Genomic DNA, 137,985 nt, shown 5'->3' with positions numbered 1-137,985 from the left:
TCATACAGTCATGGAGAACCACAATACACTTCCTGCGCCTCCTTTTGAGAGGGTTCCTGTTTGACTAGGGGAGAGGAAGAAGACCCCTGCAGTTGTGCAGATCTGTGTTGAGCGTAATTGCTTTCTCTTGTAAGCCACATTGTGTCTTCAATTCTCCATGCTGAGCCCTGTGGCCCATCGCCATCGCTCTCTTGTTTCGGGAACGTTTGTGCTGTGGTGGGTGGGCTAGGCGGCCGTGGTGGCGGGGTGGGGGGGCTCAAAAGCTACTTGCTGTCACACGACTCATCACATGTCAGCATTTCATAATGTGCCTGCGGTTGTACTTACTACACACTGTTTGAGAAAGGGATACTTTGCAGGAGATGAGCATAAGAGGAATACAGTGTGATATCAGTACGTTAATATTCTTATCAGTTGAACTATTGCACAAACTAGCACAGCTCGGTATCCACAAGAAGGAAAAAAATACAGAATCCTTCACAAACACAGGGACTGAACGAGTAGTCATCTCTTATTGTATAGCTATGTATATGAACCAATTATAGAGTAGACTTGATTGGCTGGAACTGAGATTCTGTCATAACTGTCTGAGTGTTATAAACCCTGCACACACAAGGAATGGTGCACAATGTGCTTTCTTGCATGGCATGATCTGTAATTAAAAGGGAACACTGGACAACCTATTTTGAGAAAATAAGGGGGGACAGTTATGAGGATGCTCATTTTTGGAAAGTCTGCTGTAATTTGCGAAGAATATTTTTGGTGGGCAGTCACCTCCTTTTGGGGTGCTCAGTTCATCACTTTGTGGTGTACAGGAATTTAAGTACCTGTCTTCCCTTCCAGTCCAGAGATGTGGAAGAGACAGATATTGTCAGAAATTTTATCTGTCTGAATGTGATATAAACAGAGGCTCAAAGGGACATTCAGGGACTTTATTTTGCAATGTCTGAAGCCCAACTAATTTCAAGATATTAATGCACCTGCTGTCTGTGGCCATTTACACATGCATTAGGAATTATTTAAACCGATAAAAATGACTGCCAGGGAAAAGCAAAGAACCAAGTGTTAGAGTGGGATGGAGGTGTGCACTGCTTTTTAAAACTGTAAAAGGAAAAGTAAAGCAGAAAAAATATGCACTGAGTGGAGGTTAATGAGGCAGGCACATGGACTGTAGAGGGGGGTCTGTCTGAGGAATTCGTATTGTAAGTATTGGACAACTAGGGGGTAATAGGTGGAGTCACTGCGAGAGTGCGGGGGGCAGGGGGAGCGGTTAGGGGTGAAGGAATTGTTCTCTTCCACTCCCAAACAGAACTGCCAGCTCTCGAGTGAGTCTCTGAGGGGAACTCGCCAACAGTACCTGAACAACAGCAGGGACTGAGGCAGCATCTGAGTCGTCAATGGAAGTTAGTGGGCAGAACAAAGCATTGTGGATTTCAGCCCCACCCTGCCCTGTTGAAAGGTAAGTGGAGGAGTGAGAAGGGGTTAGACTGTTGAAGAGCCTTACTGATGTACCGAGTTTTGCACCTGCTGTGTATCTGATAGCCATGGGGTCCGTTCCTGTGGTTCTGTCAGAGCTGACTGTCTGAGCCTCCCTCGAGCTGCTGCTTCTGAATCCTGAAGGGTGTAGCCTGGCTGTTGCACTCTTGAGAGTAGAGGAAATATTTGTATTTGCTGATTTAAAAAAAATATGATTATTATTATTATTATTATTATTATTATTATTATTATTATTATTATTATTATTTAAATATATCTGTATTTGAAGTAGCTTTGTAAGTGGAAATGTTTTGCCAGGTAGGGTGTGTCTGTGTTGTTCAGTGATTTACGGCAATTGGGTTGCTTTTGTGGCAGGGATCAAAGCCAGGGAGGACCCACCTTTACTACATTAAAATAAAAAAAAAAAATAATAAAAAAAAAAAAAAAAATAAAAAAAATATATATATATATATATATATATATATATATATTATATTATTAACTAGAGACTGATTAAATTCCTGACCGTAGCTATATAAGACTAAAGTAGTCTTTGTCATCCCTTACCCTACTCCTAGTGCACACTCCACACATTGAAATCCCATGCATGTCCAGCGTTGCTATGAAAGATTACCTAATTTGACTGATTAAGTGCTGGTGATTCAGTAGCTTACAGAGATCACCTTAATTGTGATGTGATCTGAACAGGAGAATCAAGCTGCAATCTGCAAAAGAGTGTTGCTACTCCTTTTCTTTGTCATTTGTTTAGTTTAATCTCATTCCCTATTTCATTATACAACTACAAAATAATACTGTAGGTCTTTTTAACTATTAAAAGAAGGAGCAATTTAATTTAAGTTATATATGAAGGAGTATGCAAGCAAAGCTATTAGCTATTTTAATTATATATATATATATATATATATATATATATATATATATATATATATATATATATATATATATATATTTTTTTTAGTCATAATAATCTACTAAAAGCAGAATTTATTGCAAAGACCACAGTACAATGGCTGCATCTGAGTTTATCTATTTTTACTTTTACGTCAGTCGCCAGCAGGAAGATTAATACCAAACAATATAATTTAAAAACTAGGAAGTGATTGCGTGTCACATAGATGATTTTCACCTAACTTCCTTATAATACGTCCCGTGCATTGTGTGTGTTCTATAAACTGCTCCGCCCCAGCCATGATAGGGGATACCCATTATAAAAATGTATCATGGCACTGTTACAGAACTCCTTGGAATTTGCCCTTGCTCCAGCTATTCATGTTAATGGTGATATTGGTGCTTCATTACAGTACCCTTTTCTTTTTTGTTTTCTTTGCGATACTGTTATTATCAAGGTGCCAGGCCTGGCTGAAAGGTACCCCGCCCCTGTCAGGAAGACAGAGGCCTGTTGGGTAGGGAGCATGCTCACTGCGAGTGGGTTGCGCCTGCCTAGCACTATTCAGGTCCCCACCCTTGTGCTTGGCAGTGTCTGCCTGGCTCCAGTCAAGCACTTCACTGGATACTCTGTCAGCCTGTTCTGAAATTTCCTATCCCCTTTTCTGGAACTCCCTCTGGAACTTCCTGCAAACAGTAAGCTGTGCGTGCTAGGTGTTTATGTAGAGTATCGGCTGCATAAGCAGCTTTTTCCTTCTGAAAGCACTGATTGTTCTGGCTTTAGTGTTAATTCGATGCTGCTACGGGGACACCTTAACTTTGCTTGAAGGAAGTATTATTTTTGTTCTTGATATTGTTCTCAGTTGATTTTGCTGATTCGCATTAATCAAGGAATAGTAAAAAAAAATATCACTTGCATGCCAGTGGTGCATATATTATATATTGTACACTGGTATAAATAAACTTTGAATTGCTTAAGTACTATGCTACACCTGAATGGTGAGTTTGTGTGTGAATGGATGAAATCTGTATAACACTTAGCAGCAAACATTTCCCACCCTGCCATCCATGTCATGACATGCAGGATGTTTTGAGTTTTTGGATACAAAAGCATTTCTGAACTTATTTGTATAAGCAAATGTTCGTGTTCAGCTTTATTGTGTTACGCAAACAAGGAATTCAAAAGGTTTTTAAATATGCATAATGTTCAATTTGGAACATTTGTTGTTGCTAAGTGTTGTATAATATTGTGGCTATAGCATATTCATGATCAGAAACCACTTCTGCTCCTCCATCTTTTCAAATAATGATCAGTCATTGGGAATGTTGTGACTCAAGTAAAATTGGAGAATTGGCCTGTCTGCAAAATTGGGATTTGGGATGATTTGTAACTCTGGTAGGAGGCGTGTCCATCATCTCAGAGCTGATGAACACCAATCAAAGTCTTTAAATGAGATCTTGAACATGATGAAAGAGGAATGCCTTTGAATAGTTATTTGAATTAGGATTGAAATGGATTGTTATAGACAGTGGTTGAATGGCCAAAAGCAGGATGTCATTGTTGTAGGTTGTATTCACTCAGCCTCTCTCACAGTCTTGGAGAAGATTGCAGCCATCCATCAATATGGAGCTGTACCCATATTAATAATCATGCTCATGAGAACGTACCACAGTAAGTCACTGAGCTGACACCTTTATCCAAAGAAAGCAACTTTAACTAGGAGGTGGTCTTTGGCATCAAGACCTGCTGCTGTTGTCAACTCATCTCTCTCACAGAAAACATCATCAAAACAGTGATTACCATGTAGCCTTGATGTATTTATGTGCTCCAAATAAAGCTGTCCCATGTTGTTCTCATTCACTCAAACTGGCATTTCTATTATACTCCCCTTCACACCCAAGATGTTACCAGTCAGATTAAGTATAGCTCTAAGCATAGATTGAATCCTTCTTCAAGGAGTGCCCGTGGCTTAATTATTTTTGCCCAAATGACCCTAATTAATGAATACAATTAGGGGTATCCATTTGTATTTGTGTAGATACACTTGGTTTCTCGGAAATCCCTGAAAGTCATAGAACAGCCCGTGAGAGCATTACACAACCCATGAGGTCACCTTTGTGTCAGTCCAGCAGACTTTATGAAGTACCTGGATGGAGGCACTGGTGTTCATTTTACAAGCTAAAGGGGGTAAATTGGCAGCTTGGTTGAGAAAAAGATATGTGTGCGTTTCTCTACAGGGACTATTAGGTCATAGGGAGGAATAGATCTGTGTACATCTTCTACCTATTTTCTTGATTCTTATTTCTTAATAAAGAATATTTTGTTCCCCAAATAATATGATATGGACTGACAGTGCAGTACAATATTTGTGGAATTGGAGCAAATTACTTCTCATTCTTTTCAAAAAAATAAATGTATATTTTCAAGGATGTGATGTTCTACTAATGCATTATAAAGGGTAGCGAAATTCATCTGACCCCAGTAAATTGTAATAAGGATTGTACTGTTCTGCAGCTCTGGTACTGTCTTATTATCCAGGAGGCATTGCAGAAAGATGGGTGTGTTGAAGCAAAGGTGCATTGGTAGCTTAACACCAAGGCACGGCGGCAACCAAGCAGCCTCCAGGGCCTGCGTGTTGAGGTGACCTGAAAGTGACTCCCTTTGTGCACACGTGGATGTGTCTTGATTCATTCTTGCTGCAGTTATGGGGGGGGGGGGGGGGTGAGAAACAGGGTGTTGTCCTCCTTTGTTTCTGGTGATCTCAGTCTTGACCTGTTTTTCTAACCTGCTCTCCAGGCGTATTAATAGTTCATGGTTCTCCTGACTGAAATCTCCCCACTTCCACCACCATCTTATATTATTGGATGTTTGTTTCCACTCTGTAAACGATGATCCTGAATCCTGAGCCACACGGGTCTGTCAGACTGGCCTTTCAGTCTCTGTGTACCTTTCCAAAATATGTAGGTAATGAAGCAAATTCTCCTTCTATTTCATACAAATGGACACTTATACGGGTCTGAAGTTCCATTTCAAGAACATTTGGGCCTTGATCAAAGCCTTCTAATGTATTTATCTATTTACTAGTTAAGTGAAGTCAGAACCGTTACAAAATAATGTACAAATGGGGAAACTCAAAAAATGTAATGGTGGTGACAAATACTAAGAAGACTCTTTTTAATTAAAAAATAAATAAAAATTGAATTCTGATGATAATTGGTCCTTAAACGGAATTGTAAAGAAGTGTGGGGAAGGAGTTGGCCCTCCTAGGGTTTGCCAAGTCGATGTCCTCTCCAGCATTGTTCCCTCGGCTGCCTGGGAGCCAGTGCCACGTTGAAGCGTGGAGGTCTCCTTTCAGACTCAGCTGCCCGTGGCTAAACTGTCATGACAGGAAGCAGCATTTCTGACCTCTTGTAAAGGCAGGAGCAGCCAGGGAGCAATGGAGGACTAAGGTGCCCTGCAGGAGGCTCTGGGGGTAAGCCACAGCTCCTCCACCACAGCAATTCTGACCTCAGATGTGACCTTTTGCAAAGTAAAGCTGGGATAGTGAGAAACACCCCGTTCTGCGCTGCAGCTGAGGTCAGCCTTGGTAAGCTCTCCAGTCAGATTGCTGAGCAAAACAATTGGAATATGACATTGACTGAACTGTTTTCAGTTTCCTCTGTTCCATAGAGTTTGAAATATCATGGCTTGCATTCCCTTATTTGTACTTTACATTTTTTTTTAAACATTACTGTTGAATGGTCTTGTATTTTTTTCTCTATGCTGTCATGTATTTCTGGTCTCATACCAGCATGAAACGTACATGGTTGGGATCATTGTTAATGCATTTCTAATAATTGCTGCTGTCCTATTATAGTGTAACTTACCTTCAATTGGAAAATGTCTAAGTGACCATTGTAGGAACATTAAGACAATTATTTATGGATTATAGTTTTCATTACTTGCAGTTTTCCCTTAGTACTTAAATAAGCTCTGGTTCAAATAATATTAAGCTGAAACCAAAATTGCTGGTTCAGCTGGATCAAATACTTCATAGGTTTGCATGTGATGATATACCACTGATAAGCAAGATGATTAAAAGTCTGCTAGTTAAAAGTACAAAGAAAGCTATTGACCATGATGCTAAACGAAAGGTGCTATTCTCTCATACCAATATTTAAGCAATATTTCAGTTGTGTAGTTCAGCTTGGTGTCTGATGCACTCTGTCCTGTGTTTTGCAGTGTCTTGGTGGAAGGAACTCAAGGTGCCCTTTGACTTCTAGCCTTTCTCAGGATGACTGATTTCCTTTGGTGTTCAGAGTCTGCTATAGTTTCTAGCACCATTTGAAATCGGTTGTGTTGAAGGGTTTTACACCCCCCAGGGAACTGATCTTGACCTCAACCTACGGCAAACTGCCACAGGTAAGAATAACAAAGACAAGCCATCAGCTGGCTGTCCAACGATGTGAAAATATCAACCCCCACAAAATATTTTTTCATTGAAAATGCAGACACTCTATGTGTGTGGATTGCAAGCACTGAACCCAAGGGCCTTTGCATATCTTCAGAGATGGAGCAGCACATTCAGTTAATGGCAGTAGCTTCAGAGTGTGCTAAATGCACACCTCAAATCTGACTTCAAGAGGTCGCTTACCCCCCTTCAAGGGAGCTTCATTGTGACACAGTGTATTAGCTTTTGTCAATTGGTCTGTGGTGGTTGGGAATCTGAAGTACCCCATACTATCCTAAGCAAATGAATCCCTGTTCTCTGCAGAGGAGACCGTGTACCATGTGCACTTGTGTGTTTCTTCCCTGTTTCCTTAAAAATGAAGAAAACAATTGGATGATAAATATTTGCAAAGGTTTCTTCCTTTCATGTAGACCCAAACAAACTTTGCCTTCCATGTTTGTGGTTTGGCAAATGTTTAAAGACTCAAAGGACAAAACCTTTGACTTTCTCACGTAGCGCAGCCTGCCGCTTGACTTGTAATCAGTGTTGTGCAAGTCACATTTGCAGTCAATCGTGAGGACTGATACTCTGCCCCAGGGGCGTTTCTAGACTTCAAGTTTTAGAGGGGCTTTGAAAAGGTGTTCAGGATCGGGGTGGGGGCTGGGTTGGTGACTAGTGTTTTGCAGGGTTACTTCTTCATTCTCATTCTTTTGTTGTATTTTATGGGGGGCTGAGAGAAAAAACTCCATTAATAACTAAGTGATCCAAGGATCCTATCCAGTCTATTTTTAAATGTTCCCAAATTTTCAGCTTCATCCACATCGCTGGGGAGTTTGTTCCAGATTGTGACAACTCTCTGTGTGAAGAAGTGTTTCCTGTTTTCCATCTTGAATGCCTTGAAGCCCAATTTCCATTTGTGTCCTCAGGTGCATGTGTCCCTGCTGATCTGGAAAAGCTCCTCTGGTTTGATGTGATCGATGCCCTTCATGATTTTGAAGACTTGAATCAAGTCCCCACGTAGTCTCCTCTGTTCCAGGGTGAAAAGGTTCAGTTCCCTCAGTCTCTCTGAGTAGGACATTCCCTTCAGACCTGGAATAAGTCTGGTTGCTCTCCTCTGAACAGCCTCTAGAGCAGCGATATCTTTCTTGAAGTGTGGTGCCCAGAATTGTACGCAGTATTCCAGATGAGGTCTAACTAGTGCATTGTACAGTCTTAACATTACTTCCATCCATCCATGTTCAAAACCACTTATCCTGGTAAGGGGCACAGGGAAGCCAGAGCTGATTTGACAATATACCCTAGCATTCTGTTTGCCTTTTTATTGCTTCCCCACATTGTCTGGATGGAGAAAGTGAGGAGTCCACATAGACTCCTAGGTCTTTCTCATGCATTACTTCATCTAGTTCTGTTCCTCCCATAGTGTAATTATAGTGGACATTTTTGTGACCTGCTTGTATTACCTTGCACTTGTCCACATTGAATTTCATCTGCCAGGTGTCGGCCCACAACTGAATATTATCTAAGTCCCTTTGAATAACCTGTGCTGCCAAGATTGTATCTGCAAATTTGAAAAGTTTGCTAACTATACCAGAGTTCAGATCATTAATATAGATTAGAAAAAGCAAAGACCCTAATACTGATCCCTGTGGAACTCCACTAACAACCTCACTCCAGTTAGAAGCAACTCCTCTAATCGACACCCTCTGTTTCCTATACATCAGCCAGTTCATAATCCATCTACTTCATCTAATAAATTAGAAAGACATGATCTGCCTCGTCTAAACCCATGTTGACTATCTCCAAGAATATGGTTTTCATTAAGATGCTCCTCTATTTTCTGTCTAATCATTTTTTCCAACATTTTACAAGTGATGCAGGTGAGACTGATTGGTCTGTAATTTCCTGGCTCAGTTTTGTCCTCTTTCTTGTGGATTGGTATGACATTTGCTGTCTTCCAGTCTGTTGGCACATCCCCTGTTCTAAGTGTCATTTGGAATATTTGAGTTAGCGGCCTATACATTATTTCCCTAATTTCTTTAAGTACTGTTGGAAATATCCCATCTGGCTCAGGTGAGTTCTTTGATTTTAATTCTGCTAGTCCCTTTAGTACCTCCTCCTATTTTATCCTAATCTCTCTTATGGTTTGACTGGACTGATTGTTTTGTAAAAATCTCTGTGAAATACTCATTTAGAACAATTGCCACATCTTGTTTGTTTTCCAAGATACTTCAATTTTTGCCCTTTATCTGTTTCACTTCCGCCTTTATTGACCTCTGGCTGTTGTAGTATTGAAAACATTTGCATTAGTTTTAGCTCCAAGAGCTATGTTTCTATTTCCCTCTTTGCTTTCCTGACCCCTTTCTTAAGATCTCTTTGCAGTCCAACATATTCTTTGTATTTTGTTTAATCTCTATCCCTTTTTTATGCGCTATACAACATTTTATTTCTCTTGGTATTTTTTTGCATACTTCTATTAAACCATTTTGGCCAATGTTTTTTGGTCCTCAATTTGCTACGTTTTGGTACAAATTTCTCCTGAGCCTCAAGTAGTATATTCTTAAAATATAACCATGCATTTTCAACTGAATCTGTATCCAGTGTGCTCCAGTCTTACTCTTCTATGTGCCGCCTCATACCTTCAAGGTTTGCTTATCTAAAATTGTAGACCTTTGTTTTAGACTTGGTGCTTGTTTTTTGAAAGAATGCCTCAAAGCTAACCATATTGTGATCACAGTTTGCCAAGTGTCCCTCTGACTCTTATCTTGGTCATTTGAAAAGATCAAGTCAATGCATGCACTCTCTCTGGTTGGTTCCCTGACAAATTGAATTAGAAAGCAGTCATTTGCCATCTCAACCATTTCTATTTCTGCTTCTGTAGTCCCCACTGGGCTTTCCCAGTCTCTGTTTGGGAAATTTAAATCCCCCATTATATCAGCCACATCCTTGCTACATGCAGTCCTGATTACATTGTACAATGCAACATCTTTCTGAATATCTGAGTTGGGTGGTCTGTAACACACTCCTACCGCTAATCCTCCGGATCTTTTATTCAAAAGTTTAACCCACAAAGATTCTGTTTCGTTAGCAGGATCGAATTTGAGTTCTTCTGCCTGAATGTCATTTTTCACATATAATGCTACCACACCACCTTTTCAATTTTGCCTGTCCCTCCTAAACTGTGTGTATCCTTTCAACTTGTATTCATCCCCATCATTTTTTGTAAGCCATGTTTCTATCACTCCTACAACATCATAGTCACATGCCAGCACTGTGGCTTCTAGGTCTAACATCTTGGTCCTTATACTCCTGGCATTAAGGTACAAACATTTCAGGACTTTCCTACTAGCAGTTTCCCTCGGTTTTTTTTTCCTTAGTGGAACATCTCCCATTGTCAGAGCTCCCTGTCCCCCTGGTCCCTAGTTTAAAAGATTCTCAATTACTCTGCACATACGCTCTCCCAATGCATTAGCCCCCCTTCTGTTTAGATGTAGACCATCTGGTCTTCTATCCCAGAAGAAAGACCAATGCTCCATAAATCTAAAACCCTCTTCCCTACAGCAAGATTTCAACCATGTGTTAAACTTTCTAATCTCTGCCTGTCTCCCTGGCCATGCATGTGGTACTGGAAGTATTTCAGAGAAAACTACCGTGGAGGTTCTGCTCTTTAGTTTCTTTCCTAACTCTTTAAATTTGTCTTGCAGAACCTCTGTCCTTCCTTTTCCTATGTCATTGGTTCCAATGTGGACCATGACCAGTGGATTCCCCCCGGCTTTGGCCAGTAGCCCATCTACTAGTTTAGGGAGATCTGCAACCTGAACACCAGGCAGGCAAGATATCATGCGGGTCTCCTTATCACTAGTGTGATCTACGCCTCTAAGAATCGACTCTCCTACTATAACTACCTCCCTGTTCTGGGGCAGAGTGGGCACCATGGTGCTCAACTGCCCTCCCATCACCCTCTGAGCTGTCACTGTCCAACTCGGTGTCCAGCAGTTGGAACCTGTTGGGCATTTCTAGCTCTTGGGGTGTCTCTAAGGGATGTGCGTGCCCTTTTCTGTGGTTACGACCTACTATAACCCAGCAGTTTTCTACACTTTCCTGCTCTAAGTTCTCAACTGTCCTAGTTTTTGGCGTGCACACTATCTCTCTAATTGGCTGATTGACAAATTCTTCTATATCACTACAATACAGCGCAGATCAACAAGCTGAGCCTCAAGATCACGGACCTTGATCTCTAGGACTTAAACATGCCGACAACGTTCACAAATGAAATCTTCTTGGATGAGTTAATCCAGGAAAACAATAATTCTGCAAACCTGACACTGTAGTGGCCACATGCTTCTAAATGTTACAGTTTTTTCAGTTAAATGTTACAGTTTTTTCAGTAAATGTTACAGTTTTTAAATAAATGTTAGTTTTTCCAGTAAATGTTACAGTTTTTTCAGTTGACTGCGAGTGTCCTTCCCCTAAGCAGCACTTCTGATGAAATGGAAATCATTATGATGTGTAGCATAGCTCTTGTGAGCTCACTGGCTGAATTGAGGGGTTCATGCTCATTTGTATTAGTAGAAGAAGAAGAAGAAGAAGAAGAAGAAGAAGAAGAAGAAGAAGAAGAATTAACCTCGCACAGAGACCGAATTTGAATATGAATTTCATATTTCAACTGTTCCCTTTTATCTCCCTCTGTGTTTCCTCATAAGACATCCCCCTTGCTGAGCATTGTTAATGATTATAGACTCCCTCTCCTCTTCTGAAAGTCAATTTGGGATTAACAAGAGCAGGTCCGGACCCACACTCAGGCAGTCAATCATTAAACGCACAATAGAGCAACCCACAATCTTCATCCTGACAAAATAACATGGGCAGGTTTGATTTTCATTGGAGGATTCCGCTACATGCAGCCCAGCAACCCTGCCTCATAAATTTCCCAGCCCACATCTACCACCGCCAAACCGCCAAACTACTGCACTGGTGCGCAGGGATACTCTTGATGCATTTCGGGGGAAAATCTTTCATCTTTTTACTGAGGCCTTCTTAGGAGTGCTCAGAGAAAAGAGCTGACTAGGGCCTGAGAGGGTAAAGAAGTCAATCCTCATAATACGCATTTCACTGGTGAGAATAATTTTTATAATTTTGTTGTCTATTTTACTTGAAAAAGGGTGTTAAAGTAAAAAAAAAATAATAACGTATCAAGTCTGATAAAACTGTGATTTATTTTTATAAATTTTGTTACATATGCTTTCAGAATCCCAGCACAACTTGAGGACTATCTGCTGCATCGTTAAGATTTCCTGACAAATCACAGGGGTTAATATACTACTTAAGACTTTAAGACCACCCTCTTGAGTTTCTTAGCTTGGGAATCACATTAAGAGAGTATTGCCTGCAGTATTTCTGAAACGGAAAATGAAGCATCTGCTCAACAAAATTACTATTCAAATTATCCTGTAGTATGTTATTCCAGTTTATGTCAGTAATTGAGACTGATTTCAACTTCAGCATAATATAATAAGATTTACAGGGGCAGATTTTTCCACTGTTGGCAGAAACGCATTTTCTTGTCTCTCTTGGTTTCGTTTTCCAGGTCATGCTTCCCCAGTCACAAGACCCCTCTGGCAGTTCCTGGCCAACAGGCAGTGAGAGCTGTGAGAGTGACAAACCAGCAGAAAAACCTGCCCCAGAGCCCAGCTTTCACACCCATCTGTACAGGTACTGATTTGGTTGTGTCTTGAAAAACCCCTAATGTCCTGATGTTTCAACTATAGCTTCAGTCAGTGACCCCCCCCCCCATGGATTACTCATGCCTGGCAATTTCTTCTCTTAGGTCCCAGATTCAATCAATCAGTCAATCAATTAGTAAATCAATCATTCAGTTATGTTTTTTTTTATAAACGTGTACCCTGTCACATATTTAATTTCTAAGCAGTATAAAGTGCCCTCGGAAAGTAAAATAAACCAAAATATCGTACAAGTTTGGAAATTGTGATTTGCAGGTAGGCCAGAGTTTTGATTTTGTCTGGCCCTTGAATAGTGCTCCATAGCCCATCAGAACAAGGTGAACACTCTGGGAGTTCATTGATTATGTGATTATTTTTCTTTTTCCCCCTGGTTCTCTGTTGCTCTTGTTGTTTTTAGTCAGCTGTTGCCCTCACTGGTTTCTCTCCACAGGCTGTTTGGACGAGAGAAGGCCGAATACTTCCTCAGGCCCCAGTCCCCTCATACAAAGACAAGCCCCTGGGTGCTTCGGGTCCTGGAGCAGATGGGAGGTATGCTCCTTAGTTAGGCAGAGCTTTAGGTTTTAGATTCAGTGAAGAAGAGAAATTTAAAATAGCGGCACTGTCTTTTTTCTGTGTGCCCTATCTATCTGTCTATGTAGAAAGTAGTTCAAATATTTCCAATACTTCAAAGAAAGTAATTATCAAGCATGTTGGAAGGGAGCATGGGCTTCTGTGCTCCTGGCCTAGAAGTCTTGGCCTCAGTATTCGGAGAACTAAGCCCCCTCTGTCGGCGCACAGTAGTGCAGAGTCATGTTAATCAGCAAGAGCACGTTTCTGGGTCTGTTAAACATTAACAAGCAAAACAGAAACAATAATAATCTAAAACCGTTCTGATCCAATTATCTGTCATGGTAACCAAACATTTGTGGAACAGGAGTGTAGTGTTTGTTATCCACTGCCTGAATAGAACTCGACAAAATAATTATTCATTTTCTAATAATTCTTTGGTTTTCTGCTTATTCTGAATCAAGTCTTTCTCAGTCATTATTATTATTATTATTATTATTATTATTATTATTATTATTATTATTATTATTATTATTATTATTAGTAGTAGTAGTAGTAGTAGTAGTAGTAGTAGTAGTAGTATTAGCCTCATTTTATAAAACCATGTTAAATAAAGCATTTGGGGATTAAATAAATTGTCCTGTAAGTAAATCATTAACCTGTATATCACCCTGGATAAGGGAATCTGTTAATAAATAAATAGTAATAAATAATAATAATAATAAAAGGGACTTGGGGAGAATACTGTTGAAGATATGCAGAACATTGAGGGTATTGTGAATGATACAAAAAACACTTCATAATTATAATTGTTCCTCTACCACCTGAACGTCCTGAGTTAGTGCCTGTGTGCACTGGAGTGGTGTATGTATAGCAGTGAGCATGTAATATAGCGCTGCAGTCCTGGCAGCTGCCACAGTGACCAGTCCTGCCCTGGGGCTCTTCTCTATCAGAGCAGGTGAGTGCAGAGGCGCTGTGGAGGACCCTCAGGGAACAGTCGCACCTGCAGCTGATGAAGATGGAGCCTCTGTTCCTTCAGGTAACTGCTGCATCTTTACCTCTGCATTCTTGGCGGGGTACGTTGAAGGTATTTAACTGTAACTTATCTAGCACTATCTGGTCCCAGTGGAGGTGCTGAGCCAACACAGCCAAGAAACGGGCACTGTGATATTGTGGTGAACTGCAGGGGAGTTAATTTCATCACATACAGCCTGCCCCGGGAGTCTGTGCACTTTATTTACAAAGCTCTGACAGAGGCACTTTAAATATTTACTTTTTGTTGCCAAGACTTATATTAGGGAAGGTTTCTTGTTCATAAAGCACCTCCAGCTTTTGTTCTACTTTTGTCTGACAGAAGCATGACTATGTAGGAGTAGAGTCTGAAAACACAGGGACCCTATTCACAAGCAGACCTTGATAAATTGAGCTCCCCTTTTCAAAAAACACAAAGATAAAGAAAAAAAGAATTTGCTAATTTCTGAAACATTAAACTGTTTTTTTTCTCATTAAGAATAACCAGTGGTAACTTAGCTTGACAGTAAATGTGCTATGAATTTGGCCCATTGTTGGGAGTTGAAAATATGAATAATTTAAGACTGCTTGAGGGACCAGCGTTTTGGAAAATGTGTTGAAAAGCACCAACTGTACAAACAATCTGTACCATGAAAAACTGGAGTGTACAATTTCTAGAATCCTTGCCCTACTGGATGTCTCTATGTGACTGGTAACTAAGGCTAGGGAGAATCTGCCTTTGGAATTGAACAAAAGGGCACCCAGCTCACTTTCACACTGAAAATGGTGGCTGTTTTTTTTTTACTGTGCATAACCTGGTGCCCATGTCCAGCACCACAGTGCATCTAGACTGCTCTTCCTTGTAGACCCCCTTAGCCTGGAATGTGAGCAGCAGCCCAGCGCGCAGGAGGAGGCGCCAGCAGCAGAGTGGATTGGTGGGCCTGATGTACCGCTCAGCTCAGCTCAGCCAGGACCACACCAGACTCTTCATCACCAGCAACCCCCTCCCCAACCTCAGTGACCCCTGTGGTGAGGAGGGGCCCTGCAGATTCCTCCTGCAGGAGCCGGCACTGGGGGCTGGGGGGGGTCCCCAAGGGCTGAGGAATCGCGTGCAGGTAGGGCATCCAATCACAAAGAGCACCTGACTCCGGATGGGGTGTGTCAGTTTAAGCCCAATATTGCCATTTCAGTTAGTTTCATAATAGATTACTTTTGCAGAGAATGTTTTCCTTCTTAAAAGTTATATGCATCTATAATGTGCCTGTGTGTATGTGTATATAGACTGTCAACACACGGTCTCTTTCAACTGCCCTGTAGTGATCCTGAAGGCCAGTGTGTTTTCTGCCCCCTCAGGAATGTCAAAGGGGAACACTGAAGAGCTGTGCCATTTCCAGGTCACCTGGGAGGAGTGGGTTGGCTGATGAAGCAGATGGAGTGGACTTCAGGACCAGGTGAGCGATGAGCAAGCTTTTGTGGGGAAGAACCAAGGAAGAACACAGTTTTGACATATTGCCCTTTTTTATTCTATAGCTGCTTTTCATGATTTAAACTAAAACATTTGAAGTGTTTTTTTTTTTTTTATTGTAAGCGCATCACAGGGATCACACACACAAACACACACAAAAACAGAAGTAAGTTTCTAAAAAGTGTGGACAGAGGGATGTGGGTCGGGGTGGGGACACAATGTGTACACTGTTCAACACTCATTGTATTCACACTACAATGCTAACATTGCAGAGTATTAGTATGCGTACACTTGTGGGAGCACAGAAGAGTCTGCATTTGTGGTTTCTTTTGCATTTATATATTGTGCTCTGACTTGTCGGACTGCTCCTGTTTGATTTCCTGCTAGGTGTTCACACTGCAAGAAGAAAGGTAAAAGACAGAATCTCTCGAGAGCTGGCAGAGTTTCGCTGCCCCCCCTGAAGGTCAGAGTCCAGTGTCAGCTGGGAAACAGAGAAGGGACAGAGCCACCACAAGAGAGGCCACGGCTGCACATCCCTCCTCTCCGCCAGCCAGCTGGGCCCTGAAATACTAGCCTCTTGACCCCGGTTGTAGGCTCTCTTACATGAAAAAAGCTGCTGGGAGCTACAGACATTGAGGCGGGCTTCAATGTAGGGAGCAATTGTGGACGTCATCACACTCAGGGGGATTGATTTACAGGGTGTGTCTTCCACAATCCACCAATATAGCATTGTAGCTGCTGATTTAAGTGAAAATGAAAAGGCAGGTTTTTTCCTTGTAAAGTGCACTCTGTCAATGGCCAGCATGCTCCACTAGAGGACAGTATTGCATCATTATACAGTTAAAAAAAAAATATGCACCTCTTGATTTCCAACGCATCTGTATTAAAAGTTGGATAAGAAAAATAAACGTACAAATGTACCTGTTTTCCAAAACGGATTTGTTATGCATCAATATATTTAAAAATAAATTTCAGTTTTGCTATGTATTCTTTAAATAAACAAAGAAGCAACTTGCCAAAATGTAATAACACTCAAATCACCGTTTCTTCATGTAAATTTGTATTTTATTTTACAGTTTAGGGGGTCTTTTGTGGATTTACACAGATTTACAGTATAAGTAAATAAATCATGTAATCTGTTTTCATATGTCTGTTGGCCAGTCAATTTCCCCAGTGTAGGAGTCCATTTTGGTGATTTTTTTCTGCTCCTGCTTAAAACACTTGGAGATTAGACTGAGACAGAGGACATGGCAGCGAGAGGACTTCACCGAGGCTTTTCCTATCACAGAGCTTCAGTGGCTAAAATCCTTTGTCTGCTCGGAACCTAAAATATGTAAACTCTGCATTGTTATTTCCATTGACCTTTGGCCCTTTGCATTGTTCATGGGCCACCACGTTCCAGTGCTGCTCCTGGTTCTCACGCTAATCTAAGGAGGTCCGTGGCTCCATGTGCAATGTACCACAGAGCACCCCAGTGGAGAGGTGGAGAGGAAGATGATCGCTCCATATTGCATCACATGTAAAGCCCTGTATGTTAGAGGACCTGTCTATTAAAGGTGAAGTGAAACTGGTTCTGTTGCAGCATCTGCACAGCACTCATCCACTTTCCTCTTAGTATATTTGAAAACAGCCCTTATCTGGTGGCAAATACAATTTAAAGTCAGTACATTTAAAGTGGATAAAGACCCAGGAAGCATTTGTCTCGGGACACCTTCTTTAAGATCTTCTGAAAAACAGAAAAAGTGGGACACTTGATTTAATGCTCTCTTGCACAGATAATTCTGCCTTGAGTTTTTTTTATTTTTTTTTATTAATCAAGCAATTTCCCCAGTACAACATCCATGCCCTTACATTAGACATTTTCTATGTGCTGACAATATGCGGCTTGAGCAGTCAACACCACAGTTTGACTTATTTTACAATTAGTTGTACAGCATCTTTGAGTACCGTCTGTTGCTGTCCAAAACATGTATTACTTTTACAAAGATTCAGTGGTTTCAGAAAAAAAAAAAATTGTGATAATTTACATCTTAATTTCAGTGCAATGCAATTGATTACAATGCTATTCTGTAGCTACATAAGGAGTCTACTCATTTCCCATCTTATCCACCTCCTTAATATTTTACTCATCTAGTGAGAATAACAGACTAAGTTCCTGAAAATATAATTACTATTATATTATAATTATTGGAGATATTTCTATCTGTTCAAAAATATTTTTCAGTTAAGTCTTTCTGGAGCCTCTTAACTCAGAACTTGGTGTGATGCCAGTTTGGTTTCCAATTCTTTGACCTTCAGCTATTATGAAAAAGTCAAACCTACTTTTTGAGAAATTGTTAATTTTTGAGAAATTGTGAAACACCTTAACCAGACAGAAACTGACCTGGATTTGGCTCAGTTTTCAAAACTCTTTTAAATGCACTGGTAAATTACTGACTAGCCCAACACAATTGGTTTGCAATTGTAGCCCAGTGGAGAAAAAAAAAAAAACTTCCAACATATGTTTTAGTCCCAATGAATACAATAAGAGACATTATGAGACAGATGCATGCTACTTTTCAGTATTGTTTAACAGAGGTTGGTTACCTCTGTGAGAGCACCGTTTTTTCAACGGCTTGTTTTAATGCATCTCAGTGCAATCCATTTTCCTTTTTCTTACACATGAAATGTAAAGACTGAAAAAGGCCTGAATGTGAAAAAGAGAGAAAACATTTAAATGGATGCCTGCTTGTAACACCAAATACCGCCTGCTATGCAGTGAAAGTTTCCATTGTAAAAATTCAAATATGCCAGAGATTCAGGGGGATGTCTACTTTGCCTAATCACAGCTTTTATGTTCGGTGGCTGTAGTTCCTTGATCTTTACCGAAGTCATCAACAAATCCCTGTAAATGATACAGTGAGGCTTCAGCCACAGTTTTCTTTCTTCCTCCCTTTCAGCGGGAGCATTGTGGGCCGCTGCCTTGTCTGTACTCAACACCTCTCAGCTCTCCTAATCACCACATATCCGTCAGTAAATCCACCCTGCAGGTGTTGGTGCTTTCCCTCACAATGTTACACCAGCTAATAATTCATGATCGGCACTTCCCCCGTTTCTGTGATGGCTGCAATTGTCTTTTCTCCACTCATAAATGTACCTGGAAACCTTATTATTATTATTATTATTATTATTATTATTTACTTCTGATTAATTTGTAAACTTTAAATGTTGGGGGCTGATAGCAAAAAACATGTCTAATACTGGGCTTACATCAATTCCTTCCAAAAATCTCTTTGTTATAATATATAGAAGATAACTTTTATTCTGCATTGTTTTTTCCAAAGAGAGACTGCACACTATTACGTTATGAGACAGACATTGATGAACACCTGCACCGAGAGTGTTTAAGCAATCTGAGCTTGGTTTATTCTACTTGTGGTTGAGCAACTGGTAATTTGCTCTTCTTAGTAAAACATGGTGCCAGTTCAGGGCTTTGACCATGCAATGACAGAAAGGAAAGACATTTCTGAAAGTAGGCTGAGCAGTTGCTTGTCTTCCAAATCTTTTCCAAGCCTCCAGCAAGATGTTTTTCACAAATCAAGGCAGTCTTTTTCTTTTCTTTTTTTATCGACATGCATGCAAGTCTTCCAAAGAACAGCTTGTAATTATAGATTCCAGTTGGATCACGTGCCCCCAGTTATTACTGGCTCTACCAATCATGTTGCTAGAACCAAATGGCTCGGTGGAGGGTTATTTTCCGTGGTGCCCTGTCACTGCCAAGTGAACATCAAGGAAATGCAGGAGGGTGATAATCTCTTCTGTAATTATTGTAATCCCTTCTGTATGTGCTGTTTATCATACAATGTGAAATATTTACCTTCCAAAAACACAAACAACCCTGTCACGTCAAGGAAATCCCATGTTGTGGGCGAGTCTCAAGGTACCAAAGGAACGGTCATGTTGTTTTGTGCCAAATCCTAACTTACTAACTTTTTCATATATACATATACACATCTGGTGTTGTAATGGACTGTACATTGTGTAACATATCTAGTCAACAAATCAAGTACCCTGTGTTTTACAATATATGCATTACACTGTGTCAGCCATCTCCATGCTTTAATCTAGGGGTGAATAGCACTGATCAAAGCTGGGAGCCTGTTATGTACACTGACAGTATGCTAAATTGTAATATTCCAATTGTAATTGGAATACAACATCATCCCGGCATCAGAGGCTCTGGTCTTGCCAGTAAGTTATCTATATTGATGTTTGATTGTTTTTGACCCCCATTTCCTTGAGAGTGGCTTTACAGTATGTATTCAGAGGAATGCAGAGGAATGGTATTCTTGTAAAGGTCTTCCACAGCCAGATCTGTGGAGGCTAGACAGGACACCCAGGATGTGTTTTCACCTCAGTAGCCCTGGGTTAAGTGGGTCACACTCCTGGGGAGAGAGAGCTCATCAGACCACTGCAGAGGAATCCCACTCTGTTGGCACCAGATCATTCATGTCGGGATGATCTTTGTCATTATAAATAAGTGTCCAATAAAAAATTGCAATAGAATGTGCCTAGAATGACCCTATGCCTGCCACGGTCAGACTGAAAACAGGAGGGAGACGTCTTAATTAGCCTTCAGCAAAGGATTATAGTTCACTAAAGGTAAGGTGGAAGTTACCACAATGGCTGTACAGTAAAGGCATACCCGATTTAAACTGTTTGGTAAGATCTGATGGGTATAGTCAAAATCTTGTAGTAAGGTTTGCGAATAAGGAGAATCCAAAAGCGTGATTTCTGTGTTTTTTTTTTCTCAACAATGCCAGTGACCTGTTGAATAGAGCCACAACTTCAGTATACACAGCACTTTTTTTTTTTTCTAAAACCAAGTCAATTTCCGTGTTTGATCATCCTGGTGCACAATCCACAATTTTGGTTGCATGCGATATTTTCCCTCTCCCCAGGGAAAATCTCTGCTAGGTAGAGTAGGCTATTAAATTACATTGGCAAGGATTTTACATTTTTGAAACACTGTCCGTAGCACACACTATCCTGAAAAATACTGTGGCCTGACTTATAATTATTCTCCCATCAATAGTCTCACAGGGAGGATCCTATAGGAATCTTTTCACATGAAAAAATAATTGCTGATGGAATCTAAAACAATAAGTGCAGGATTGCTTAGGCATTTTGCCTGAAAAAATTTAAGATTTCTGTTTGTGTCCAGCAGGATTTTTTGACGCTATGCCAGTTGCTTATGAGTGAATGAAACGATGTTGAGTTTGTAATATATGAGAGATTTACAGTGAGGGAAAAAAGTATTTGATCCCCTGCTGATTTTGTACGTTTGCCCACTGACAAAGAAATGATCAGTCTATGATTTTAATGGTGGGTGTATTTTAACAGTGAGACAATGAATATTTTAATTTGATTGATAAGCCTTTTATTTGTTAGGTTCCTTCGAATTTTGTGTTTTTCACCATCTAATAATATAACCAATGTTTTCTTTAAGGAGTTCAGGAATTGTTATCTTTGAGGGGTTGGAAATACAAATATCTTACCCAGCTTATCTCTGAAACAGTAATTCAGATAATGTGACATTACTGAGTTCCCAAGCACAGTGTGAATTCCAACAGTCCAATTACAGTGAGGGAAAAAAGTATTTGATCCCCTGCTGATTTTGTACGTTTGCCCACTGACAAAGAAATGATCAGTCTATAATTTTAATGGTAGGTGTATTTTAACAGTGAGAGACAGAATAACAAAAAAATCCAGAAAAACGCATTTCAAAAAAGTTATAAATTGATTTGCATGTTAATGAGGGAAATAAGTATTTGACCCCTTCGACTTAGTACTTGGTGGCAAAACCCTTGTTGGCAATCACAGAGGTCAGACGTTTCTTGAAGGTTGGCCACCAGGTTTGCACACATCTCAGGAGGGATTTTGTCCCACTCCTCTTTGCAGATCCTCTCCAAGTCATTAAGGTTTCGAGGCTGACGTTTGGCAACTCGAACCTTCAGCTCCCTCCACAGATTTTCTATGGGATTAAGGTCTGGAGACTGGCTAGGCCACTCCAGGACCTTAATGTGCTTCTTCTTGAGCCACTCCTTTGTTGCCTTGGCTGTGTGTTTTGGGTCATTGTCATGCTGGAATACCCATCCACGACCCATTTTCAATGCCCTGGCTGAGGGAAGGAGGTTCTCACCCAAGATTTGACGGTACATGGCCCCGTCCATCGTCCCTTTGATGCGGTGCAGTTGTCCTGTCCCCTTAACAGAAAAACACCCCCAAAGCACAATGTTTCCACCTCCATGTTTGACGGTGGGGATGGTGTTCTTGGGGTCATTCCTCCTCCTCCAAACACGGCGAGTTGAGTTGATGCCAAAGAGCTCGATTTTGGTCTCATCTGACCACAACACTTTCACCCAGTTCTCCTCTGAATCATTCAGATGTTCATAGGAAAACTTCAGACAGGCCTGTACATGTGCTTTCTTGAGCAGGGGGACCTTGCGGGCGCTGCAGGATTTCAGTCCTTCACGGCGTAGTGTGTTACCAATTGTTTTCTTGGTGACTATGGTCCCAGCTGCCTTGAGATCATTAACAAGATCCTCCCGTGTAGTTCTGGGCTGATTCCTCACCGTTGTCATGATCATTGAAACTCCACGAGGTGAGATCTTGCATGGAGCCCCAGACCAAGGGAGACTGACAGTTATTTTGTGTTTCTTCCATTTGCGAATAATCGCACCAACTGTTGTCACCTTCTCACCAAGCTGCTTGGCGATGGTCTTGTAGCCCATTCCAGCCTTGTGTAAGGTCTATAATCTTGTCCCTGACATCCTTGGGCAGCTCTTTGGTCTTGGCCATGGTGGAGAGTTTGGAATCTGATTGAATGATTGCTTCTGTGGACAGGTGTCTTTTATACAGGTAACGAGCTGAGATTAGGAGCACTCCCTTTAAGAGAGTGCTCCTAATCTCAGCTCGTTACCTGTATAAAAGACACCTGGCAGGCCAGAAATCTTGCTGATTGATAGGGGATCAAATACTTATTTCACTCATTAACATGCAAATCAATTTATAACTGTTTTGAAATGCGTTTTTCTGGATTTTTTGGTTGTTATTCTGTCTCTCACTGTTAAAATACACCTACCATTAAAATTATAGACTGATCATTTCTGTGTCAGTGGGCAAACGTACACAATCAACAGGTGATCAAATACTTTTTCCCCTCACTGTATATATATATATATATATACACTCACCTAAAGGATTATTAGGAACACCTGTTCAATTTCTCATTAATGCAATTATCTAACCAACCAATCACATGGCAGTTGCTTCAATGCATTTAGGGGTGTGGTCCTGGTCAAGACAATTTCCTGAACTCCAAACTGAATGTCTGAATGGGAAAGAAAGGTGATTTAAGCAATTTTGAGCGTGGCATGGTTGTTGGTGCCAGACCATCTGCTCAGTTACTGGGATTTTCACACACAACCATTTCTAGGGTTTACAAAGAATGGTGTGAAAAGGGAAAAACATCCAGTATGCGGCAGTCCTGTGGGCGAAAATGCCTTGTTGATGCTAGAGGTCAGAGGAGAATGGGCCGACTGATTCAAGCTGATAGAAGAGCAACTTTGACTGAAATAACCACTCGTTACAACCGAGGTATGCAGCAAAGCATTTGTGAAGCCACAACATGTACAACCTTGAGGCAGATGGGCTACAACAGCAGAAGACCCCACCGGGTACCACTCATCTCCACTACAAATAGGAAAAAGAGGCTACAATTTGCACAAGCTCACCAATATTGGACAGTTGAAGACTGGAAAAATGTTGCCTGGTCTGATGAGTCTCGATTTCTGTTGAGACATTCAGATGGTAGAGTCAGAATTTGGCGTAAACAGAATGAGAACATGGATCCATCATGCCTTGTTACCACTGTGCAGGCTGGTGGTGGTGGTGTAATGGTGTGGGGGATGTTTTCTTGGCACACTTTAGGCCCCTTAGTGCCAATTGGGCATCGTTTAAATGCCACGGCCTACCTGAGCATTGTTTCTGACCATGTCCATCCCTTTATGACCACCATGTACCCATCCTCTGATGGCTACTTCCAGCAGGATAATGCACCATGTCACAAAGGTCGAATCATTTCAAATTGGTTTCTTGAACATGACAATGAGTTCACTGTACTAAACTGGCCCCCACAGTCACCAGATCTCAACCCAATAGAGCATCTTTGGGATGTGGTGGAACGGGAGCTTCGTGCCCTGGATGTGCATCCCACAAATCTCCATCAACTGCAAGATGCTGTCCTATCAATATGGGCCAACATTTCTAAAGAATGCTTTCAGCACCTTGTTGAATCAATGCCACGTAGAATTAAGGCAGTTCTGAAGGCGAAAGGGGGTCAAACACAGTATTAGTATGGTGTTCCTAATAATCCTTTAGGTGAGTGTATACACACACACCTATCTTGTATTATTTATTATAATTAATGTTTTTACTCGCTACATTTATTTGAAGCAATAACCCCAATAACTACGTTTTATACAATTAGTCACGACAGCTGCACGCTACTTAAAATAGATTTTGCACAAAAGCACAAAATGTATCAGTTGGCACAGTGGTTAGGGAATAGCACTGCAGAATGAGTGATCTGGGTTCGATTTCTAATTAGTATACACATTTTTCTTACGTGTATATTGTTATTTTATTATTATTATTATTATTATTATTATTATTATTATTATTATTAATCGCCTTCCAATTGTTATTTCTACTCCGATACGGTTTAATTGCAGGAAATTATATATTTAATAATAATAATAATAATAATAATAATAATAATAATAATAATAATAATACTATATATACACATATGTGTATTCTATGAGTCTACAATAAGTGAATGCACTCATGGTTACAGAAGTGGAGAATATATAATAATGGGGACGACGAATTGTCATTAACCCACAGGAAGTCCTTTGAAGATATCTCTCAATGATTTGCAGATATCTTGAAATGATTGAGAGATATCTCGAAATATTTGACGATATCTTTAAATGAATTACAGATATCTCTAAATGATCATTTGGCTTGCCATACCACCTGGTGCGTATCGGTGTATCTCCAGACTGAAAAGGCACACCGCGGGCAGCTTCTGTAATGCACGTTTACCTGTCTGCCAGTAGTGTAATAATCGGTGCCGTGGCTCCTCCCTCGGCTCGACTGCGCGGTTTCGACGGGATCCTCAGTGCGGACAGGTGGGCGCAGGGCGGCGGAGCAGCGGCGGCGCGGAGACCCTACAGGTGAGGCGCATTTCATCCACTTTGGACAACCTGGCAAACAGTAGAGAACAGGCCAGTCTGGGGGGGGAAATAGTCCCATTTGAAAAATAAAAGCGATACGCAGCGCACTTTGGATTTACCCATCTGGAGGGCGGCAGATGCGTCTTTCACTTTTTATTCGGTGACATGGGAGAAAGGACTTTGCTTGCGCTAATTTGTTTTTCATGTATTGAATTATTTTGCCTGTTGAATGTGATAAGAAGGGTTTTACAGTACAATTACAGTATTAGAAAACTTTGCAGCTGAATTAAGGTCGGCGGACCAGGCAGCAGAAAATGTGTTTATTTGAGACTGTATCAACGTGGGGTTATTAAAAGTATTGCTATGACAAAACAGTTATAAAACCTGTAAGGAAATACATCTCGAATGTAGATTTAAATTGAAAATGATGATTTTCACCATTACCTGCAGCATTATTTTATTATATTGCATTTTTATGTAATGACAAGAATATATTTAATGAACTTTTATGCCTGCTATTGTACATGTTTACATAGCTTTTGTTGGTCTTGTATTTTGAAATAAATGATGCTAGGTTTTGGAATAGGTTTAGAATACTGTTTTAAGGCATCGTGTACCAGTGATAATTACTGTACTATGCGGTATCTAATAATTCAGTACAGACTCTGAAAATGCAATCTATGAAAACACTATTTGGAATATATGTGTGTATTATTATATATAACGCTGCCAATATATTGCAAAAATGTAATCACATCACCACTTTTGCCATAGTCTGACTAACATCATAGAGCTGTCTGAACTATTTCAACTTTTGAAAGTTTTGAGTTTTGAGTTTTGTAATATGTAATATGAGGTGATCTGCAGTTTACACACTAGCTGGCACGGTGGGATAGCCAGAGCTCTGTCTCGGTGTAGGAGGACATCTCTGCTGGTTTGACTCCACAGCTCTGCAAAAGTGAGCTCTGGCAGCAGGTCCCTCAGCCCTGCTCTTGAGCTATCAGGTGCAGTTATTGACTTGTGTCTACATGCACTATTCTGTTTTCTAAGTTGTATTTACTGTGTGCTTTTTTCATTATTTCAGTGCTGCGTACCTTCAAACATATCCTGAACACTCCACCCCCCCAGCCCCCCCCTTTGGTCTTGATTAACCTCACTTAGAGCATTGCACTACAAAGAACCCTTCAATGTTAGTTGTACAGTGATATTTATGAATTAAATTAAAAATGCTCTTAGAAAATTCCTGCTACCCTCCACAACCCCAAACAAACACCCAAACAAGGCAATAAAAAAAAAAAAACTGTAGCACACACACACTTGAAGCAAATTACATTTTCATTACATTCCCAGCATTGAATGCAGTGTGAGGTGATGATGTATATGTGGCACAGGCACTCACATAAGTCAGTCTGCACATAAGAAAGTGTTACGCCAAGTGGGAAAGACTTTCAGTGTGGAAGTGCCTTTGATATTATGAGCAATGTAAATGTCACTAGTATCTGTGACCTAATATAGCCGTGGACAATGTCTGTCCATGTTTTAACCATGACTGAAAACTGATTCACAAAATGCACTTGTATGTGATAAAGGTCGTTGCTACTATCTGTAGAGTTGTGATGGGTAACTATACAAAATTAACCTTTGAGGAAAGCATGATATTTAATGTGATGAATGAGCAATAGCATTCCTGAGCTGAATAATAAAAAGAAAAGTTTATTTCAGCAGTTTTTCTTTTATTAATTTAACTTCATTTTGGAATTATATGAAATCCCCATTTTAGATTTCTTTCAGGTTTGACAATGATTGGTAGCCCATTCCTTTGTGGTATACTGTGGTCAGCTAGTTGCACCGTATGTTTTTTTTTTTTCCACAGTTTGAATTCATAAGGGAAAATGTGCAAAAAAAACATGATGGCCTCCCCACCAAAGACAATTGATTTACAAAAATCTTAGCAGCTGCAGGGGTCCTGACTCAAGTCTTTAGTCATCGGATCTTTCAGACAAAATGTTTCTGAAGCAGCGCATATCCCTGCCAAGAAACAGCAACACAGGGGAGCTATATTTGAGGAAGCTTTCTCAGTTAGTCAAGAGATGGTAAAGGATTCATTTCCACACTGGTTTTATACATCACATACCAACCAGCCATTTGATGGACACTGAGCACTTTAATGAGCTAGTATTGCCCAGCTGTTCAAATTTTTCACTGACGAGCCATGATTTTCTTTTCAGATTTTTTTCTATACATATTTGTTCAGCTTCGAACAATTATACTGTAACGATTGCCCAATTTAAAATTGGGCGCCGAACAGTTGAATTACAATTTGTAATGATAAAATTGATGCCTGTCTGTCTTCGTGATAATATGTAATTATTGTAGCATGCCCAGAGGAGGTTTTAAAAGAAGGGGTTTGGCTTACAGTTATTTACTGCTGTCTGACTCTCGGGACGTTTTCACTGTGTAAATGTGCAAGCAGGAAGATCAGTGTGTGGCCACAAGTCCCCTTGCCAGATCCAAGTCAAAATAAGGGACAGATTTACCTAAACCTGGTCAAAAGGCATCTCTGTGTTTCTGCAGGAGTACAGGGTGTAAAAGGTTTGAGGTGTTAAATAGATGGAACAGATCCAGCTTGTTCCTGCATTATCTTGCTGGCCTTCTTTGATATTTGAGATCCTTCAGGACTAATTGCAGTGATCCAGCAAATCGTGGCCTTGATATCACACAAGCTGGGCGTGTTTATCCTTCAGTGAGCATTCACTAGATTTGCTATCGTTTTACCCTCTCTTACTCCTAGGTATGCGTTACATATTATTGTGTCAAAACGACTGTAACCCTTTAAGCGCCACAGTCTTAATTTCTATTGGAAAGGATTGCCTTTTTAGCTATCGATTATCCGAGCTCAGATATTGTACTAAGCTGGCGATTTCAGCACTGCAACAGACAGGGCCACAGACACAACCTAACATTCTCTCAGAAGGAAATATTTATTTATTTATTTATTTATTTATTAACAAAACTTTCACATATTCTTCCCATTATTTGAAAAAGGAGAATTTTAAAATCCTCTCTGTGAGGGAGCTAAATTTAGGTTTTGTTTCTCATTGGTGTGCAAGCAGTTATTAACACTTTTTCAAACAACCAAACCCCACGTTTTCTTACATCTATGGGAAAGATAAGTCTGTACTTCTTGAAGGAGAGTCAGTTTTGAAACTTAAATCAGTTGATTGCACATCAGACATCTCAACCTTGTCTTTTACTTTGTCATTTCTAATTGCAGGAAATAATTTAAACTAGCAGTCTTGAGGCCTTGCTGTCAAAATATTACGCCTCTCAACCCCAGGCTAATAGCATTTACTCGGTCACTGTGTGATTCTTCAGAACAGACTTTTTGCTCACTCTGATTACTAACATCCTGCTGGGATAGTTGCTGTGATGATCTGTGTTGTTGCAGGGTCATTTACTGTTGGACAGTATTTGTTTCATTTGGCCTGGTGTGAATATTAGCAATCAAAAGTTCTGTCCACTTGGATTTCATGCACTATCCTATCAACACTACTTTGTCCTTCTAATCTCACTGGATGTGCACATATCTCTCAGTGCTTCTTTCTATTTTCTTTGACTGCTTTTGTGGCCCTCCAATCAATTAGTAGGACTGCATACACCAGCCACCTCAACAAACAGGCCTGTCTCACAGTGTCTTGGTATTTCCAACTCATCCATCACCCAAGATCAGCTATAAAATGTAGCATAAACATATCTGAGAATGAATGGACTTCAAATAGTTTTTTTTAGGTGTATTTATTGCTGCAGTAATGATGCTTCAATAAGAAACTCAAAGTAGGAAGTGATTTTTTAAATTATTATTATAACTGTATGCTTCTCTTCTAATGGTCTCTTGTTATACAAGCAAAAAAAGATAATGATTCAACTGTCAATCCTATTAATTAATTTGGACAATATACTGAAAATATACTTATCGCTCCTCTATTGGGCCTATCACAGGATGCAGAGGGGGGCAGCCTGCTGAGGCAGCCCAGTGTACAGAGAGATTCGTTTTCTTTCTCTGCATGACCTTGGCACTCCTTATCATTTGAGTTGGATGCTCCTACTCCTGAGCTTCCTGACATCCCTTGTTGCTATCTACCATCTGTGAGAGTATCTGCTCATTTCCTCAAAGCTCATCTAATTCTCACTCATTCCATCAAACTCTGCTCTAAAATGCCTGCTTTGCTTCACTTGCTGTTCCTCCACCAACTCCATCCATCAGCTTATGATACCTTCAGGATAGTAGCCATTTTGAAGTTTAAAACTTGTGGCATTATCCTTTTGCATGAATGTTTTGTCACTTGCTACATGTGCACCTTTAAACTTGTGAGACAGAATGGTATTTTGGGAGCAACAGGCTGTGCAATATTGGCCGGTGCCATTTGAAGCCGTCTCTCCAGCCAGGCCAGCAGCTCTATCTCCTCCTCTCTCACTGGGGGCAAGGGTCTGATTGTCTCAGCAGCAGTGGCAGTTACGGCCCAGGGCAGCTGCTTAATCAATTCAGCCTCACACCTGTACAGTAACGGACCATGCCACGCCTCCTGCAGCAGTTTTTTTACAGTACAGTAAAGGAGGAGGATCGTAGCATCCACTGTAAATGACGTGGAATCAGGTTACGGCTGAAACAGTATAAAATGGTGGCCTTTCCGTCATTACTGGGTGCAGTGATTTTGTTGGTTAAATGTGTCCAGGGAGAGAGAGAGTCGGCAAATAACATGCAGTTGCAGTTTTAATGGTGCTTAGCATGTTTCTTCTTTGCTACCGGTTTCCAGACTATCAGTTGGCTGTCAAACACTATGCTTCCTCTGCAGTGTCAAAGGCACTTGCTGGAGGGGGTGATTAACTGTATCCACACAGAAGTGAGAAGGTACAGTGTTTTGTAGTGGTTTCTTCTATGAGGCGGGGGACCTGAAGTTCAGCTCTAAGGTTACAGGCGGCTACTGTACTGTTCTGTGCCCCGCAGCAGAGAAAGCTCTTGTGTTTTCCTGTGCGGATGGTTCAGGTGTGTCTAGTTAAAGTTTAATTCCTTATCAGCCTGGCTTAACCTTCAGCAGTTATGTGACTTCTAATGAACTGCAGGATCTATGCAGAGTGACTGACAGAGCCCAAAGCAAAGAAACACACACACTCAAACAGGAACAAACCTATTCTGATATCCCACTGCTTCTGTATACTTGCTCTAGAAAGCCACGACATTAAACTCACATATTTGTAATACGCCTTAGCAATTTAACCTTTGTAGCTGGCTTGTTAAGCGGAGATGTACAATGCTGTATTGGAGTGGCAAGCCTTAATGGCACTACTGTGTTGTGAAAGACTGACAGAAGGCAGGGGTGCATAAGGTAAATTATCCTTGTGATGTTTCCAAATAAAGCTCAAATTACTGAGGTAGAAGAACTAGAATGTTATGTCTGAAATGGCAGCATGATACGGGGCATGCTACCTTTATATTACAGTGGGTAAATGAGGGAAGGTGAGCGGGTTATAAATGGTACTATTTTTTTAAATATAAACTGGTAAACTACTTATCTTGAACTGTAGCTAGATGTTAGTAATGAACCAGTTATTACATCAATTTAAAAGAATCAAACCTCAAGGAAACTCAAATGCCTTATATTTGTAAAATTGAGTATATTATGCAGAACATAGAAAGGTTATCTGTAAAATGTATCTTGTTGGAAATTAAATAAATAGTTAAAGTAGCTAATTCTACTTCTTACATTTTTGTTATCACCAGTAGTTCTTGAGAATATATCGGGGAAGCTGAATGTACATAGAATAGAAAAAGGTACAAAGTACAATTTCTTGTACATTACCATGTCAAGGGTGTTATTCTTGAAATAACAAAGATTTCTGGCTTAAGCCTCTGCAAAAACTGTGTATTATAAATGTGTGTATTATTTTCTTTTTAGCTTGGCTGAAACAATTAAGTAAACATAAAAGAGAGGGAGGTAAACACTACCACCCAGGTAGCTAAAGTTGTTCTATCATAAAAACTCTTATTCAGCACAATCCATTTGTTTTTAACATTTTCAGGGGGATTATCATGGATATGATAAGTTAGGTTTCCCTCGGAAAAGAGTCCCAGTGGTAAAACAATGAGCTCTGTGTAAATAGAAAACCAAAACCTATTGCAGCTTCACTCTTGGTAGAAGATACCTTCATCAATTTGATCTGAGCACTTGTTTTGACATCACGCAAACTGGCCATAACTTTTGCCCTAAATAAGAATCTCGGATACAGTGCAATCAAATTGCATGCAAACCAGCTTTCAGTTATTTGCCTCTCCCATTATGATAAGCCGTAACATGTATGTGTTAAACTATTCACGGACTGGCTTTGTCTTGCAAAGTTCAGAGGTAACTGTGGCATATTTGTCTGGTGTAGGGTTCATTTTTTTAACCCTCTGCTCTTTCTGCTTTAAAGCATTGTCCCTTATTACGGTAGTATGTTGGTAAAGTGGTAAAACTGCTGTTAAGCAAGTAAATAATCTACATACACAAGCAAACGCATTCATTGATAATTTTTTGCATCTCAATACCCTTTTGAAATGTTTAGCCTACGGACACATAAGCCCTCGTGGCTGTCTTTAGCAGAAACCCTGACTACCACCTTTCTGTGTAATCTGTGACATGTCTATTGGGTTATTTTGCACAATGGGCAGTATTTGTACTCTACATGTCTCTGTTGAGGGGCAGACTTTTATTGCCCTTAGGGGAAAATGCATTTTGCAGGTTCTTTTTAAATAAATGAGCATAGTCCCAGCCTGTCTCAGCCTCTCGGTTTTATCACAATTTCCCTGTACACTTGTTGCCCTGTGTAGTAACCTTCTATTTTTTTCTTTTTTTAATACCTTTGGATCACGATATGCCCCTTGAAAAGTAGTTCACTTGTATTACATTTTTATACTTTTTATTCACTGATTTATGAATGGATGTGGAAACAATGTCTTTCTCTGGGTTGCTAAGATTGGGGTAGAACACTGATCATGATCATGCAAGTTTTTACAGTACCTCCTGAACTGTATGGTTTCTAGGGTAGGTAGTCGACTCTCTGCTCTGTAAATGTCATGAACAAAAGTATGAATCAGACCAGATGTGTTTTGGCACTGACTTTTTGTCTGCTTTATTGAATTCTACCAACTCCTGCTTAATGAGGAAGGTGTGTGGGTTTTGTCCACATTCAACAAGGCAGGTTTAAGCTTGTGGGATTATTACTGGAAAAATACAAATAATTTCTACATGTATGCCTTCAGTGTGATTTCAGTTGTTGTTGTTGGTGGTGTTGTTTTAATACTTAACTTACAGGGATGAAAATACTAAAGCAGAAAGATCTCAGATTTGCTTTCTAGTTCAGCACAAAATAGCTCAATGAACATCTGTCCACTTACCTTTTGCATACTGTCTCAAATTAGAAGTATTTGGAGAAAAGAAGAATTCGCTAATTAAGTTACTTCAAAGGGAGGACTTTTCCTTCAGAATCCTGGAGCCATTACCACTGGAATACAGTAGGATATGTAACATAGACAACACAGCAATGAATGGGTCAAAAGCCGAATTTTAGGAATACTTAGATTATATACAATTTCACTTTTCAGCTTGGAGGCTTCGAACATCTGCCTTTGCGGTTTATGACATCACCTCACACCCAAGGCCTTTTGTCATCTTTTTCTTTCCTTTTTCTTTTTTTTATTATCTAAGTTGCATAGCAAACATTACCAACCCCTTGTATTAGTGGGGTGTTTCCCTTGTTACTATGTTTCAAGAGCCTGTTCTGGTCCTACTGAGAAGCTCTGAAGTACAGTATGTTTCAACAACCCGATTACTGTATGACTGATGTGCACACACTGAAAAGCACGGCGATGACAGATTAAGTGCGGTGGGTGGATGTGTTTGGGTGGAGGGGGGACCCTGTTTATGTGGGTGTACACATAGCAAAAAGCTCTTCAAGATGCCTCGCAGTTCATGTCTGCATTTGATTTGTGTAAATTTAGCTTGTGTTCAGTTACATCCGTAGTCATCCATCTCTCATGGCTGATAACTTGGACTAAAGTATCTCCGAGCTTCTTGCGATTCTGACCCAAGTTACCTTCGTAATAGTTTGTTTCCTTGGTCCCTGTTGATAAGAATAGAGATTAGTACCTTTAATGCAAGTTGTTTGTATTTGTTTGGGTTTTCGGGCCACACAAAAAATGATTGATGTGCTTCTTAAGGTTGGTTTATTTTTCTCAGTCTTCTTATGGCTAGCTTGTATGACAATATTTAAGGGATTGTAAAGATCTGAAAAACCCTGCCAGAGGGAAACAGTGATGGTTAGAAAATATGCTATGGTCGGCTTGATCCATGCCACAAATTTGAACGTGTCTCTCTGCTTAATCCGCAATAGTAATCTTTCACAGCAACCTGGCTGAATGAGTTCTGAGATGTTCATTAAAGCTGTGGAAGCAGTCACTTCATCAGCCTTTATCCTCATTTACCAAGAGCAAGGTGACAGCTTATCTCTTAAATCTTATTTATTATCAGAATAGCAGAAGTTTTGCATACCTTAGTACCGTCAAGTATGTACCACTCAGCAGCAGGCATGTGTTTATGATATACACTGCGAAGTTTTCACATTCCCTACCAAAGGTATAAATTATTTCTGGTTCTGTCTTTTCTGATGAAAATTCTGATGAATTGGTCATATGGGTCAGCAAATCAAATAGCATGTCGTTCTATAATTTTGTATTATTACATTCAACACTCATCATAAACATAGTTCTGCTTAATAGATAATCCCCATGTTCTGTGTTTCACTTATCACTTTCCACAAGGGAGTGTCTAGCTGTACAGAATCATAGCAATGGAATTTTAAAACTACACACGTTGGCATTTTACACCACAAAACATTTTAACCCCATGCTGTATCCCACTATTTCTGCAGAACTCTGGAGTTAGACAGTTGTCCGAAAATATTCTAATTGTGTAAAAATCCCAATTGGTAAATTAATAAGTTCCTGAAAAAACATAGAGGTTCAACTTAAAAACAACTACCACTAAGTTTTCATACTTATGTCTGGTCACTTTTTTGTTTGACCAGGTGAGGAATAGATGCCACTGGTTTTTGGAACTGCAGTGGTGGTGATGCCAAAGGGTTGAGTTTGGGTTGCATCTTCCTCAGATAGCACCGCCTATTCCATGATCTCTATTTTTAGCCATCTGTGTTGTGGAAAACACCTATTCGGAGAGCAACAAGCCACAACAGAACCACAGTGACACCCACAGAGCAGGAAACACGAGGCTCTGCCAGTCCCACTCTATTATTACTGAAATGCGTGCCATAACTTACACTGGAAAAGAGAAAGACTGGCTAGAACATGAGGGTGCCACTCCCTCAGGGCTCCACTAGTCCCTGTGACACACTCTGTCCATTACCCTGCTCTGTTTATAGCTTCTTTTCTCCATTGTCCCTGCGAAGGGAACATCAGATCCGCATTCTCTCTCCCTCCCGTTTGCGGTGTGCCCTGACCTACTCGTGGCGGTTTCACACAATGGCTCAATTATGAGGTTTTCCCAGGCTATTCTTGTTCATGTTTTGTGAAGCCGGACCACATGCTGTTGGCAACGGCTTCATCTCTTTCTCTTTACAGTGAATGCTCCGTTTTCTGGTAAAAGGAGTTAAGATGACAAGGGCTGGAATACAGTGGCTTTTGCTTTCTTCCGCTCCCTACCCATCCCTTGCATAGCCTTGAGGAAAGGTATGCCATGCTCTCTGGTCTCAGCAGACCCTTTTCCTCCTGTATCCTCATGGCTATTGTAAGATTATTGTGTGAGCCACACTGGAGGTCTTTATTCTATACCCCATCGTGCCAGGCTGTGAAAAGCTTCAAAAGGGTAGGAAACGTCAGTTATACAGTGGTGTAGGATTGAGCTTCGATCACAAAAGTCTATGGCTTGATTTATTTTGCAATATAATTAATTCCAATGTATTTTCTGGCATGTAAATCAGTCTGGGAAGTGCTGCTGAAGTTAAGGAGTATTTCTCAGCATGGGTAGAGGGACATGCCAACGGGGGCGACTGTTTTTTTTAAATCACAATTTTCCTTTCCTGTGGACATACTCCAGGGTTTGCTTTTAAAACATGTAAACACTATCAAACACACTGCATAAAAAAATACATCCTTTACACTGAAGCATAATTCCCTCACGAGAGTGCGTCTGTCTTTGTGCCTCCCATCATCCAGTTTGCTGACTTGAGTGGGACTTCAGTTTAGCCCCCCTCTCACGAACCCCCCCCCCCCCCCACCTCAAGTTCCTTTTATTAATCTTTAACCTCAATTCAGCCAGAAGGAGGTGCTGACAGGGGGCTCAGCTGAAAAAGATTGAATAAAAAAATAAAAAAACGGGGTACTCCTCCAGAGCAAAAAAAAGTTAGGAAACTTCAGGGATTAGGGATCTCCCAGTTAGGAGCTCGCAGCGCTCATTTCCTCGCTCCTGCTCAAACCTGCGTAGCTCCCCTCTGCCGCAGTCTGTTGAGCTGTGCGGCCCAAAGAATAGAGCCCTGCATTCCGCCTGCCTAGAAACCATTCCTCCTTTCATACAGCGCTTTCAGTGTGACAGGGCCATTTGAATAAGAATCGCCATCCATTCAGCCCATTACTCCATTTAGAAGAGAAAAAAAAATATCTGGGCCATGCTGATTGGCTGATGTTATTCGGTTTGTTTTTACACTGCTATGGCGAGATTGCTTACACCGATTTTTTTTTTCCTCTTGGACACACACACTCTGAAAGTGAAACTCACTCAGAAAGATTCTGTGTGAGCTCTGCACAACCTGGACGCCCTCCACTGCTAACACTGTGAGTAATCGATTGAGACATTTTTCTACCCGGCTGCCTCTAAAAGTGAATTAGCTCTTTAGCTTTAGCAGACAGTAGAGACAGTAGACACAGTCTTCATTTAATGTCATATTTTGAATACATCTTTCTCTTCCCCCCCAGCTGTGTCAATCTTATGTATTTTGTGTTTTTTTTGTTTTGTTTCTCACCTTCAGGTTTTTCTTTCCGTTCATTCACACTTTAGAATTCTCTAGAATATGTGATTCCTTAAACTCCACCTGTTGGAAGTTCAGTACTTATTTAGTTGTTTTCTAAAGGATTTCTCTGCTGTGTTGTCAGGTTAGATTCTCCTCTAGAGGCTACAGATGATTTGTTCATAAAAGGGCGTTTTAATAAAAGAGTTTATAAAAAATATCTGTAGACATTCTCCACGTACATACTTTATTGATGTTTTTGTTATAGATGCCTACTTCACTATTATATGTGGAAATCATGTATTTGTCTGGCTTTGTCAAATTCTTAAGAGTGCCTGGAGTGATTTTTGTAATTGGTGAAAAATATGGTCCTACTCACAGCCCGCTTTCTTCTAATTTGCACAGTCAGGGTTTGTCTATAGCTAACATTGTGTTCATAGGAAATACCAGCCTCACAGAGTATGTGTTCCCATTATTGTCTATGCGTTGTCTTGGTCTCTGTGTAGATGAACTCTAAGTTTCTTACCTCTGCATTTCACCAAGATCTTACAAGACACGACTTCAGTGATTCACTGGCCAGGTGAAGTGAAAGAGAACAGTTGCTGATCAAAATACTTTGGATGTAAATTGCATCAGCATGCCTCAGTGAAGTGAAGAATCTATACATTTAAACACTTTAACAGTCGATATGGTACCTTTGTTTTAATTTGCTCTCAGCTGTTTTACTGGTCTGGCCATCTTTGTAATTAGTAATTTAAATTAATTTGTTCTTCTAAAATGCTTTTTTTCCCATTCTGTGAAAACCTTGACCTGATGTACAACTAGTGTCATTATATGCAATTTATGTAGTTTGTAAGCTGTCAATTTAATTGGAGTAATGTTGGTTTGTGTGGTTAAAAAACTGCACTTTCCTTAATGGAAATAATTCTGCAGAGCCAGTATGTAGAACATTCTCCTGACAGACTGATCAACAGGGCTAGTGTCACACACTGATATCTGTGCCTAGGAAACATTTTAACTATGGGGCAACCTGTGCTGAATGTTTGCTGAGATTATGAATGTAGAAAGTGTGTTTTCTAACCAACCTCAGACCACCTCTAGAAGAACTAATGGATAAGTTGGACAATCAATTCATAATAATTTTGACCGATTGCTTGACTTAAATTTTGAAGACCTAAATGTGCTTCCCAAGATCTCTGTGAAAGGCTTCTTTGCTTTGCTCGATCAGAGAAATGTTGAACAGATACTGAGAAATGTTACACAAATACATGGTGTGTAAATGAAACGTATACACCAAGTAGAACACGGGCAATGGCATCAGATCAGTATATCCCTAAAATCTGAGAATGAGGTCACATTTCTATTCCCACAGCCCTTTATTAATTGTTTCAGATACTCAGGCTGAGATTTTCGGCACTAGTTTCCCAGTTTCGGCTAGATTGAGACCGCAACCATTCAACGTGTTAACCAAGCAGGATTTGAGAGGGGAAATCTTTAAAAGAAAGTAAGTACACCGGTAGTGCTACCATGCTCGCTTTCAAAACACCTTTAACACTGCACTATCTATCATTATATAGCACATGATTAAAAGGATAAGGTTCCTTTGATGCAAAGTGCAGACGGATAAAGCTGGAATCTGAAAGTGCACTTGCAATATTGAGGGTTAGGTTTGCGCTCCGTACAGGAAAAAAGGATGGTTTCGGAATTTTGGTGGGCATTCATGGGGCGGTTGTTCTCTGATCCTCTAGACTGACAATGCAACCTCTACCACACATTCGATGAATGTTGAGGAGTTATGGATGCTTGGCTGATGATCATTGTGATGGCAGCACTCATCAAAGGAATTCATGCCTTCATCTATGTGTGTTTTTTTCTTATTGGCGCTGTTGGCTATATTTATAAGTCTTGAGGTTTCTTTATCGCGTATCGTGAGTCTGCTTAGACTCCTGTAATAATTGTCTGGCTGCAGTTCTGTTCTGAAGGCTGGAGCTGCAGTGTGTGGTAGGAAGACAAGCTTAAAATCCCTCAAATCCCTTGCAAGGTGTGATGCACGGCATGACGTATTCTTTTCAGAAGCTATAGGGACAGTTTTTGTAACCTCTTAATTCCTGTCTTGTTGTTAATTGAGTTGTGTGTGTGCTCTGTGTGTTTTAGTGTCAATACTGCTCAGATTTGTATTGATAGTGCTTTTATTTTTGATACTTCTGGAGAAGGAAGAGCTTCTGAAAGGATTTATAAAAGAAGAATGGGCTGTGAACTGGGATGATGGACCAGTTTTGCTCATATTCTTTATGGATGCTATCTATACCACATATGCACACATTTCCAGCATAACACAAAGCTTTATTATTTAGCTGTTTTGTGATTTATTTTGTCTTACCAGTTGTTCGCCTGGAAGGTTTCAGTCCTTATTTGGTTTGGAATCTGTTACATGTATGCTGTCACTGTATAAAACATTATCATATCTGTGTATTAAATGCTGCAATGAAGCATGATGTGCATAGTCAACATTCAAAATCAGGAATCTTTAGGGCATTATCACTTGTATTTTAAAGATAGTAATACTCAGTGTGGAGTCAGTCTGTCATGAATTGCAATTATATATATATATATTTTTATAAACATTCACTCCACACAATCAGCCCTGGTAATTGAAGAACAGCATTTATGTACCATGATCAATTCTACCACCATCGCTGCCACTTCTGATTACCATGTTGATCATACTGTTTGTGCTTTCTTACAGATTTTTTTAATGCAGACTGATCACAGTTCATGGGTGCTCAGAATGATCCACCTGCTTGGCATCTTCATTCTGGGTGAGTTTGACCACAGACATCTGTGCCGAGCCTCCCTCTCTTTCCAAGCTGCTATTTCCTGGTTATAGCGATCTGTATCATGTTATAGATTTAAGAAGTTCACTAAAGTGGAACTCTGTTCAGCTCGGACTTATTACAGAACTTGTGCACAGTGCTCAGTGTCAAGAAAAGCTGTCTTAAACTGACCTTACCTGTAGAGAAATGGGTTGTTGTTTTAACACTTACCAAATGTATTAATGTTCTTTATCGGCTAACCAATGTTATTGCCTTTGTCTTCAGTGTTTTGTTTTGTGTGCTACTGACCTCATAACTTAGTGTAAGAGATCACAGCTGCGGTTCATCCAAAAGATCCCCAATTAAGCCCATTGTCTGTAGCCACACACTCTTTTATTCACTACAATATGAGCCAAAAAAGGCCCATGAAACTCTACACCTGAGGCACACTCTTTTGTTCCATCTGCTGTACACAGGTGTGTGAGCTGACGGATTGAGCAAAAAAGTCAAATCGGCCCTTCCAAAGCAGGCATTTTCATGGAACTGTTTATAAATGGGATGCATCTTTTCATTTGGTATCAACATTAATGTGTCATAATTATTATGTTTGTGAACCAGAATATAAGAAAAACAGAAAAGCTAATCATGCCATTCAGGTTGCACAAAAAAAAAAAAACATAATTACATATTTTTTATATTTAAAGAGATCAGTGTTATGTACATTTTCTTTCTAATTTCAAACCGGACAAGCCATTTAGCAAAGTGTTGTTTTCTCTAACGAGTGGTGTAATTTAATGTGTGTTTAAAGGTCTAAAATACTCTACAGGAATAACAGCAATTTTTATAAATCAATATGTGTCCACTGTAATGCTTGTTCCTCTGTGGTATTACATTTAAATTACCCCAGAAGTCTTTTAAGCATTTGCTAAACAAAATATTTGCCTTGTAACCGTTTCGAAATGAGTGTAGCTGGATTAGAATCTGAACAGACAAGTCTGTTTCTGGCATTGTTAATTATAATCATTAATCAAGGCAATTTACCTCAAAGGCTGAGGGATGCCACTTACAGACACGTGCTGCAGGAAGCCTAGTTTAAGTGCATCTGACTGTTGCCATAGTAATCCATTTTTGTTTTCTGTGTGTTGTTCTTAATTAATTCTGTGTCTCTTAATAGTCAATTGTCCTTTTATAGTAGCTCATGAATGCGGATAGAATATGTTTCCTAAGAACAGGCAGTGTTGGTAAAGCCGCAGTGTTGGTGGATAAGTGGCATCTCTGGGTAGTTGTGCAAGAAAATAAAAATCTTTCAGGAAATGATGGATTGATAAGCTCCTTCTTTGTTTTGTAAATTTGCCAGCTTGTATTTACTTCCAGAAAAAAATTGGCGCTGATTACAAATTTGGGTTAAAAGTAACTCAGGAAAATTACTCCTTTTGTTCTACAGACTTCCCGAACTATCCTTGAGTGAAGACATGTTTGACTTCCAACCTTATCTGCCACACTAGCACTTTTACTTCCCTTCCTGTGGGCAGGTCTGCTTTAATATGGACCCATTGCTCTAACCTCCCTCTGGAAAGCAGTGTTCACTTTCACTATGAATGCAGCTCTCTCACTGCTGTCCCTGGGGCTACAGTGTGACACTGGTGTTGGCAGTATGATAATTGTGAATATTATTTCACAGTGATGCTGTCTGAAGCCTGTTTTTTTATGTTTTTCGTGTTAGAAACCCATGTCTGAGCTTCCGTGTAATTGCTTAGATTCAGGAGAACTTTTGCTGGCTTACTTGACAAAGATGGGCCACACAACACACTGGGAAACTATAGACCACATGTAGGCCTTGCAGGAAGTGGGATTGCACAAGTTAACCTGCCCACAAGTTAACCTCTCTGCAATAACCGCAAGGGTGTTCGCAAACACGATGCATACTAGTGCTGGAGTGGCTTACATGGCTCAATATATAGTTGGGAGGGGTGTCTTGCACTTTTCTAAGGTAGAGGTAATAATAGTGTTGAAGTATAGCTCCTTCTTTCACTTCTCCAGAGCTCTGAGTTTTGGCTCTGAGAGAGGAGACAGGTGCCTTACAGCTCTGGGCTCATTAGCACCCTACAGCTGTGCTTTGGCTGGCAGAAAACTTAATTAGAAGCAATGGATAAGGGAGTGAGTGAGTGCTGGTCAGAGAAATTAAAACTGGGCTGCATCCACGGGAATTTGTCAGACTCTTCTTTCATATTAGGAAGGATCCTGCTATTTTTGTGGAACTAAACCAAATGTTCCTGGGTTCCCATTGAGCTCATTAGCGATTAGTGTTACGTTCCATTAAACCAGACATTTGGGTTTATACTGGGCCACAGCAGTTCCTGTGGTGTAGTCCAAAAGCCATTACAAAAAGAAAAGAAAATCCCAGTAATCCTGTATGGTTCTAAACTCAACTTCTGAGAATCAAAATGGCTCCTGTCAGATTCAATATAACAATTGATGTCCCTATAAGGTTAAAGATCTCGCTATTCACATTCTAATAATAGTCTCCATCCCTGGAGGTGCAGTTTTCTTGGCTAACATTCAAGCATACTCCTACTCCTTCTCCTTCACCTCCTCCTCCTCCTTTATTTCTTAGCAGATGCCCTTGCCCAGGGTGACTTACAGTTTTTCACAAGAAATATTTATATGAATGACTTTTCTAAAGAACTGAATTAGTCCCCCAATCATTTTTGTTTTCTACTAGATACTGAGGGAAGTTCAAGTTCATGCTGAAATGGCCTTGTGTGCCCATGTGGTCAGAATTCACATTTGTCCATTTATATGACCATTCACATGCGGACAAACCCCACTTTCATAGACGTCTGAGCGGTACAGAAGCCCTTGAGGGCGAATAAAACCATAATTTTCATCATGGAAGAAACACCTAGTTTTTAAAGAGCACAAGTGATTTCCATTAGTGTTTTCTATGTTGTCAGTCTGACTGACTGATCACAGGTGTACCAGACCCACCGACCCTGCTGACAACTGCACAGTGGAGACCAAACACCCACCAATGGAGGTGATGATAAACAGCAAATCTGTAATGTAGCACATCTGACGCTACATCACGATTAGGACTCCTCTGCTGGCGATATAAATTGTATAGTTGTTATTATCTCTAATATCAGCAGCATATTGCAAATACTACACAATGCCCTGTTTCACTCTGTTTCACCCATTTGCTAGTAACCTACTTCTTCCACTTGACTCAACTGCTGTGTTGCAAAAGTCTCGCTCTCCCATTGACCTTCTTTCTGTAATATTTTTATTAGCATAAAAGGGCTACTGTATAATTTGTTACTCTGGTACACTACCAGTCGTAAGTTTTAGAACACCCCCATTTTTCCAGTTTTTATTGAAATTTAAGCAGTTCAAGTCCAGTGAATAACGTGGTACAGAAGTGGTAAACTGCCAGAGGTTCAAAAAAAAGTTTAGGTTACCAAAAACTGAAAAATAATATACATTTCAGAGTTATATACTGTGTTACTACACCCTCTTAAGCATTATTTGGCAGTGTTACGCACAGCTCCTGTGCATAGACGTTACACTGTATTCCTACAATGCACACATCGTTTGAAAGCTTATTCTCTAGGCTACCAGCGCGTTTCATTCACAAACACAGTAGACTTCACATTGTTAGAAAGCTGAGAGCCTCAGCTTTCATGGGATACCTTGGACATACCTTGGATATCTTGGACACTTGGCAAACAACACAATGGTGAAGAGTACACATGGGAAGTACACAGATTTGGTGCCCTTTTAAGGGTACCAGAGGGGTTTGTCAGCTTAAGGGGTTATATTGTGTTAAACAAAACGATTCCATTATTTCTTTTTATCTCCAATTGTTTATTTGTTCTATGCTTTAAGTACATTGAGACATTAAACTGCATAAATTTCAATAAAAACTGGAAAAATTTAGGTGTTATAGAACTTTTGACTGGTAGTATATATATTATGATTTATACTCCTCAGTATTCAGTGTATAAATCAGTAAAATATCCAGTATTCATTGTTTTTTAACTTTAAATTATTTGTTTGTAATTTTAAATGGTCAGTTTTCAGATTTTGTTCAGTTTTTGCCCTGGTTTCTCTCACTTGGCAGTGATTGCACTGTGCGTGGATGTGTGACAGTCACGACCCAATGAGTCACGGACTGACCCTGAATACAAGTCTCTGTGTGCGTTTAGACCATGTGTGACTGGACATCCGGTAGGAACAGCTACCCTTGCACGGTCCATTTCAGAAATGACTGGGCTGGCCATCTCAGGGTCTCTACCCCTGTCTGTTTGAATTGCGTGATGTTTTTACTTTGTCCCAAATGTTTAAAATTTGAGCGTGTCAGAGTTGATCCCTTTTTGCAGAGCTATTGGTATCAGAGATAAGAGTGAGCCACAAAGCATGTGATCTGAGATTCGACAATCTCACAGAAGACTGCAAACATCTGCTCCAAATTCCTGCTGTGCCAGCTAAGGAATACTTACAGCTCTGTCATATTTATGAATTTCACTGCTGTAAGCAGTGTTTTAAATTTGAAATACAATATATGAGTGCTAATGCAATTGCTCATTGTATTTACTGAAGAGTTTATCTCCCATAATCATATAGCCCCTCCTCCCAAAACACAAGTGTTCCTGTGATGGGAGATGAATCCACTGCAGCTGATCTGGCCTCATTTCTAATGTTTTGATGGTCATTTCAGCAGCTGTGGTTCTGCGTTCTACAAAACATGCGAAACCACTGACCAGTCTCTGTAGAATGGCCGCACCATATGGTCAAGAGATGACTATCCCCTCTTTGTGTTGTGTGGTAAATTATTGCCTTTTAATGGAAGGCAATTAGTTACCCAGACTCTCAATACTGAAACAGTTGAATTTATTGCAGGCTAAGTAGAGGTCAGTGTGAACATTTTAAAAGGGCTGATTGACAAATCACCTTCCTTTCTGTGCTCATTTGTTTTGCATCTACATCCTTGGGTTGCTGGATTTTTAAAGATGGGGCTAGGTGCTGGAATGTGGAATGCTGTCTGTCCAACATGATACAATTAAATTATTCCTCTGATGTCACTATAAATTAATGATTGCCTGATTAGTGTTAACGGACTAACAGTGCTGTCTGAGTAGTGTGTTTGTAATCACTAACAGTTATTTGAACCTTTCCTACGGGGGACTCTGTTTCACTTAATCTAGTTATTGAGTGAACTTTAGCGAATGAACAGAATTTAGGTTGTTGTGCCAATAGTCTCAAGGCCCCTTGGACGGATTTAAGCCTCCGGCATAGGTAAAGTACACAAACAGCTTCCAGTTTTCACTGAAAAATCTGGTCATGTGATCTTTACAGTACTGATTTTACTTGATGCGTGATTGAGGTGGTGCAGTAAGTTTGAAATGGTCTAAATCAAGCCAATTCTGCATAAAGCATGTAGTCAAAATATGCTGCAGACTATGTTGCTGCATTGTCCTGATTTCCAGGGTTTGGTTTCTCAGTGTTTCAGACCCCTAATGTTAAGGAAGCAGCTGCTCCTTCCACCTGAGCAGAGTTTTCCTGGATTCCAGTGCTAATCCCGTTTAAGTCGGATTACCGGATCTTATGATTTGGGCTGCCACAGCGCTGGGTGGTGCCACATGCCGTTGTGCTGCAGCTTCAACCCTGTACTTCACTCTGGCACAGGGACTTCTGGGATACTGTATCTCACCTGCTGGTGGAATCTGTTTCTGTTAATGCCTGAAACCGAGGCATGCAGTGCCGAGGAAACAAGTGCCTAATGGGTTAATGTACAATGCATAGTTCTACACTGTACGTAAACAGCCGTGGTGTAAATATCGTCTCCAGCAACAAGTGAGGACCAGTCCCCATTGTTAAAACTGACATTCCACAGGGGCAGATACATTGCAGGAGCAGTTGCCGTGTGTATTTAAAATGCTCACGTTTGACACCTCTGTCAAACCTGACATCTGATACACGTTTTAAAATGAAAAACATTTCCCCGCTGCGTTCTTTCCATTCTTACCCCGTGATCTGAGACATAAGAGATTTTTGTTGCCGTGGCTCCCCTGCTTGTCTTGATGCACGCAGCACATTGCCAAGGTCTGTGGAGCCCCTTTAAGAAAGAGACCTAAAACCATTTTTGGTAAACAAAAAAGACAGACTTTGTTTCAGCTCCTGGGTAGTTTGCTTCACACCCCACCACTCTTTGTGGAAAGATGCACTTTTAGATGCTAAATACATCTTACCTCACTATCCTTCTGTCACCTCTCATACTTGGTTCACCATTGAAATTGATGTAGGCCCCCGAAATTGAACGTCTCTCATCCCATAGTGATTCAAATGCCTGTATAATCACCTCTGGTAAAGACTAAAAATGTTTAGTTCTTTTCATCTGTCTGCGTATGACATTCAAACTAGGAATTACTATAGTCACTCCTTACACTTTTTGAGTATTTTTTTCTTGATTCACATCAATTGGTATTAACTCAGCACCTAAATTGAAACTGAAACAAACACCCATTATTTCGTCCGCCAACCCAATTTAACTTATTGTAAACCAAACGAGGTCTACTTAGATAAATCCCTGCTCCCAGCTACAGCCTGTTTGTGAATGGTACTTGGAATCTGTAATCACTAGGCGGTAGGAGTGTTGGTCCTCTTTGGACCGAGACTTGAACCTAATCAGCTTCTTAAGAAGCTCTCACTGTAACAAACACATTCCTCATAAGGATACTGTTTTTGCTGTGGTTCAGAGATGTTGACCGAAGATAATTTTAATAAGTACATGAATCTGTGGTTCAGCTGGGCCTGTCGGGAAGACTCAGGATGCTTAAGAAATGAAAGACTAAGAAAAGGCCTTCCCTCAGGGAAGGCGGACATACCAGCCAGGGTATCAAGAGGATGTGAAGAGTGAGGTAATTGCTTCATATCACACATCACTCCGACACAGCTCTTGTTTGAATGTCAAATGTCCTTATTTTGAAGAATAGGCAAGGACATATTGTATCTTTTTTTCTACAGTTTTATTTTTTGGGGGGGTTGGGGAGGAGGGAGGGAATCACTGAATGTGTTTGCGAACATTCATTAATTGTTTCTGTGTATTTTCAATAATAATTATTTGAAAAACAGGATAAGAGGAAAACCTTTTTCGACAGTCTGTTTTGATGTATGTGTATGTTGTTTTCAGTCACATTCTGTTCTAAATATGCAAAGCATTATCATAATGTGAGCAGCATAGTTCAGTTGCTGCAGCTTGCAAAGGTTTCACGGCCTGTATGTTTCAGGTCTAGTGAAGCAGAGGAATTTGACCAGCTTAATCATATTGCGTTGTTCATGACTTGAAGGTGCTGTTTATCCAGGGAGGGTCTCTGGTACACCTTTCACATTCCAAGGGTCAAGATTTATGGAAATAGTACAGTATATGAGTAACTAACTCAAACGGATGCCCACCCTCTGTTTGCAAAGCAATACCTGAAGTTATTCCTTTGTACTGATCTGTGAGGAAAGCTGAAGATTCCTGTAGCATGTTGCATCAAGTCAACTTGTTTTCCCATTCCCTTATTGGTTACATTGTGTAAAATTAACAGTCCAATATGAGTGGAATTTTTTTTTTCATCATATATTATAATATGAAGTTTGGATCAGAATGAACCAGTTCATTGACGTGACTTTTGCAATGCTTGTGTCCTGTGCTGGTTACTTGCCATATCTCCTTCAAGTGTTTCCCAGGATTGTATTAATTCTCCTTTATCACATTTTCTTTAAAATGGGCAGGGTAGGTTTCAAGTCAAGTTCACGCTGTAAGGTCCTAATTGGATTGGGATGTGATAACAGCACAAACAGTGACCCCCCGCTGGGCTTTTTACTCTAGGCATCTACTCCTCCCTTCTCTGAGTCTTTGTTAAGCACCAGACAATGTCTAGTCTAAAATACCCTCAACTGCACACATCTTTAATGGGTATTCTGTATATTCAAAGTTTTACTTTTGTCCTAATATTAGAACACGTGTATTTCGGGGGGTGGGGATCTCTTTAAAGTAAAAAAAAAAATTGAGGATCACTTTAACAAATAAGTTAATTTCCATATACAGTATATGTAATTATACATTCTACACAGTACATGCATTTTTAAGATGATGTGTGTATATATATATATATATATATATATATATAAAAGTTTAGTTTTCCAGTGGCAAACCTTTCAAGTAAACACAATGTAAATTATGATCATATTAGCAGCTACTGCAGTAGTGCACGGCATGCATTCCTGAAATAATTGTTCATAATAGCTGTAGGTGGTTACAAGAAGGATTACAGTGTTTTTGGGTTTAGTGAGTGTTGACCCTGTCGGTCTGCTCTGACCTGTACTGGGGATGTCATCATTAGCAGGAACAAGTGCCCAGCAGTAGCCGCTCCAGTGTCCCTAAAAACTCAGGGGACCGAGGGAGCTATAGCTCACAGCAATGCCAGGAATTCCTGCAACATTTATCTCGGGGGAAATGTGTCTCTCACCTCATTACGCCGAGCCACAAGGAGAAATATCACTCCCTTTCAGGGTCACAGAGCTTCTCAGCTCGGATCAGTGCCTTGAGAGAAAACAGGCCCGTTGTGACTGGGATACAGTAATTATTTTCCTAGACTGACACTGGGCAGTGAGGGAGGAGATGAAGACATAAGAGTGTTCTCTGGGCAGCAGTGCATACAGCTGCCTGGCATACTGGTCTGTGCCAGTATACAGTAGTTTATGAGTTTGATGTGCAACTAATTTAGTCACAAATTTCTCATTTAGACAATCTTCTCAGCAGATGTAACATGTCTCTTTAGGCCTGGTTCACCAGTTCTTATTGGACCTTTAACGTATCCCTAAACCTATCTGTGTTAGAAACAGTTAGGGTTTCTCCTGGTTTAGCTTGGTTACTGGCCTCCTGAAACCATCTGTGCCTTGCAGCTGTGGTATTTCTGCTGTAACTGTCAGGTCCCTAGTCTTTTTGTTTCCTGGCTGAAGGCAGTGCTATCCGTATGTCCTGGGTCATATCTGTTACACCTGCTGGAGACACGGAGGTTGTCGGTGTCATTGTATAGAGATGTGATTTGCATTGTGTCAGTGTTTCTGCCTTAGTTCTATCGGTCTTTTATAGTAGGCCACTTATTATTTCAAATAGTCCCAGAGCTTCAGTATTTTGTGTCTTTATTTGTGTGTGTTTGTTGTTAACATTCTGTTTTGGAACAGGTGCGTTAGAATTTCAGTCTAGTCATAGGAAGCTGTCAGTGTTACCAAGTCAACTGGAACAAAATGATCCGGGCTGTTCCTGTGAAGTTAATCTGCATTATTGAACCTCTGTGATACTACATTGCTTAGTGTGATACTCTGAAGTTCATGCACTAATGTAAAATAAAGAGACTAGGAGTTCCAGTTATTTATTGAACTTGTGTAAAACCCACAGTTATCCAGTATCAGTTTTCTCCAAGTCTTTTTTTTATGTTAGTTCCAGGATATGTTTTTATAGTGTGAACAACAGTTATTAGTCTGCCACTATAAAAGCAACTTCATGTGAACAGTGAGCAATATCAGCCTTTCTTTTGTGTGATCAGTGCCTTGTGTGACGTTCAAATTAAACTGAGTGGGTGTGTACAACCGCAGACTGAAGGGCAGCGCTGATGGGATGACCAACTTTGCACAGCTGCAGCTATCTGGCACTGTATAGTTTATACATCCATGATCAGTTGATTTGCTTGACAGAAGCATGTGTTTCAATAGCCAGCATTTTGATCAGACTCCTGCAATGCTTCATGGATCATAGAACCTACTGCCAGGAAGTGGCATGTGTGAGTCTGAGTGAGCATATCATCACAGTCCGCTCACAGGAAATTACTGTGTTGTTCTGCTAATCGACCACAAATCACTGTTCAAAAGTCTGAAATAACCAATGGTGTACAGAGGGACTAGAATTATATTGCTCTACCCCCCACGCCCCATTTATTTTGTAACTAATTCCATGTCATCTCAGATAAGATACTAATTTCCTTGTTTAAAAAAATGCTGTGATAATTATTTTGACAATGCTGTTGTCAATGGTAATACCTTACAATACCATTACAATTTTGTATGTAATTTAAGGGTGCTTAGTTGTAAATTCAAATTCAGTTGCTTTAGAAAGGTACACTTCCACAGTCCTTCTGGGTTGCTGCTTTTTATCTATGGTCCTTGCATGTTGACTTGACCAGTGATGGTCCCGATTGAGGGGGAAAAACAAAAGTAAGTCTTTGGCGAGTGAGTGTGTACTGTTGTCTCTTTCTACTGGGAATAACTCCCTCCTCCCCCAATTATTCTCTGCAGCTCTCAGTGTAGTGGCACAGGAGCAGCCATCCGGACCTCACGGATGTACAGAGGGAAGCTGTTACCCAGCAACTGGCAACCTCCTAATTGGCCGAGCTAAAGACCTGACCGCTACCTCCACCTGTGGCCTGCAGATCCCAGAGAACTTCTGCATCGTCAGCCACCTGCAGGTGAGGGCATCCCTGTCGACCCTAGAGAACGAGCGTGCACACACTGTTACTGGGGACCTGGGTGACTGGCAGATATCCATATTTTTGAAGCACAGAGGAAACTTCTGTTCTTTCAGTGCACCTTGAGATGGGTCGAATAAGCACACCCCATGACCCCCTAGACAGTGATGTATTATTCATTACTATAAATCTTTGACTTCTTCTGGTCACATGAGGCACTCACAGCCTGATAGACTGACCGGGGTGGAGTGAGATGTACAAGGTGTCTTAAGGAAATGTTAAATAGGTCAGCCTCATCGTATAAAGCAGGTTAGCTCTGTCTGCAGAAAGTGTCTGCTACCCAGTTTTACGTCTGCTGAGATACATGTGACAGTGGCTGTTTTGACACATTCAGTGTATTCAGCCCCAAGCAACAATCAGTTTGAAATCCCATCTCTTGTGCCTGTAATACAATTGTAAATGCTGTTTATTTTGGTGTAACGGAGGCAGTGACATTGATTGGCACCAGCCTAACTATGTAATCTTACAATAGGGAGGGTTAAGGAGTGTATCTCAGTCACGACTTTCTCAGTTGCCTTAATCACAGAACAGAGATGTTACATACGCTGTATATTCATTTCACTGGGAATTTGAAGGAGGCTCCCACAAACCTGGCATCTTAGACATCACCTTAAAAGGGAAGGAAATTGCTGGAGCAGCCATGTGTAAAGTGGTTATCTCTTTAAAAGCTCTGTAGATGTTTTCCCCAAAGCACCTCTTCTTTCCCCTTTCCCTCTCATGCTCAGCTCAGCCCATACCTCAAATATCTTAGATCTTCAGAACATAATAGTGATAATGGTGAATGCTATTAGTGGGGAATTATATCACTGAGGTGCATGGGTGAATATTACAGACTGCCTTATGACTGAGGCATTTGGAGTTCTAGGAGAGTATGAGGTTTTGGACAAAAGTGCTTTTTACTCTCTGTTTATGATGCAATGTAGCATCATTATAGCATCATGATTACTCACATTCTACTGGAACTACAGTAGTGGTTATCTGTTTTTTATAAGGTTACACAGCTATGTTTCCCACATTTGATTTTGATTCCTCGGATGACCATAACAGCCAAAACAGTAACATTTCAGACTTTGGAATGGCAGGATTTGCTTTGTCACAAAGGAGGACTTGTAAAGTGTTAGGACAGCTTGCTGTGTCCATTCCCCTGTTTGTTTTAGCCCTTTATATATGAGCCCTATATTTCAAATTACCAGGTGCAGATCAAACAAACAGGTCCCAGTGTTTACCTTTCATTCTCCAGCACTTGTACAAAGGGATTTAGGCTCTTCTGTTGTTCAATATCTGCAATATAAGGCAAGGGTATTGAGTAACTGTTTTTAGTCCTGACTGTCCATGCTGTCAAAACAAAGGAAGCCATATATTTTTTTCACTGATTTTCTCTTGTTGTTTTTCAAATACAAAACAAGTGTCGTCCTTTAAGCAAAGTTCAACAGTTCTTGGGGCGAAACCCTCAATAGCTGTGCCAAGACAAAGACACATCCATATATACTTACATCTAGTTAAACTTAAGGCTAGTGGAAAATGACTGACTACTGTGGCTATTGGACAAGGTAGAGGGGCTGAACAAACACAACTCCTTTTGATTTCTCAGATATATGTGGGAGCTTGGGGTTGCCGTGATGTTTGGAACCACTTGGTTCTGCTACCATGTTTCCTTTTGATGCATTTTTCTTAGTTTCCTTTCCAATGCCTTCTCTGTCATCTTACAATCAAAGTGCATTCCTTCTCAATGTGCATTTTTTTTAACCTTCTCTTTTTCTAATTTTGTCTCATGCTTCATCTGAACTGTCTAGCAGCTTGTCAGAACTTGACAAGCTTTGCACAGCATTTGTCTCTGCCTGCTTCTCAGACTCGACCATGTAACCCACCAAATCGTCTTACATGGCTAAACTTTATTAATCTTTCTGATGACTGCTTGTGTTCAAACCTTTCAGAGGCATTTCTTTCTTATTTTTGCTGGCTTCTTAACCCAGCTTATGATCTGGAACTAAAGCTGTAATCATAGCTGATCTAAATGGCAACTTGGAAACAAGGCCAGTAGCTGTCATGTGATTTGAAATGGTGATTGTGTTACTTTAAAATGAATAAAGATTAACTGTTACAACATGCACATTTATCTTTTTAATTAGAGCACCCAAACTAAAGAGAGAATGTGTATTGTGGATGAAAAATATATTTATATATAGTAGCAAGACAGAATGATTAAGAACACTGCATCTTACTATATATCCAGGTCTCTACTTATTTCTACTATGTTGAACGATTTGATCCGGGTTGCTATAGGAAACGTGTCTCACATGACAGACAGGTTTTCAAATGCTTGACATTTTTTTCCATTCTGATCCTCAGTGATTATCACAGTAATCAGCACGATAGTGCTCCCTCTGCTTGGCACAGCTCACGCATCATGTTAACTCTTGCCCTCTCAAAATGCACCTACAATTGTGTCCTTTAATTTAATAAATTGAATAGATTCATAGCTTCAGCTAATGTATTCATATACATATGTAGATATAGATATTTGTGTGTGTGTACATACATACGTATTATATAAATATATATCATCATCATCATCATCATCAACCTATATCAATCCACTGCTTGATGAAGGCCTCCCCAAGATAGTTCCATTTACTTGGATCTACAGCTTATACATTCTTATACCTTCTTAATCTCTAAATTCTGAATCATGACTCCTAATCCATTTAAACATGTCCATTTAAACTCAACATCAGTGATTAATCTGTATATTGGGCTTTAATCACCAGACAGAAGGGGACCTTTTAAAGAACTTTACTTATGGCTGGCAATGATCAGTAAAATATTGATCATATAACATACCCTTACACAGAAATCTCAGTGCAAATATGAATAGCTTAATTTCAGTCTCTATAAAACTATAACCCCAATTGTCTTAGACAGTTCCACGTAATGTGACTTCAGCATTCAACAAGTGCAGAGAAATGCATTTTCATACTCCCTGTAGGAATTGGACAAGTGTTTCCAGTGTGACTCGCGGAGGCCATACGATCCCATCTGGGAGAAGAACAGCCATCGTGTGGAGAATGTCATCTACCTAATGGACCAGAATGGAGAGTACACCTGGTGGCAGTCCGCCAATGGTGAGTGTTTGTCACTGTCTCTCAACACAGGAGACTGCAGTTGCCAGTTGCTGCTGAGAAACGTGTTTTAATAATGCTTGGGTGAAACTCGTTCAGGCTAGACTGCACCCTGCTTGCAAACAAGCCCGGATCAGACAGGCTTTGGATGGGTGGGAACGCATTACAGTGTGGATTGCTCCTCCTGCGTTCTGTTGGTCCGTCTTCCAAAGATAATAACGGGGAAATCTGGTGCAGCTATTTGGTGGACTTCATAGTCATTTAGGCAAGGGTTTTACATTTGTTTGTACCTCTGTGGTATTGGTTACAGTCAGTGCTACATTAATGGATCTTACAAGTGTTGTGGTAGAAAATGTATCCTGTTGTAGGGAGAAATTCAGATGAACGTTAAGGGGAAAGGGAAATGCGAGCCAGTTTTTAATATAAATGCATACATTTCTCATTTATTTCTATCATGTTGATGTGTTTTTTTTAGGGATTGCAAACTAAAGCTAATGAGTTGATTGAATGTGTTTACTGTAGTGTCCCTTTTGATCACAGAAGGCCGTATGATTTTCCTTGTGTCTTTTTCCAGGTGAAGAGAATGTCAGCATCCGTCTGAACCTGGAGGCGGAGTTTCACTTCACTCACCTCATCATGAAGTTTAAGGTACAGATGGTGACCCTCTGTCTGAGGAAGTTGATTGTTGTAGTTCTTAGGAATTAAATTGCCGTGAATTAGATCCAGGGGTGGGCTCTTTGCATTATCAGTCTGGCAGAAGATTCTTGAATAAAGAAATGTTGTTTCTGAACAACATATGGGAAAACTAAAATGACCACCTCAAAACATGTCCATGCATGTTCAGTGCTGATGTCATTGAGGACAGTGGATGTCAGGTGGCGTTCTCATTGAAACTTCTCTGTCTGCTCTGCAGACCTTCCGTCCGGCAGCCATGCTGATCGAGAGGTCCGCGGATTTTGGGCGCACGTGGAAACCCTACCGCTACTTCTCCTACAACTGCACCAAAATGTTCCCCGGTGTGCCAGCCCGGGCCTTGCAAAGGATTGACGACATCATCTGTGAGGAGCGGTACTCTGACATTGAGCCCTCCACCAAGGGCGAGGTGAGAGAAAACCCTTCCAGATTTCTTACCCTGCTCTACTGCCTTTAAATACACAGACCCCGTTCTGAACCTTTGTTCCTCTCTTTTCACAGGTCATTTTTAAAGTGCTTGACCCAGCTATTTTTGTCAGTGACCCTTACAGCCTGGAAATACAAGGTAATTTAATTTTAAAACTGTGAATGCATTTCAGACCTAGCCCTCTGTACCTGAGGGCCTCGAATCATTCAAGTATACAGATAACGCTTGGCAAATGCTTATATATAGTGTTTGATAGTCTCCCATTTAAGTGCATCTCCCACACTGATACACGGGTATACAGATACACAGATGCACCTAATGTATATAAATGTATCTTGTATGTCTTTCAAAGATCTGTGGCATTACTCCACTAAAGAATCTGCTCTTCCAGGTTAACAAGGTGCATGTACTGTATGCCCATGTGCACTGAAGTGATCTGAAGCATCGTTGTTAGGATAAATTCTAGAGGCAGATATCCCAGACATAAACATGAAGGGCAAGTCTCAACATGAAATCATGAATGTCTGTAGAGCATTAATCCTGCAGATGACTATCTTGGCTCCTAAACACTCTGGCACCAGTGGGATGCGGCGACAAAATTATTAGTCCTCCAGAAACAGGTCTGGCAATCGGTGCCTTCTTCATAGTTGGCACACACAGTTGGGTGTTGATGTGTGGTGCCTTCTTCCCCTGATGGAGGAAGATTCTCTCCACAGAGGAAATCTGAGAAAAATAATGCCTCACAATCAGTGGTCATCCGCTGGAAAATGAAAATGGAAATGCATAATGAAACTGAGAGAAAGTATTGAGGAATGCAATTCACAATGCATCAAATGTATAAGCAGCTATGTAATACCCCTTTGCCAGTTATCCATGGAGTACACATCTTCCAGGCAGGCAAATCACAAACAATTCTCCAGTCCAGTCCTACTGCCCTTGTCTCCCTGTGCATTACGAGGCTAGAAAATAAGATGGGTCTTCCCTTCTCCCGCCCTCTCAGAGCTTCTTCGCATCACCAATCTCCGAATCAACTTCACCAAGCTACACACACTGGGGGACAACCTGCTGGACCGACGGACCGAGGTGCTGGAGAAGTACTACTACTCTCTGTTCGAGCTGGTGGTGCGGGGCAGCTGCTTCTGCTACGGCCACGCTTCGGAGTGCGCGCCTATCCCAGGGATCAGCCGCTCGGAGCCGGGCATGGTGGGTCACAACCGTCTTCTGTGCATCTCAGTTTCCATGCTTTCATAGGATGTTGCTTCCTATGTACAAATGCCAAGAGAACAAACCTGTAAGAAGTCAGTGGAGGGGGCGTGTAGGTGTTTGTCAACATGGGTGGACGAGGGCATCTAATTTTCATGTGTTTGTTTTTTGGTTTGATTTGCAGATATGTTGTACTAAAATATTTTTCTGCTGAGTATGTAAACACAAATGTGGTTGTTTAAAAATCCAATGCTGTGTTTACAGATCCATGGCAGGTGTGTTTGCAAGCACAACACAGAGGGCTTGAACTGCGAGAGCTGTAAAGACTTTTTCAATGACCTTCCCTGGAGGCCGGCCGAGGCGGACAACCCACATACCTGTAAAGGTAATGGCCAATGTGAAATCACCAGTGAGGGTGAGAGGGATCAGTGGGTGAGAGGAGAGAATTTATAGATAAGTGTCTGTAATTGTGTTCATGATGAATCTTAACTTTTGTAACTTTTGCTATTGAAGGTTTCTGCAGGTTGCTACCAGAATACTAATGGGAGGGTCATTCAATCACAAGTTCTGTGTATTCTTCCATGATGGAAGCCTAGAAAATTTGCCATCAAACCTGTGCGCTCTTGTTTCCTCATCAATCCATTGCACAGCATCCTTCATGAGGCAAGTTTGAACTTAGTGATCATCTGACCTGACATTTCTTTATTTCCTTTGTATTCCTAGAATGCAGATGCAATGGCCATTCCAGTAGGTGTCACTTCGACATGGCAGTGTACCTGGCCACGGGGAATGCAAGTGGGGGCGTTTGTGACGACTGTCTGCACAACACCATGGGCCGAAACTGCGAGCTGTGCAAACCCTTCTACTACCAGGATCCAGTGCGTGACATCAGAGACCCGGCTGCCTGCGTTCGTAAGTGATGCTCCCCGAGATACTTCAAAGCACAGGATATCTGATTGCTGGGAGGAACTCTACCAAATAAAGATCTAAAGATACTGAACTTGCATCAAACAAGGAGGGTCTGATTTAATGGGGGGCGGGGTATAAGGCAATATGGAACATAACACAGAAACAAATTCAGGTGCTTTCTCACCTCTACATGACCTGCACTGTGGAGGACTGATAACAATAATGTGCCTTCTGTTTGATTCAAGAGACTCTGAAGACATCCATTTGAGTTTGACATTATACTATTTATTTATTTATGTTATTTTCTATGTTTTATGAGTTGATGAATGAACCCTAAAGTAACTAAAATAACCTGAAGGTAATCTTCAAGTGCTTTTACTAGAGAGTGGCCATCTCAGATGATGGCCATAGCCAATGGAAGCCAATGAGGAACCAAACCTTGGGGGACAGGGCTATGGAGGGTCCTGCTTAGTGTTGGTCTCTTCTGCGCAGTTACCAAGGGCACATGCAGTGAGGGTGTTAATTGATCACCTGAGCACCATTCAGAATGTACTGGATTCTTGCAGCAAGTCATCATTAGTGCTATAAAAAAAAAGTTTACTGTATTGATCACTCTGTGTCCTATTCCCATGCATTGCCCTAGTGATATAATCAGTGTGTTTAATGATGCTCTTCTATCTCCTGCTCTCTCTCTGTGCCCAGCATGTGACTGTGACCCAGTGGGCTCTCTGGATGGCGGAGTGTGTGACAGCCACACAGACCTGGACATGGGCATGATAGCTGGGCAGTGCCACTGCAAGCAGAATGTCAAGGGTACCCGCTGTGACTGCTGCAAGGAGAGCTTCTATGGGCTCAGCAAGAATGACCCCCTGGGCTGCCAGCGTGAGTGGGAGAGTAGGGCAGGAGCACACCTGCCATAGGACTCAGCAGAGATTAATACAAATGTTTACTTATATATTGATCTAATGTATCTTCAATTTGATGTTTATTTTATTTTGTTGTATTTATGAAATATACAATTGGGCATTTGATCTTAGTAATGTAGCTATGAATCTTCAAGTGATTTTTATGCCCTTACCTGTGTGTTCCCAGCATGCAGCTGTGATCCTCGTGGGATTATCATGGCAGCAGCACCATGTGACCAAATCAGCGGGGACTGCTCTTGTAAGAGATACGTCACTGGCCGCTACTGCAACCAATGCCTGGTAAGATGGGGACACGGGATATGGCCTTCACAGAATAATCTGGACCAGTCTGAATCCAATTTTGATGCAGAGACACTTGCCTATCATTAAGTCACGTGGGCAGGAATTAAAATCCATTCTTGAACAATCAGGCATTAGCAGTGACATAGCAGGCTAGAAATATACATTACATGACAGTAAAATTTAAATGTAAGGTTATTAATAAATATATATTAAACTGAGCCTTGGACTGGCATCCCGTCCTGGGTATATTCCTGCCTTGCGCCCTATGCCTGCCGGGATCAGCTCCGGCTTCCCCGTGACCCTCACCAGGATAAGCTTGAGCCATAAACTGAGCCTGCTCTACTATTTGTGCTTGGTTAACATCTGTTTCTTCAGCTGTGATTCTGGTCCTTAACCTACCTTGGTTTTCATTCCTTAGCCAGAGTACTGGGGGCTCAGTAATGACATTGCAGGCTGCAGGCCCTGTGACTGTGATTTTGGTGGAGCTTATAGTAACAGGTGCGTCACAATTAATTCACTAGCAAATACAAAACAGAGCTTATGCAGGGGAGCATTTTGCCTTGTGCCACTGGTCTGTGATGGCCTGCCATAGCTACTTATCTCAAGCCAGCTCAATTCAGAAAATATAATCATGAAATAAATATCTGTGAGCCAGTAAACATTCATAGCAAGGAAATGCATGGCATGAAACCAAATAAATGGGAAACTGCAGAAAGGAACATGCCGATCAACTCAGATAAGTGAAAAAGGAAAGAGGAGACAATGGCTGGTTGAAGTTGGAGCTGGAAGGTAATTGTGTGTGTGTGTGTGTGTGTGTGTGTGTGTGTGTGTATGCGTGCTCTTGCAGGTGTGTCATGGAGAACGGGCAATGTGACTGTCGGCCGCACATCATTGGGCGGCAGTGTGCAGAAGTGCAGCCTGGGTACTTCTGTGCCCCTCTGGATTTCTACACATATGAAGGGGAGGATGCCGTGCCACATTCGCCTGAAGACCCTGACCTTCCTGTAAGTACCTGGACACCCTGTATTTCAGCTCTTCATACAGACTGCAAGGTTATGGAAGTAGAATGGTCCTTGTACCTCCTGAAGATAGCCCCACATTGTCCTCTGCCTTTTAGTATTGCCATTGGCTCATTTCTGGCCTTTTATGAACACCACAAATTTTCCACAAGTTTTCTTTTTGGTTTGTTTCTTTTAACAAAATTACAGTTCAGTAACGTATGATAGGGCTGTCACATTTCAAAAGGAGGCCCGTGAAAGGTTTTGGAAGATACAATCAGACTGGATGGCGATGGAGATCTAGTTTGTGAAGGTGATAACTGTTGTGAAAGATGAGGTTTCCACAGGTTGGTGCCTGCAGAGAGTGCAGCGCCCTGTGCATCGCCAGAGATCAGGGTGGTGTGTGGATCTGTGCCCATATCCTCTTGCATTCCTCCATGACATACACAAACACAACCGTCTCCCTTCATGCACAACCACTCACACTCATACACACGTCCTATCACCAGGAGGATCAAGCCAGCAGCTGCACAATCATTGCCACAACATTTTTCATATTTAGCTCTTTATGAATCCCTGCATTATAAGCACAAGCCTAAACAAAAAACTGTTTTCTATTGTGAAATGTGTTGTTGATAAATTAGGCTTTCAGAAAATGCAGAGCAGGAACGCTCGACACCAAAACAATAGATAGAAATGAGAGTCTATGCTGTTTTGTCATTGAGTTTTGACAGTGCTATTGGAATCTCTCAAATAAATGTCTTCAAATTGCTTTGTTTTATTGTACTGCTTTTATAACATTAAATATTTATAAATTGTACTTTTTATGCTTTGAAAAATTAAAAAGCACCAGGCATATATGCTTTTAATTATGATTTAAATCTATAATGTTTTGAAATGTCGGACTTATACAAGTTAATAACAAACTATATTTCTAATCCATCTCTAAAAGTACAGTGTGTCAATCATGAGAGGAATCTATTTTTCTTTCAACCACATACAATTGAAAAGTCTAAGCAATCCTTGACATTCAATTATCTGGCGTTAACCTTGTGATTGAAATATTCAAACACAAACAAAATTCTTTACTCTTCAACTTGCTTTCACCTATCAGTATTCTGTTCCAACAGCATTTGTGTAGTCTTTGCAGTGTTAAATAGTATATACTTTATCCCCGCTGAGAAGAAATGTAAGCAGTCCTCTTTCTCGGTGCAAAGGTCACAATGCACAGAAAATAAAAGGCTTTACCCTTTGGCTTTTTACAGGGTGCCTGAGACTGAGAATGCTTACCCAGCAGATCCAGCACTAAGCATACAGTCATGACATAGTCCCAGGTTTGAAGTGACCCAGAAAAAGGTCGGAGAAATGTGTAGATGCCAGCCTGTCACAGAGAATTAACACAGTCCTCCACATAGCACAGCCATGTAACACGCGGCACTCTGCTGTGTAGCCTCGCACCGACGGCAGGACATCACCCGTGTTCACTTACCAGTATTCAGTTTGGTTTTATTGAAGAGCATGTTTTGAATTTACCTCTAATTTCTAATCAGATACATTTCTTTCAAAGATATTAGTTCTCACTGACTGATTTCTTTGACAAATTGGAGTGGTATTATGTTAGTGTAATGTTTTTCATTCATTAAATAACATTAGCTGCTTAGTCACAGTTTGTCTTCAGTGAACATCCTGAACACAATGTGACCTAGTATTTGTGGAGGAATTAGTCAATCAGCCCATTAGAGAGATAGTATGCCTAGGACCTAGGACAGTTGAGACCTTAGAGCAGGAAAGTGTACAGAACTGCTGGGTTACAGTAGGTTGTAACCACAGAAAAGGTTGCGCACATCCCTTAGAGACATCCTAAGAGCTAGAAATGCCCAATAGGTTCCAACTGCTGGACACCGAATTGGACAGTGATGGCTCCGAGCACCATGGTGTCTACTCCCCCCAGAACAGGGAGGTAGTTATAGTAGGAGACTCAATTCTTAGAGGTGTAGATCACACAGTGTGTTCTAGTGATAAGGAGACCTGCATGGTATCTTGCCTGCCTGGTGCTCAGGTTGCAGATCTCCCTAAACTAGTAGACGAGCTACTGGCCAAAGCCCGGGGGAATCCACTGGTCATGGTCCACATTGGAACCAATGACATAGGAAAAGGATGGGCAGAGGTTCTGCAAGACACATTTTAGAGTTAGGAAAGAAACAAAAGAAAAGAACCTCCATGGTAGTTTTCTCCAAAATAATTATTGTACCATGTGCATGGCCAGGGAGACAGGTAGAGACTAGAAAGTTTAACACGTGGTTGAAATACTGCTGTAGGGAAGAGGGTTTTGGATGTATGGAGCATTGGTCTTTCTTCTGGGATAGATGGGACCTGTACAAACTGGATGGTCTACATCTAAACAGAAGGGGGGCTAATGCATTGGGAGAGCATATGTGCAGAGTAATTGAGAATCTTTTAAACTAGGGACCAGGGGGGCAGGGAGCTCTGACAATGGGAGATGTTCCACTAAGGAAAGAAAACCAAGGGAAACTGCTAGTAAAAAAGTCATGAAATGTTTGTACCTCAATGCCAGGAGTATAAGGAACAAGATGTTAGATTTAGAAGCCACAGTGCTGGCATGTGACTATGATGTTGTAGGAGTGACAGAAACATGGCTTACAGAAAATGATGCGGATTAATACAAGTTGAAAGGATACACACAGTTTAGGAGGGACATTCAAAATTGAAGAGGTGGTGGGGTAGCATTATATGTGAAAAATGACATTGAGGCAGAAGAACTCAAATTCGATCCTGCTAACGACACAGAATTTTTGTGTGGTAAAATTTTTGAATTAAAGATCTGGAGGATTAGTGGTAGGAGTGTGTTACAGACTACCCAACAAGATATTTCACTGTACAATGTAATCAGGACTGCATGTAGCAAGGATGTGGCTGATATAATGGAGGATTTCAATTTCCCAAACTTAGACTGGGAAAGCCCAATTGGGACTACAGAAGCAGAAATAGAAATGATTGAGATGGCAAATGACTGCTTTCTAACTCAATTTGTCAGGTAACCAATCAGAGAGTGTGCATGCATTGATTTGATCTTTTCAAATGACCAAGATAGAGTCAGGGACACTAGTTAGAGAACCAATGGCAAACTGTGATCACAATATGGTTAGCTTTGAGACATACTTTCAAAAAACAAGGACCAAGTCTAAAACAATGAGTGCAGTTTAGAAAAACAAACCTTGAAGGTATGAGGCGACACAAAGTAGTTGGACTGGAGCACACTGGATACAGATTCAGTTGAAAATTGATAGTTATATTTTAAGAATATACTACTTGAGGCTCAGGAGAAATTTGTACCAAAACTTAGCAAATTGAGGACCAAAAAACATTGGCCAAAATGGTTTAATGCAATATACCAAGAGAAAGAAAATGTTGTATTGTGCATACAGAAGGGATAGAGATTAAGCAAAATACAAATACAGATCTTAACAAAGGGATGAGGAAAACAAAGAGGGAAATAGAAAGAAACAGCTCTTGGAGCTAAAACTAATGCAAATAGTTTTTTTTCAACAGCAAGAGGTCAATAAAGGAGGAAGTGAAACAAATAAAGGGCAAAAATGGAAGTATCTGGGAAAATGCAAATTAGTATTTCACAGAGGTTTTTGCAAAAGAATAAACTGATAACATGCCACAGGTTAACAATCAGTCCAGTCCAGTCCCTCTATGCATCAGATGGAAGACCGAACAGAAAGTGTAGGGATGTGTTTCTGAGCCCTAAACACGAGGCTTATTAGCGGCTAGCGAAGCATCAAATTCCTTGGCCACTTCCCTCCCTCTGGCAGGGCTCTGTTTTCCTGCTCCAGGCCTTTCACACAAGCCCAACAAATGCCCCCGCCTGCTGTGAGGGGGGGTTCACGGCCCTTAGAGTGCTTTGGAGCTTGCTCAGTAGAGTTGCAGCAATGTCAGGAGTGTTTCAAGACCCAAGAGGGGAGATTCAAGCGGTCCTGCCCAGCCTCTGCAATTGTGCATTAAAGACTCGGATCTGATAGGCCTGGGAAAGCCGAAATGTTACAAAACTTTGCGTCTCTGTATGCCACGTGGTTCCTAAAGTGTGGCCCAGAGGCCAAATGCGGCCCTCCCGGATGATTGGTGCGGCCCCCCAAAGCCAACCTTCAACCACCCCTTTCTGAACCTTTACTATACTTTTACAGTTTCTGAACATTTTCTGTTATAAATTGCACATATAATCTGGGGGAAAATAATAAAACAACAATTGAAGTTCATAAAAAGGTATGAATTGGGGCATATTTCATTTTCATCGATGGTTCATTTTCTACTGTGGCCCCCCCATTCCAATGCCACCTATGGAAATTGGCCCTCCATCACTAGACATTGGGAACCCCTGCTGTAGAGAATTAGAAACTGAAAACCAGCAGCGAGGGGCAGCGTCTTTGTGAGATTAAAGCAGGGTGGCTGTTGTTTGTTGGATTGGTGTATCAGAATTGGCTGTAGCTTTTACCTGCTCTCTCTTAGTGGTGACAGGGTCTCCTGTCGCCTGCCAGCTTCTGTGTCCTTGACCAAGTATTTATCTCACATTCCAGTTGCTGCTCTGACTGCCCTCACTCGCCCTGCCTTTGTTCCCCATTACCATCTACTTTAGAGTTTCATTTGTATAGCAGCTAAGAAGCGCTTCCTTGTAAATGTAGCTATTCATTATCTACTTTCTTCACATCACGCATTCAAATTCCATCCTTTGCAGAGAATGTGTTATCCGGGAAGGTGAAACTACGTCAAGTACTAAGTAGCCTTCTTTTTTTTAAGAAACCATTTAATTTGTGTTGTGACTAACCCGTGCTGTCCCCGTCCAGGGAAGGCCCCGACCCAAGGCTGAGGTCGACTGTGTGGAGCACCTAAACAACCAGCTGAGGAGGCACCGCCGCCACCGTCGGATTGCCAGCGCCCAGCAGCAGAGGGCAGCACTGAGGAGGATCCGCCAGCTACAGCAGACGGTAACTCTCTCTCTTGGGAGCCTGATATCAATGCCTCTCTGGGATCTCTTTGTTTACAGACCATGTTCACAATGCTCTGGCTGCAGGATTCTTAACCTTTCAAATGCATTTTCAAAGCAGTGGATTTACAGATGTGTCCAACACCAAAAACACATTGGGTTTTGAAATGTCTTATATCTAGAATATTTGAGTTGTGCTCTCCATGTCCTTCAGAAATGAAGTTCACATGTTTTTGCAGCACTGTAGGATTTGTCTTTTTCTTGTTCAGTAGAGGATCTTTTAGTTTTGACTCCTCCAAGAGTATACTTTCCTTCTTCTTGCAAGTAAGCTATGATTGATTAGTTTTCTTGACTAGGACTCACTTCTTTTACCCAGGGTGTAAACCTGTGGAATTCAATTTGACAGTTGTGTGTGTTTATTTATTTCAGCAGCAGGAAAGTTAAACTAAATCATTCTCATTTTCCAATCACTGCTCAGGGCAGGCACTCAAATCACTCTGTAAGATATGATCTTAACTTAGAGACTAAATGCAGGTACATATAGTCTGTGCAACATGAGGCATAGGCAGACAGCCAGGACAGGAAACATTGACTACACTCTAATTAATTATTGTCACAAAGGAATTTATCTTGGCCTCTGGGCCAATAAATTGGCAACAAATAAACTACAGCAAAGACCTGAGTGTTTATCAGGCTTAGGACCTGCATACTGAGGCCGTATTTTAATCCTGGGGAATGCATTCATCTGTGATAATATTTATCCATCACATTAATCTAGCATTGATGTGCAGTATGCTGATTTCACTGTAAAATGATGTAGGTTATCCAGCATGATGTAGGATCATAACTACAAGATACAAGGTGATGAATTGATTGCACTACAATATATCCTTGTCAGAGATGATTAGCTTAGTTGTGTGTTGCCCTTAGCTGAGTCATATTGGCAATGTTAAATCACCATTGATAGATAATTATATGAATATTTTAATTTGATTGATAAGCCTTTTATTTGTTAGGCTCCTTAGAATTTTGTGTTTTTCACCATCTAATAAAACCAATGTTTTCTTTAAGGAGTTCAGGAATTGTTATCTTTGAGGGGTTGGAAATACAAATATCTTACCCAGCTTATCTCTGAAACAGTAATTCAGATAATGTGACATTACTGAGTTCCCAAGCACAGTGTGAATTCCATCAGTCCAATTACAGTGAGGGAAAAAAGTATTTGATCCCCTGCTGATTTTGTACGTTTGCCCACTTATTCTGAGAGACAGAATAACAACAAAAAAATCCAGAAAAACGCATTTCAAAAAAGTCATAAATTGATTTGCATGTTAATGAGGGAAATAAGTATTTGACCCCTTCGACTTAGTACTTGGTGGAAAAACCCTTGTTGGCAATCACAGAGGTCAGACGTTTCTTGTAGTTGGCCACCAGGTTTGCACACATCTCAGGAGGGATTTTGTCCCACTCCTCTTTGCAGATCCTCTCCAAGTCATTAAGGTTTCGAGGCTGATGTTTGGCAACTCGAACCTTCAGCTCCCTCCACAGATTTTCTATGGGATTAAGGTCTGGAGACTGGCTAGGCCACTCCAGAACCTTAATGTGCTTCTTCTTGAGCCACTCCTTTGTTGCCTTGGCTGTGTGTTTTGGGTCATTGTCATGCTGGAATACCCATCCACGACCCATTTTCAATGCCCTGGCTGAGGGAAGGAGGTTCTCTCCCAAGATTTGACGGTACATGGCCCCGTCCATTGTCCCTTTGATACGGTGCAGTTGTCCTGTCCCCTTAGCAAAAAAACACTCCCAAAGCATAATGTTTCCACCTCCATGTTTGACGGTGGGGATGGTGTTCTTGGGGTCATTCCTCCTCCTCCAAACACGGCGAGTTGAGTTGATGCCAAAGAGCTCGATTTTGGTCTCACCTGACCACAACACTTTCACCCAGTTCTCCTCTGTATCATTCAGATGTTCATTGGCAAACTTCAGACGGGCCTGTACATGTGCTTTCTTGAGCAGGGGGACCTTGCGGGCGCTGCAGGATTTCAGTCCTTGGCCATGGTGGAGAGTTTGGAATCTGATTGATTGATTGCTTCTGTGGACAGGTGTCTTTTATACAGGTAACGAGCTGAGATTAGGAGCACTCCCTTTAAGAGAGTGCTCCTAATCTCAGCTCGTTACCTGTGTAAAAGACACCTGGGAGCCAGAAATCTTGCTGATTGATAGGGGATCAAATACTTATTTCCCTCATTAACATGCAAATCAATTTATAACTTTTTTGAAATGCATTTTTCTGGATTTTGTTGTTGTTATTCTGTCTCTCACTGTTAAAATACACCTACCATTAAAATTATAGACTGATCATTTCTTTGTCAGTGGGCAAACGTACAAAATCAGCAGGGGATCAAATACCTTTTTCCCTCACTGTAAGTATTTTCCAGATAAGCTTTCTTTTTACATATTACAGTACTGTGTTAAGTTAAATAAAGTGATAAAGGATAGCCCAGAGTCTGTGCCTGTGACTATTTTCCCAGGCAGCCAAACATTTATGGTGATGCACTCTCTTCCCTAGCCTGATGTGAAGACCGTGCACAGGGAGAGGGCTCCCGGGCAGATGGTGACGTGGACAGGCCCCGGCTTTGCAAGAGTGAAGGACGGAGCAGGCCTGGTGTTCACCGTTGGCAACATCCCATTCGCAATGGACTATGACATCATGATCCGATACGAGCCAGAGGTACATGCTACAGAGTTCCAAACACCGGCCGGGGACTCATAGGGCCGCCCATGGACAGCACACTGGCTTAGAAATTTAACACATGCCAATCAGAATGAGAGAATGAGCCATTCGGGCCGAACTCTGATTTCTTTGCAAATAGGCTTGTTTTGTTCAGAACAGCAGTATGTATTATTTGATGATCTATCAAACACAGAGAAGTTCAGATCCAATTATGTAAAATCGTTGTGTATTAGTACACTGTAAACAGAGTTTTCCAGAGAGAAGCATACAGATTTGGTGCCCTTTTAAGGGTACCAGAGGGGTTTGTTAAACATATTTTTTTATCTCCAGTTGTTTATTTGTTCTATGCTTTAATTTCAGAGTACATTGAGACATTAAACTGTGTAAATTTCAATAAAAACTGGAAAAATTTAGGTATTCTAAAACATTTGACCGCTAATGTAGTTCAACAAACACCCAATGTGATGAACCATTCTTTACTATTAAGTTACAATGAGGAGAAACAGCCTTGTTGCAATAGCCTTTAAGGATGAGGTTTACAGTGTGTGTTCTTTCACCTAACAACTTTCTCTTATTTACTGTTTTTTTCTCCCTCCCAGTCAACAGAAGACTGGGAAGCCATTGTTAGCATTACGTCTCTGGTATTGCCCACAAGTCCCCGCTGTGGGAACGTGCTGCCCTCTGAGCAGATGTACACAGTGACGCTCCCTCACCAAACAAGGTACTGATTTAGTTTACAAGTAACTGAACTGCTTTATGGTATCTGTCATGCAGTCATGTCAAGACATGTCAAGGGATACATTATAGAAACATTTACCAAATAATATTCAGTATGTGGGCCAGTCAAGGTAGTTTAACAAGGAGGAAATTAGGCAATGGTTTTGTAAAGGTTGATTATGAAAAAGGTGGATTTGTTTGCAAACTATAGCCCATGACTTGGGTAGGTTGAAAAATTGCACAAGCTGAACCATGGAAAATAAATCGAATCAATGCCTATAAAGTCACAGGCACTCCACAGAAACTTCAATTAAGTGATGGTTGCTTGTACTCAGAACTCATAAATGGCAATACATTACACTAAATGGACACATTGCTGCTATCTTATTTGATCAGCTCTATTCAAGGAACTTCCAGGTAGTTTACTTGGCTGGTTTGTATAGGTGTTTGTGTGTGAGTCACCACTCGATAAACACCAGCAAAGAAACAGCTGTATGTTTCTGACAAGAAACTGTAGCAATTAGTGGCACACAATCCATAGTTGACATACTCAATACAGATGGTGCTAGTGTCTGTGGTGTCTTACCTTGCCCTGGCCTGACTAGCATGATGAATCTTGTAGTGCTTCAAGGTTCGAGTATGGTGCCAGACAGTCCCCCTCGCTGTGGTGGATAATCTCTAGGACTGTCTGCCTCTTTTTGAGTGCTAATTATCTGTGTACTGTAGCCTGGTGCCTACATTAAACTCAGACATATCAACATGGTGATAGGGGCTTCAATCCCAAACAATCCTAACAAACATTACCTGTGCTGACTTGGGAGGCAGTGGGCTGTGCAATTTATATGTACTTAGTTCACTTTTACTTTGCTCCCGGACTCATTCATTGTTAACCTTTCAATGGAAATTCTCATGACAAAGGAAGGAAATTCAAATGGAAGACTTGGATGGACTTGGAAATGTTTTACCCAAATTAACTATCCTGATCTTACAGAGAATTCAAAGTGTTATTCAGATGATTGGATCCCTCTGTGTTGCTATTTAGACATGTACTCTCCCATGGGACTATTGAAAATATTTAATCTAAAGAACAAAAAGAGAGACAACCTAATTGATTCAATATTATTATACAATTTCTGTGCAATTTAATTGGCGATAGGTCAAATAAACTCAATTTCGAAGGTGTACTTTTGCTCCTTCCTAAGTCTTCGTACTGTTTAGGTTGGAGTGAGTTTAGAAATGTCACAAAAAATTCAATCGGAACAGAACGAAAAAAAAAAAAGGAGCAGAAGAAAGTGGGGGACCCAACGTGCTCTGTTTGCACTTGTGTTGTGGCTTTGCTTCACTAGCTGCCGAGTGTGTGTGACCTCTATGAAGCTTGTTTAGCTGTGTAAAGGGAGGGTTGCTGCTCTCTGAGTCCCTCCCAGGGAGTGAATGGAACCCCTGTCCTTTTTCTCGCTTGATTTCAACTCATTAGTTCCTGAATAGGGGCCTTCACAGTCCCCTGACCGACACTGTCTTTTGTACTTGGGGGATTGAGACCATTGTCATATTTCATCTCGTCACTGTGAACCCGACATACTCTGCCACACTGAAATGCTGCTGCTGGACATGGGGCAGCAGTGTGATTGAGAGAGAAAGCAGGAATGTCCTGGCCAACAAGGATATTAATGCAGCATGAAAACTGTTGCTGACGAGAATGGCTCAGAAGGCTGCATAAGATTTTAAACATGTGAATTTGTCTTTCTTACAGTAGTTTACAAGATATAGGCTTGGAGTTCAAATGTGTTTTTGCAGCAGATGGAACCTTTTGACCTTTTCAACACTTCTGTGCTTGTGATTTATTACTAAAATTCAGATAGAACAGAGTGGCATTTTTCAGTGGTTCTGTTGTTATAGTGATGGTTTCATATTTTACAGGTACATAAAGATGCCCAGGCCATTCTGCTTTGAACCCAACAACCGTTATGTTGTAGCTATCCGCTTCCAGCGCTATGGAGTCTCTCACCGACACCTGACTGCATTCATACTAATCGATTCTGTAAGTCAAGAAAAGCTTGTTGAGCAAAACATGTAATACTTTCCTAAAATACATCTGCTCATTACAAAAGTACTATTACTGAAGGAAACATCACCATCTGCTGGTGTTCATTTGTAGATAAAGTAACTGGTCTGAGAAAAAAAACTGCTTTATCCAGTGACATATTGAGATCATTTATCTCAGGATTTTCATATTACAAGCCATCGCCTCAGGATCTCCAAATAAGTTTCTGAGAAAAATAATTTTGTCATCTGGAGTTAACATCACCAACCCCAATAGTTTTATTTGGATGATCTTTGTGAGCCACCATATTATGTTTTTACTGTCTCTGTTATGTTTTTTTGTGACAAGAAATTCCAGTTAAACAAAGGCTGTTTTGATGTATTTTTCAAGAACCTACCTAGTACGTTGTGGTGCTCCTGGTTGATATAGAGCATGTTACAGTGACATCATAGACCACAGTTCAGGGTAAAAAATCCCCAGCTGATTTTAGTATAATTATTTCAAGGTTATTTGCATGTATTAATCATTCTAATGACTGGTGAAGAACCAAAGCCACCCCCCCTCTATGATGGACTACTACTGCAGAATATATGCCCCCTCCCCTATGTCTTAGGAACCCTGCATGACACTGGAAAATTGGGATACTGTATTTTTGTTAAATGTTTGTGGCACAGGTCTCATCCTGCTCTTCTGACTGAAGGGTTGCTCATTCCACTCAACCGCTCTCTTTTCCCAGCTGGTGCTGATTCCACAGTATACAGAGCTGCCCGGTTTCCTCGGCAATGACCCCGTGTCGGTGCACCACCGCAAGGAGATGGAGCACTACATGTGTTTGGACTCCTTCATGATGGTGCCCATGCCCATGTTGGCGGAGATGTGCGTCAAACTCATCTGCAGCATATCTGCTATCATGCACGACGGCGCACTGCGTAAGTACAAGTACAAGTTAAAGGAGACCATTCAGCCCACCTTAGTCAGTTGATTTGCTAATTACTTGTTTATCCTTGCTTGTTTACTTCACAGGGAATCTGCTTCAACCATAGGGCTGAGTTAGCTTAATTCAGATTCTGTAAAGATGTACAGAGCTATAGACCTACCAGCATTCTCCACCATGCAATGGTCACTTGAAGCAATCAAGGACTCAACACATGGATTATTTTGTAAACTGTGACCCCAAACAAGAGTCCACAATTGTTTTCATATGCTATAGCTGTATTTCTTTTTAAAATTAGTAATAACATTTAGTCTGAACATCCAAGAGGTGCGGTTCATGGCTGGTTAATCCATAGGGCAGACACTGTATAGTTTTAATTCCTGTCACTATTTTGGATTGTGTGGAATTAGTACCCACTGTGTTGGTGGCCTTTGTTCGGTTATGTCGGCTAAAGCTGTATCTCTTTCTTACACTGCAGCCTGTCAGTGTGACCCCCAGGGCTCTCTCAGCACGGTGTGTGACAAGGTGGGGGGTTACTGCCAATGTAAGTCCAACGTGGTTGGCCAGCACTGTGACCACTGTGCTCCTGGAACATATGGCTTTGGACCTTACGGCTGCAGTGGTGAGTAAAACCCCAGGGACCATCCTGTGTGTATAGACACTACACATACACTACTCAGTTGTAAAAGCATCAGAAATATTGGGCAGTCACTTGACAAAGCACTCAGCTGATAGGTCACAAGTTTTCGCTGCTTTTCTTGAGTATTCTGGCCGATGCAAACATAAATAAATAAACAGATCAGAACTAGAAAATGTATAGATCAGATGCATATATACTGAGTAGATTTCTGAAAACTGTAGATTAATTGAAGTTTTCTACATTTACAATGCTTAAGTGCTTTACTTTTTATGGGAAGAAGCAGACTGGGCAGTATGTTTTTAATAATGAACTGTCATGTTGTCTCCTCAGCCTGTGACTGTCACTCTCAGGGCTCAGTCAGTAACCTGTGTGACCCTGTCTCGGGCCAGTGCCAGTGTCAGCATGGGGCCACCGGTCGCCAGTGTGCCAATTGCCAGCCAGGGCAGTGGGGCTTTCCCAGCTGCCGGCCATGCCAGTGTAACGGGCACTCAGAGACCTGTGACCCCCAGACAGGAGCCTGTGACAGCTGTAGGGACTACACGGCCGGGGCACTCTGTGAGAGGTACAGTGGGGGGCACTGTGGACAGACCTCATGCAAGGCAGAACATCAGCTGCTGTGGCATGACTGTTGCTGTATGTAAATCCACCTCAGACAACTAAAATCTTACTCATTTTTAATTTTACTCTCCATATCTTTTACATCAGCTCTGCCCATGAAATATGGGTTTTGATGTGGCTTTCAGTCTGCTAACTTGGATTCCTGTTAATTTTGTGTAACTTTTCTGTTATAATCTCCAAAGTTAAGACTTGTCAACAGTAATGTGCTTGAGGAATGACAGCATCATATGAAAGATGTGCCTACTTAATATTGTCATGTTTTCTAGGTGCATGAATGGTTTCTATGGAAACCCTGTTTTGGGGTCCGGAGAACACTGTCGCCCTTGCCCTTGCCCTGGAAACCCAGGAAGTGATCACTCCAATGGGGACTCCTGTTACTCTGATCCTGTGTCCAATCAGATCATCTGCCACTGCAGAACAGGATATACAGGTGAGGGCATGGGGACTAGGAACATGAAAGCAGAAGGCAACTTATGATGAATAGACAAGGATCTTATTACCTCCACAACACAAATAATTTGTCTGATTGGAAAAATAAATGTGCTCAGATGTTTTTTTATAGTGTCGTGCTTACTGAAGTTAAGTCATTTTTCTCTGCCCAGGCCCTCGCTGTGACCACTGCGCCCCTGGTTATTTCGGTGACCCAGTGCGAGCTGGTGGAGAGTGCAGGCCTTGCCAGTGCAACAACAACATTGATACCCTGGACCCTGGGTCATGTGACCCACAGACCGGCCAGTGTCTGAACTGTCTCTACAACACTGATGGGCCGACGTGTGCGGAGTGTAAGCCTGGATACTATGGCAACGCCCTCGTTCAGGACTGCAGGCGTGAGTTATGCCTTTTCCCTCTATCTGTGTTTAAACAATCTCCCGGAAAGAGGATGAATGTTCTTCCATTTGACCTGTGGCAAGCTCAGATGATGGGTAGAAAGTCATAGATAGTTTGTTGTTAAAGAGTCTTCAGTGGATATTTCTCTGGAAACAGAACTGTAGTCAGTAAGGCAGAGTAAGGTCTTAGATTGGCTCATTGGACTGTGAAATTAAGCTCTTCCTTAACAGCTTCACCCTTAAACAAAGCAAATTTCACCAGGGGTACTTTACTGTATGAAAAAATCAGCATATTTAAGTTGAATATTTGGCCTCTACCAAATTGTAGATCTAGAGCTATTCATATTCAGCATTGTTCTCTCTGTTTGCTGTAGTTTTGTATATCATAGAAAACTGGGAGAAACATCCTGCTAATTCTTCTTACAGGGTGCACCTGTGTGACTGCGGGCACCCTGTCATCTCTCTGCACCGCAGAGGTGTGTCACTGTGACAAGAACACAGGAGCCTGCCCGTGCCGTGCCCACGTCATCGGGCAGAACTGTGACCGGTGTGCACCTCTGCACTGGAACTTCGGCCGGGAGCCAGGCTGTGAGCCATGCAGCTGCCACCCCCAACACGGCATTGGTGAAGACTGCAACATGGTAGAGCACCTGTGCACTGCTTCTTACATAGGCCCTGTACCTCACTAACTGGGGGATTTTCTATAGAGGAAAATGTCCTCCTCATTATCTAAAAGTAATACGAAAAGTGTAAAGCTTATTAAATACATGGAAAGTACCCCCACTTCAACATCATTTTGGTTTTATACATTGTTTTTACATACTTAAAAACAATGGAATAGGAAGAAAAATGAAACATGACTACTTGTTAGTCCCTTTGTGGCCTTTATTTGAATGCTTGTGTTTTATGGAAACTCCCATCTCTCCCCAGATTTCTGGACAGTGTCGCTGCCGGCCAGGCTTTGGGGGCAGAGTGTGCTCAGAGTGCCAGGAGACCTACTGGGGTGACCCAAGCACAGAATGTAAAGGTAGTCTGGCTTACATATCAACATCTTCCTGACTTGGCCAGCCATTTTAAATTGGTGTCTCTACTGTCCTCAGCCCTGTAATACATAGAAAGGATGGACACTTTAGAAACAAACTTGTGCGCCTTTTTATTGAGCTTTTTGCTCTCCTGCAAATACAGGGATAGTTTATAGTCAGCCACCATAATGTCTAACCTAATTATGTCTTTATCTCTCTCTCCATCTGCTTATTTTGTCTGTCTCATTTATCTGAAAATAAGATAAAAGCAAATAAGGTCATATCTTCAGGTTGGAAAGCTAGGCAATGCTGTGACTGCCAGTCTTTCAAAAGCTGTTCTCTCCAGTTTTTGCACACAAAGATAATTGTTCACACACTTGCTACTGTAAATGAATAATGTATTCTTGTATCATAGCCCAAGGTTTTCACATACTGAAGTAAATGGAGATACATTATTTTGAAGTAACAGCCTTTTATTTGCAAATACACCGCATTTCAGGTCGTGCAAAGACAGCTCTAGAAATATATAAACATGTATTCTTTCTAATTTACCTTAGTAAATTTACCTTAGGGTTAATGTATTATTTTCAGCTCTAATACTTGTGCTCAGTTTTTCCTAATGTTGTGTTGGCCCTCTGTCCCCAGAGTGTAACTGTGACCCGTTCGGCTCAGAAACGCCCCAGTGTGACCGGGAGACTGGGCACTGTGTGTGTAAGGAGGGAGCGATGGGCCAGCAGTGCAATCAGTGTGCCCGGGGCTTCTCTGGGAACTTCCCTAAGTGTGTGCCCTGCCACCCCTGCTTCGACCAGTGGGATGATGTAGTGTGCCGCCTGCGACGAGAGCTGGACACGGTCCAGATGCAGGTGAAGAAGATCCAGATGGCAGGGCTCCCCTCTGACTTTAACGACACGCGCATCCAGGACCTGGAGAAAAAGCTGGCTGACATTCAGAGCCTCATCAACGGCAGTTCCAGCCTGAGGATCTTCTCACTGCTGAGCCAGAACGCCGATGACCTGAGGTATGCCCACAACCACCACCCTGCAGCCCACTGGGAACCATTTCAAAGACATGCAAAGCAACTCCATTGCTCTTGGTCAATATTATTTTTTATGAGTTCATTAAATATTTCTGTTAGGACAGTACAGGACATAAAACAGGTCACTTGCTTTTGCAGAGAAACATTGATTGATTTTCTTGCATTTGAACCCACCACATGTTGATGTTATTACTGGTCAAAATGGCCTTGATCAATCCTACTTGAAGTTTAATTCCTTCAAAAGATAGTATAATGCAGATCATATGAATTTGAATGAAAACTTCCCTCTTTTCATTTCAAGACCCACATGTTACCCACTTTGAGCCAGGTAATGACACTAGTCATTAAATAGGTGCGTGCAGACTGAGTAATGCTCTCAGCTGCTTATAGAGTGTGAGCATGATTGATGCCAGACAGAGGCCGAGTGGTGGCTGAATCTCGCTCTGTGCTCGGCTAGGACGGAGATCACTTTGACAGACGGGAGGCTGATGGAGTTAGAGGGCGACCTGAACAGCACGATGCGGAGAGATGGGAAGCTGCAGGACAACCTGGACATACTGGAGGCGGAGCTCCGGGACCTCAACAACACTGTGGCTGAGCGTCGCCGTCAACTAGGAAACATCATCAGCGCAGGCCTCAGCGGTAACTCACTCATGCATAACTAATTGTTGGAACAGTTACAAACAAGCCAGTAATGGTTTTATCATGTATAGTGACATAAAGGTTTTAAAAATATCATTATTATATTTCTTAGCAGACACCCTTATGCAGGATGACTTACAATTGTTATAGTATATCAGATGATTTTTATATACAATTACCCATTTATACAGCTGGGTTTTTACTGGAGCATTGTTTAGAGTCATTCCATCAACACGTCTGAATGTCAGCTTTGCAGTTCAGAAGAGGAAAACAGAATCTGTGTTTGCAGCTTGTTGCTTAATGTCCTCCATTAGTTTCACAATTTGGGTGATTAAAAGTGTAGATAGTGTAGTTTATTTACAGGTGAATATTGAGTTTTCCAAATTCAGCATCTGTAGTCTGACTGGACTCAATATTTTTCCTTTCATACTTTAAATCCCCAGATGCATATAACAATATCACTAAGTCCTACATGGAGTTCCTGGATGCAGACAGGAGATGCAATGCCTCGGTGTCCGGTGCTAACAGTCCAGTGGTGCAGTCCAAGGAAACTGTGCAAAAGACAGAGGACCTTCTGAAGGATAGGGAGGACAAGTTCCAACGCACCATGGCAGCTCAGAAGAAATCACTGAAAGAGCTGCAGAACAAATCCAGAGATATGGACAAGAAGATCCACCACCTGAGCCAGAAGGTACACTACTATCAGCCCTAGTCATACTCCCCATTGCACTGTGGGTTTGAACCAGCATGTTGAACACTCAGACTCACTGCTTTAAAACCCCAGTTAGAGGTGCGTTTGCATTCTTTCAACTGTAATAACATTTTAGTCATATTTATACTTTTACTACTACTACTACCACTACTACTACTAATAATAATAATGTGAAATTAAATTGGTACATTCTATCACTTTTGTACTACGAAACTTCATCAAATGTTAGTCCTTCATCCATTCCCTGTAATATAAGTATAAATATTACATTTTTTTAACATTATTATTTTTATTATTATTATTTTTATTTCTTGGCAGACACCCTTACCCAGGGCGACTTACAACATAAGACTTATAACATGATTTTACCATGCTTTTAATATATTTTCCCATTATTTTACTGTGATTGTTCAACATTGTTACCATATTTATACCACATTTGTGCTTGAAATTACCAGGTAAAAAAAAATCCAAGATTTTACCATATTTTTACCATTATTATTCAAAATTTTACCGTGATTATACCATGTGTATAAATAATACATACCCAAAAATATATCATGCCCTCACATGCAGATAAAGTATCTTCAGACACATTCAATTCTGGTTGATTTCCTGCCTTTCCTTCTTCTAGGTGTGTGGTGGCAATGGTCAGAAGAATGGGGAAAAGGAGGGCAACTGCGCAGACAGTCCATGTGGGGGAGCTGGTTGCCGTGATGAGCAGGGGCAGCTGCAGTGTGGGGGGGCGGGCTGTAACGGGACAGTTGGGACCTCCATGAGAGCTCTGCAGCTGGCCAATGATGTTGCTGCCAACATTTCAGCTGCCAATGAGGAGCTGCAGAACGTCGCACAGAAGGTCTGTTTCCCAGGAAACACTTATTTTTCATACATTGTTCTCCAAACCAATTCCTTATAATACCAATGTTTCTCTTGTGTGAAGTGGCTAAATCATTTTAGACTGTTTTTAGGCTCTTGCATTGTAGTGAATTATCATCACCAGTGTCAGTATGCGCTGAATAAGGATCCATGAAGGGTCAAATCATATTGAGCCTGAAGAGTATTACCTTAAAATTAAAATGCATTCATTTCAAAATAATATAATTTGGTTTCAACAGCTAAAGGACATTAAGATGCTGACGCAGGATGTGAAAAGCCAGGCACAGGGGGCTTTGAAGAAAGCTCTGAAGAATAAAGAGGTTTTTGCAAACACCAATCAGCAGCTCAAAGACTTCATCCAGAAGATCAGAGACTTCTTAATGGGTTAGTTTTTCAAGTTAGTCTTAATGGTGTTTGTTTAATATCATGTAAGGCCACTAGCTGAGACTGAATGCTTCTGCCTGCATTACAGTTAGGGTAGCTGCATGTGCAGACAGTGTAAAGGGCTTTTCACGGGTGGCATGTTTGGCTGATGTTGTCTCTGTGATTTGCACTGTGCTCCAGAGGATGGCGCTGATGCCGAGAGCATCGAGAAGGTGGCCCAGCAGGTGCTGGCTATCTCCCTGCCCGTCAATGGTAGCATGTTGGCCCGCCTGGTGCAGGAGATCCAGGACAGCATCGCCGACCTCACCAATGTGGAGAGCGTCTTCAACAGCACCTCCCAGCAGCTCCGCATCGCTGAAGAGCTCCTGAAGGATGCTGTCAGCGCCAAGTAAGACATGGAGAGAGACATTGTACTGTACCCTGCCCAACTCACTAAATGGTCCTGATTTGATTAGGGTTTTATATTCCTATATAACCATCAGAATTAAGGAATCCAATATAATCTTATATCTCATGTTTTTTCTTAATTCTAGTTAATATGTTTGTAATCTGACTGTCACTTTAATGTAATGTCACAGTGCAAGTTCACCACAAAGACCAGATTGAGTTATTAGAAAACATATTCCGTTCCTTAATTCAAATTCAATCAAGATTTTAGTGGCTTAAAGGGTTAATCATGGACATATTTATTTATGTATTTATTTGTTTAAAGATCATCATTCAAAAATCTGAAGATTTCTGTTTTAGGCCTTCAGGATGCCAGGGCACAGAAAACTCTCTTCTCATATTCTATTTGTGTCTCTCTCTGCAATTATATTTACATCTCCCCTATTACACATCAGTATCAAAATTGTATCCCGTGATGCGTATGTAATAGGCAGTTGTGTTTTCAGTGCGAAAACAGTCCTATTGAGATCCACCCTAACCACTTCCACTGGCACTTGGCTTTTGTTTTTTGCATTCCTTTTGCAGTGTCTGTGTGTTTCAGTCAATATTAGAATCACAGCTAATCACGCTGTGTGTTCTCAACACAGGGCCCGAGCAGAAGCAGTGAAGGACACTGTAGATGAGACGAAGACCGCTCTTAATAACGCCCAGCAGGCGGCAGACACTGCAGAGAAAGCCCTGAAGAAGGCCCAGAAGAACATCAACGGCGTGGGCGACACCACTGCCATGGTACAGTACCCTCTCACCTGCCCACTACACCAACCTGCTGCCCGACACCCACTGCCATTACAGTAATAATAATGAAATGCCATTGCAGAGCATTATGGGCTGTGGTGTTACAAGCTACAGGGTGTGTGTACCAGTGAAGCAGGAAAGGAAATATATCAGTTTTTATCACACTAGGCCTCCCTGTGCAATTAAGGGAGCCAGTGCGGCATGACATTTGTGTCCCAGACTCAAGCTGCTTTACATTTCCAACTGGGAATTAGTCTAGGAAACCCTGCTAGGAGGGAGGCAAAAGAGTCCTTCAGTGGCAGAGCATGCTGGTATGCTTGAACTTGAGTGAAATTAATGGTTATCTTCCCCTATGCCTTTCTGGTGTTTGAAGGACACCAAGAGGAATAGTATAGCACAATATATGGCAGTCATTTCATTTAAAGGGAATCTTCCATGTTTCATAGATAGGGAGTGCCTCATGTTTTTTTTTTTTTTAACTAGCCTACCATTTTGTTCATGACTATGCTAAAGTTGAGCAGTCTCACACTTTACACACATCTATGTACGCATTCGCACAGTGACAGGAAACAGCTGACATCTCCACCACAGTCTGTCAAACTCCTGGTTGCCTCCCCCTGCAGGTGGAGGAAAAGCTGCAACTCATCGAGGACAAACAGATGGATGCCATGATGCGACTGGCCAACCTGTCGGCAGAGGTGGAGTCTGTGCGGCGGAAGACGGAGCTGAACAGGGTCATGGCACAGGAAGCCAAGGCTCAGTCGGAGAACGCCACCCGCGCGGCACGAGGCCTGGACCAGGTACGCCCGCTGGGCTTCCTGTGGCCCACTTGGACTGCAGTATGACAACATCACGTGTTGCCACAGCCTCCCTGCAGATTGAAAGAGTTTTGTGTTGTCCGTGTTTCCTTGTAATTTAACATTTTACTTTTTGTGCTGAACAGAATAACCTTGTAGTGTTGTGCTTGGATGCAGTGGCAGTTTGGGCTCTGGGTTTGGTTTCGCTTCTCAGGTCTGCCGCTGCTCCTGGTCAGTGTGTCGATGTGGGTCAGCAGAGGAGGGATGTGCTGAGGAGGAATATGGAACCCCATGTGACGTCTTAAAAGGGGACAAATAATAGTTTATTATTGAGTCATTTCATTCTGTTTGTGTTTTGTTTTCTCCTTCTGCCAGGATCTAAAAACTGTAGAGCAGAAATTCAAGGAGCTTCAGGACAAAGTGGAGGCTCTGGGTGGAGGAGCAGATAGCGTGGATGGGATCAGTAAGAAGCTGAAGGACATCAAGGAGCAAGCGGAAAACCTTCTCAATAAAACCAACAGTGATATGAAAGAACTGGATGGTATGTATGCTTCCTTTTTGAGCCTAACAAGTATGTAACTAAAACATACTTCTACTGCTGAAAACTCACTCCAGTAGTTATTGGACAATAGATTTAATTTAATTTAAATGTAATTTTAGCCTCTTTATTTAGATTGGTAGGTTGTTGTTCTTGGCTGTTGCTGATCCTCTAGTATTTCAGTGGATAATGACTAGCAAAGAAGAAAGTGATTTGCAACCATATTTTCAAAGCCTAATAAATTTTGTACAACTTATGACAATTCTATTCTGATATAGAACAAACATGTGTATGTGTATGTATATATACTAATACATCGATTGAACACAAATTTTGTTTGTCTGTTTGTTTGTCCCACCTAGATCTCGAAAAGCGGTTTGTGAACAATGAGAAGCGAATGCAGGAGCAGAGGGACGAGCTGGCGGACCTGGAAAAGAATGTCACTGACATCAGAGAAATTATACGTAACAATGTGACACAGTACAACACCTGCACGTGATAAGTTGCTCCTCAATTCTCACACTTTATTAGACCCCAAGCACTGACTGTTTTTTAAAATAGATGCTCCTGTTTCCAAAGCTGTAACTGATCAGGTTTTAGAGGAGTTTTTCCTCTTGTTTTTGTGTTGTTGTTGCTGCTTTTTTGGGTGTGTGTGGGGTGGGGGGGCATTTTCTAGAAGTCTGCGGAGATCCTTTCAGTATTTATTAAACCATTCAAGATTGCACATCTTGAGCCTAGATGAAACCTTTATGCCTATAAATAAAGTGAACAGCCCACTCCTGCTCTCCAGAAGCCATTCAAATCAATAAGGAATTGTAGCTTCTGCTCTCTGTCCCCAGAAATCTGTAGATTGGATTCATATTGTGGGCTTTGCAAGATCAATGTTTTCTCCTTTGTCCTATAATGGCATATTTTTATACAGAGCTAATTATTACTTGTGTATCTCACTTATATAAAAAAGGCACAACTTGTAATTAGGGGTCCAAAAGTATACAAACTGTTTTCTTCCCTTCAAAACATATTGTTGATTATTGAATTCTGCTGACTAGCGTGTTCTATTAAGTAATATCAAAGATGAGGATGGAAAATTATAGGTAATAGGGGCTTGTGTGAAGTTAATGGTCAAATCAATCTAGTTGTACTTCAATAAATGTTCAAAATAGAACAATGCCAAGTGTTGCTATGGCGTACCATAGTTATTTTTAAAAGATCCCTTGATACTTCTATGAAAAATAGAAAATAAGTTTGTATGTTATTGGTTTCACATTAATACATAAGAAGAAATAAGTGTTTAAACATATAAAACAAATAGTCTAAATTATCCAGTTTAATCAAATTAATCCAGGTATTTGTAACTTGATTATTTTTCAGTAGTAGTAAGCCTGTTCTCAGACCAGATGTATATATTTTTAAAATATTGTCAGACAGGATTGTGAGACTCAGCTATTACAATCTGCAACTAATAGTGGTTCCTATTTTTATTGAGGGCCTTTCTGCAATAACTGACTTTCATAATTGCTTCTGCTCATTCCAACAACAGGCAAAGAAAAGGCTTGGCTTATTTAACATGTAATACATGTTTCTATGTGGGTATCTGGTCTCTCAATAAATCCTGCTCAACGTGATGGACTGCCCTGGCGACTGTGAAGTCCGTGTCGTCATTTTGTTCACAAGGAAGCTCAACTGTAATAATATCAGGAAGTTCTGCAGGGCTGATTAACATACCCAAGTATATCTGAATCCTCATACCTATTTGATTAACGTTTGCCTTATGAAAAATGTAAGCCGCGCTAGCCACATATGTTAAATCGCAGTACTGTAATTCAATTAACCAATATTACAAGCCTTAATAGAGTATTATGATATCCTTATGGTGCTAAATGAACCATGCAGTACCTGGTCCATGCAGTTTAAAAATGTTTTTTCCACTCTCATACAAACCATGTGCTGTTAGGCTGAAGATAATGCTAGTGTTCTGGTACTGGGATAGAGAGTCAGTTCACACTCAGAGATTCGGGACACCTAACTCCTATGGAGCAAAACAACGGACAAGTTAAGCTTATATTTTGGAGAATGGGTCATAATAGGAAGGTCAGATACTTAAATTTTCTCCTGATAAACATGGGATCAGACTGTGTAAGCCTTGTGGCAGATAAACCGGACAGGACTTTAGTTTGCATTGTTATCCAAAGAACCCCTCACTGAAGAGCTCTTGTTAAGAGATGTGAAAGGACATAGGCTGAGACATACTCGGAGACAGGAAGGCTCTGTATTAAGATAAAATATAAATACCAACACAAAACAATCTTGCTTTTTAATCTTGTTATATGTATCCATTGCATAAACACATTGTATCTCTATTTGTCTGTTATTTACAGATACACCTGTGGACAATAAATATACATTTGTTATACATTTTTAATGTTTGTGTGGTATTGTCTTGGAACGACCGGGTGATGTTTCTCAGTTAAATGCTCATGGGATTTGGTCAGCTACAAACATTCAGGAAAATTACCAGTTTTGTTTTTGTGTTATTGTGTTAGCATCAGTGATATGAACATGTGAAAGGACTTAAATAGGTTAAAATAATCTCCTTCAGAAGACTCCTGTCTTTTTCTTTCTTTGTCCACCAGAGGGCGCTTGTTGCTCAGGGCTGCTACATTTCTAGCAGTTTAGGAAGTCAAAGGTTTAGTGGGTTCTATACTGAAGGCTTTGACAGTGTAAGAAAGTTTGCAAACATCCCAGACAGGTCCTAAAAGCTCAGCCTCTCAATTTCCATTAGTTTCCTCAAGATGTTGTGTCATTGCTGATGTTGAAGTCGTCCTCGGGTATTGTGTGTGTGTGTGTGTGTGTGTGTGTGTGTGTGTGTGTGTGTGTGTGTGTTGGAAATGAAATGGATGCTGAAAAGCACTACTAGAAAATGTGTATTTTTATTGTAGCGTGTAGTCTGCCATTTGCTAAATAACATGATGCCTAACTAACAATATTAATTAATACATTTGTATTGGCTTAATATGGGATGGAACTGAAGCTGGCAGATCTGATTTCAGCCCCAGTTGAGTGTTTTAATAAACCAACAACAAACAGCAGGGAATAAGGAAGCATTGCTGAGGTGTATGTCTGTTTTATGGAAAATCTGCTTTTTCTAAAGCAAGGGCCAGATCTGCCATCTGCTTCTTAAACTGTGTCTCCAGTGAAAGAAGTCATGGGATTTATTTTTCAGTTTGTTTGTTTGGGATTTCCTCATGTTTACCCAGCTATTGGGAATGGCTGATAGTTATAAACAGGGCAAACCACAGAACCACATCACACAGGTTTGATTAATTTCTTTAACACTAATTAGCAGGTTTTATTTGTTTGTGTTTTGGTTAGCGTTTAAACAATGTTTTCTTAAATGACAGCTCGTTCCACTGACAGTTCTGCTGCTTCGTCTCCAGGTCCCCCAGTATGTTCAAGGAAACTTATGCTGGAATTTGACTTGGCGTGATCACAGCTGCAGGGGTAAATAACTGTCGTCTTGTTGTGATTCTCTGTTGTAAGTCTCAGGATATCTATTTATTTAACTGCATTTCTAAAAAGGTCTCAGCAATCACAATCCCCCCACCCCCCGTCTGTCCATTTTATTGGCGCAGTTCAAAATTCTGCCTCCCCCTGTGACCCTGCAGTGGCCCGGAGTAAGACAGCAGTGCTCTGGTATCCCACCTAATCTAATCTCATGAGAACTGATCACCTACTTCTGGTCTCTGCAGAATGGAGCTTAGTGTAGGCACACTGATGCAGCTGAGACAAACAAATCTAAGAAAAGCAGTTATACATACTTTCTGGGCCAAGTGTAAACTGGACTAGATCCCAAGAGCAACAAAAAAGAGGATGGCAAAATAAAATCACATGTTTGCAGGGACAAGTGAATGGAGAAGAGAGGAGTTTGTGGCAAAATATTTGGGATGCTTTATATAGCAGTAGATTATAGAAGGCAATGATGACAATAATATATCAGTCTTGGTCAATTTGTCCTTCAGCAGAGCATTATGTTGTGTCCTGCTGGCCCCAGACAAAATGGATAAACTGCGTTTAACTCTAATTCTTATTGTGTTTTCAGCTCCAAGTGTCGAGATAATGAATGCCAGTTACCGCATGCACCTCGATATTTCCTGGCTCTTACCAATAACTATTCAAACTGGCATTCCTGTAGAATTTCAGCAGATCAAGTCTAGTTTATAAAACAACCTCAGCTCTTGACCAAGGTGTGGAACGGCATTATCCCACGTTTTGCCTTATATAGAAGCCTTTATCAAACAAAGAAGTGCTGTCAAGTATCAGGTTTGTTGGCACTTCTGGGTCATAGACATGTAAAAAAAAAGCAATTTTTAAAAGTGCACTTGCTTAAAGTTAAAATGTTATCATTGTCCGTGTCTGTGTAGTGGTTATAGTGGTGCATTTGTGAACACAGAGCTGTAGAGGTTTTAGCCTTGTGCTGCATATGCGGCTGAGAAATGGTTAGATTGCACTGGAAAGCACAGATATGAGTGGAGAAACCATGTTTTTGATAATACCTGATCCACACAAGAAGGTTTTGATTGTTAAGATCACTGTGTGGTATAACAGGACTACATCATTTAGGGTGAGGTTGTTTGGAAAAGCTTTGGCGCAATGTGAGCAGACACTTCGGTACCTGTCCCGGGCCGGCGGGGGAGGGCTGCGCACTGGAGCGGGCACGGGCTTCAGCTCCCATAGAGCCCGACAGGAGGCCCCAAACACTGGCGTGGACTTCTGCCTTGAAAACCAACTGCATGGTTGTACAGTAAATGTGAAGCTGGCTTTGGTTTTTATTTTAAATCACGGTCATTACAGCTTTTCTTTGCATCTTTGAAGGAAAAGGTTTAATCCAAATTTGTGGATTAGATTAATAAACACATTGAGGAGATGTCAAAAGTTGCAAAATGTAATACGTTAAACTTAAAGTTTGGGGAAATGGAGTTAAATATAGTGGAGCAACGTTTTAAATACCTGTGAAGGACTGTGAATGTAATATATTCATCAGCCAAAAATCTAAAAGTAAAATACATATGAGTGGTGTTACAGTGCTCAGTGCTCAGAGGCGCCGGTTCAGTCCTGCGCAGTGCGCTCCGCCGCGCAGTTTCCATGTTGCAAACTTGGCTCTGAAGTTTTGTGAAGAGTTTGAGTCGCTTCAAGTAACACAGCGATCTGCTTCACTTCGCAGGGAGTCGGTGAGTAAATCCTGGGGGTAAGTGCAAAAAGTAACTGTTTGTCTGGGGTTATTCGGAGAACTAAACCACAAAAGCATTATAAGACGTGTTATCTTGGACGTTATGCGTTATCATGCTATATATGTTTTTCATTTCCAATCGTTTAAAAACTCTATGCTGATGGGTATGCTTACCTGAAATGCTTACACATGAAGTGCCAGGAACATTTTCAAATGCATGGACCTTTTCTTTTGTTCTCGGTCTTTTTTTAATAACTGGCTTTGCCTTTTTAACTTGCAGATTGAATAGCGAATAGTATCGCAGTGGCAATATTGATGAGCAATAAGACATGACGAGGGAGCTGTTACTGTTGTGCGGTAAGTGACGTCATCACTCTCATTCATTTGACACAGATTGATTTATGTATTGTCTGTTGAAATATCTTGGGGATGCGAAGTAGAAGTACACGCATTTATTTATTTTAGCTTTGGACAGTTGGAGCATTTAAAACAACTTCTTACCTTTTTAAGTGTTTCTAGGGGTTGGTTATATATCCACGCTGTTCCACCTTGATATTATGGCTCCTAATAGCAGGACAGTGTTTTACACATTAATCCACACTGAAGAAGAAAATAAGCACGGAAACGACTGGCAGCTGTTTAGTCCTAAGATTTCTGTCCATGATTTGATTTGATCAGTGTATCCAGGAATTAGAAAAAAAAAGGTTTTGTGTTGATTGTTACAAAGGTTAGTGAATGCATTGCACAGTTCAGTTTTTTTTTTAAATCATTGTGAAATTATGAAAATTACAGGTGGGATTATTAGGCCAGTTTAGGGATCAATTTAAATTAAAGCTGTTCTCATTGGAGAAACAGCTACAATATGGATCACTGCCTTATATGGGACAAAGAAGGAGCCGCTTCTGCATGTTCTGTATTGAAAACCATTGAATATGTGCTGCAGGATGGTTGATCTCAACAAAGGGAGGTTTTGCTCATCATTGCTTTCTTTCTGTATTGTTAAATTCATGCCTGTCCCCTTCCTTTTTATAACCTTCAACATTAAACGGCCGAAAAAGCCTGGCCATTTTTCGTCTATTCACAACACTTGCCCACATGTACGCAGTAGGACAGGTGCTCCATACTGATGCTGTTGTGTGTTCATTCTCAGTATACAGGGGACATGTCTCCCATCTGTGGAAGGCAGTTTGCCTCACTCTTACTTTCATACTACACTGATAGTTGGGCTTAAAATATATCTTTCCCTCCTCCCACTTGTACTTATAATGATTCTTACCAGCATTTGAAATTCCACTGTGCACATTTATGACAATGTGTCAGGAGGGAGAGTGTTGTTTAAAGTGCAGGGAGTTGGAAATAAGTGGGACCGATAGTACTTTAATGTTTATTGCCCTTTTAAAAGAGCCCAGTTTAACCACAAATAGCATCTTGAGCCAGAGACCCGTCCGAACAGTGTATTTTATTTTAGTGCTGGCATTCCCCTGGCTAGGGCTCTGGCTCCAGCTGTGGAGTTTAGTCTCCATATCCTAACCTGGATTTCTCCTGGAAAGCACTATACAGTATTGCTGAATGCCTGCATGTTTTTGTTTTTCAATGACTTGGGTTACTGTTTTTAATCAGCTCACACCTTCAGAGCTCAGAGGCTTGGGATGGTGATGTGGAACATCTGGTATTGATTGGTGTGCAAAAGCAGTACCGTTTGGTATATATACAGTGTGTGTGTGTGTGTGTGTGTATGTATAGATATATTTGATATGATATACTGGGGAGGTCAAAATATCGTAAAATTCCACAATTAAACATTCAAAGGAGTGCCGTCTTCAAAGGCACAGACTAACTTGGAGGATGTTAATCTGCCACCAGGGCATGATCTCAGTTGATGGGACGTCTAGGGACTATAACGCTCAGGTGTTTAGTGGGTGTAAAATTGACCCCGCGCAACCCCCGCTGGGAGAACAACAAAGAGAGGTGAATCAGAAAGCTACATCAGTGCAATCAGATTCCTTGCTGCCTAGCCTTTAAAAGGGGGGAGTCTTACTGTTTGATTGAAGTTGCTGCGGGGAAGGATGCAGGAGATGTCATCATAGGTGTAGGTTTATTTCCAGCCCAGCTGATGCATTATATATGTACACAGATGACAGTCAATGCAGGGATAAGCCTTTCTGACTGTGCTAAACGGGCCTGTTTTGTTTCCTTTAACTAGGTCTGTTTCTCAGTCTTTTTTATTTATTTTCTCCTTCTGGTCCAGCTCTGTTTTTTCTCAAGCACACATCTCATTAGTTGAGCAGCAGTGCAGGCTAATTCTGAACAGACTGAGGTGTACGTATCAGAGGCCATATATAGGTCTCGAAAGAGGGGTTTCTGCAGGAACTCGGCTCACTGACAGTCCTTTACAGGTTATTTTTGGCACCGGTGTTAAAGCCTCCCATTCTTGCTGTAGGATATTTGTGAAGTTTACAGTAGCATGTTTAGAGGATGACAGCAGTGTTATTTTAGAAATGCAAAGCAAAGATGGTAATATGATCCATTTTGTCTTTTATTTTAATTTTGTTTTTCCTCCTCCTATACTCTTTGTTGTACCCTCCTCTGGCTGCATTCATATGGTTCAGTTTGGTGTCATATGGTGTGTGTTACTCTTATTTGGTCATTTTCAATTGCAGTTCACTTTCATGGGTTAGATGTATTCTTAACCAAGGAGTGCACTAAAATGTGCTGACGTATTTGGTTCCTAATAATAATTGAATCCTTGTAGTTTTGCATATTGGGGAAATTTAAACTAAACAAGAAAGTTGTACAGTCTACAATTTTACTTAAAATGTGTTAAAGATACAAAAATAAGAGCTTGAGCACAATTGGAGAGTACTGACCACTAGAACATGGTTTCTCTGGTCCTGTAGAAGATGCGTTTGAAATGCAGTTCATTTCCACTAATCTTTTCTCAAACTGGGCACAAACAAAGGTGACTTGGCTTTAGGCATTATCCCTCAGTGCCTCATTTGATTTTATCCAGTGTTTGACTTTTGAGGCTGGTTTTGCTTTTAATTCATTGCTTCACTGTGGCTTGTGATCATCTGGTGTTCAGCACTGGAACTCAGCATTTTTCACCCACAATCCTCGAAATGCCCTGAGGTCAGGTGAGGGAAAGTGCAGGATCCCCACAGGTGACTTTGACAATGAGCTTGCGGTGTGTGTGAGGAGAGCTTCTGGAAAACCGGCTTTTGGAACAATGGGACACCCAAACACCCAGACTGTGGAGGCAGGAGAAGGGGGAATGAGTGCATTTATGTGTGGGAACCGAAATAATCCTTGCCCTGGAGGCCTATGTTTCTCTGTATGAACAGAGAAGAGAGGCACCAAACTGTCTGTTATGTTTGCAACAGGTTATTTTGTAAACAGATGCAAGTTTGGGGGGAACTTTTAAAGCTCCAGGCCATGGATCAGTGAATGATTTGTCAAGTCCGTTTGCTACTTTTAGAGAATGTCTGTGGGTAAGGACTTCACTGGAAATAATTTAATCTGACAAGAACCTTACCAGCTAACATTAACGTGTAGCCTACCCTTTCAAAATAAATTCAAGTATAGCAGCTTGCAGATGCAGCTTTTTTTGGTTGCATCTTGAGTTGTTATCCACTGTGGGTTATGGACAGTATGACAAGTCATTCTTAGCTTACTGTATAATATTTAAATGTTTTGAACCATAAAGCCTGTGGTTATAAGCTATTGCGTATTTCATTTTCCGGATAATAGGTCCTAATAATGCTTTCCTGAAGCGATATTTTCGATATTTTTCGGATATTTTCTAAACGCAGGAAAAGACCCAATGCTGACCCAATGGGTGTTGTGTTGCCCAGGCCTGGGTGTTGTAGTGTGTCTGTTGAAAGAACCTCACTGCGCGGTAAAGGACCTTTAGCTTTCTACAGCGCCCCTTCTTAACACAGGATTTTCTCCTCATGTTAAAAAGCAGATGGTCTTATGCATTGCACAGCTGTTCCCCTTCCCCACAGTGCCAATTCTGAGCTCTGTCATTTGGAGGAATGTAGCGAAAAAACATCTCTGCTCTCCAATTAGTGCCCTGTGGAGGGTGTTTAACATGTTTTAATTAGCTCTTTATATGGAAACACCTTGCTTCCGACGCCCAGCTTTAGCTCCAGCCAAATTCCAAAAAAAAAAAAGAACACAGTAGCTTTTTATTTTAATTCCAAATTTCTAAATCAGCTGAGTGTCAGAGCTTTTCATTTTGGAGAAGGCCAGCTTGGAAATGGCGTTTCTCTGGCCTCATTGTGTCTCTCCCTCTGATGATGTTATATGTCATTGATTGTTGTATTCCCTGCTGTAAACCTGAAGAGCCATTATGAAGCCTCCCTGCATCCCACACTTACTTTATGTTCCCCAACCTGTCAAAAATGACAGAAAATGTGGTGAAACACTTGTCAAGCAGATTGTTTCTCCTCTTTCATTTGTTTGGTGATATTTGTCTATCCTAGGCAAACAGCAATAAAACAAATGTCACTATAATCTGCAACTACATGCATTGATCAAGCACTTGCTCTAGTGGTTGGAAGGCACTAAATTAAAGCAAACCATTGCCCAGTGTTTCCACAGAAGCTGGTCTTCATCATAACTTGGCGAACAAGTTATGTGCTATGAATTCAGATCAGTACTGTACCATATTTTTATTTTTTCTCCACTTTTTGCACCCTAATGGGCTTTGATCAGTGTGTAAGTGCAGCCCATGTTCAGTCTGTGGAGGTAATTCAGAACGTATTGGTGTGTTTGGTATGAGATCATGATTGTGCTTTATGTAATGTAACCCCTTGTTTTTAATTTTGCTCTGCAGCCTACTTCATAATAAAATCCACATATAGTTTGATTCAAAGGAATTAATCTTTACTTATGTATTCATTTGTTAGAACAATGTGACTTTTCAGGTTTGCTGCAGCTATGTTTCCATTTAAAGAACACTCCCTTACAGGCCCTGTGTTGCTGACTGACCAGAGTGTGCTCAGTATAAGTATCTAAGTGATCCAAGGATCCTATCTAGTCCATTTTTAAATGTTCGCAAATTTTCAGCTTCAACCCCAGCGATGAGGTTGAAGCTGAAAATGTGGGAACATTTAAAAATAGACTAGATAGGATCCTTGGATCACTTAGATACTAATGGACACCAAACGAGCACGATGGGCCGAATGGCCTCCTCTCATTTGTAAACTTTATTTTCTTGTGTTCAAAGATATTGTGTCAATAAAGCCCCAACACATGTCTGTGTCTGCTACAGGGGCCCCCAGCTCTGTTCTCTCCTTCCTGCTTTAATAACATCTCTGTTTGTACTGCCACAGACATATAGGAGTTTATTTTAAGAGCCTTTTTTTAACCACCTTTACCCCAAACCGGTGTGCAGGGTGACTGATTTACCAACAAACACAGCAGTAAGTACCAATTGTGAGAGAGTGGTGTTTAAGGTGGGGGTGTGGGGGGGAATACCCGTATGTGATTGCAGCCCAAGTGAAAACAATGAAGGAGTAAGAAGTCAACAGGCTACATAAACCAGTTTATAAGTCAAACAAATGGCAGTAAATTAAGTCACCATCTGTTTAGCACGTGTGTTCTGCTCTGTGCCATTATAGTAGTCTACACCAACTGTACAGTAAAACATTGATTGTTTAGTTTAGTAAGCTTTGAATTAGAATGAGGGGAGTACCGTGGGTTTTGTGGTGCCCTCCAGCACAAGGTTTTGAAGGTATTTACAATTAGTTGTGCTAATTGTGTGGGTCTTTGTCTGGACTGGTTTAGTCACAGATTAATTCAGATGTAATGGAAAACCAGTGGAAATGGAAGCAAGGTAGGAGACCCCTGATGTATATGATTCAGGTACAGGTGACATTAGGTTGTAGCTTACACAGTTCCGCAGGTTTTATAGATAACTTAAAGGTCTGGAAACTGAGGTTATTTAGACCAATCGAGTCAATCATTGATTCAATTTAGAGCTCAGGCAAAATGAAAACCAGACTCCTGTGCAATCTCCATGATCCTAGAAGCGAGTATCAGTGTCTGCAGTACACAAAGCTAATTATATGGTGGCTTAGGCAATGAGACTTAATGAGGCACGAATTGCTCCCTCAGTTAATTCCCCACCTGCCCCCACCCTCCCTGTACTACACCTGCCTGTTCTTTGACAAGTACAGCTTCCAGGAAGAATACAGGTAGATTAATCCAGCTTGGGTGTACTGCACTTACAGAAAGCTGAAGCAAGAGAAAATACTTTTTTTTGTTCAGCCCTACAATAGAGAACCATAGGTACTTTTAATGCCATAACCATACATGTGATATTTGTTCCAGAGTGTATTTAATGGAACTTCCTGCCACTGTATTGCTCCTTGTGAAACTCCACTTCCTTCCACACTCACTATCCCCAGTGAGTGTGCCTTTGTAGGTGGGATGAAATGTAACAATTATTCTTTCAGGGAGAGTTTTCCTCCTTTCCTATTTCAGGATTAAAGGATTCCCCTAAAAATCCTGCACTGAGGAGAGAGGAAGACTGAGTCAGTTTCTACTAAAATCCTTCAGCACACTGTACTGTTTGGAAGTCATCAATGTGTGCAGTTCTGATGAAACTTGTATTTGTTTTATTTGTATGGGTGTTTTTGCTAAATAACCTGGATGTAGGGTAAGTGTACCTATTAAGCCCATGTACCCATTAAGCCCACTCCCATGATTGACTTCAAATAAAAAAGAAAAATAATGATATGTTCCGCTGCTTGATATCTCCACCAATGTATGTATTTATTTCCATCCCAGTTTTTATTTTAAGCCAATCAGATGTATATTTATTAAGATATGGTTCATCAAGTGCTGTCACTTCCTATTAGCCATTTTGATAGTTAAAAAAAAACTTTGCTGTGCAGGGGACCCCCAGAAAAACACTTTTTTTTAACATGTTTTTGTTTTCTTTTGGGGTAAATTCCAATGCTTAATGTACAATTAAGAGATTAATGATCTTAAATATGCATACTAAAACAGAGAACTGTGATATTAATAGTAGTTTCCAGCTAAATCAAAGATTGGTTTAGAGAGTTCACGATAGTACCACATGCCACAGCTTCTGAGTAGAATGTGAATGAAAATAAGATTAGCTTATTAAATCAAGATAATATTACATTTTGCATGATGTTGTAGTTTACAGTATTTATTTATAGCCCAAACAATTGGTTTCCAAATACATAATCGGTAGAGTTGTATACAATGTATTTTTTTACCTAATTCTGCTGTTGTTCCAATTAAGCCCAGTGTGATCCATTTAAGTCCACTTACATAGACTGTGTATGTGAAAAGACATGAGCTCTCCAATGATCCACATTTTTGATGGCCACCCCCCCCACATCTCCCTGAGAATTGCTCAAATGGCCATTTGAAATGGTGTGTGCCACTTGATCAATTTAAATTACTTTTTTGAATTGATTTTATCAGTTAACACTTTTTTGTATCCAAATGCTTTTGAACTTTTAATTTATTAATTAAAATAGATGTATTGACAAAACTCATATGTTGGGCTTATTTGGAACATACAGTGAGGGGGAAAAAGTATTTGATCCCCTGCTGATTTTGTACATTTGCCAACTGACAAAGAAATGATCAGTCTATAATTTTAATGGTAGGTGTATTTTAACAGTGAGAGACAGAATAACAAGAAATAAATCCAGAAAAACACATTTCAAAAAAGTTATACATTGATTTGCATGTTAATGAGGGAAATAAGTATTTGACCCCTTCGACTTAGTACTTGGTGGCAAAACCCTTGTTGTTAATCACAGAGGGTCAGACGTTTCTTGTAGTTGGCCACCAGGTTTGCACACATCTCAGGAGGGATTTTGTCCCACTCCTCTTTGCAGATCCTCTCCAAGTCATTAAGGTTTCGACGCTGACGTTTGGCAACTCGAACCTTCAGCTCCCTCCACAGATTTTCTATGGGATTAAGGTCTGGAGACTGGCTAGGCCACTCCAGGACCTTAATGTGCTTCTTCTTGAGCCACTCCTTTGTTGCCTTGGCTGTGTGTTTTGGGTTATTGTCATGCTGGAATACCCATCCACGACCCATTTTCAATGCCCTGGCTGAGGGAAGGAAGTTCTCACCCAAGATTTGACGGTACATGGCCCCGTCCATCGTCCCTTTGATGTGGTGCAGTTGTCCTGTCCCCTTAGCAGAAAAACACCCCCAAAGCATGTTTCCACCTCCATGTTTGACGGTGGGGATGGTGTTCTTGGGGTCATTCCTCCTCCTCCAAACACGGCGAGTTGAGTTGATGCCAAAGAGCTCGATTTTGGTCTCATCTGACCACAACACTTTCACCCAGTTCTCCTCTGTATCATTCAGATGTTCATAGGCAAACTTCAGACGGGCCTGTACATGTGCTTTCTTGAGCAGGGGGACCTTGCGGGCGCTGCAGGATTTCAGTCCTTCACGGCGTAGTGTGTTACCAATTGTTTTCTTGGTGACTATGGTCCCAGCTGCCTTGAGATCATTAACAAGATCCTCCCGTGTAGTTCTGGGCTGATTCCTCACCGTTCTCATGATCATTGAAACTCAACGAGGTGAGATCTTGCATGGAGCCCCAGACCGAGGGAGACTGACAGTTATTTTGTGTTTCTTCCATTTGCGAATAATCGCACCAACTGTTGTCACCTTCTCACCAAGCTGCTTGGCGATGGTCTTGTAGCCCATTCCAGCCTTGTGTAGGTCTACAATCTTGTCCCTGACATCCTTGGACAGCTCTTTGGTCTTGGCCATGGTGGAGATATTGGAATCTGATTGATTGATTGCTTCTGTGGACAGGTGTCTTTTATACAGGTAACGAGCTGAGATTAGGAGCACTCCCTTTAAGAGAGTGCTCCTAATCTCAGCTCGTTACCTGTATATAAGACACCTGGGAACCAGAAATCTTGCTGATTGATAGGGGATCAAATACTTATTTCCCTCATTAACATGCAAATCAATTTATAACTTTTTTGAAATGCGTTTTTCTGGATTTCTTTGTTGTTGTTCTGTCTCTCACTGTTAAAATACACCTACCATTAAAATTATAGACTTATCATTTCTTTGTCAGTGGGCAAACATACAAAATCAGCAGGGGATCAAATACATTTTTCCTTCACTGTACATGAGCTTAAATGGTACATCAGGTACCCATTAAGCCCGGTCAGGACTTTTCACATTTTCACTATTATATCTTTATTTTTTATTTTGAAAATATAAAAGTGGAGTAATTTAACTTCACATGAGAGATTAATCTTTTGTTTTCTCATCACTCATTCACAAATTAATTATGTCTTTAAAATAGGTACCTTACATATTTTCACCCTTTAAAGTTAATCATTCAGACTTTTCTGAGGATTTTATTATTTTTAATTTTGAGATGATTGCATTTTGTATAGAAAGGACACTATTTCATATTGTCACTGTTGGTATTTTTGGCAGTCACAGCAGATTCATATACTTTAACATCACAGAAGCAGAAGACTGATATGCTTTAAGATCTTCTTGTCTATTTGTTTAAAATCTCTGTGTTGAAAGGGATTTAATCAGTCTTAGCCTATTCTACATTTGCAAAAGCATGCAAAATACTTTCTGTGACTGCAGATTAATATGCATACATTTGTGTAGATATTTATTTGATATGTTCTAGATATTTTGACTGGAAGGATAGTCTATGCCACAGTTACATGACTTATTTTGGTTGCTGTGGAAAACTCTTGTCCATGTGTGGCCTTTATCTCCTCCATGTTAAATGAAGCATGAAGCCATAATGCTGGTGTTCTTGGGCCCTTCTTCCTCACTCCGTGGCCAGTTACTCCCTTAAACGTCACGATTCCCATTGAAATTCCATGAATTCCAGAGCTGGTGAGAGTAGGGAGGGTAGGGAAGGTAGTGGTAGGAGTAGGGTTGGGGGATGGGTAGATTAAGAACAACAGAAACGATACGTGGATATAACACAAAAGGTGTACGTGAAATGACATTGGAAAAGACTATCTTCTTTCCCCCAGAAAAGAATGGTAATTTCCTGTAATTATTGTTATTATTTTTCCCTGCAGTGATTTGAAATCCCACATTGCTACATTTGATTATCCGTTAAACCTCATGCATTCTAGTAGGATAGATGTCTGGCCAGTGTCCTGAGTTCTTGCTTTGCCAAAAAGCCCTTTTCCACTTGATCAGCCTAAAGGGGCGGCTGGAGGTAGTGGGATGAGCTTGGCTTCTCTTTGTCAGCTTTTACCAGAAACCAAATCAACAGGGATGGCTGTGTTAAACCCGTATGAAAACTACTAAGATGTTTAATTCCTTGCCTTTTGGGGGGTGGATAGGCAAGCGTTTCCCTCTCCTCAGATCCGCAACTGCAGATCCGACTCTCGTTGCAGGAGACATAGCTTGTCTTTATGCAGCCTGAATGTTCAGTTTTACTGCATTGAGCCACCCTGTGTGTTTGGTGTCTGGAGGTCTGCAGTACAATGCAAAGGTTCATGGGTAGCTGCCATGTTTTATTTTTTCCCCAGAGATGTTTTCAAAGGCCAACAAGACACAATTTCCCTGAACCCACACTTTTTCCACTGGCTCGAGAATTATTATTTTTAGGATTTCCAGATGCTTATCTGAACTCTTCATTAAGACTTTATGTACACCCTTTCTGTTTTCTCCCTTTTGCTTCATGGAAGTTTTATTCATCGTTAAGGAGGTAAGTGACAGCTAGCAGGCATTTCACTGTCCTCTTTTAGAGTCTTCCAGCTGGTCTTGAATTTTTCATCGGCGTGTCACATTTCCACACGCTTGTCTGTAAATAACACAGCCCGGGAACTGCAACAGGACTTTTTGGAGGGTTTATTCTTATCTTCACCATGTTAATATGTTCTGAATCCTGTGTCTGAGAAAAGAAGGCAGAGTTGAGTGGAATTTGGTTAAAGAACAACCAATTAGTGAGAGATGAGTGGTACTTAAATCAAATCTAGTTCTTCTGTAACAAAAAAAAGTTGATAAAGCTGACACTCTGACTTCCATTAATCCCATCCTGTTAAACATTGCTAGCCTGCACTCCCAGCTTTAATAACCACACATACCACAGCCTGAGCCCTTCACAAAGGCTGTCTCTTTGTCCTGTTCGCAGTGCCAGACTCTCGGACTGACAAGGAGATTAGCTGGAATATTTGGAGCGGGGAGGAGGGGTGTATGTGTGTGCGGGGGGGGCAGTTTATACAGTAATTCATTTTGTTATGCTTTGTTCGTCCAGCTCCATTTGGAAAGCATGGAAAGTGGAGGATCAGCCCCCTGTTTTTTGTTTTTTATTTTATTATTTAGCTGTACTGTTAAGCAAAGACTAGTGGCATCACTTAGAAAATGAAAAGCTGGTTGAAGAATTTAGATAATGGGCACAGAGGGCAACTATTGTGTCTCTCAACCTGGCACTGTAGCCAAAAAGTCTTGTTTTTGTGTTTCCAATCTCCACGGTTTATAGATTGTGCAGCTGCAGGGCGATATAAACTGATATGATGGTTGCTTAGGACTTAACTGCTTTACAATATAGTATACGGTTCATTCAAGATTTCAACATTTTTGTGTTTCATTATTGGGTCTCTGGCTTTGTTAGTTCTGAGGTATTTTTCCCTTAGACAAGAGGGCTGAGTGTCCCTCTATTTGTCCATTTATGGGTAAAAAGAGTGAGATGTGTGAACTGTCTCAATGAGCCAGCCTGTCCTGCTGAAATCCTATACAGGAGTATGAAATGAAAGGACCATTTGTCTGACTGGTGTGGGAAATATGAGTGCAACGTATAACAACAGACACCAGGTATATAACAGAATGAGGCCTCTTCACGGCAGCAGTATGCATTGTTTTATACAGATTCATAAACAAACACAAAAATATGACCTGACAAATATGTATCAATATTCCAAGCTTATAAACTAGTCAACCAAAAATATGAGAATTGTAAAGAGAGGAATATAATTCATTATAAACTTATATGTTATTATGCCTTAACTTTTCAATAGGCACCGCAACCCTCACAAGGACAAGTGGTGTAGAAAATGGATGGATGGATGGATGGATTTTCAATAGGCATAATCACTATAACTGAATATAATGTCAATTAATTTTGGTTCTTGAATGTTGTTGTTTCACCACCATTTATTCCTCTGTCATATTGATTTATTTGCTTCCTGCTTTGGGCTTTATATTCCATAATAACAAGTCCATCCATAACAGCTTCCAAAGCAGTCAGCAAGGAAATGGTTTAGGAAACCAAAATCAGGATGTCACAGTTTTCCAAAGCCCATGCAGCACTGAAACACTTCACCTGCTGTCACTTTTTCACATTTGGTTTTGTCTTTATAGAGGGAAGTGTTGTTTGGCAGAGTTAGTTACAAAGGCAAATAACAGGAGCAGAAGCCACAAGGATGAATGAGTGAAAACACGCACCACAGAACTTGAATAAAGGGCTTAAGCACAGTCAATTACTGGAAATGGAATATGACATGAGACGCGCTTTAATGTATCTGCCAACAGGCTCCAACTAGCTGTGAGATGGAACTTGTAGTGAGTGTTTGGGTTCCCTTTCACAATCTCAGAGATGAACAAGATCTAATTAAACACATGATATTGATGAGAATACGCCCCTGTTTAGGTGTGTGTGTGTGTGTGTTGGGGGGTGACGGGGGTTGTGGGTGCAGAGTCTGTGCTCTCTTATTCCTCTACACCAGCTATACAAATGAAAGGTGCTTGTAGGAGGGACTTGATAAAAGCACCTGCAGGCCTCACAGCGGGTGTTGAGTGTCAAAAGACTCATTTCCAAAACAGGAAACGACAAGATGGATAAAAGCTCAGCCCCAAATTACAGTGCTTGTCTCGTCTGAATATGTTCCAGTTGTAAAAATAGATATCATGTTGCCCCAACAAAAGCCTGGATTCTGAATACAGAGGCCTGGTCGGTCTGCAGCACACCATGTACTTAACAGAACAAGGAAAAGTTGTACAAGACTGTCGTTGATTTAGTCTGTATTTTTTTTTACCCAAAGAGAAACCACAACAATCTAGGGTGATTGTTGAGACAAGTTTGTGGTGGTGCAGTAATGACAGTGATTAGCACTGAACCGAAAACTAAAAAGGACGTCTGTTGCAAACAGGAAGGAAACCAAGATAACATTGTCCGCTCACTGATGTTCAGTTCAATCTGCAGCCATTTGGGAATCTCTTTAAAATAAATGAAGCATTGAAGGCCATTGCTTTCCATAATTTGAAAGGGTGGAAGGAAGTGGATTGTGTTCTTGGTAATCAGACCCTTATTGTAACTTCAATGCCTTATAATTATCATTAGTAGCAGTATTATTTCAGATATCTGAAGATTTGAGCTCTGTGGAGTTTTGAACAGTGGTCCATTTCGTATCTCAGTGTGTAATACAACTCTAATTTTGTGAAATGAATAATACTTCACTACTCAAAAATATACAGTGTGGGTAAATAAATAATAGAACAAAGTATTAGGTTTAACATTTATTTTTCAACTTTTGTTTTCCTGTCTGGAAAAAATCACTTCTATTTTTTCTGTTATGGAAGAAAAGATTGTCCCTTTACTAAAACTGTCTCTTTTTTTTCTCTGTTTTTTTCTCAAGTTCTGATTGAATGATCAAAAAGAGTAAGTGGCCTGTATGTCTAAGAGCTAGGAAGACAGGGCAAGCAGAGGCAGGTTTCTGTTGGCGTTGCGGACTGGGCTGGCAGGTCAAACCGCAAACAGAGCAGCAGGCTTGCAACACAGAGTGCTTTGTGTCTTCGGTCTTGTTTCGGATGTTAAACAAACTGAGGCTTTGGAGCTTTGGACTGAAATACCAAAGTTCTCTTTTAATTACACAAAGGCCCATGAGCTTTCCCTGACATGGAGTAGCATTATACCACGGCCAAAGACTGGAGTGTTGGCAGATACGACCATCCTCTCTCCCTCAGCCAGAGGAATGGAAAAATGTTGCCGTAGTGGCTTTCTCATTGACAGAATGTGCTCCTGTCACTATAAAGAGGAGAGGAATGTTCCATGCGGTGCTCCCGAGGGGCTCTCCTGGTGAGCTTCTTTCCTGCAGCTCAGAGATCTCAAGTTCAGATGTAAGCTTTGTGGCTTACTAAGTAGCTGGGAGCTCACATCATCACAGAGAAAGGGACGCATGGTGGTTTTGTGGGTTTACTGCCCTCCTATCCCCAGTCTGTGGGAACTTTGTCCTCCAGGATTGTGGTGTTTCCATTCTGTTTTTTCAGTGTGAAAAAGAAGCAGTAGTAAATCTCAGAGAATGTGTGTGTGTTTGTGTGTGTCATTATTCTTGGTCAGTGCAGCACTGCAGTTCTATGGTCAGTTAGTAGCCAGCAGATTAGGGTATATAAGTGGGGAAGTAATTAGTATAAGAGATTTATGTTGACTTTGTATCTTCTCTATGTATACGGCCATAGACCCAATGAAAATACTCTTGTGCACTGACAGTTTCCCCTGAGTATCAACTGTACACCTACAGGCCTCTTGCTGTGGAATACGTCTTTTCTCTCTCCCCCTTTCTAAAGCTTGTTCCAACAGGTTCAATTCTAAGAGCACCTGTTAGGAACTTTGTTAGTCAGATATCCTCTTGCCCACCCCCACCACCGATAGCCTTTGACACAAGACCGCTACACCCCCCACCGTTCATTCAAAGCAGTTTATTTCAGGATGTAGCCTGGCATGTTTGACATCCACTTAACTTCATAAAAGTTTATTTTAAAACATCCAAGCCGACTGAGTGTCTCCCTCCCATTTTAACTACAGACAGGCAGCAGGGCATATTCAATGGTTAATATACCTTTTTGAAACTTTTTTAAATTTTTTAATTGTTTATCAAAAGCAGAGGAGCAGTAACTTTTGTAATTTTTGGTACAGTACATAACAACACAGTTAAGATGCCTCCATGTTTTGGTATTAAAATGTCATGAATGTAGTATTAAACATCTCCTACATACTTGAATTATAATTGGGCATTTTTATTTTGTTACATTTTTTGGGGACAATAACATGAAAACGTATTTAGTCCTGATATATAAATATGGGCTTTTTTATGTGTGTTCTCAGAGGCCTTCTATAGAGGTTTCCTATACTTTATATAGCTGCCTAATTTATCATCCGCCTGACAGGAAAGGGTAGTTCTTACACTGCACAGTCACTCTCTCCCTGAAGTGAAACTGATCCATGAAGGGCTTTTCTGTGTCTACCGCCCTGTCCTTACCTGCAGTTTAATTTAACATGGTGAGATAATAGAGGGCTTTTTCAAGATGTTGTAATGTGGCCACTTACCAAATTGACCCTATTGATACCTTTTACTTCATCCCCAGACAGTCTCTGTCTGGACAGCATGACTCTTAGTGTTTCTATAAAGCAGAGGTGATGGGTGGGTGGGTGGGATGGGACAGCAGGGTAGGTGGTTATCAGTGAAGAGAGAGAGATGAGGCCAGCTCAGTTATACATTAAGGCTAAAGCAGGTCAAAGGTCATATCGGTTATCCCTCCTACTGAGGTTTGGTGCCTTGCTTTGCTTGAAAGAATACTTCACCATTGTTCTAGTTTTATGCAAAGGTTTTCACGTGTGTGTTTTGTTTATACTGAAAATATTATTTTGTTTCAACAAATTATGGTAATAAAGAAATGTGATTGCTGTTGTCTGCCATGAGACACCATAATCAATTCCCAAAAGTAACACACTGAAAATATTACTGTCGTGAGCTTGGTTTATTTTACTTTTTATTTCTTGGGTTGTTTCCAAAGTTTCATCTTGAATATGTCTTTCTTGTCATAAACCTGGCAAATAAAAAGCCCACAGGCACTGAGAAACCACTAAATCTAAACCCCATTTTAGTATGACTACTGATATCACCACCTTCGTTTTGACATTTGCAATTAAAAGGGCAGCCTTTTAAAATAGGATGTTCATGACCTATCTGGATACAATTCTAGATTTTAGCTCTGTTCAAAATATGTAAACAGTGTTTTTTTTAATTAGCCAAGCACAGAAATGTATACCAATGGTCATTTTTTTTAGTTTTTTCTGGGATTGTTCTGGCAAAAAGACAAGATACAGTTAAATATTAGTTAATGCCATTACTCCCTGCATGCAAGTAGTAAACACAGTTTTTCCAGTGCAATGCCTAGCCACCCTTTACTGACCCCCAGAAATACAAAGAAACAGCAAATCGTAGTATGCTTATAAAAAAAGACTCATAGCAATGCACTGAAGAGATTTGTGTTGAGTTTTTTTGGTCTTTGTTGTGTTTTCTTCCTGTTAATACGGCCTCTTGTATTTGTGTCTCAGCCCTGGCAGGCTGTCTTGCCCAGGACCCAGACCAGGCTCACGGCTGCACCCACGGCAGCTGCTATCCAGCCACAGGGGACCTGCTAGTGGGCCGAGAGAAGAACCTGAAGGCCTCATCGACCTGCGGCCTGCGCAGGAAAGAGCCCTACTGCATCGTCAGCCACCTGCAGGCACGCCCCCCCAGCTCCATATCACAGCCATGGCAGCCATAACTACCCAATGCGGGTTAAATGGCACCAAATCAAACATACTGATTTAAAAAAAGGAGGGAACAGTTAATAAAAAGAAAATCTGCTATATTTCTGTGGTGGAAAATACATTAATCGATATGACCCCTCATGTCATTTTATGTTTTGGACTTTTGATTAGGACGTGACTTTGTCTCTTCTTAAGCATTTGCTGTGTTTTCTAAAAGCACAGTGGCTGGCTTTGGCCTCGTGTCTGTCAGCCCCTTTAGATATTAGCAATGTTATTTTGATTGGATTCAGGGCTGTTGTTTTATACACAATTTAGTTGGTTTCTGGCACAGAAAGCAAGGCTGGAATGAGGCGGTTTGTTTATTTGAAATTCAATTATACACTATTTCTCCTTAAAGCGCACCCCCCCCCCCGCTTTTTTGATTAATGTGTTGACTGCTGTGTCCTGCCTAAAAACATTTTAAATCCACAGAGGAAATTACACCCTTATTGTGTTGCTGATGTTAACATTAAGAACCCTCAAATCCAGTTTAATTCTGCAAATTAGACACGTGGTTTTCTTCTCAGTGTTTGAAAAACCACAGACAGCAGTAATGGCTTAGAAAAAATCAAGGCCAGAAAAGAAAACAAGGAAAGCAAGTAGTGAGATCTCCACCTCAGAAGTACACATCCAAGAAAAATATGTTGAAATTCAAAGGGGAGGCTGTGCACTTTCCGGTAGAAGACACATTTTTAGGTTATGTTTTTGAAACACTGATTCCTGTGGGTCACAGCAGCACGTCTCACAGATTTTCTCTTTACCCCCCAGGAAGAGAAGAAGTGTTTCCAGTGTGACTCTCGGCGTCCCTACGACACGGTCTACAACACCATCAGCCACCGCATCGAAAACGTCATCACCACCTTCAAGCCACACCGCAAGAAATCCTGGTGGCAGTCAGAGAACGGTGAGTCCCTCCCTCCTAGTTGGGTTTTCAAGCTCAATTACAACCAGCAAAACCATCCTACATTTCAGACACATAGCATCATGTCAATAGCAACTGAGGGGAGGAACTGCTTCCGAGGTGTGAAAGCAATGCAATTACTTTTTCAAAGCAGAAAAAGTCATTTTTGTTTAAATAGAGATGTACTCTAGAGAGCATGGAAACTGAAACTGTGAAAGTAATCTGGTGTTTCTAAGATACATTTTATTTTTATTATTATTGTCATTTAGCTGATGCTCTTATCCAGGGTGATTTACATTTGTACCCATTTATACAGCTGGACATTTTACTGTAGTATTATAAGTGAAGTACCTTGCTCAAGGGTACAACTGCTCCACCCAGGATTTGAACCCACAACCTTCCAGTCATGAGTCCAGAGCCCCAACCACTACTCCACAGTGCTGCCTATTTTAGAAAGATGGGTTGATAGACAAAGAGAATAGATCACCTAATATCAACATTATAAATGTGATTGTGTCAGCTTGTGTACAAATCATCACTTATAGAACATTAGCCATGGCCTAGTCCGTAGTCTGTGGCTTTCTCTCACAGTGTATACTTGGTGACGAGGGGGCTGTGTTGCCTCCCTTCCAGCTCCCACAATGCTCCTCCGTCCCTGAGTTAGGATGTGCAGCGGGTCTCTAATAAAGGCTCCTGGATTCACTTCAAAGGCCCGTCCTCTTGTACCGCTCTGACAACCACCATGTCATCAGCTGCTCCTGTGGCTGAGCCAGCACAGCTGTTAATAATTACAGGGTAAGCTTCATTCGGGCATTGAAAAAGGAAAACATAGTTAAGGCTTTTAAAAGGTCTAACTTTTCCATTACTGTCAGTACAGAAGACTAGCACTAGCACAAGTAATCTCTGTCCCTAATATAGATCTCTTTAAAAGAGTGGCGTAAATGGGAAATTATCTGCAGGCAAACCTGCTTTTTAATGTTGACATTTTATTTTGCTATGCATGTTGTTGCTATGGCCGGTATTGTACTGGTTCATGTGGTGTAGCATACTTACACGCTACATCCACTAAGAAATGCGTCATGTATTTTCACCCTATATGTAACAGAAGAGTATACTAGGTTGTCACAGTAGATCATCAGACAGCATTCAGACAGCACTTTAAACTTGTCATGCCCCCTGCTAAAATGGACCATATCCTGTTGAATCACACTGAACCTCTATATGGGTCATGTGCTGAAAATAAAGGTCCTTTTAAGAACTTCTCTTAAAACAGGAATAGGTCTCCAAGGGTTTCGAGACGGGACTGGAAAAAAATGTGATGCAACAAAGTAAGTGCTTTGACAGTACAGCTGTGTAGTGAAGATGGGTCCACTCTGCTTGTGGGCTGACACTGGGTGTGTGTGTGTGTGCGGGGGGGGATTCTTGTGGGAGCCCCGGCCTCAATCCTAGCCTTGTCCCCCGTCCACATTTTGCCCCATACCGCCCTGGAGAGGATGCCCTGACAGAAGACGGTGCCAAGAATGACAGGGCCGTTCAGAGACCTCAATCCAGTCATTGTCTTTGTGTCAGAGAACACTTCATGACTCCATTAGGAACATGCCGCCTTATAAAGGGCACAGCAGTGGGGAGAACGAGCCGATTCATGGGCCTGGCTGCCCCATTTCCTTCCTGTCTTTACTGCGAGGTGAATACAGGTTAAACTCAGTTCATGACTCACCCTTCTACATCATTTATTCATATATATATATATATATATATATATATAATATACTATTTTATATATATATATATATATATATATATATATATGTGTGTGTGTGTGTATATAGATATATATATTCAGTTGTTTTCAGTGCCTTTCAATTATAGCAATAAGAAAACTAATAATGATATGGGAAGGTCCCCAGTCATCAGATTTGTTACAGGGATCCAAGCACTGATTAATGTGACATCACTCTTAGGATTACAGAGCAGTCAGCTTCCTTCCAGCCTGAGCTTGATGGATGTCTAGATCTTATCTGGTTAAATACATTCCCATTAAGACAACCCTTACAGGCAAATGTGAATAGACTGCGATTAGAATCCGAATCAGGAGCCTTTCACATTACATTGATTTATTTATGGTTCTATATTTTTTGATGATTCTAACAGTTAAAGCATCTCATAGCCAGAGGGGCAGTTATTTCGTGCAATTTCAGTATGAACATAACGATCCTGCTGGATATTTGGTAACAAATGCACATGTTCCCTCTCTAATGGGCTTTTCTTTCAGTGGATCTCTACAGTGATGGGGGGGGGGGGGGGTGACTTTAAGTAAAGTGTTCCTCATGTATGTCCCATGGGCCAACAATGCTAATAATGCCTTTAAAGGCAGGTAGACAAAACGGATATACATGCTTAAAGCTGCAGCCCCACTCAGACTGCGTCATCTGCTTGTTGTTGTAGGGAAGCCGGATGTCAGTATCCAGGTGAACCTGGAGGCAGAATTCCACTTCACTCACCTCATCATGACCTTTAAGGTGAGGCCTGTCTGACTCAGAGTCACCGTCTCTGGAACCAGCCAGTACGCTGCCTTGGAATAGACCACTACACTGCGCCTTCCAGCATGGAGATCTGTTCCCCACATGCCCTTACTCACTGTGATCACAATGCAAAGTGGTCCCCCAGTGTGCGTTATGCACTAGCAGTCACTTTGAGCAGGAAGGATCCAATCTCACTACACCATATGTGGAGGGCAAAAGATAGTTGAATTATCCAGGGACACAGGCAAGAAGTATAGTCACTGCTGCCAACCATGGCACACCATATGTATCACTCGGCCAATCGTCTGGTTTGATGGCACCTTTGATAGCATTCTTTCATCTCTGTGATACAATATCATGTCAGGCATGAAAATAAGACTCCCACTGATTGATCCATTCCAGGCTTCAACAATCTGCAAGTTTGTGTTAAACTGTGCTAACAGCACACACAAACAACATCATCATCACCCACATTCATTCAAAATAAGGTATGAAGCAAAGAAATATTGACCAGGACATATTGACTTCTGTTCACAATCTGGCGCCTTTCAACCTGGAATAACTGGAATGACTGAGCAATAGGAATCTCATTTCTACCTCTGTAAGTTCTTCTGCTAAAGTGTATAATTCAAAGCCAGCTACAGAATGATACGCAAACATTTGACTGTTTTTTCTGCGGCGCTGGTCTAGCTGTTCCCCCCGTGTCTTCCTCAGTGTTTGTCTGTGTTTACCTTCTCCGCAGACGTTCCGGCCGGCCGCCATGCTGATTGAGCGCTCCGCGGACTTTGGCCGTTCCTGGCAGGTGTACCGCTATTTTGCCTACGACTGTGCCAGCAGCTTCCCTGGTGTCTCCCAGGGTCCCCTACGCAAGGTGGATGACGTCATATGCGAGTCACGCTACTCCGACATAGAGCCCTCTACTGAGGGAGAGGTGAGCGATGTGCAGTGCCAGGCCTAGTGATAGCATTGCCTTATGCAAAGACAAGGCCTGTATCCTCTTGTTGTTTTCTAGAGCTGAAATCTCTGTCCTCTCTCTCCAAGGTGATTTACAGAGTATTAGACCCAGCCATCCAGATTGAAGACCCATACAGCCCCAACATTCAGAGTAAGCAGGGTGGGGGGGTGTTTCCGTCTTTCCAATGTTGTGATGCTGGAAAAAAATGAAAAAGCTAACATTGATGGCATTGGTGTCCTCCAAGCTTGCTTTGCTTTGTTTCTGTTCGATGTTCTCATTCTTATTTTTTCTGCACCTTGAAAGGGTAGTTGTATGGAAATTGTGAGATCCATCAGCTAGCTAAAGTGGAGATTTATCGGTTACAGTTGTGCTCCCAGGCCTGCTGAAGAAACTAGGATCAATTTATACAGTACTGTTTAGTGCAATTGACAATTCAAAGCTAAATTGCGTTGAACAAATAATAATTCTAGCATGGTTTTAATATTCCAAAAACACAAATAATGCAAACGGAGAATCCATGATAGCATTCTAGGAGATTTCTTGCACAGAACTGTATAATTACTGGTGCTGGCCACCAACCCAAGTTGTGGTCATCATTGAAAGCTGGTTGTACAAGAGGTACATTTAAATTACAAAGTCCAGCATTGCAAAGTAATGTTGCTTGATTATAGTAGTACTATGCAATAGTGTTTCATTGTTAAATTAGCTACAGAGCTAATAAGTTAAGATCTTAATATTTTGTTATTTAATATTTTGTTAGCATTTTAGTAACATTTTAACATGTCCTGTTATTCATACTGAAGAAAAACTAAAGATGCAGCATGTTTGAGTCAGTTCATGTTTTGAGCATTATATCATGATGCTTTTGCTATGTCTGTTTTTCCGAAATATGTTCAGAACGTTTCCCATAATTTCCCATAATTGCTAAACTTGCTTCTCTGGGGTTTCTCTTAAACAAATGCCGTGCAAGTCGACCTTGATAATTATCTCCCTTCGTGTCGGTTTCTATTTCACTCAAAATCCTAACAAGCAGATAGTTAAAGGACTGAGAAAGTGTACAGTCTCACAACCATAGATTTCGGTAGGTTGAGAGGCAGTGATATATCTCATGTGGACTCCTGCTGAATTATAGTAGGGCCCAATGTGTCATGTAATCATAGAATCTGTTTGCATTGTGCACAATTACAACCCCAAAGCAGAGACAAAACAAAAAAGGAATGAATTATTGACTGTTGAGAAGATTGAATTTAGTTTAGTTTAGCCTGCTGCCAAAATATGGAAATAGGATTAAGGCAGGAATGCTCTATATTAACCATTCCGAAATGTCTGGTATGTTGAAATGGCACGCATGAGGAATGGGGATCTTAGACACATAAAACAGACCTTGCCACAGTGATGAAAAATACAGAGTCCCTCACTGAGAGTGTGGGTCCATATACATTATAGGCCTCTGCCATAGGGCCTGCTGTTTTGTGTCCTCAGTCTACTGCAGCACTACCTCCACATTACATTAAAGGAAAAGACGTAAACATGATCGTGAAAGAGCCGCAGTTCCACAGACACCTGCTGATTAATAGTACTAGTTTTTCTAGAGAGGCTGTCTTCTGCCTCCCAGGTATATTAATTTTTTTCTCTCTCAGGCTTTCTCTTTCTGTTGGTGTTTAATAGCTCTTGCCATGCTGAAAGTATTCATTATTTCACCAGGACTCCTGGCATGTTTTTTTTGTTCTGTTTTTTACAAATTTTAAATAGCAGAGCTTCGCTGAGTGTGGGAAATGAATTGTGTTCCTACACTCAAGGCCTTGTGAAAGCAGCTCTGAGAAAGGATATGCCGAGATAAGAATGGGCGTGAGGGGAGCTAGCAGCACGATTCTGCTTTCTCTGTGTTGTTCGCATTTCAAAGAGCTCCCTTTCTGTACGGCACCCAGCCAAGGGTTTACACATAGTTCTTTTTTTAAGATTTGGTTTAAAGGGAAAGCTACTAATTTGGGGAACACATCATGACCCGAGTTCTTGACAGCACAGAAGTGTAAACGGTTATTACCAATCATGTTTAGATTGAACTTTGTGTGGAGCATAGACTACTTTTGCTTGCATTTAAGTTAAACGGTTTTCAGTAATCTCTGTTCATCATAGTGATCATGGCAAACAGCTGGCTCAAGACATAATGCTACTGTTTACATTATTTATGATTAATGCCATATTTACAGGCTAAAAGGACAGTAGCCACACTGTCTGTTTATACACGTTCCCTGTGTGCTTGTTAGCTTCTCTTTTATACTGCTTTGCTCTGTCCCCCTCCCTATTTAATAGTTAAACTCTCGGAAAGTGCTGGCCTGTTATAGTTGGCCAACTGCCAGTTCCCTGTGCCTGAGCTGCAGTTTGATTGTCTGAGTTTGCTTCCCTCGGACAGGAAAACGATTGATTAAGCTGGTAGTGAACAGCTGGGGTGGCTAGGGTGGATTAGGGAAAGATGTGAACTTTTATCGCCGAATGGCTTTAGAAGTTTGATGGCAACTTGTTTGTGTAGCTCTCAAAAATGTGCTCATCTGTTCAACTGAAGAGTTACAGCTGTGTTGCTTAGACAAGAGGCAGCCTCTTAAAATGCCTGAAACCAATTTATCTTATGCATATATCACCCACATCTTACCCTATCAAACCATACCATAGATTCTTTGAAAATGTCACAGCTGTCCTGTTTTTATTTGAGTTGTCTCGGGTATCATTGCTTTTGGGGACCAATAGAAAGCATAGACTACCTAAAATAGAGGGCAAACAAACAATATTGTCAACATTACTGTGAGCAATTTTGTACACTGCGAAAAAAAAAAAAATTGGTGGTGAGAAAATTGTGATTCTGTTAAAATTAAAGCAACCTTAAATGTATATCCTGGTGGTAAAAAGTAGATTATGTCCTGACACAGATCAGAGCTGGAGTTGGGGTGAGTCCTCTGCCTGCACTGCCCTGTTCTGTAGCTCACCCCAGTGGGAGACTGCAGCCTCTCTCGACTCTTCTGGAGTGTAACCTTCCTCCCGCCTCTGTTCCCTAGACCAGCTGAAGATCACCAACCTGCGCGTCAACTTTACCAAGCTGCACACGCTGGGCGACAACCTGCTGGACTCACGTGTGGAGATCAAGGAGAAATATTACTACGCCATGTACGAGCTTGTGGTCCGCGGCAACTGCTTCTGTTACGGCCACGCCTCTGAGTGCGCCCCGATATCCGGCATCAGGGACGACATCGAAGGCATGGTGAGAATGCCCACTGGCAGTCCCGACAGAGGCCCGTACAGGTTTCTGCTGAAAGTCTGAAACATTATTGTTCTGGGGATCCTTGGTGGTTTTACTATGCTTCACTGTCTTTGACAACCATCACATTCTGGATCATTAATCATTAAGATATATTAATACAAATAATAATCATAATAAAATGTCTGCACTGATGTCCCAGCCTGGATACAATGGAGTATAAAATGCATTGCGTCCAGTTAAGTACTCAGTTCTTTTAGATCCTTGATTGAAGGAAATAGTATTGAATATTTGTTTTTCTTAGTATTGAATATTTCTGCCAGCAGTCTGCATTTGGACACTCTTACTAGTCCAGGGGACTTATTAAGGCAGCCATTGCAGTTTAATCAAGTTTTAGGTCTCAAATTACTGGGAAAATGCACTTTAATACATCCCCACAATATGCCCGCAATGATATCGATGAGCACAATGTGTACTCTGTTATGACCCTTGTGCAGAGTACCCCTCAGTGCAGCTGAACAGTATGGAAATTGTGATTGTTTTTACTGCTCATGAAAGAGCAGCTTGTTCGGTTTCCACTGTGTTTCAGGTGCACGGCAGGTGTGTCTGCAACCACAACACGAAGGGTCTGAACTGTGAGCAGTGTGAGGATTTCTACAACGATCAGCCCTGGAGGCCAGCCGAGGGCAGGAACACCAATGCCTGCAAAAGTGAGTCTGATACTGTCTGGCCACCTGTTTGCTTTTTCCGAACAAGAACTGTCAAAATTCAGTTGTACGACGACATATGTATCTTGTAGCAGACACATTTACGAGTCCCTCTGGGCAGTTTAAATCTTGTTTTTGATCTTGTTACCACAGTTGTTTTTCTTTTGGGCCTTTTTTGCCTTCGGTGTGCAGCCTACTCAGCACAAGACCCACATGGAGGAAGAAATCCAGCTGCTCATTTTGTTCATGTATTCAATGATAAAAGCAAAAGTGGGATTTTGAAGGAAAAAAGCACAAAACAAACAGTCTTATACATCACCATATTACTTCATCCGTTTGAGTAACAAGCCTGAAAGTGGTCCTGTTAATGTCTTTAAGCTTGTAAGTTCTGTAACTCAGTGTTGTCCTCCAGGCTGTGTTCTATATGACATCACTCTCTTGCTGGCTGAACGCCTTCTTCCAAATAGGGGTGTAATGGAAATATTTGTAACGATGGTAGCTGACCTCTTTGAAATTCGAAACTTTTAAATTTCACAAGGAACTGCTTTAGGAATACCCTACACATAAACTCTGCCAGGCTGTGCAAAAGTAATTGTGTGCTATTGGTCGCTTTAGAATGCAACTGCAACAGTCACTCCAGCCTGTGCCACTTCGACATGGCGGTGTACCTGGCCATGGGCAACGTGAGTGGGGGTGTCTGTGATGACTGTCTCCACAACACCATGGGCCGCAACTGTGAGATGTGTAAACCCTTCTACTACCAGGACCCCGCAAGGGATATCCGAGACCCAGGCGTTTGTGTGGGTGAGTGACAGTAACAGTCTTCTTACCGTCAACGTTCTGACCAGCAACCATCCCAATATCTCTACACTTTCAGCATGCTTAGACATTATGTTTGTAAATACAGTGTTGCACATCCCTACATGCTGTTAAGCTGAAGAAAAACATACCTTTGAATGCATCTTTTTTCATGCACTGTTTTTTGTTTTGTTTTGTACTGGGAGATGTGGCTTTTTTGTATACCATTTTACCAGTTCCTGAACAGTTGTATTAAAAAAAAAAAAATGAACAGAACAAGTACTTTGACTTACTAGTTTCCCACATCACTGAACTAATTACACAGTAATAACAACCCATGACATCATAGGGAACAGAAGCACATGCTATTTGATTCAGTCTATTAGACCAGGTCAAAGAACACATTTCATCCCCCAACGCAAACCATCAGCACAACAGAGAATAAATATTGTGTGGGATGCATTGCAATGTGATGAAGTATAGAACTAATAAAGGAGATGGCTTCAGATAAATATAGTGTCAAGGAAAAATCTAAAAATAAAATGGAAACCTCATGTTTGAACTGAACTTAGCACAGAAAAATACACCAAATTGTCTTCATAAACCACCAGAAAAAGCCATAAACAAATTTGTAAGAGTCATAAAAGAAGAAAAATGCATATCTATTGTATTGCCCTTGTAAGGGATTAACAACTTCTTGAACAGAATTCAGGAAATGTTAACATTTTCTCTTTAGCTTCCGCCAGATGTGTTTGACAGACTTTTCCAGCAAACCTCATGCTGTTATAAAGCAGCACATATTGAACAGTGGGGCTGTGAGCTTAAAAACCCTTCTTCCATGCGTGGGTGTAACTGAGTGGTGATGGCGCAATGGCGCAGTCTCCCACCCCCCGTGTCTGTCCATGTCTGTCTGAGAGTGCAAATTTCTGAGGGGGGCTCTTCCCTTCCACAGCCTGTGACTGCGACCCCGACGGCTCTCTGAATGGGGGGATCTGCGACGGGCATGACGACCCAACCCTGGGCATGATTGCCGGCCAGTGCCGCTGCAAAGACCACGTGGAGGGGCCTCGCTGTGACAAGTGCAAGTCTGGCTTCTTCGGCCTGAGCGCAGACAACACCCAGGGCTGCCAGCGTGAGTACTGCCAGAGGGGGGTAGCAGAGCGGGACAGGGCACTCAAGGCCACTGTATTGAACATGCGTTTTCTTGGGTGCTCAGTTCATCCACAGTCTCCAAACCAAATCAAGACCAGAACTCCTTACGCTGCACAAATTCCAGAAGAAACATTTCATACTTTGCTTTGTGAAAGATTGATGTTACCCCTCAAAACTTGATAGTGTTGCTGCGTTCTCCTATTGGGAACAGGTGTATATTTATCTGTTCTGGCACACAGTTTGTGAATGTGGCACAGTAGACGGTTGCGATAGGTAGCAGGATTCTACAGCTTTAAAATGCTAAGCAGTAAGTAAGAGAGCAGAACTACAACTGCTGATAAATATTGAATAACCTTTATTTCAGTAGTCACAGCTTACTTATTCACTCAGTTAACATGAGTGCATCACCCACACAGCAGTTTTAGCAGTTTCACTGTTAAAGAGCACTCCTCAGAAGTCCATCTGTCAGGGTGTGTGGGAGTGCCGTGTGGGTTCGTTTTAATTACCTGACCTGTTAGTGACTCAGCGACAGAGAAAGTAATTGTTTGGAAATTAACTCTCCTGTACAGAAATAGAGTAGAACCGAAAACTAACAACACTCTTCACTCCATGGACAAATTGCCTAAATCATTTGAATTGACACAATAAACGTGTTTAATTTAAATTGCAGCTACCTTCATTATATACCTTTTATACCAGGGGTGGCTAACCCTGGTCCTGGAGAGCCGCAATCCTGCAGGATTTCCAAGTCTCTCTTAATTACCAATCAGTGGATATTTTGAACACAGGGACTTTTTGCCTAATTAAGACCCATAATTGGTTCAATTAAACAGTTAACAATCTGAATAAAACAAAAACCTGCAGACCCTGCGGCTCTCCAGGACCAGGGTTAGCCACCCCTGTTATATACCTTCATTAGCTACCTTAATTATAAATATGTTATTGATAGTACATGTATAGTCCTGTAAAGCATATCACTCTCTCTCTGACCCCCAGCCTGCCAGTGTGACCCCCAAGGCACCGTGTCCGAGAGCCCCCAGTGTGACCCCATCAGCGGAGACTGTTTCTGCAAGCGCCTGGTCACCGGCCGCAGATGTAATCAATGCCTGGTAGGAACTCCACAACCTCTCCGGGTTACCCGCTGTGCATTGACGTTACACTGTGGTGTTTGGCCAGCATCATACAGGCCTCCTTAGAATACTGGAATGCAGATGAGTCAATCCAGTCCTTCAGGGTCAGAGGACCTGCGGTTTGTGTCCCAGACTTTGATTATTTGAAATATTTACAGTGCACTGCCTGGATAAAACTGACAGGTTTGTCCAATGTCAATATAATTGAGAGGTGTTGGTGGAATGAGAGTCAGATATCCCCATGGCCCTACAAGCACTGCTTTTGACAGCCCTGCTTTGATGTCTACCGTTATTGAAACCACACCCTAAGAATGACACACAACAGTGCCTGCTCCAGTGCTGTCCAACCATACCCGTCATGTTCAATCACATTGAAATAGAATGACATCACACAGAGCAACACCGGCAATAACAATCAAGTTTCAGTGTCAGGGTCTATTGTGAGAGTCAAGGTCTCTATAGGCACTCTGTTACAATTGAGGAACTGAAACGTCTAGTACAGCGCACCATCTTTCTCTCTCCTGAGGTATTGCACCAGATTCTGCTGTATATTCCACACTGGTCAATTCATTTTTTACGGAATTCAAATTAATATGAAGACATGATCTAAAACCCAAGTTTGTAGGTGAAATGCTTGTGGAGCTGTTTTTGGTAAACTACTCAGATGGAAATGACTAAACTTTTGTATGCTTTTGCAGTGCTTCTTTGAATTTAAAACATAGTTAAAAGATATTACATTATGAATATATATAGATAGTAATAATGTTAAATGTGTATTTACATCAATGAGATAACCTTGTTTAAAAAAATAAGTGTTCCTGTAAATCCCCTGTGCAAATCCCTTGTTTCCAATCTGTGCCAGTAACACTATCCAGGAATGTACATTCCAGACTGGGCTCTTTGTCTAAATTTAGTTCAGGGCTTTGGGCCTCTCAGCTGGGAGTGGTTTACAGGCTAATTGGCTTCTCATTATGATAGTGATACAAAATGCATTTGATTGCAAGTGTAATTTGAATTCAAGACTCATGCATTGAACAAACCCATTATAAAACACTGTCCATATGAAAATATTTTTGACATTCTGTATTTATGTAAAGGACACACCTGGAAAAAGTGACTGTATGTCTGCTATGCCTGTATTCATTAAAAGGTTGCAGTACTGATGCTGCACACAGTATGATATTGCGTATAGCATGTGGGATGTCAGGCTGTGTCAAGTCCAGCCATTTTCACGAATAGTCCTTTAAGTCTTTGAACTGAGACATTTCAGTTGAACATGGTTCATCTTTGAAATTGCATAATTCATTTCTGCTGTGTATACTCTCCTGAAGGTTTATTAATGTTAAGGTGGATTTTGCATTTTATTTTCTGGATATCCAGTGCAGATGCAGATTGAATGTACATGAAAATATGTGAAATTTTTAAGTGAAGCAATGATGATGTGACAATAATTGGACAGTTAAAAGCAAACAGACAATTCTGTATGAATACAAAGCACCCTGGAGATTACATACAGCAGAAGCTAACTGCAGCAACTAGCTGAATTGCTTTAACTGAAATGTTGCTTTAGGGAAAGACTGAAAGAAAAATTGCTCAGAACAGCCGGATTTGGCAAAAACCTAGTGGAAGTACACAATTTAAGTGCAGCACACTATTATTAGCTAAAATCATGGAAGATGTGATGACAGCATATGCGTGCAGATACTCTGTGTTTAACCCGCAGTGTAACTGCTTTTGTGTTTGTTTTCGCACAGTAGTTTACAGCAGTGCACTGTGGGTATGGTTTGGTGAGTGTGTCTCTTTCTATGCTGTGTGTTGTCCTTCTAGCCGGAGCACTGGGCGCTCAGTCACGATCTCCATGGTTGCCGGGCGTGTGACTGCGACGTGGGCGGGGCAACCGACAACCAGTGAGTGCTAAACTGCTCTGCTGCCGCTCTGTGCAAATCCCTGCGCATGGGCCATCTACAGGAAACTTGTGACGCATGTCCTGGGAAGCTTTTACAGTACTTTTTAGTTTAGATGTTGAGCATCGCATATTGAAAAGCAAATGTGTGAAAAACATAAATATGACATTAATATGCATGTAACCTAATATAGTAGTGTAATTAGTCGCAATGCAGTAGGATCAATATTTATCACACTAAACCAAAACAGTGTTGTTAGTTCTTTCAGTCATTAATTGTCAAGTGTTAAATAATGTATAAACAGATAAACATTTTCATAGTTAAACTGTATGTTTTTTTTATGCATCTACTTTCAAGTCCAAGGGCTTTTCTGCAGGTTATTTCCGTTAAGGGGTGCATTTTCAATTTTAAAATTCTTATGTATGTGCGGTGCACAGCTGTGTCTCGCACACAATTGGTTAATCTGACATTATCGTTCCTGTGGGAATTCTAAATCCTGTGAATAAGAGCAATTTCAATAAGGTTTTTGCTCATGATAAATAAAAGTTCAAGGGAGTGTTTCTATCCTCTGGCCTTTATTTTGAGTGATGACTGACATATCCCCATCTGTCCCTCAGCTGCTCCATGGAGACAGGCCAGTGTCGCTGTCGCAGTCACATGATGGGGCGGCAGTGCCATCAGGTGGAGTCAGGGTACTACTTCATGGCTCTGGACCACTACACCTATGAGGCTGAGCTGTCACGCCTGGGCCAGGTAAAATCAGCGCTGTGCAGAGACCCTTGACCCGCTGGTCAGAACACGCTTGGTGCTGTAATGTGGCAGATGGTTTGTCCATGAATTCTGATCTGTGACTTCCAATCCTGGATTCTAAAATTGGTACAGTTGTGAAAGACATTAGATAATAATAAAGAAATTTTCACAAACTTTTGAATTCTGCACAAAATCCATAGAAAGTAACAATTTATGTTTTATAAACAGTTAATGATAAATAAAAAGCAAGGTAAATAATAACAATGAATATTAGTCGTTGGAATCTCCATTTATTTATTTATTTGCCAACTGCACACGTAACATTATTTGTATGCCAGTTCCATATAAATATATATACAGTTCTTATTGATTATCAGCAATTTGATAATACAAAAAACATAAAAAGTGGGATCTGGGATTCAGTACTTGTTAGCCCAGTGCAGTATGCTGTAGTATTACAGAATTTTTATGAATAGGAATGGCACTTGGGAGGGTACAGTGTGTTTGTGTGTGTGTGTTGGCAGGGCTGCTCCGTGGTGGACAGGGAGCCCCAGCCCGGCCGCCCCCCCACCTGGACCGGCACAGGTTTCGCCCGTGTTCCCGAGGGTGGCACCCTGGAGTTCCACATCAGCAACATCCCCTTCTCCATGGAGTATGATGTCCTGATCCGCTACGAGCCCCAGGTGAGAGCCGCTGCTCCATCTGTGGGTTGGGATTGGAAATGTCGCCCCCCTGAGGACGCTGCTCACACGGTGCCTGTGTGTTCCAGCTGCCGGCGGAGTGGGAGGAGGTGCGAGTGACAGTGGTGCGGCCCGGCCCCATCCCCACCAGCAGCCCCTGTGGGAACACCATCCCCGCGGACGACCTGCTGTCTGTGTCCTTGCCACCCGGCGCAAGGTCAGTATGCACCACCCCACTGACCACGCTTATGGCCTCAACAGCTTTCAAACAGGGATTTACTTCTTCACTGTTCTAATTTTACTTTTAACTGACACACGCAGACAAGCTTTCTTTTTCTTGATAGTTAATTTTTTTTTCAATCCAGTGTCACTCATACAAGTAACAATAATGCAAGATATTCCTAAAACAAATAGTTTTTTGTAGATACATGGTTTGACTATAATAATGTGGAGGTTAAGAATTAAGTCGGCAACATTGATGTGTATGTAATACACGCTTACGTTTGTAAGAAATGTATTTAAGCTGGAGATTTTCAGGACTGGCACTTCCCAGAGTACATTTATTTTATTTAAGTGATTACGCAGAAACAAACCCACTGAATCTGATTTAAAGACCACGAGTGGTCTAGTGGTATTTCAGCCCATCATTACAAAGAGCTTTTCCAAGGGTCTGTAATGGAACCGAACGTCCCAGTGCTGCATGCAAGTTGCTGAGTGTGCATCTCAGAGTGTGCTGCTGTGTTGTGACAGGTACGTGGTGCTGCCCCAGCCTGTATGCCTGGAGAGACGGGTGAGCTACACCCTGCGCCTGGAGTTCAGCCACTACCGCTCCCGAGAGAAAGTCCCCAACGCCAATGTCCTTGTGGACTCGGTGAGCCTCCCACTCCGAACTACCCCTCTATATATTCACCCATCACTGCTCGCTCCTTATAGTCACAGGGCGAGTGGGTGAGTTCTTCACTTCATAGTGAATGGATCTGAAGGATTGTCCGTGTGGAAAACCCTGCGCTTTCTATGCTGGTTGTGTTGGAATGGGAATGGAAGGTCAAGAAACCAGAAACCAGTTGGTCATTCTCCATCATTCCCTGTGCTATCTATTGAACTCTATTTCACCGCTGGGGCTGGGAAGAGCAATATGCATCAGAAGGTAACTAGTAGGCCGCAGTGCCACCTAGAATCTGAGGATCATTGCAACATGATCTGTAGGCCCAGCCCTTGTGCTTCATTCAGCTTTTCCATGCATTAAACTCGGGTAGCAGAATTTGCTACCCCCGCCAAAAGTTCAATTGTACTTTCTTTTTTGGATCACCCTCCTGCCTGTTCTCCCCCCTTCCTCCAGATCGTCCTCCTGCCTCGTTACTCCTCTCTAGAGATCTTCATTTCCGGTGACCCCGTGTCCATCAGCCGCAAGGAGAGCTTCGAGCGCTACCGCTGCCACGACAACAGCAAAGCCGTAGTCAAGCCTCAGCCCAATGACGTCTGTGCCAAACTCCTCGCCAGCATGTCCGCCATCATCCATGACGGAGCGCTGCGTGAGTCCAGCAACGGCCTTGTGATGCTGACATATTAATGTTGCTCAGACTTGAAAGGGCTGTGACTTGAATTCCCATAGCTCTGCATGGGATGAAACTCAGTGTTCAGATTATTTATCTTTCAATTTGAAATATTACTTGTGTTTGACAATTTCTCTATCCTCACTGCCTACCTCCACAGCCTGCCAGTGTGACCCTCAGGGCTCAGTCAGTTCAGAGTGTGACTCCAGGGGAGGGCAGTGCCGCTGCAAGCCCAACGTGATTGGCCGTCGCTGTGACCAGTGTGCTCCAGGGACCTATGGATTCGGCACAGCAGGCTGCAAAAGTGAGTCTCCTGCGAAGGCATCTGGTCAGGCCTTATTCCACGGCATAGTTCTCAGAGGGCAAATTTCAAATGAATCCTCCAATGCACTTTCCAAATTCAAATTCCTGCATATTATGTTACTTTGTACACAGCCTGGTTAACAATGTACTGTAACTGTTTTTTGTTTTGTTTTTGTTTATTGCAAATGCCAAACAATGTCTCATTGTGAATCATCAAAATTGTGCACAGTAAAAAGTGAATAGTTCAGCCTACTTGGTATTTCCTGCTTTAAACAACTGAATGTCTTAATCTTTATTGCAGTGAATGCTTTCAGATATTTTTCAGGAAGGTGTTACACTTTTGCTGGGCTTACAGTAGCGTACCCGAGTCATGCTGGGGCGGCACTGTGTGTGTTGGGATCGTATTTACACTATAGAAAGGCGAGCAGAGAGATTGACGTCACAAATAATGAATGTGCTGAGTAGCAAGTCGATGCTGCATTATGTGTGTGACGGTGAAAGACAGTGAAAATTCCAATGGTGTATCATGATGTTCTGGTTGTGTTTTTTGGCATCTTTGGATCTTACCTACTGAATAACATGACAAGACATAAGGCAAAACATTATTTATTCATGCTTACTCTTTCCAAACTGTTTATATATTAAAATAATTATAATACTATAGTACAGAATAAAGGCATTTAAACCTTAGTCTTAATAAACATTAATTTTAAGTAGTATTTGTGTAGTCCCTGTAATCCCGCCCACGGCCCCCTTCAGCCCGGAGCCAGATTCAGATATGTTATGCGGTTTCACAGTTTGGTTCCGGCTCAGGTATTTGTTAGTGGAAACACACCCATACCCGCTTGTGTAAATGAGGCATTTGTGGTGCTGTGAGGCAATAACGAGTCCGTGTGTTCTTCCCTCAGCATGTGAGTGCAGTGCAGACGGCTCACGTAGTCGGCTGTGTGAGCAGTACAGTGGTCAGTGCCTCTGCCGCCCAGGAGCCTTCGGCCTGCGCTGCGACCGCTGCCAGCCCGGATATTGGGGCTTCCCCAACTGCCGGCAGTGCCAGTGCAACGGCCACAGCGAGGACTGCGACCAGAGGAGCGGCAGCTGCCTGGCTTGCCGAGACAACACCGCGGGGGACAAGTGTGACAGGTGCGAACCCTGTCTCCCTCACCAAGGGAATCCTGTCTGCCCATTGCTTACATTGAAAACCATCTATTTATCCAAAATATCAAGATGAACATTGTTCAAAAACACATTGGAATTAGTTTCAGTTACCTATGGGCACTGACATGTCTAGAGTCTTGTGAACAGTTCTTTACAGCAGTATCAACTGTACAGAGAACTGAGTAAGCTGTGTCTGCATATATCTGCAGCTGCTTTGACTCCACATCCTGCATTGATTTTCCACAGATGTGCCAACGGTTACTATGGCAACCCTGTTTTGGGAACAGGGGAGCAGTGTCGGCCATGCCCCTGTCCCGACGGCCCTGCCAGCGGACGACACTTTGCCACTTCCTGTTACCAGGACAACCGCAACCGGCAGGTGGTCTGCAACTGCAACCAGGGATACACAGGTCAGTGTAGCTCTACTGCACACGCACACTCAAACTCTCAATACAGATAAGAGCAACTGAATCTGACCTCTCTTTTGTATTTTGGCTCAAGTCAGGAGAAATCCTTGAGACTTACATATCAAAGTTAAATGAGCAGAGGGATACAAATTGTACATTTTGAAGTTTCTGGAGGTTTGTTTTAATAGTGTTGGTTCAGCCTTAGTTCATTTAATGCTAAAGAGTGTGAAGGTAGTGATTTCAAAGTCTTTAAAAATATGAATGTAGGAGGAATTGAAAAGGTAAAGTGTAACATTATTAAATTTGGCTGGAATGTTTTGACGGCAAACTGAAAAAGAACTGCATTGATCTCTATTTAATAACAGTTAACATTGATTAGGATTGTGTGTGTTGTTTTTCTCTTTAGATTCAATCCTTTCCATGTATAGTCTGTCTGAAAAAGCATCCTATGTCTCTGTGGGTATGTGTGTGTGTGTGTGTGTACATATGCACCTGTGTGTGTATTTTGCTTAAGCAAAATGTATGCAGTGATACTCAGGTAGAGCCCAGAAGAGTTGGGCATTGATGTTGTAATAACTGTTATCGTTTCCCCCCTACCCCCACACGCCACAGGAATGGTTAAACGTTCAGAGGGGAACTCCCTGCGTGAGTAACAGAGAACCCCGCACCCCCACCCTCCTTCCCTACCCTCTCCCTGCATGGCTTCAGTCTCCCGTGACACTGTGCCACTCCATGCACTCCCAGCACACACAGCGCTTTAACTTTGGCTTGACCAGGCCGGCCACTGTAGGATAGGCCAACACCTGACGCACATTCATAGCGGAAGTGAGAGTACCCAAAACAGCCAAAAATGAGCCATCATTGCGAACTACAACAAGTGAGAATTAGATTCAACTACATTCAAAGCACCTCACTCACTGAACCAGCTATAACAACAGCAAAGCTCTTTTTGGAAACAAATCTATATAATAGTGTAACAAATCCCTCCCTGTTTCTTAATCCAGAGTCTTCCTAATTAATTTGATGTGCAGAAGCTATTTTGTCTTATGTATTTACAGTACTGTGCAAAAGTTTTAGGCAGGTGTGAAAAAATGCTGTAAAGTAAGAATGCTTTCAAAAATAGACATGTTAATAGATTATATTTGTCAAATAACTAAATGCAAAGTGAGTGAACAGAATAAAAATCTACATCAAATCCATATTTGGTGTGACCACCCTTTGCCTTCAAAACAGCATCAATTCTTCTAGGTGCACTTGCACACAGTTTTTGAAGGAACTCGGCAGGTAGGTTGGCCCAAACATCTTGGAGAACTAACCACAGTTCTTCTGTGGATTTAGGAAGCCTCAGTTGCTTCTCTCTTCATATAATCCCAGACAGACTCGATGTTGAGATCAGGGCTCTGTGGGGGCCAAACCATCACTTCCAGGACTCCTTGTTCTTCTTTAGGCTGAAGATAGTTCTTAATGACTGTCACTGTATGTTTGTGGTCGTTGTCATGCTGCAGAATAAATTTGGGGTCAATCAGATGCCTCCCTGATGGTATTGCATGATGGATAAGTATCTGCCTGTACTTCTCAGCACTGAGGAGACCATTAATCCTGACCAAATCCCCAACTCCATTTGCAGAAATGCAGCCCCAAACTTGCAAGGAACCTCCACCATGCTTCACTGTTGCCTGCAGACACTCATACGTGTACCGCTCTCCAGCCCTTCGGCGAACAAACTACCTTCTGCTACAGCCAAATATTTCAGTTTTTGACTCATCAGTCCAGAGCACCTGCTGCCATTTTTCTGCACCCCAGTTCCTGTGTTTTCATGCATAGTTGAGTCGCTTGGCCTTGTTGCCATGTCGGAGGTATGGCTTTTTGGGAGCAAGTCTTCCATGAAGGCTACTTCTAACCAGACGTCTCTGGACAGTAGATGTGTGTACCAGGGTCCCACTGTCCCAATTCTGAGCTGATGGCACTGCTGGACATCTTCTGATTGCGAAGGGAAGCATCTGCTGCAGTTTCCTTGGCCAACCACTGTGTCTGTGGTCCTCAACGTTGCCCGTTTCTTTGTGCTTCTTAGAAGAATTGATGCTGTTTTGAAGGCAAAGGGTGGTCACACCAAATATGGATTTGATGTAGATTTTTCTTTTGTTCACTCACTTTGCATTTAGTTAATTAATAAATATAATCTATTAACATGTCTATTTTTGAAAGCATTCTTACTTTACAGCATTTTTTCACACCTGCCTGAAACTGACTGTATGTGCTGATGCAGATCTACTTAATTGTAAAATTAGTAGTCATCTTAAAGAATCCTTCTGCTGCTATTGCATTGTGGGTAAAATAGATTGGGGAAGTGCAGTGGGGAAAGGAGTTTAGTATTAGTAATTAGTAGTCCAGCCTATTTTATGTTTTATGTATTGTTTAGAACTCTTTTCTTTATGACCCTACACATTTTAAAACAATATTCTTTAGAAGCTGAGTTACATGTTTAAAAGCGATTCAACTTTTGACCTCGAACAGTTTCCTGTCTTCTGAACAAAATTCAATATTTTTCTATGTGTTTTGGTACTCAATTTTTGAAACCATTCCAAAATTATGATTCAGTTTCTTCAGTCAATGACACCAAAATCAGGGTGCAGACCTCAGGGCCCACGGTAGATGCAGCAGTCATGTCCTTAATTGGAGAGAAATTAAACATCATGGGAATGTCTGAATATGGTGTCTTCCAACAACACAAAGACCTTTCAAACACTTTCCCTTCTATGAATCTGACCCAGACTAGAAGGAAATCAACCCTGCCACCAGTCACAAATTACAAAATCAGTATGTGATAGAAGAGTTTTGTTTGCTTGCTTATACCCAGTGGAAACCTGGCAGTAGGTACCGACTTGGTAATTTACGATTGGTGGGTGGCCAAGTACTTGCCCGAACTCTTAAACTCTTCTGACAGATGTGCATTTCACTGCGACACTGTATTACTCACTTTAATAAAATCCACTGCCTGATCAACCAGGTAGCCTGATCATTTGATGAATTATTGTTCAGTATTACACTGCGGTAGGTCGGAACAGCAATACCAGTGAAGTGCAGTAAGTTCTGAAATTGGCCTCTGTTCCATTCCTCTGAATGCTAGCATGTAAACTCAGGGCAATAACGTACAGACAAGCTGCTCAGGTGGCACAAGGAGATGAGTCCTGTGAGTTTCATCTGAGATTGGTGAACACAGAGAGTTTTGCAGCAGTTCTACATCAAAAGAGAGAACTTTCAACGAAAGGAATGAGAACCAGAAGTGTGCGTGTTTATTTGAGACACCCTGTGAAATGTGGAAATTTAATGGGAATTCATGTTGACCTCTTTAATCGGAGTTCAGAGCTGTGCACACAAAGATGCTTTCCCCACACTGAGGTGCCCTTCCCAAACCAGAACTGATGATGGTCTTCAGCTTTCCAAAAGACATTTTTTCTTCATGGGAAGGCATATAATTTCTGAGTGTCAATGACTAAATAGTCCTTTCAGAAATGTGTGGTATTAATTTAGGTTTTAACAGCTAGTGGGGTTTTGGTTGTTTGATCTGATATTTATGCTTTTTTATTATCCACCTAAAGCTTTCTCCAAGCTATTGTATACAAGCCTACACATTATGTCATGTATACTCTGTAAATTGTATAATATGTCAGTGTACCACACTGAAGGGTATACCAATTCTTACCTCTATACTGAACATAAATATAAATGCAACATGCAACAATTTCAAAGACACAGTTCATATTAGGGAATGAGTCAATTTAAATAAATCAATTAGGCCTTAATCTATGGATTTCAAGTCTGAATTTCTGAGGGAGCATGCAATTGGTGTGCTGAGTGTAGGAATGTCCACCAGAGCTGCAGTCAGGTCAAGATCCTGGTGAGGACGACAGATGAGCTTCCCTGAGACGGTGTGCAGCAATTCTTCAGTTGTGCAAACCCACAGTTTCATCAACTGTCCGGTTGGCTGGTCTCAGCCGATACCACAGGTGAAGAAACTGGACGTGGAGGTCCTGGGCTGGTGTGGTTACACATGGTCTGTGGTTGAGAGGCTGGTTGGACGTACTGCCAAACTCTGTAAAACGGCGTTGGAGGTGGCCAATAGTAGAGAAATGAACATTCGATTCTTTGGCAACAGCTCTGGTGGACATTCCTGCATTCAGCAAGCCAATCGCACGCTCCCTCAAAACTTGAGACATCTGTGGCATTGTGTTGTGTGACAAAGCTACACATTTTAGAGTGGCCTTTTATTGTCCCCAGGACCAGGTGCACCTGTGTAATGATCATGCTGTTTAATCAGCTTCTTGATATGCCAAACCTGTCAAATGGATGGATTGTCTTGGCAAAGGAGAAATGTTTACTAACAAGGATGTAAACAAATTTGTGCACAGAATTTGAGACAAATAAGCTTTTTGTGTGTATGGAAAATTTCGATGGGACCAACACCCAGGTGGGTACATGTTGCCTTTATATTTTTGTTCAGTATATTTGGGAGAAGGCTCTGTACTGTCTATGCGGTTAGTATTGTCTTCCAATATGTAGGCACATTGTACCTTGGGCAATTATTGACTATTGACAAATTGATCAACAAACTGTGCAACGATTTTGTATTTTTGAATTCTCCTTGTAGCCTATTTTATGTTGTACTTGAAAGTTGCATCATTTGCACATTGAGCAGCAGTAGGATTAGTTCACCTATTGTTAGATTCCATGGCATAATGGTGAACTTGACGGGACAGAAAGCATATGCTAATCCATCCTTGTTCTTCTCCCATTCTGCCTCTGGGAAATTGCCAGGGTCCCATTGCGATGAGTGTGCCCCTGGTTTCTATGGTAACCCCACACAGCCTGGAGGCCGGTGCCAGCCCTGCCAGTGCAGCAACAACATTGACATCACTGACCCCGAGTCCTGCAACCGCCGCACTGGGGAGTGTAGGAAGTGCCTCTACAACACAGAGGGCCGCAACTGCGCTGTCTGCAGGGCCGGATACTATGGAGATGCAACACGCCGCAACTGCCGGAGTGAGTAATGCAAGCACGCTGTCCCATGCCCTTGGCCTTTTTCATACACATGCTTCACTTTGCCCAGTGTGATTTCTTTAGTTGGTACCACTGTCAAAATAAGCAGAGCTATGTGAATATAGACTTATGTATCCCAACTGCACATAACGTGACAGTCTTGTCTATTTAGATAACGGAGCTACAAATCATTAGAAGCCTTTCACAACTTGAGGTTGTATTTCTCTGTGGAAGAGAAGATTTGGGAATACTCCTTGCTAGGCGCCTCAAGCATTGAATTATATCTTTGCATTTAAAGCTAAAAATAAGATACCTCTCAATGTGTCCTCAATCAAAGCAGTTTTTTTCCATTGCTTGTGAACTGTCTCTGTGTGTATCACTGCTGTGTGAACTGTCGCTGTTTCCCCCTGGGCTCAGTGTACTCTCCTGTGGTTTCCAGAGTGTACCTGCAATTTCCTGGGCACAGAGCGCAGTCAGTGCTCCTCGCGGGAGGAGTGTGCGTGTGACCGGAGCTCGGGGCAGTGCCAGTGTCTGCCTAATGTCGTCGGCCAAACCTGCGACCACTGTGCCATCAACTTCTGGAACCTGGGTAGCGGGAGGGGCTGCTCGGCCTGCAACTGTGACCCCAACAACGCCATCACCCCCACCTGCAACGAGGTCTGTCAGCCCAACCCTGCTCTAGCTGCTTGAATAAACACAGTGAGCCGTTGTTGGACATGTCAGTCTGCCAGTTCCATGGCAACTGACACTACATTTAATCAACAGCTCAAAATGACATTACAGCCAAATGTATTACGTGTAAGACGTCATCTTCATACAAAAGACAAAAGGCCATATTCATAAAACGTTTACCTATAACATAACACTAATTTTCCATGGTGTTCAATGTCATGCATCCATCTGAGTTTATTAAGCAATTGTTTCTGAACATGTCATCTTGTATAAAGGTGTCAGCCAAATAAATGCAACTGGAGACTTTGTGTCCTTGAGCTGGTGAGTGTAATATTAGCCATGATGGAATTACTCGACAGATGTTTTATTGCCAATGTACAATATAAACACACTAGCTAAAAGGCTGTTTTACATCATTTAATCACAGTTTCTCAAGGCTCCCCTTGAGGTTATTCAGAGTAATTACTGTGCCGTTCAAGCATTTAAATTATTCCCCTCCGTGAATATTATTATTTAGTATTACATTGATGCTAAAGAACATGTATTATGCTGAAATAATAGTTTTCCTCCTTGTTCATTCCTGCCACTGATCAAAATACTACTTCACAAGCTCTTTCCTAAGGAGATGTCATTGGGCAAAATATGTAAAGGGTCAGTGCTGCCTGGGGGTCCTGTGATTGTGCGAAGATTGTTTCTCAGCAGACAGTCAGAGGTGAAGCTGTTCTCTGCTCTCTGTTTTCAGTTCACTGGCCAGTGTCAGTGTCGCAGTGGCTTTGGAGGAAAGACCTGTCAGGACTGCCAGGAGAACTACTGGGGAGACCCCAACATACAGTGTAGAGGTCAGTCTGTCTTTTGCTGGGCTTTCGTTCAAATGCCCCTGGGTTTGCATTTCAACGGAAGCCATAGGTTTGCACACTTGTCAAAGACACCACTGAGAGATGCACCACTGCAGTGAAATCGACTTTGTGTTTGCACCAGAAATGTATAATATACAGTACTTTGCAGAGCTTTATGTAGCTCAAACCCAAGACAACGAAAAAAAAAGATGTTGCATTTTCTTTTATGACGGTATTAAACAATGAACCGTAGTATTAAAATCAACACGTATAAAAAAATACCTACTTTCTGGCAAATTCTGCTCTGGCATGACATCAGTGAGGTGTACATGAGATGATCGGCTGTATTAGATCTGTTGTGTTCTGTTTACAGCCTGTGACTGTGACCCCCGTGGCATCGAGACATCGCAGTGCAACCGGGTGACAGGGCACTGTGTGTGCCAGCAGGGTGTGTCGGGGGTGCGCTGTGACCAGTGTGCCCGCGGCTTCTCAGGTGAGTTCCCCGACTGCCAGCCTTGCCACCAGTGCTTCGGTGACTGGGACCGTGTCGTACAGGACCTGGCCACCCGCACGCGAGCCCTCACCAAGCGCGCACGCGAGATCCAGCACACCGGGCTGACGGGTGTCTACAAGAAGAATTTTGAAGAGCTGGAGAAGAAGCTGGCGCAGGCACAAGTGATCGTCAATGCCCGCAATGCCACCGCAGAGGCCATCACCAATCTCATGGCTCTCATCAAGGACCTCAGGTGGGTACACACACGGCTCAGGTTTTGAGAATTTTAAAGGATGTGTTTTCAAAGAAACGACTTTGCCTATTGACCCCAGGGTCTCTATGCTTTTGTCAAAGCAAAGTGTTCTTGTAAACGTGATGGATCAGGCTGATCGTAGTCAGATTCAAAGGGAAAGAAGAGCAGAGAAATGTAAAAATGGGATACTTACAGGGCAATACCATAAACATGGCCATACTGTGAAAGATCACTTATTAAGAGATGGTCTTCCACTTCTTCTGTTTCCTCCTCTCAGGACCAGGATTGGTGACACCACTGACACCCTGAACCGACTGGAGGGGGATCTGACCAGTGTGCAGGACAGCAACTTCAAGGCTAGCAATGAGCTGAGCACCCTGGAGAGGGAGGTGCGGGAGCTCAATCTTTCTTCAGGAGAGCTGGGCCGCCAACTGGATGTGCTGAAGAACTCCAACTTCCTGGGTAGGGAGAGACTCTGATAATCCCTTCTTGAAAGTTTAAGCTCTAAATTGTGTATTGTAATTTGGCACTTTTACTTGGTTATTCATCTGCATTTGCTCTCCTGCAGTGTTATCATGCTTTTAGATTACTGTACTAGACTCTGAAAATACAAGGAATTACAGTAGTAAATTCTTATAAGGATAGTGCACTTCTAACCTTACGGACATGTTCTTTTGTCAGCGTAGATTGTGGATTGAACTGGGAGTCCAGAACCCAGGTAGCAAAACAGGATGGGATGGGAAATCATGAGGGGATGAAATGTGTTTATATCTGACTACACCATGCAGAAATTAGATTTTACAGTTGCTTTGTCTAGTTATGTGAGTAAGGGTCAAATGCTTCCGTCTGATCTTTCAAATGTACCTATCAGAAATGTTGCTCTGCTCCCCTTGCCAGGTGCCTACGACAGCATCCGCAGCTCCTACAATAAATCCCGAAATGCTGAACATCGCGCCAACCAATCCACCACTGCTGTGCCCAGCACTGTGCGACAGTCGGCAGATACCCGCCAGAAGACAGAGCGCCTGATGGCTGAGAAGAAGGATGACTTCAACCGCAAAAACGCTGCTAATAAGCGTGCCTTGATGGACCTGAGTGCCAAGGCCAACACTCTGGACATGAAGAAGATCAACGAGAAGGTAACATCAGGGACAATTCTTAATTCAGTCTCCAGCTCTGTTCCTGGATTTCATTTCAACATTAGCTTTTCTGCTGGAATCAACCATTTCCCCCCAAGTCTTGGGAGGCAAGTAGTCTCAGTCTGCATTCCACTTTGTCCTGTGCTTTTTGCATCATCAGCCGAAGTAATTCCAGGACTGTATGGTACCAAGGCCACAGATTATCATATGTAATGGTCTCTTACTCCAGGTGTGTGGGGCCCCTGGTGATGCCCCCTGTGGAGAGAGCCCATGCGGAGGAGCAGGTTGCCGTGATGATGAAGGGAACAAGCACTGCGGAGGTCTAAACTGCAATGGTGCCGTGGCAACTGCCGACAACGCTCTAGAGAGGGCCAAGCATGCTGAGAAGGAGCTGAGCAAGGCCATGGGTGAGGTGGAGGAACTCTTCCAGAAGGTCAGTGATTGCTTATGAACCTTCTCTGGTTAGCACCCAATTTAATCATGTGTAGTCTTTATAAGGCTTAGTTGTGCATGGCAAAGCATTTTACAAGCCAGGGCATATTTCAGTCACATCTTTGTCAATAAACTTAAAAACTACCCACAACAATCATTCGAGTACATAAAAATCACAAGAACCAAGACATTAGCTTGTACCATTTTCATGGCTATGATTTGATGACACCATTTGATGACATTGAAACTATGAATCAGTGGTCCATTTGCTGCTCACCTTTACAGCCCCCTGTGTGTCTCACTTCTGTCCTCACAGGTGGCAGAAGCCAAGATGAAAGCGGACGAGGCGAAGGTGCGTGCGCAGGTGGCCCTGGACAAGGCTAATGACACCAAAACTAAGGTGGAGCGCTCCAACAAGGACCTGCGCGACCTCATCAAACAGATTAGAGACTTCCTCATGCGTGAGTGGGCCCTCACACCACACACGCTCACCTTTTGCTAAAGGTGTAGGGTGCCGGTGGGTGAAAACGTTAATTTTGTGTTTCTTGCAGAGGAAGGGGCCGACCCGGACAGTATTGAGATGGTGGCCAGCAGGGTTCTGGAGCTTTCCATCCCCGCCTCCCCCCACCAGATCCGTCACCTTGCCGAGGAGATCAAGGACCGGGTGAATAGCTTGTCAAATGTGGATGCCATTCTGGAGCAGACCAACGACGACGTGCGCAAGGCCGAGCAGCTCCTGCAGGAGGCCAAGAAGGCCAGGTGAGCCCACATGGAAAAGAGAGAGGGAGGTGCCTGTGTGATTTTAGATTCATGTTTAGTGTATATTGTTATTACAATTAGAAGGGGCTGCATGATTATTCACTTAATAGCATTTTTCTTACAGCTCAACCCACACACCAAAGACAGACTGTATGAAACCTACACAATTCACAACCTCAACTCATGTAAACCTTGCTGAACTAATGCCAAGCAGCATTCTTATTCTGTATCTGTCCTAACCCTGATGATAAACTGAACCAAACCCCCATCCCACACCAATGTTTGTAACTGAAACAATCAAGCAGAAAAAACTAAAATCAAACCTTCTGCTTATGGAAGTCTTAGCTAGATGTGAAATTTCCTGCTTCTTCTTCTCCAGGAATCGAGCAGAAAGTGTGAAGAACACAGCGGAGACAGTGAAGCGTGCCCTGGACGATGCCCGCCGGGCACAGGTGGCTGCTGAGAAGGCAATACAGCGTGCCAAGGAAGACATTGGCCAGACGGAGAACCGCCTGACTCAGGTAGGAAAGAAACCAGCAGTGTCTGCAATGGGGATCTATTGTTTTCTGCCCAATCAGTATTTGTTATGTATTTGTATGGCTGAAAATAGGAAATGTCAATTAATGCCTGCACATGAGTTATTTCATTTGTAATGTATTGACAAAATACTCAAATAAACTACGATACACATGAGATTTTCATGTAAAAAAAATAGTTTTTCATAACACTAAGAAACACATCAGACTGTGATTCATAAAATTTTCTGATGTCCCACACAACATATTCTGATGTTACTCAGGTCAGAGGGGTAAAGACCTAGTTCCTCTCATGTTAAAGCACAATAAGCATTTTGAACAATGTAGCCTAATCATGCGTTCACTGATGGCCTTTCTCCTTGCAGATCCAGTCTGAGACAGATACCAGTGAAAAGAGCTTGAATGATGCCATGGACCGGTTGGGCACCCTGGGCAGGCAGATCGATGCCCTGAAGATTAAGCGTGCCAACAACAGTGTGGTGGCATCCAGGGCTGAGGAAAAGGCAACCATGGCACGCGATAAGGCCAACGAAGCCAAGCAGGTCAGTTTACTCATAAAGATTTCTGGGCTTAATGCATGAAACCATCGTCAATCCCAGGCCTGTTTTACACCAGCTGTCCAATACATGCACTATTACAGCTACTGTTATGGACAGACCAATGGCAGTTTTGGTTTTCCAGACCACTATAATAACTTCCTTCAACACCGCTGACTAGACAGTTAAGTGAGGTTCTGTCTGTTGAAAGGCCTCTGAAAGGTCAGTGTTGTCCTGCTCACCTTGTGCTGTCTGTCTGTCTTTTGTGCAGATTTTAGACAGCGAGCTGACTGACAAATACAAGAGCGTACAGGACCTGGTGGACATGAAGGCCAAGAAGGTGCAGGAGGCAAAGAAGAAGGCAGAGAGGCTGCGGGACAAGGCCAAGCAGCTGCTGACTGACGCCCATAGCAAACTGCGCAAGCTGGGCGGTACGAGAACTACTCCATGTGCTTTGCTTTGTGAACCTTAAATTGAAACCTGTTACCTAGGAACTGGTTTGAATTGCACTTATTTGACATCCATCTCCTGTGTTGAATCTGCAGATCTGGAGAAAGATTACGAGAACAATCAGAGAACACTGGAGAGCAAAGCCAAGCAGCTGGATGGGCTGGAGGACAAGATGAGGTCTATCCTTGATGCCATCAACCAACAAATCCAGATCTACAACACCTGCCAGTAATAGGCGGGCACTTCCACTGCACCTAATGCGCCAACCAAAGAGGACTGCAATCACTGAGTGAAACGAACACTGCTGTACCTGTAAATGGCGCCCTCTAGTGGTACCCAGCTTAACCTTCATATGGAATAACTGCGGATGCTTATAGCACTAATATAGGAGACACCTTTCATTAATTCTGACATTTCAGGTATACTTTCATGAAGTCATTAGTAATGCTGTACATTTTCATAATGAAATATGAAACTGGGCATTACAGGCACTGAATCATTCACACATTTACCTATCAACAGTTCCAGGATACAATGAAAATCTCCCCCCTGACTACTAGATACATGATTTTGCATACATTCAGCTTATGAGACAATTCTAGCTGAGATTTTTTTTTTTTTTTAAGATTTCATACAGTCAGGCTTTTTAAATTGTTCAATCATAATACATAGAAGAGCCTCTAATATAATCCATAACTGAATGGGTTCTTTGTTATTTTATAAGTTAGTATAGGGTTGATATTTATTCATAATAAGTTGAATATCTATATATATCCCTAATATTTCACATGTGGCATTATAAAGTCAAATAAGCAATTGGTCCTTGCTTCAATGGATCCCTAAATGCCTTGAGAGCTATATCAAATATATATCTTTATTCTAATTAATGAGAATTTCTAAAGATTCATTTTCCTTTCTAAACGTGGAGCAAATGCTGGGTTTATGCCAGTAAAGAAACCAGTTATTTTGTGGTTTGTAGATCCGTGTGTGTGTGTGTGTGTGTGTGTGTGTGTGGAGTTGTCTGATATTCCCTCCATTTGGTATATTTTCAGGATCTTTACAAAACCTCTTTCCTTTAAGGACTTTCAACCATAGAAAAAAATAACAAACAAAAAAACAACAGAGCTGCCTTTTAAGTTATGGAAGCCTAATATTCTGTCACTGTGCCCTGTGCTATTTACCATGTAAAGTATATGGATGTCCAACTGGTCTGCAATAATGTCTGAACATACTGAAGAATTTAAATGTGTGTTTCTGTTTTACATCCCCCCTACACACACACACATACATACAAGGAACATGCCCAGGTGTTTTCTTCTAAAAGACTTGCATGTAAAGTGCTATGGGTATAAGAAAAACAAAGTCCAAAGATTCCCTGGTTAATTTGAGATCAGAAACAAGGCTGGTCATCAGAGCCACAGGCCTCTCAATGCTTTGTGAAAGATCATTGGATGGAACTGTAAGCTTTTTAAAATTATTTTGTATCACCTTTTATTCTGTTGCTCATTGTCTCTTGGTTTGAGAGAAAGATAATGGTTTTCCAGTTTGAATCTGGTTTCACCTTCCTCATCAGAAAATAGTTTAGCACTCGTTTTCTCCCTTTATAGAGAAAGAGTGGAATATGTATGTTAGTTTTGACAGGAATATTGGACTTACCTGTGTGAATCGCATATTGTATGATGTATTCACCCTCATTGGGTGACGTGTCCTGGCTACAGTCAATTACATGAGCCTGCTTCGTTTACCTTCTCCCTTACAGCCTGACCGAAGAGACTACATTTTTTACTTCGTGTCATTACTGCTCTCATTTGTAAACTGCTCTTCTGAAGCGTGGCCTCTATAAGGGCGAGAATGAAAACCTGTGCTTGCAGTCCTCAGTGTAATATGGACTCCGCATTCGTTCACTGTGACCTCATTGACAAACACATGCCGATGGGAGGCTCCACCTGTTCAGTGAAATAAACAGTTGTACATTTGCATGGTGCTGTGTTTCATGCCTTCGAGTGTCAGCAAAGCAGAGGTGCCCCCTGCCCTGATCTAGAAATATCAACTGTGTAAGGGAATGAGGTCTGAGATGCCTCAGATGAGAAAGGATCAGCTTTTAATCACAGAGATTGCTTTGTTGTTACATCCAGTTGGAAAACAAAGCACTTGGGGCTACAGAAAAGGTGATATGAGATATTGAATTATTAATATTTTTTAATTTGTTGTAAGAAGATAATGGCTATCCTTTGCATCTGTAGATACTGACACCAGTATTGAATCCAACTTCACCTAGACTACATGCAGGAGTGCACAAGCAGACACCTACAGTGCATCCGGAAAGTATTCACAGCGCTTCACTTTTTCCACATTTTGTTATGTTACAGCCTTATTCCAAAATGGATTAAATTCATTATTTTCCTCAAAATTCTACAAACAAGTTTGTTTGAAATATTTGCAAATTTATTAAAAATAAAAAACAAAAAAAGCACATGTACATAAGTATTCACAGCCTTTGCCATGACACTCAAAATTGAGCTCAGGTGCATCCTGTTTCCACTGATCATCCTTGAGATGTTCTACAACTTGATTGGAGTCCACCTGTGGTAAATTCAGTTGATTGGACATGATTTGGAAAGGCACACACCTGTCTATATAAGGTCCCACAGTTAACAGTGCATGTCAGAGCACAAACCAAGCCATGAAGTGCAAGGAATTGTCTTTCGACCTCCGAGACAGGATTGTATTGAGGCACAGATCTGGGGAAGGGTACAGAAAAAATTCTGCAGCATTGAAGGTCACAATGAGCACAGTGGTCTCCATCATCCGTAAATGGAAGAAGTTTGGAACCACCAGGACTCTTCCTAGAGCTGGCCGCCCGGCCAAACTGAGCGACCGGGGGAGAAGGGCCTTAATCAGGGAGGTGACCAAGAACCCGATGGTCACTCTGACAGAGCTCCAGCATGTCTCTGTGGAGAGAGGAGAACCTTCCAGAAGAACAACCATCTCTGCAGCACTCCACCAATCAGGCCTGTATGGTAGACGGAAGCCACTCCTCAGTATGCCAAAAGGCACCTGAAGGACTCTCAGACCATGAGAAACAAAATCCTCTGGTCTGATGAAACAAAGCTTGAACCCTTTGGCCTGAATGGCAAGCGTCATGTCTGGAGGAAACCAGGCACCGCTCATCACCTGGCCAATACCATCCCTACAGTGAAGCATGGTGGTGGCAGCATCATGCCGTGGGGATGTTTTTCAACAGCAGGAACTGGGAGACTAGTCGGGATTGAGGGAAAGATGAATGCAGCATTGTACAGAGACATCCTTGATGAAAACCTGCTCCATAGCACTCTGGACCTCAGACTGGGGCGAAGGTTCATCTTCCAACAGGACAACGACCCTAAGCACACAGCCAAGATAACAAAGGAGTGGCTACAGGACAACTGAATGTCCTTGAGTGGCCCAGACTTGAACCCGATTGAACATCTTTGGAGAGATCTGAAAATGGCTGTGCACCGACGCTCCCCATCCAACCTGATGGAGCTTGAGAGGTCCTGTAAAGAAGAATGGGAGAAACTGCCCAAAAATAGGTGTGCCAAGCTTGTAGCATCATACTCAAAAACTTGCCAAAGGTGCTTCAACAAAGTATTGAGCAAAGTCTGTGAATACTTATGTACATGTATTTAAAAAAAAAAAAAAAAAAGCACATTTGCAAAGATTTCAAACAAACTTCTTTCACGTTGTCATTATGGGGTATTGTTTGTAGAATTTTGAGGAAAATAATCATTGTAATCAATTTTGGAATAAGGCTACAACATAACAAAATGTGGAAAAAGTGAAGCGCTGTGAATACTTTCCAGATGCACTGTATAAGGACCTTCGGTGGGCTTCAGACGAGGCTGGTGTAGTGTAGTTGGCTAAGCACAATTCAGCTACTGCCATTTCATTCTTCAAATATCCCAAAGATGTTGTTAAATAAATGTTAATGAAGACAGCTACAAAATAACTATTTTAAATTTTTTCAATACACAGATTGGCCTTTCTTAGTACATCTAACCCTTACTCTACTTGGCAAGCATTTATTTTCAATTGTGAAATTCTCATCTGTAAAAACATATCCCAGAATACACCTGGGGAAAAGAGATCCAGAAATATAGTGGCTTTACTGCTCATCAGAACCTCAGACTGTTTACATTATCATTCACCCTGAACACACTGCTTTTGTTCAATATTAACTCCATGTGTGGATGTGATGTTGGCAGCCTCAGCATCCATTCCTAACAGAAAACTCTTACACGAAGCACACGTTTTTGTTAATAATGTGGTCCTTTATTAAGGTTGGTGCAAATTAATTTAAACATAATCAGACCGGTGAATAAAGGCAGTTATGGTTGATGTGAAAAATACCTGACATTAAATAAAGATCCTGAATGCGATGGAGAGATCATACAGTTAAAAGGCAATGAAATCAAAGTAAGGGTTCTTCCAGCGATCCTCTTCTACATCTTCTGGATCATAACTTGAAATTTGCCTTAAAGAGAACAAAAGAGAGATATTCACCAAATTAATATTGATTCCTGAAATAATAGGTTTTAAGCATCTTTGGAAGTAGGCCTAACTGATAACCTAAAATTGATGAACGAAGAATGACGAGATTTGACCTCAAATATTATTAGTATGTGGTTATTTATTCATTCATCCATTCATTCCAAGACCAGAGCAAGGAACACCTGAATTTAAAGTCAAAGTTGGGAAAGGGTGATTGCTTAACCAACGACACTGCAGACTCCAATATATTTCCTGGGTGATTTCCCCTTGGACTAGTTTTAAGATGGCTACAAAATGTAAATGAAATGTTGATCAAATGAGCATACTTACAGGCAGGCATTACGGAGACTTCGGCTGTGACAATACTTTTTACACCTAGATTCGACAATCCTCCTCTGACCAGCCCACAGGTAAAAGCCAAATACTGAGAAACAGCACAACAGTGTGGGGTCACACTTAAGTCCAGCATCTATTTAGAAGCATCCTACTACATTTGAGACTCTTCTAATCTGTTCAAGCTTGAGTTCAATCCTGTGCTGCAGCTTTTCACAGTTAATAAGGAGGTATTATAGACACTGGCTAGAGGGAAGAAACATACCAAGCTAATTTGTAATTAATTTGCAAAATGGATGCTACCTTTAAAACATATTGGACAAGGGGCTGGATTAAATCAAATCTTTGACCCACCCGCTAATTGCAAACTACAAACCTGTACATCATAGCGGTTACATTTCTGATTAGAAGAAAATGGCTTCTAACAAAAAATTAAGGCGCAACTGAGTACAGTTGTGTAGTTTTCCATTAGCGGGTAGGTCATTGTATTTGTAAATGTAAGTGTGATTTAGTAAACTGCAGTTTTAATATCAACACTGTTAATAAATCCCAGTCGGTATGTAAACATATAGCTTATTCTAGGGCCCTTATGAACGAGATGTCTTTATACCATGTACATAAGCTTGTTTCTTCACCTCACCTTAGGTGCATGTTCTAAATACTGTTTTCCCGCAGACATCTGTGTCAGCAAACGAAACTTGTTGTCCTGGAGCACGTAAATCCCCTGCAAATTTGAATTTAAAGATTTAAAGATTCTTTATTTTATCAATTTACTGTACTGTATGTAAAGGTAGTAATATGTTAGTTATTTAGCAACCTTGTGGGTTGACAGGTTCGCAGAATAGGTTCTATGTGATTAACATTCACAGTATTTAAGACAAAACACTGATACAATGTTGTTTTAGGTACACATGACAAAACAATTAATCCTTAATTTAAAACTAATAAATAACGTGAACACTGTGAACAACTTTTTTGTCTCATGGAAAGAATAGAACACAAGAAGATCTAGTGACTAGTCAGTAAGAAACTGCTTACTTTAAGCATTTGTCTACCTAGCCTCTTTGAAACCCAACTGTAAAACCCCCCAAAACTAAACAAAACAACCACATGCATGCCCTGAGGTAAACTGCTCACCTGGTGGTTGGTTCTTAAGTTATCAATTTGCTTTTTAAAAACACTGGTCCAGAAATCTTTACAGATGAATTTCATGACATCCAGCTCATCTTTGAACCGGGCTGTGTCTTTGGTGAACCTGACATGAAAGAAAACATTGTTTGGCAAACGTAATTTGTGCTCCCCTGTTGTAGTCTAAGAACAGACTGCTTCACAGCATACACCAACGTCAAAAAAAAAAAAAACATTTTAGTAAAGTTCAGTTTTTAGATTCTGGAAGTATATAAAAAAAAATCAATTACTTTAAATGATTTGAACTTACTCTGAACTTGTTGCCACAGGAGAGGATACAGAAAACCCTTCAAAACACCTAGATTACTTTGAATATCAGCATTACACAAGTGGCATGCAGTTGTCTGTCTCCCAGTAAGCGTGATACTGATTTACTGATCTAGCCGAATCCACTAATTAGAAGGGGTGTCCACATACTTTTGGCCATGTAGTGTACTTCCAAAACAAAAATGATTCTACTAAGTTGTTTAGTTAAACAGCTGCAGAAACAACTAGGGAAGTACAATCTTATATTTTTCTGAACCACTACAATTTGCTCTTTATTTGCAGTTAATCTGTATTAATAAAAATGATTTAATCTCTGTAGGTACCTTTCTATTAATCCTTGCCCGACTCTAAAGCCCATGTTTTCCAGTCTTGTAATACACCTCCCATTTTCCTGAGAAAACAAAACAAAACCGAATAGGGTGAAAACACATCTGAACAAATTAATTAAGTAAAATAGCCTGCTGATTGTATGAAAACCTGAATTAGATGCACATTTTTGTGTCTGAGACACTCTAGTACACCAAAAAACTAAAAAATACTTGTTTGGCCTTCAATTAATAAATACAATTACTCCAAACTAGTTAAAAGTGTCTAATCCACAAGTAATTCTTAGTAATGTACAGTATTTCATTGTAATTGCTAGTAATGTAAAATGTAAGTAAATCTATTAGCCTCCTTATGTTCAGTAAACAAAAATACTTGTTATTGTTAAATATAATATGTGAAGTTACTTTAAAAAACAAACAATGTACTCTACAAGTAATTTGAATTATTAGCTGATAAGAAATTACAGTAATCCAGTTACTTGGTTTAAGCAATCCTGATAGAACAAGTTCATCCAAATAAATGTGCAGCAGTGAAAAGTAAATTATAGTAATATGCAAGCAAATGTTTTAATTGTTATGAGTAAAATTTAAATACGAAGTAATTTGTTTTTGTGAATGTAGTAAGTCTAAACTAACATAGCCTGAATGCAGAAAAATGCTGGTGTGCAGTAAAATGGAAATGAGATTGTACAACTGATACTTAATGATCATACGAGCAGACATAAGAAACGTAAACTATTGCACTTGAAACTTACCATTTCACCTTGCTCAGCCGACTTGTACACATATTGAATCAGCTCATTATGCAGGAACTGAAACAGGGCTTCATCCGCCATTCTCGTTCAAACCAAAACCGACTGCAGCTAAATAAATAATGACTCGGTAATAAGTGGTCTAATCCAGCTGTCAGGAAGAATAACTATATATTACACTTCACAGCACCGTAATGTTGGAAATGTGTTATTGTCACCAGCGTCGCTACAACAACACATCGAATAACCCCATCTCAGTCACTGTACAGTATAATAAACACACCTGCGATCAGTTATTTAAAAGAAAAATGCACAGAAATAGGTCGCGGTGTATTTAACATCTGCTTAAACAGCCGCGAATCAGCTCGCAGAAAACATTGCTATTTGTTGACATTTTCAATACATCTACCGTAACATGCAGTGTAGTGTTTTCATACTATAGTCCTCTATGCCAGCAATGTATACGGGGTCCTTAGCAGCTAGTCATAAAAAAGTGTCGTCTTCGGTGCTGCCTGTGTGAAATAATGAGGAGCGTGTGAAAATGTAATGGAAATGCACAACTAAATGCGTAACACAGCAATTAGTATTTTATCATTTAATGACGGAATATATCTCACAGAATGATATAATGTACAAATATTTCATTCATTTTTTCAACTGACATTTTAACCAACTTAGCTCAAGTGCAGAACTATACACACCTATCAAGAAAATATGACCGGCTAGTGTTTTAACAAAGTTAATTATTATCTAGATCAAAGTTGTGTGATTTCATAATAGAGATTTCCTAGTAAGGTAAAATGAATAATTCAATTTTATGATTGTTGACTTGCGATGCACAAGGGGAGATTGGTGTGTTTACATTGCTCTTAATTAGCCTATTTACATTAATATTTATTTCGTTATTTTTTTTTGTCTGAA

At 41.3% G+C, this 137,985-nt stretch overlaps 4 protein-coding genes across 7 annotated transcripts; 3 read left to right on the top strand and 1 right to left on the bottom strand.

The window, feature by feature from the left end:
• Positions 1-8,589: 8,589 nt before the first annotated feature.
• On the top strand, positions 8,590-16,717 carry LOC136737691 (uncharacterized). Its single transcript, XM_066698213.1, has 7 exons — positions 8,590-11,924; positions 12,397-12,521; positions 12,981-13,078; positions 14,050-14,135; positions 14,974-15,222; positions 15,461-15,558; positions 15,960-16,717. The coding sequence occupies exons 2-7, from the start codon at positions 12,400-12,402 to the stop codon at positions 16,135-16,137; spliced, it is 831 nt and encodes a 276-aa protein (XP_066554310.1). The 5' UTR covers positions 8,590-11,924; positions 12,397-12,399; the 3' UTR covers positions 16,138-16,717.
• Positions 16,718-24,700: 7,983 nt separating this feature from the next.
• Positions 24,701-80,963, top strand: lamb2l (laminin, beta 2-like). Of its 2 annotated transcripts, none has more exons than XM_066698211.1 (35): positions 24,701-24,853; positions 38,652-38,724; positions 49,057-49,226; positions 52,273-52,408; positions 52,980-53,053; positions 53,319-53,507; positions 53,600-53,663; positions 54,526-54,728; positions 54,993-55,113; positions 55,452-55,640; positions 56,340-56,519; positions 56,730-56,842; positions 57,264-57,343; positions 57,693-57,849; positions 62,709-62,849; positions 65,418-65,579; positions 66,182-66,303; positions 68,217-68,337; positions 69,077-69,269; positions 69,753-69,896; positions 70,245-70,476; positions 70,799-70,962; positions 71,135-71,359; positions 71,786-72,000; positions 72,290-72,386; positions 73,027-73,399; positions 73,875-74,059; positions 74,503-74,750; positions 75,406-75,627; positions 75,887-76,031; positions 76,212-76,419; positions 77,066-77,207; positions 77,837-78,013; positions 78,386-78,551; positions 78,911-80,963. In XM_066698211.1, the coding sequence occupies exons 2-35, from the start codon at positions 38,661-38,663 to the stop codon at positions 79,045-79,047; spliced, it is 5,559 nt and encodes a 1,852-aa protein (XP_066554308.1). In that variant the 5' UTR covers positions 24,701-24,853; positions 38,652-38,660; the 3' UTR covers positions 79,048-80,963. The 2 variants fall into 2 exon arrangements, with proteins under 2 accessions (XP_066554308.1, XP_066554309.1); XM_066698212.1 differs by lacking the exon at positions 24,701-24,853 and adding an exon at positions 35,612-35,732.
• A 2,596-nt stretch (positions 80,964-83,559) lies between these two features.
• On the top strand, positions 83,560-131,647 carry lamb2 (laminin, beta 2 (laminin S)). Of its 3 annotated transcripts, none has more exons than XM_066698208.1 (35): positions 83,560-83,776; positions 84,056-84,132; positions 100,122-100,291; positions 101,127-101,262; positions 103,705-103,778; positions 104,524-104,712; positions 104,823-104,886; positions 107,787-107,989; positions 108,576-108,696; positions 109,309-109,497; positions 110,444-110,623; positions 111,640-111,752; positions 113,601-113,680; positions 114,295-114,430; positions 114,952-115,110; positions 115,197-115,324; positions 115,858-115,978; positions 116,447-116,639; positions 116,821-116,964; positions 117,872-118,103; positions 118,365-118,528; positions 119,138-119,170; positions 123,341-123,565; positions 124,002-124,219; positions 124,977-125,073; positions 125,444-125,816; positions 126,094-126,278; positions 126,714-126,955; positions 127,185-127,388; positions 127,704-127,848; positions 127,939-128,146; positions 128,526-128,667; positions 129,048-129,224; positions 129,490-129,649; positions 129,764-131,647. In XM_066698208.1, exons 2-35 carry the CDS (start codon positions 84,105-84,107, stop codon positions 129,898-129,900), a joined length of 5,370 nt encoding a protein of 1,789 aa, XP_066554305.1. In that variant the 5' UTR covers positions 83,560-83,776; positions 84,056-84,104; the 3' UTR covers positions 129,901-131,647. The 3 variants fall into 3 exon arrangements, with proteins under 3 accessions (XP_066554305.1, XP_066554304.1, XP_066554307.1); XM_066698207.1 differs by having other exon boundaries at positions 83,560-83,793; XM_066698210.1 differs by lacking the exon at positions 119,138-119,170 and having other exon boundaries at positions 83,561-83,793.
• Positions 131,648-133,957: 2,310 nt separating this feature from the next.
• trappc6b (trafficking protein particle complex subunit 6B) lies at positions 133,958-137,545 on the bottom strand. Its single transcript, XM_066698206.1, has 6 exons — positions 137,068-137,545; positions 136,310-136,377; positions 135,669-135,786; positions 135,172-135,255; positions 134,529-134,622; positions 133,958-134,181 (listed from the first exon to the last, which is right to left on the bottom strand). Exons 1-6 carry the CDS (start codon positions 137,146-137,148, stop codon positions 134,150-134,152), a joined length of 477 nt encoding a protein of 158 aa, XP_066554303.1. The 5' UTR covers positions 137,149-137,545; the 3' UTR covers positions 133,958-134,149.
• Between the last annotated feature and the right edge of the window lie 440 nt (positions 137,546-137,985).

This window comes from Amia ocellicauda, chromosome 3 (assembly GCF_036373705.1).
Source record: "Amia ocellicauda isolate fAmiCal2 chromosome 3, fAmiCal2.hap1, whole genome shotgun sequence".
Classification (NCBI taxonomy): domain Eukaryota; kingdom Metazoa; phylum Chordata; class Actinopteri; order Amiiformes; family Amiidae; genus Amia; species Amia ocellicauda.
The sequence above is the reverse complement of the archived record's forward strand: the minus strand, read 5'-3'. Positions and strand labels throughout refer to the sequence as shown.

What these genes read in the sequence shown, in the direction of transcription:
- LOC136737691 (XM_066698213.1), top strand. Translation starts at nt 12,400, where the DNA reads ATGCTTCCCCAGTCACAAGACCCCTCTGGCAGTTCCTGGCCAACAGGC. An exon ending in TTTCACACCCATCTGTACAG is followed by an intron (nt 12,522 to 12,980) that starts GTACTGATTTGG and finishes TTCTCTCCACAG; the next exon opens with GCTGTTTGGACGAGAGAAGG. An exon ending in GGTCCTGGAGCAGATGGGAG is followed by an intron (nt 13,079 to 14,049) that starts GTATGCTCCTTA and finishes CTTCTCTATCAG; the next exon opens with AGCAGGTGAGTGCAGAGGCG.
- lamb2l (XM_066698211.1), top strand. Translation starts at nt 38,661, where the DNA reads ATGCAGACTGATCACAGTTCATGGGTGCTCAGAATGATCCACCTGCTT. An exon ending in TTACAGCCTGGAAATACAAG is followed by an intron (nt 53,664 to 54,525) that starts GTAATTTAATTT and finishes CCGCCCTCTCAG; the next exon opens with AGCTTCTTCGCATCACCAAT. An exon ending in CATGCACGACGGCGCACTGC is followed by an intron (nt 69,270 to 69,752) that starts GTAAGTACAAGT and finishes CTTACACTGCAG; the next exon opens with CCTGTCAGTGTGACCCCCAG.
- lamb2 (XM_066698208.1), top strand. Translation starts at nt 84,105, where the DNA reads ATGACGAGGGAGCTGTTACTGTTGTGCG. An exon ending in ACCTCATCATGACCTTTAAG is followed by an intron (nt 103,779 to 104,523) that starts GTGAGGCCTGTC and finishes CCTTCTCCGCAG; the next exon opens with ACGTTCCGGCCGGCCGCCAT. An exon ending in CAACACCCAGGGCTGCCAGC is followed by an intron (nt 110,624 to 111,639) that starts GTGAGTACTGCC and finishes TCTGACCCCCAG; the next exon opens with CCTGCCAGTGTGACCCCCAA.
- trappc6b (XM_066698206.1), bottom strand. Translation starts at nt 137,148, where the DNA reads ATGGCGGATGAAGCCCTGTTTCAGTTCCTGCATAATGAGCTGATTCAA. An exon ending in GGGCAAGGATTAATAGAAAG is followed by an intron (nt 135,787 to 136,309) that starts GTACCTACAGAG and finishes CTTTCATGTCAG; the next exon opens with GTTCACCAAAGACACAGCCC. An exon ending in ACTTAAGAACCAACCACCAG is followed by an intron (nt 135,256 to 135,668) that starts GTGAGCAGTTTA and finishes TCAAATTTGCAG; the next exon opens with GGGATTTACGTGCTCCAGGA.